At 38.9% G+C, this 125,497-nt stretch overlaps 3 protein-coding genes across 10 annotated transcripts; all 3 read right to left on the bottom strand.

Moving 5' to 3' along the window:
* Positions 1-10,123: 10,123 nt before the first annotated feature.
* LOC132847948 (DNA damage-inducible transcript 4-like protein) lies at positions 10,124-12,517 on the bottom strand. The gene is made up of 3 exons (XM_060873451.1): positions 12,393-12,517; positions 11,964-12,095; positions 10,124-11,291 (listed from the first exon to the last, which is right to left on the bottom strand). Exons 2-3 carry the CDS (start codon positions 12,052-12,054, stop codon positions 10,795-10,797), a joined length of 588 nt encoding a protein of 195 aa, XP_060729434.1. The 5' UTR covers positions 12,055-12,095; positions 12,393-12,517; the 3' UTR covers positions 10,124-10,794.
* Positions 12,518-17,986: 5,469 nt separating this feature from the next.
* Positions 17,987-29,806, bottom strand: LOC132848539 (mucin-5AC-like). 8 transcript variants are annotated; one of them, XM_060874342.1, is made up of 17 exons: positions 29,590-29,806; positions 27,995-28,054; positions 27,177-27,245; positions 26,417-26,470; positions 26,032-26,091; positions 25,214-25,282; positions 24,472-24,525; positions 24,090-24,146; positions 23,556-23,612; positions 23,268-23,336; positions 22,546-22,596; positions 22,164-22,220; positions 21,618-21,674; positions 21,062-21,151; positions 20,937-20,964; positions 20,616-20,689; positions 17,987-18,721 (listed from the first exon to the last, which is right to left on the bottom strand). In XM_060874342.1, exons 1-17 carry the CDS (start codon positions 29,636-29,638, stop codon positions 18,708-18,710), a joined length of 969 nt encoding a protein of 322 aa, XP_060730325.1. In that variant the 5' UTR covers positions 29,639-29,806; the 3' UTR covers positions 17,987-18,707. The 8 variants fall into 8 exon arrangements, with proteins under 8 accessions (XP_060730325.1, XP_060730324.1, XP_060730323.1 ...); XM_060874341.1 differs by having other exon boundaries at positions 22,546-22,599; positions 24,472-24,522; positions 29,590-29,805; XM_060874340.1 differs by having other exon boundaries at positions 22,546-22,599; positions 26,417-26,467; positions 29,590-29,802.
* A 5,729-nt stretch (positions 29,807-35,535) lies between these two features.
* Positions 35,536-117,061, bottom strand: LOC132848538 (protein phosphatase 3 catalytic subunit alpha). Its single transcript, XM_060874338.1, has 13 exons — positions 116,777-117,061; positions 75,936-76,136; positions 60,991-61,115; positions 58,930-59,041; positions 58,467-58,612; positions 56,535-56,674; positions 53,524-53,601; positions 52,824-52,918; positions 48,912-49,037; positions 48,528-48,599; positions 44,472-44,556; positions 44,266-44,363; positions 35,536-37,403 (listed from the first exon to the last, which is right to left on the bottom strand). The coding sequence occupies exons 1-13, from the start codon at positions 116,835-116,837 to the stop codon at positions 37,207-37,209; spliced, it is 1,536 nt and encodes a 511-aa protein (XP_060730321.1). The 5' UTR covers positions 116,838-117,061; the 3' UTR covers positions 35,536-37,206.
* Positions 117,062-125,497: the final 8,436 nt, after the last annotated feature.

Below are 125,497 nucleotides of genomic sequence, written 5' to 3'. Positions count from 1 at the left end.
TTGCTCACACTGCCTCTGAGTCTCTTGACCCATTTCTGCTTATGACTGAAATGAAGGAGTAGTTCCTTGCACTGAGAAAATGTAATGTCCTTTTTGCAGTATTCTCTTACTTATAAGTCATTTATGACATCTGAAATAATGAACCCCAATGTTACTCTTGACTCTGATTTGGTCTGTATTATCTCAGGAATGATGCATGCTACATGTATTACATGAAAACAAAAGTAAAATGTCTTAGACAGACAGAAAGAAAGAAAGAAAGAAAGAAAGAAAGAAAGAAAGAAAGAAAGAAAGAAAGAAAGAAAAACAATCATCTCTGGTTGGAATATCACACAGTTATGTTTGATTTGATCTTTAGACTTCCCACTGAGATGTGACTTGACACACACATGCTGGAGTTCTCATCCTGATTTTCTCCTCAGAAACCTCCTAAATAACCCTGTCTGTCTCTGGGTAAGATTTAGAAAATGACTCTTAACCAGTATTGAATTTCATTACATAAATACTCTAAACTAACTATATACATAAATTTATAAATAAGTATGTTTTTCATGGCTTTGAAATAGACGTGTGACGTGTAATCGGGATATTCAATTCAAACTCACAATCAAATTTTATTTGACACATAGATTACCATACACAATAGAATATAGTGAAAAACTTTATCGACTGTCCCTGTCATGACAGTAGAATCAATAAGAAAAAAAAATAATGAATAAGTATTTCTATTCATTGCTGCTTTTTTGTAGAAACCAGTATTTGATGATTCATGTTCTGACTAAATTTAGGTCATTCTGTTTAGTGTTCTTAGTTTAAAATTATGTCATAAACTCCATATTCACAGATTTACTGTAGTTTCAGTGATTCCACACAATAACTTAAATATGCATTGTAATAGAATCTATTAGTCCCATTTAAAGAGCATTTAAAATATTTAGAAAGAAAATAGAGTTACATTTGGGGGCAGTTGCTCCTCTTATGACCTGAAACATGTTTAAATATAACGATGCTTCTTGTGTCCCAATTTTAGTCAGTTGACCTAACCCAAAAAAGACCTGCTGTGTTGCTTCAACACAGCCTGTCCTGTCCTTGTAGATTAGCATCTTGTACTGCATGCTGTGTTCTGTAACTGCCATGATCTGTAATGTTCCCCAGATGAAAGTTCCCCTTGAATAGAAGAGAAGGTCCTTGCTATGTTTTGTAAAATATCAAACCATTCTTTCAACATCATAGTCTCAGTGTTACTTTTTCCCAGTCTTTGCATTCTAATACTAAAGATGAGTATTTCTGGAAACATTTCTGTTTAAAAGAAACTATTAATAACCACTAAAACATATTGTACATCCTGATGCCAGATGTGGTGAAATAACTTGTGAAAGCAACAATGTACAATCTTGCCTACCGATTACTATCCTTCATGAACAAGACATTCCTCAACATGAATTTTTGCAAATGAAGAGTCAGGGTCAACTGTGAAGAAGCTCCAGAGCAGAGATGGGCAAAGTCAAGACATGAAGAAGCTCTTTTTGTCATTTCAACAATATACAGCTGGTGAATACACAGTAAAATGCAAACCTGGTGCTACATAAAACACAGATCTAAGTGCACTACACAGACTTAAATATTATGTAGGTCTGTGTAGTGCACTTAGATCTGTAGAATCATGTAGCATAGTTTGCATAGTACAAACTATGCTAGGGAGTACATTGCAATAACTGACAGTGCAGTATACTGTTTTATTATGAATAAAGTGGAGTAGTGAAATGCAGTGGATTTAAGTATCTAAGAAAGTTTTCAGCAAATAAGATGAAAGATGGATCAAAAAGCATTGTATTTATTCAAAGATCTAGCTCTTACATCTAGCATATACTGTAGTAAATCTAATATGCATTTCATTTTAATACTAACAAGCAATTTCAAGAGACTCTGGATATGTTTACTAGACAACAAACAGGTGATGGCTCAGTGTTGATCCCTACTTGCTACTTTTATTTGGCCCACATACCACAACAGAATTGTGGTGAAAAACTCTAGCTGTCTGCCAGAAAACAGATGTAATGCTTGAAAAGACCATGTCTCGATCATGTGATGGATGTGCATGAAAACTGCTTTACTCAATGTTCCTGTTTCATCTGGTAAGACGTCTCCAATTTAGACAATCTGCATTAAAGCAGCCCCAGATTTTCAGTGCCTTTAAGTAGAAACTGGAAAATAAAGGTAACGAAGATGACATGACTCAATCAGGGCCAGATTAAATTGAACCAAAAACTTAAATGTGTTAAGTAAGTGCAAGTTCTCTGTGCCAGGATATCCTGGCTAAAAATATCAAATAGGATTTGATATTTTTAGCCAGGATATCCTGGCACAGAGAATGCCTGTTCAATGCAGTGGACACTTTTATGTGGAAAATAGTCCCGATCATGGCTGTTTCTAAAGGTCAGTCCAGGACCAGCCCCCACACCACCATCATCACCAAAATCCACAGCCAGAACCATCCAAGGCCAAGAATTTGGTATATCTGTAGACAGAATGATTCATGAATTAATTCTTAAAATGACAGTTTGCCACTGACTGAAAAAGTCAACTGAAGCTATAAACACTTTCCATACAGTGGAATGTCTGTCTGCAATGCAGAATTGGTCATTATTAAAATCTTGATATATTTGGACAGAATCTCCAAAATATAATCAATTAGGTGTCACATAAATAAGGCTTTGTAGGGAAAACCAGGCTCCCTCCAAGACAGTTAAGAAACAGGAAGGAACAGGAACTTCACAATTTGTTTTGTTTCTACATAAACAACTGAATAAAGTCATATTAATGGATATTCTATAGTTAGGCTATATTGCATTTTAATGTTGGAAATTCCAGTGAATCCAGTGTCATAATTAACCTCCATTACACAGTCATGAACACAGAGTTCCTGTAAATTCCTACAAATGCATGTAAACACTAGAGACACCAAACATTGAGCCTTTATTTCTGTGTCAATCTGTAGAACATTTTGCTACAAAGCATAGGACAGGACAGGGTGTGTAACCTTTTTGCAGGGCAATATATTGACGAACAGTCTGTTCCTTACAGGAATGCAGTGCTGCATTGAGGCAGTGGAAATGAGAGCATCAGGCTTTGTGGCACTTATCATGTTGGTTATGAAAATCCAGTGTGATTTATTCTGTATGTTGAATATCCAGTACATTTAATTCTGGTATATCAACATCAAACAGAATAAACTGGAGATAGCTGGATACATATTGTCTTTATACTTATACTGTCTGTTCTTTATTTCTGCAGCGGGAAGCAGTTAAAGAATGATACTGTTGTCTTTTAGATTAGATTACCGTCTTTCAGAAACTTAGCAACAATCATTTGATAGGACTTGTGGGTTTAATGAGGACAGGCGATGTCCTTCCGCCGCTGGTTAAAGTGTTGCATAGTTTGGCAGACATAATGCTAAATCAGCAACGATATATTACACCAGGCTACCCTGCAGCTGCTCAGCACACACACACACATGCAAGCACGCATGCACGCACGCACACACACACACACACACACACACACACACACACACACACACACACACACACAAAACACCCCAACTTCCCCATAGCCAGAGCATATGCTGGTGTGTGTGAATCGGTTTTCAAATTCCTTGTAATCCAACCAGACAACGAATTTCATATCAAAGGTGAACTGCAGAACCATTCTCATGGGTGTAGATAAAACATTTGCCATTTGGAAAGGTAATTATGCAAATATGCTGATGTTGTTTAATATGATAAGACCAAAAGTCTTTCATCCCAGAGCATAAGCACTGACACACTTTCATAAGCTCAAAGCTCAAAGTCCCACCGCTCTGTAAAAGTTGAAGACTTTTTTTTTAACAGAGCATTGAATTAGTGTGAGATATTTGGAGGCAAAGAGACATATTACTGCAACATATTACTACAAAACAATATTTAAATATAAAAATATACATTTTTTTAGTTAAAAAGAAATGTACATTAACATTAACATTTATGGCTTTTGACAGACACCTTTATCCAGAGCAACGTACAAAATTGAAGTCTCTATTAATGAAGACATCAACACTGGTTCACTAAGTCACAGACTTAGATTGCCAGTGACCAGTTCAGCAGTGCTAGTGGAACAGAGGGAGCAAGGTGCAGTGTGAGGAGTGATAAATACTGTGAGGTAAGCTGGTCCATTTTTGGCTTTGTAGGCAAGCATCAGTGTGTTAAATCTGATGCGTGCAGCTACCGGAAGCTTTTGAGGTAGATCTGCCAGCAGAGAGTTGCAGTAGTCAAGTCACAAAATGACAAGAGACCGAATAAACACACACCGACATGAGTGTGTCACATTAACAACATGGGAGGAAAAGGACAGAAGGACAGTTGATTGTCCATGGTTACCCCAAGGCTGCGAGCAGTGGCCAAAGGGGAGATCAGAGAGTTTTGCAGGAATATCGCAAGATCCTGGCCTCGGGATGAATTACCTGGGATGACCAGCAGTTTAGTTATGCTGGGACTGAATTTCAGCTGATGAGCCATCATCCATGATGATACAGTATGTCTGCCAGACATGCTGAAATCCTAGCAGAAGCCATGGTATCTGAGTGAAGGAAACAGAAGATAACTTGTATAGTGGTGGTAAGAGAACTCATGTGAGGATATAACTTCAAGAGAGTGAGTATAGAGGGAGAAACGGAGAGGACCAAGTACTGAGCCCTGGGGGACACCAGTGGAAAGTCTGTGTGGAGCAGATATCAATCTCCTCCTTGTTACCTGATATGAGAGACCATCCAGGTAGGACGCAAACCAGTCCCATGCTGATCCATGAATTCCAAGACTCCTGAGTCGTGGCTGACTGTGTCAAATGCTGCCAAAAGTTCAAGGAGGATAAGGGATAGTTTATGGGTTTAGCAATTTATTCAGTCCTCTGGTGTCATTCACTCATGCATGTATCTCCTGTACAGCTTCGAAAGAATTCACCCATTTCCCACTGGTAAAACTTGTTTAGTCCCTCGTGAACTTAAAACTTGATTTCTGCAACTTGCTGGATGTCAAATATTATGGGCTACTTTATCTGTCCCCATAGGACATAAAACCCTGAGGGTTGCTTAACAAGAATATATGATTTCCCCTCATTTTTATTTAAATGTTTTGCTTGAATCTTAAGTCACTTTGAATGAAAGCATCTGCCTACTGAGTGAACAGCTAATGTAGATGTAAAAATTAGATCAAATGACTTAAGTAAAAATGTTTTATTGATGGCCCACTTTATGCTGTTATTCACACATTAACCGGCGCAACAACAGTAACAGATCCAAAATGCAAATGCACCATGGAGATCTCTTGCCAAAGAATTACAAGTTCCTAAAAAACAGGAGCAAAGACACTCAAACTCTGAAAGATTTGACAACCTGCTCTATAGTCTCATATATATTTGCTTATCACACAAAATTTTTTCAATTTTGTGTGAAACAAAAAGGTTTTGTTTTTTTAACAACTTGCTCTGTATAAAGAAGTCTCTCCAACAATTATCCCTAGTTATGTAATTTCTATGGAAATGGATAGAAATTGACATTTTTGGAAGAAATAAATCTTTTTTGAATCATAGTTCATTAGTCTGTTTCTGACGTTATTCATCTCGGCTGCTGAACATTTCTCAGTGATTGTCTAAGGCATACAAGGGCACAGGGGTGACAAGTAACAGTATTAGACTAAGATTTAATGAAATCTGCTTTTGAAAATCTGGAAATAATCATTGTAATCATACACATACAAAGACCACAGATACCAGAGATGGGGGACTCGAGTCATATGACTTAAGTCGCAAATTTGAGACTTGAGAGACAAATATTAAAAAAAGACTCGACTTGACTTTGACTTGACATTCATGACTTGAGACTTGACTCGGACTTGAGTTAAATGACTCGAAATAACTTGTTTTTCGTTTTTGTTTTATCTTTTTTGTCTATTTTGTTTTTAAATCTGTTTTTAAACGCACGCAAGAGCGTAATCTAACCACGTGACGCAGCCGGCAAGCAGAGGGAGAGCGCGCACTAACTAATAAACCTTAACAGTCTAGTGATGGCCAGTTCGTGAACGAATCGTTCTTTTGAACCAGTTCTTTTGAGTTGACTCAAGAAGCGAACTGTTTAGAACGAATCAGTCCGATTTGGTGAACCGGTTCATCCGGTTCACCAAATCGGACTGATTCGTTCTAAACAGTTCGCTTCTTGAGTCAGCGCTGATGCACAAGTTACTACAGTTACTCACTTTCGGTCATGCCTGACAGTCGGTCCGACTCTAAATAAACTAATATCCCGGAGTATATGTAACTCTGAACTGAGACGTGTTGTGCTAAGAGAACTGTGAGCTCGAGCTGTTGATACTGCGCATGCGTGAATTACTGAACCGATACAGCGAATCAGTACAGAACCGAGAACTGCTTGTTTCGGCCGAGAACCGATGAACGGATACAGCGAATCATCAGTACACTGAACTGAGAACCGATGAGCTGTTTATACTTCGCATGCTTGAATCACTGAACTGATACAGCGAACCATCAGTACACTGAACTGAGAACTGTTTCTTTCGGACGCGTCCGACATACTGAGAACCGATTAGCTGTTGATACTGCGCATGCGTGAACCTTCAGAGCAAATTATACATATTGGGATATGCATAGTAACTAGTCATAGGCTATTAAACATTATAAAAAAAATCATACAACTGTTCACTCAATATATGTCAGTTAATTTTACTATTGACTGTTGTGCAGGTTAGTCTGTATTTTTATATGCCGCTTTTTGTAAGTTGATGAAGATTAGTTTATTAACTATATCTTTAAGACACGTAAAACATCCACGTTTGCACATCAATGCCTGTACTGGGTGTTTTAGTTGCAAAACATGTAAGAAACGTATTCAACTAAAGTTATGCTTACAAAGAACTTTTCGAATGTGTTAAATTGATTGTATTCATATCTGCCGGCAGCGGGATGACGTCATTACGTCAGGACGTAAAAGAACTGGTGAACTGGATTTTTGAACTGGTTCATTAAATCGAACTGTCCGAAAGAACCGGTTCGCGGAAAAACCGGTATAGAACTTCCCATCACTATAACAGTCGTGACGAAACATGGAAGGCGCTACACCCAAAATAATTAAGTTCGGGTACCGGGATTTTGTGCAAGATGAGAAGAGAAGAACAGCAGTATGCGACCACATCGCTCACAATTGAATGACAAAGTTCTATCAAATAAGTTTTTTGCAAGCGCAATGTAAATGGTTGGTCATTGTTTATGTGGAAATGTCAGCTTTTTTGCAATAGCACTTATAATTGGTCTTCAGTGTTAGGCTTTGAGTGAAAAGCGTATGGATCGTTTATGGGGATGCACATATATATATATAAAAAACATAAATATAAAAATAAAAAACTTCAGAGTTGCAAGCACAGCCATATTCTTGTCTCGCATGCACACGCACACATATTCAATATAAAGGGATAGTTCACCCAAAAAAAAAAAAATAAATTCTGTCATCATTTTCTCACCCTCATGATGTTACAAACCTGTATAAATTTCTTTGTTCTGATGAACACGGAGGAAGATATTTTAAGGAATGTTTATAACTAAACCATTCATGAGCCCCATTCACTTCCATAGTATTCTTTTTTCCCACTATGGAGTGAATGGGGCTCATGAATGGTTTGGTTCCAAACATTCCTCAAAATATCTACGTGTGTGTTCATCAAAACAAAGAAATTTATACAGGTTTGTAACATCATGAGGGCGAGAAAATTATGACAGAATTTTAATTTTTAGGTTAACTATCCCTTTAATATTAATAAATTACACTCACTCCAATCATCTCTCTCTCTCTCTCTCTCTCTCTCTCTCTCTCTCTCTCTCTCTCTCCTGCCATGTTTGAGGCATATTGAAACTTTTCATGCTTTTATGTTGGCCTTATTTCAGTTACATTTACATCTTATTCTTTGTAGTTTTGATTTTTATTCATTTTTAGATTTTTATTGTATTTACAACTCACCTGTATGTGGACACCTTTTAAAAATAAATGCATATAATCATTTTTGTTGCACATAAAACTCATAGTCCATAAATACTGTAGATTTAACTTTGATAATTTAACTAAATGTATATATTAAACAAACATCTGTATGACTTGCCAGTGACTTGCTTGACTCAAGCTACGACTTGACTTGACTTGCTTGACATAAAGCAGTGACTTGACTTGACTTGACACTCACAAAAATTGACTCGGACTTGCTTGAGACTTGAAGGTTAAGTCTTGAGACTTACTTGTGACTTGCACATGTGTGACTTACTCCCACCTCTGACAGATACACATACAAAGACCACAGATTTCAGATTCTGAGCTTCAGTTGAACGGGGACATGTGGGTAAAATGAAAACATGAAACTAGTGCAGACGTTTCCCTACATTGGCCAGATTGCAGGTGCTATTTCACAAAAACAAGTAATTCACAAAAAAAGTATTTTTTTTTCCATTTACAACCTCACAGATTGCTGCAGTGTTGAATCAGCATTTCAATACTACAAAAACAATTCATGGACTTTAAGGCATTTTGATGCTGCAAAGTTGCATCTAATCCAATTCAAAGATAGCATTGATATGAAGACTGGTGTGTATATACAGTATAGCTATATAACTCACCAAATATTCATTGGGATACCAAACTTATATCTAGTAAGCAAATCCTGCAATGCTTTTTAGCTCACATTGGCTCATATTTAAAGTTAACCCATACATCTTTTGAGTTTGATTATTTAATTTATAGAGTGTATTACATAAAATGGGCATTTGGTACTCCAACATCTGCACACAAAATATCTTGCTGTCTAAAAATACAGCTTTTGCTTTGGACTACAAATTTGACTGCTTTTTATTCAACTGTAGACAATTAACTACATAGCAATGGAAAAACTCTACCTCAATCAAAAATCAAACTAGCAAACTGAACTCTACTGGACCTCTTACATACACTATGGACAAACCACATAACCAAAGTACTGTAATAGCACACAGCACAAGCAAAATAACACAAACAACTAAATAACACATGTTGAACTGAACATATTAACTTACTCGACTTACATTTCAAAACTACTCTACGCGCACACACACACACACACACAAGCCTGATAAAGTAACATGTCCATGTTGAGTCTACGGTCTCAACTGTCTACTGTTGTACACCCTGCACTCTCCCCTACTAACCATTAAATACAAATAACATCTACATATCTGAATTAGGAAAAATAATTAGTCACAGTGGTCACCCAAAGACCAGGGAGGTAGTTTGAATATATGTTGCAAAGACGTATTTATAAACAGCAGAAATATAACTTTCAAAACCTTGTAATCTTTGAGAAAAATATGTATTACTGACATTGACTAGGTTTCCTATTGTAGCTACATTCCATTGCTATCAGGTCATCAGGTACAGTGTTTATTTCAGAATGCCACCTTAGGGAATTGTGGGTTATTGGAGACGACGTGAACATAAAGAGTGACAAAAAAGGTGTCAGTCTATTATTTTAAAGTTTATTTCTGTACTGTATATTCATTTTCTTTAGCTCTTCATATTCTTTTTTACAATCACTGCCTACATCCTTGTATAAAACACATGTTTTCAGCACTAAAATATATGCATTGTGTTATAGCCTTAGTAAAAAAAAAAAAGAAAATTATACCTTTGTACTATTCTGGACTATACAAGTAGCAGTAATCTGTGGTAGCAGTCTCAGTGGCCTTATTTACCTTATTCATGCAAGTGGTGTAATTTTACATTCAAAAAGACATCTTCGTTTCTACAGAGCTGGCACACTCCCAGTTTCTCATTACAGTATGCAAAGTAACTCCCTGTTCATCAAAAAGGCATTCATCAGCATGCAGCAGAGTGTAGTCTGTTGCTGAGAAAAGTACAAAATTTGCTCAAATATTAGATTCATTACTGAAGGATACTTGTATTATTTACAGTACAGCTACAATATACTGTTTCAGAAGATTATCAGTAGTTCTGATACCCAAGCAGGTCAGCATACAAGGACTTGAAATAAAACAAACCAGGAAATGTATTCAAAATAGTTTATTGTCAAATAGACAAGATCTTCCACTTCCCGTTACAGGAACCTATTAAAATATGTCAAGGTTTTAGAACAGCACAGCAAATGTGAGACAGAACTGGGGGAAAAGCATACAGTCAAGCACTAAACAGGCTCTTTGACTTTGGCAAACTTTCTAGAAAGCCAAAAAATTCTTTTAAACAATTGTAGAACAATGAAACCATTTTTACATTAACATTGAGCTTTAATGCCTTCAGCGGTATGTTTTTACAAGCAGGTACTCCGCAGAAAGTATTTTCCTATCATGCCCCTCTCCCACACACTTATGAAATTTGAAACTGTGCTAGTCCCTTAATATATAGTAAGGTTTTTGGTTGCACACCAGTGAAAATCATAAAGAACTATGGCACAATGATTTGTGCACTAGGAAACGACTGAACACAAACAGCAAGCACATTTATGGGTACGACATTCTATACCAAAAGACATTCAACTCCAACACATCAAATGGCTCACTGTGTTTCTCTACTTCCCCCAAAACAAAACATACAGTGAAACTACTAAACTAGATCACAGTATAAAAAGTGCAGGAAAAAAAGAGCTGTTAAAAAGGCAGCCCTGTACATTCATATATTTAAGTGTTGAAGTGCACTGTACCGTTAAACATCAACCCAGTGGCTCAGCACTCCTCGACCACGGTACCAGCCGCTGACGAGTAGAGCTTTTTCTTAACGAGCCGGAAGCCTGGGCCGAGCTTGAGAGTGCGACGTGAGAAACAGGTGCCAATACGCAGGAAGTCCCGGAAGTTCATCCAGCTGCTGCCATCTTGTTTGAAGACCAGAGTCAGCTCAAAAGTTGGCACCATGCTGGCATCACAAACCAACCTTTCAAGTTTTGCACAGCGCCGCTGTTTATGCTGCTCCTCAAGCTCAAGGCGCACGTCCAGCAAGCAGCCACGTAACCCACAGGGTTCACCTGCTGCCAGCCGCAAAACGTCCCTTGCCACCCGCCGGGTCAGAGTTACTGGCACCAACACTTTTGTGCAATGAAGAGTGCTGGTCTTCGCCCGTGCCAAGCAGCCCTCAAGCATCCGCACCAGCTGTTGGCACGCCCACTCTTCACAAGCCTCAGCACTGAGGTATGGCTCAGCCAGGCAGCGCTCCCAGAAGTCCAGTTCTAAACAATACATAAGGAAAAAATGTTGAGTCCATCATAAGGTGCAAGGAGCTGCACCTGAATGAAAGGTCCATCCAAATCTTTGGTGTGATTTCAAATCACTGTCATTTTACTAATCTTTCATTAACAAATATAAAGAAAGTAGTACAATTTAACAACCACTATTTTTTCAGCTATTGTCTATTCTCCATTCAGATATCTCCTACTTTGTATTGCTTAAACGTAACCCACAATAACAGAAATATAGGCTAGTTAACCTCTATTCGTGAAGGACATGCATATATTTGCAACATTTCTCAGGGGTTGTTTATTCTAACCAATATATTGGGCACAATTGGACAAAATAATGTCCCTGTGTTCACAATACAAGGTCTTTATAGACAGTGGGAATAGAAATGTAATGAAAGAGCTCTATAACGTGTGGGAATAATAAGCACCCGGTCAGTATTTTTTTTTTAAAGATTATTCTAAAAGCTGACATTTATGTCTGCAGCTTTAAGCATGATGATTTACACAAAGGAGCATGACTTCATCTGTTTGGTGACGTCACTGCGACCAGCCTCTGCCCTGCAGCTCAGCATCCACAGTGCTGTAAACATCACTTCATCTACCAGCTGATCTATATATACAGACACACACACACACACACGTAGACACACACACACACATTACCGTTGTCGATGCATGACTGGTCACATCCTCGATCAACAAAACCCGAGACGAATTCAGAGCTTTTGTTCTTCTGTGTGCTTGTTGCAACCATTGTGAAAACACCTTGGATTAATTGCTTGGCCTTATAACGTGCTGAAAAAGAAAATTCTCTATCAAGCGGATTCTCCCCTAGTCGAGCATTTCAACAACAACAACAAGACAAATAAAATGCATCTAATAAATAATGCTGCAAACTGTAACCCAAGTGATGACAAATCTGTTCATGTCCAAACTGCATGCATCAAAATATTATAGAAAAGTTGGAGAAAAGTTCCAACCAAAGCAGGCTATTATATATTATATTATATATTATTATCTGCCTTATTATTAAAATCGCTCTTATTAAAAACTGCAAGACAAAAACAACCCAAAGGTGGTACAAGCACTTACCTTTATAAAATAGGTTAAAATATATTAGTCATGAAAGTCTTGATATAAATATTTCACTCATGCATTTAAACGCTCCAAAACTCCACACACTCAAACATTCACACCAAACGAAATGCCAACAAACGCTCGACCAGTATTTATGGGTTTCAGGGGACAACAACCACACGCCGTCCACCAATCAGAACAGAGTCTCAAATTCCAGCCCGAAGTTAGGACAGCCAATCAGCGCGTGCCCGAGTCAGGGGATCTGATTGGCCAGTGTCCACGCCACTAACCAATTGCTGTGAGGCTTTTCTTGTTGCCATACCTCCTGTAGTTCCTCTCCTTTTCTTCTAAATCAACACAAACAAACTAAACTAAACTAAAAATGTTTTCAGGCCAGTTATTTTTTTAATCTGGCTTTTTATTTATTTATTTATTTATTTTTATTTTAAGGTGAACTGCATCTAAGTAGTGAAAAATACAAATATAATAGAAATTCAATGTAGATTTAAATGGTTAATCTTTTGTTACATTTACAAATTCAATTTTTAGTTCAGGTGTTTGTTTGTTTAGTTTTTTTTTTGTTTGTACACAACATTATAATGAGTTTTATGGTGAAACATTTACGTATCTTCACATTTGACCTCTTTATATTAAAGAAATAATACATTCTTCTACTTTTCTACTAGCTATGGTGTGTGGATAATAAACGATCATATTACATGTATCAGACCATCCGTTAATAAAATAGTACTGGTAACCTTAGGCACAAAAGAAATCCACTTTCAGTGATCTGCAACAAAATGTGAGAAAAGAATGGAGCTAATAGTGAGTTTGAGACAGTCAAAAAGTTAATGTGGAGTTTTAGATTTTTTTTCGTAGTGAACGTGTAAGACATTTGTCCTTTAAATTTGCTCTAAGCTATGTAATTGTTTTGAAGTCTGTATTGTTACTCAGTTGTGAAGACATATTAGCTAAGGGGACGGCAATCAGATCGACTGAATCCTGAATGCAGTCATGCTGCATTTTACAACTTCAAACCTCTCTAGGATATGTACATGTGCTGCAAATTCTACTGCAGAAGTGTAGTTACATAATGGCAGGCTGCCGATTCAGGGGCAGTCTTCTGCTGAATTAGACAGTCATATTTAGAGGTTACCAGCTGACAGTATCTAAAAAGAAACTCCTGTTGATAAGTGAAGGAGGAAAACCTCCTACAAATACTCAGAAACTGTGACCGGCACCTCTGTGATATCGACATAACAGATTACTTACATCCTCGGCTGGATAAACTATTTTTGAATACTACTTAGTGCAACATAATGAGCAAAGCCTTGGAGATCTACAATCATGAGTTTAATCTGCACCACAGTTTATGAAATTCTTCTGCAAATAGCTTCTGTAATAACATTAACATTAACCTTTTTTTGTAACCAAAGATGGTAAAACCTTATATCTAACAGCATTAAGAAATGAAGTTGTTATTATAAACAATTCATTCTGGAAGAATTTAGGGCTTAATTAAAGAACTTCTTTCTAAGAATTTCCTACAGGAATCACATACAAAATATAAATACTGCACTGTATGGAATCCTAATCTGATGTGAATTCAGTCCATGTTTATTAGGCAAACGTGCAAATAATGTGTTTTTCAGTGTATGACGATGTCCTCCATACACTAGGTCTCAGTGACTGACAGTAGTCCAATGGCCAAAACCTCAGAATGAGGACATATGAGATGTAGCCACCAGGAAAACCAACATAATGTTTGCAAATACATATTCAGCACACTGCTGATAAAGTTATACTGATCCTTGATCCCAGCACAGAAGGTGCTGTAACCACATGGAGCAAAACAAGCTTATTATACCCTGCTGTCAACCCTGTTTTCTCCATGCAATGTGACCCTGTCAATTTAATATCTCTGACGTGCACACATACACACACACACACACACACACACACACACACACACACACACACACATACACACACATGCACAGAGCAGAGCAAAGGGTAATGGAATCCAACAGGTCACATGGCACGAAAAAGATCCTAGTAAGAAAACAGAGTCACACGTATTTCCCTGCGTGAAGCATCTCCAAGTGGTACACAAGCAAATCAGCTGACCTTTCTGAATGGAGATAGAAACAAGGATATACAAGCAAAGCTTAAAATACTATATCAGGGCATGTCTGACAACTGGCAGGGCCATTTACCTTTTTTTCTTCACCTCATGTTTAGTATAAATAAGAATACCAGGCTATTCTGTCTTATCTAAGAAGAGGAATGATAAACAAAGCTGCTTAATTCATGGGTCTTTTGATTTCTTTGCTGTTTGTCTTTAATTTGGCTTCAAAGTGCTTCACCATAGTAAGCGCTATGAGCCACAGCCTTTTATGCAACATTATGATTGGCTGCCACCTGAGAATAAAGAGCTCACAGTGTCTTTACTGTCCACTGTCTTTTTAAATCTTAATAAGAATAACCAGGTTATACAGAAGGAGCTTTTCTCTAGATCTGAGGATAATTACAGACTTTAGAATAAGTGGATATACACAAAAATGAACCACCTTTTAGGAATAATTTGGACACACTGACTTTTAGGACTTTAATCGCATTGCTTAATATTCTGATTATTATTGTGCTTGTTGTCTTACATTGACTATTCTGTGGTAATTAAAAGCAAAAGAATTCTGTACAACAGTGAGAAAACTATCCAGCTAGCAATCAACACCTTTTATAATAATGATCAGTACATGAACAGGACAGTGAACAGTACATGAAGTTTGTTTAAGTGTTCCTGTGTGTAGTTTTCATTTCGTCCTACTGTCATCCACACATTTGTGGTGAGGTTTGGTGCAGTGGCATGATTATTGGAAGGCCCGCGTGGATGGGTTGAGCCTGTTTGAATGTTTTTGTTCTCATGCTCACTTGGTCCGGGATCGCTGCCTGTGTAAAATAGAGTGTTTTGTTCTCTGGTTGTTTTTCCTCCATCAGAAAATGAAATGACTCATCAGCTTCCATCTTATTAAGCCACTCCAGTTTTCCTGGAAAACTTTTGAGTGTTTCCATATCAAGCAAAAGGATTGAAAGGCAATTTTCCACTGCTGTTAACTAAGAATACTAGTACGAGCAACATCTTTAAATACAGTCATATGCAAAAGTTTAGGAACCCCTGACAATTTCCATGATTTTCATTTATAAATATTTGGCTGTTTGGATCAGCAATTTCATTTTGATCTATAAAATAACTGAAGTACACAGTAATATTTCAGTAGTGAAATGAGGTTTATTGGATTAACAGAAATTGTGCAATATGCATCAAAAAGAAATTAGATAGGTGCATAAATTTGGGCACCCCAACAGAAAAATCACATCAATATTTAGTAGAGCCTCCTTTAGCAGAAATAACAGCCTCTAGACGCTTCCTATAGCCTGTAATGAATGTCTGGATTCTGGATGAATGTATTTTGGACCATTCCTCCTTACAAATCCTCTCCACCTCAGTTAGGTTTGATGGTTGTCGAGCATGGACAGCCCACTTCAAATCACCCCACAGATGTTCAATGATATTCAGGTCTGGGGACTAGGATGGCCATTCCAGAACATTGTACTTTTTCCTCTGCATAAATGCCCAAGTAGATTTTGAGCAGTGCTTTGGGTCGTTGTCTTGTTGAAATATTCAGCCCCGGCTCCTAAATTTTGCATATGACTGTACGAATGTTCAAATACATATATTTATATATCATTCGAAAAAAGTAGGATATATACAGTCAATGATACTAAAAGAAATACTTACTTAAAGCAGTACTATAAAATAAGTAAAGCAGGAGTATAATGTAAAATAATAAAGTATAATGTTCAATATAATTTGTTATAAAACTCAACTTCCATTTTATCTAGGGTTATATTTTAGTTTGTCTGACATTTGTCTGCTAAAACTAAATGAGAGACTAATAGGCTACTCTAAACCCTCCCCACACTTTAGGTTATATGATGATGCTGATTCGCTGAACTGCTCTGGCAGAAGAAGAAATAAGAGCCAGTTCTGGTAATGACAAACCACCACAGCTGTTGGTGATTATCAGTAACCTGCATAGCACAAACCTGGGTTCCTGTGTTGGCTGACCCTGAACCTATCCTGTTATTTAGCTGGTCTGATCTTTAGCTCTTATTACAGTAGGAGTGTCAATGGTTCCAGGTAAAATCTCTCTCTAGTCAGGTGAGTTCTATGTATCAGAATGACCCAGATCTTGCAGGAAGCTTCATGAGACTTAGAGAAGAGATATATCATTATTATATTGTTAACCTAATGATTGTTTTTTATATTGTCATTTATGTGTCTGTTTGCTGTACCTCACCTTCTGATAAAGAAAGCATTCATAGAGCAAACATGGTGAAGCGCGATGACCTTCCCAATGTGCATCACACATCTGTTGAGGTTTCTATTTTGCTGTCCCACCATAGCACATCATCTGTAAAGTGAACGAAGATGAAAATTTTTTGAATGGCTGGTGTATATATCAAACATATCCTGTTGTTTGTGCTAGAGCCCAGAACTTAGCTTTGGAAACATAACACGTGTACTAGCTGATGCTTCAGCTACATTTTACACCCTTTTACAAGAATTGCAGACTTTTATTTTTATTTCAAATATTTTTACTAAATGTACAGGTTTCTAGAATATACTGTTACTATATTTATTGACTCTATGTCTTTCTCCAGGCTGTGACACAGACTTACACAGACCAGACATTGTTTTCATCACAGGGTTGGCGTGTCTCTTGCCCGGCTGTGTGTTGACTGTCCCAATACTGTGTATACATGTGCTTAAGGCTGCTGTTACCATTTCATCTGGCTCTTCTCATGGCTTTCTAACATAAGCACAACCTGTTGCTAATTCTGTTGAATACAGAAGACTGTCTTCTTTTCTAGTGTTAAACCTGTTTTCTCAGAAATGAATTTAAAACAAACAATCTGCCCTCCAGAACACAGATATCCTAGCTTGATGTTATAGAACCTGTCCTTTACAAGCCAGGTATTCTGCAAACCTGCGTCACTGTAGACCTGTAATTCACTATGGGCAGAGTTCAGAGGTGTGTTATGCACACATAATGAGGATTTAATACCACTGGTATTCAGAACTTACATGTAACTACCGATTTAAGGGCTAGTCAGAACTTACGTGAGAATTATATGCAGAAGGTAATGTTACCCAAAAACAGAGGGGTGTGTCAGTTAAGCCCATTCTTATTGTGTGAGCAAACAGCAGCATTACCAGTCCAGTACCACTGTCTGTTTGATGTAACTGCAATGTTTTATGCAAAATTATTAACTATATTTTAGGCTGTAAAAACACTCAATCAAACTACTGCATTTGATGCCAATATTAGATACATAAATATAACACTATTCATTATGGGATAGAATAATTCTTAAATATTACTGTATCAATTCAAAACTCTAAATAAAGAATTAAAAAGCTTGATTTTTGCAGTCTGGCTTTTTCTGACAGTCAGAATATGCTGTTACTATTAGGAATAATTCTTATATACATATAAATATAGTGTTTGCAGTCTGAATGCTATTATAGTAAAATGGCCTTTAGATGTGGCAGAAATTCATTTATTCATCTACAGTGAAATTACAATATATAAAAGCACACTGCACAAAGCTTAAAAACACAGTTATAAATAAAAGAGTGAGAAAACAAATACAATGATTACATGATATGATAAAACTGAAAAAAAAAAGTGAAAAAAGGAGAATCCATTTATTATAAACCACCATGTGTGGGGATGAAACGGAGTAACGCGTTTCTTTATTGTAAAAGAATTTGTTGTTTTAAATACATTTTTCTGAAATGCTTTATTTTTTCCACAATAGCACACACCATATTTTAAAATTTCTACAGCTTCAAGTGTTCTTCCGCAGAATCTTTAAACACATTTTAGGAAGCCATATCTTTATGCAAATTAAAACTTGAAATAATTTGAAATAATTTTTTAATTATTATTATGTTTTAAAGTATATTTATTACATATATTGGCACCTCTAAAATGTGTTTGTGCAGAAAACTACAAAGTCTATCAGCAATGTTCTCACTGTAACATCATATTATTTACTCATTCTCAAGATAAAAACACCCCATATACAGTAATGATCATTTGCACAGTCATTGCCCATATTTATTCATTTTTTACATACAGTATACAACTTGAATACATATCACTCCATTTCATTTCATTCCAAAGGAAGATCCCTGCAGTGTGCCATCCTCATTTTTTTAATCTTCTGATATTTTTGGCTTGTGTCACTCCGCTTGGCTGCTTATTTTGCTGCAGCTGCACCAAGGTGAAAAGAATCAAAATGAATCCATTTATTTCATGAATTAAACTTTCAAATCACTTTGTACGTTTGTATATTCTGTGCCAAGACATATCCAGTTTAAACTGCATCAGCCATAAGAACATGCAAGAAAATAAAAGTGCTTTGCCGCCACTAGAGGGCACTAAGTGAGCAGAAAATCTCCAGCCAATATGCAAAATATACAACTAAAATATTATACCGCATGCTAGTAAATACTCATGGATGCAGGACACAACAACAACAACAACAACAACAACAACAACAACAACAATAATAATGATGATACTACTACTACTACTACTACTACTACTACTACTACTAATAACAATAATAATAATAACAACAATAACAACAACAACAACAATAATAATAATAACAATAATAATACCAATAAAATACCAATAATAATAATAATAATAATAATAATAATTGTTAAATGATTTAATAGGTTAATACAGCATTATAATCACACATTTTAGTTAAAACTAACAAGTTGAATGTTAATAGAGAATGTTAGTATTCATTGATATGTTGGTTGTATTCATCTAATACTCCTGATAAGTTTTCTCAGTATTTGGACAGTTGCCAGCTAACAAATCTGATCACGAATACATTGTGATTATGTAGTGAACCACGGCCAACTAATCTCTGTCTGGCACACTGAATATTATGCTGAGTCACCACACGAATCTCCAAATAATTGCACTATGTTTGTCAGAATTGTGTAGCTATTCATAACGCCAACAATAAGTTAACAGGAACACAAGGAGAATAATTGCTGTTTTTAAAAGTCACAATGCTTTGTGAAATCGTAGGGGATAAGTTCCCAAATGTTGACTCTATTTCTCTTTCTAGAGTCACAATCACTGTAGAGAAAATGATTTTGCATGTCAGAAGGAAAAACAAACATAATAAAGATAATAATAAAGCTCTATGTGCAGGAAGTGCTATATCTATACAATCCCTCACTGAACAGTTCAACAAAAAAAGAGAAAAAAGAAGAAGGAAAAAAGTAATGGCTCTTGGGGATGTAGTGACATTTGTGCGGTGCTACACAACAATGCCTCACCAGAATAGGTAGAAATAAGCCGAGAAAGTTATCTATCATCTTGCACTGGGTTTTTTTTGTAGGGTGGTTTAAAGGGAAGCGCGATTAACAGCAGGAAATACCTTCCCTGACTCACTCTCCCACCAGCAACAATGAGTTATTAAAAGCTCAGCTGAATATGTTGGACCACATGAATAGCAATTCAGGTTTGGATATGGTCTTGAAAAAAGAAGCCAATTGCAACCACATTCATCCCTTTCTGCCTAAAGTTCCCGAGCAAGTATTTTTGCGTCAAGTCTAGAATACCAAAACCTTGTCTAGTTTTGTTTCCCAAAACAGTTTTGAGTCTTAACTGAGTCAGTCTCTGATGATGTGCTCCCTGTGCCAGGCTGCAGAAGTTCATTGTTACAGCAGAAAAGTATAAAGAATGTAAGTATGCATTTTATATGATAAAACTTTTAGTATTCTCCATGTCTTTTGACAGTGTATTAAATCTTAGGAGTCCCTGAGACATGTGAAAGCCAAACTAATTAAATTGTACAGTCATAGGCGGCACTAGAGTGGGGCTAGCAGGTGATTCAGCATGCCTAAGAAAGAGCAAAGCTCCCCATAGCAGCCTGAAACATTATTTTTCTTAATGCATTAATATAAATACTGTGTTCTAATAAATAGTTTAGTTAATCATTTAAAAAAAAAAAAAACAATTAGTTATTACGTGTTTACTTACTGTAAAGGTTTACTTTCAGGTGAAGATAAATGTTAGAATGGAAAGCAGGAAGGATTCATGCAATGTAACATGTAATGTAAAGTAGCAAACATACCATTTTCCTCCCCTCCTGATTTGACTCCTAATAGCATAACTCCATCTTTACTCTCTGTCCTTTGGAACGAAGCACTGAAATGCAGTGAAATGTAGCAGAAGTATTGGAGAACACAAAACAATTAGGACCTCAGGGAAACAATATAACCTCAGAACAAAAATTGTGAATTTGTCAAGCTAAGTGACTTACAGTAACATAGCTGAAATACGGTATAACAGCATTCCTACGCAAGAACTTCTGTAACACTTAAAATGATCCTGGCTAGAAAAAACAGCCAGTCTGGGCTAGAAGGAGAGTTACTTTTAGACACAATATACTCACTTCTCTGTTCCGTGGTCCATGGTGTCAACTATGGCGAAACACAAATGAAGAGAAATTTTAAATTTCAAATGAACAAATCATACAGGATACATGATAGTACAGACAGTACAGAATTTGATAGATACCTGGATGATTCTGCCTTTTAAAGCACTTCAAGCACACTGCCACAGCCAGGACTGCAACCATCAAAACCAACAGCCAGAGATATCTGGCATCTGTAATATAACAATGAGTTTGCAGGAATATGTACATTACATACTCATTCCCTTATTTGGCTTATGTTCCTAAGGTCTTCAAACTCAGTAATTATTTATGACAACAACAGCTGTGATTGATTTTATTGGATTTATTGTACTGTATTGTAATTTTTTCAGAGTAGCTTATGGAAATAATATACAATCAAACAAAATAAGGACTTTTCTCCACTGGCCAACCCTGACTTTGTGTTAGTCCTGAGATCCTCAGGGGCAGTAGCACAGAACTGCCATAAGGACCTTTGAGATGAGGTACAATTATTGCAACAGTGGGCAACCACAATGTTAGCTTGATTACTGAGGAACTTTAATTCCAGTGTTCACCAGTTACATCACTGTAATTACAAGTAATGCAATCTTTGAGGTTATCAGAAAATTTGATTTCTTTGTATAGATGAATATTGATAATTGGCATAAAATTACTTACCAAGGACTATTGCTGCTGTGCTATTGGTTATAGTAGCTTCAGTAGTTTTTGTCACACCTAAATGAGTAAACAATTTACAAACACAACAATCAGCATGCTGTCAAAATACCACAAAGCACTGGTGCACATTCCCAATTGCTTTTCAGTCAGTATAATTTTCACAACAAAGTGAAATATTACTAACCAAATATTTATACACTTAACATCATAATTAATTATAACCACCAGCAATTTATTACAACTTACAAGTTGCTCTACTTCTTTGCAATCAGTAATGTACATCCATCCATCCATCCATCCATCCATCCATCCATCCATCCATCCATCCATCCATCCATCTACTCTATCTATCTATCTATCTATCTATCTATCTATCTATCTATCTATCTATCTATCTATCTATCTATCTATCTATTTGACAATATATTTCAGATTTATTCTGAGGACTTACAGTAAAACATGCTCTTTGCTGTATTATTGTTTGATATAATTCAGTTAGTTGTTATTCATTATGTGCACATTTATAATTGGCCTAAGATTACTTACCAGAGTCTCCTCCTCCTGCTGGGTTGTTGGTTTCAGAGGTTTTAGTTGCAGTCAAACCTGAATGAGTAAACAATTTACAAAACAAAAGAATCAACATATCTTTTTTGCAAGTTCAGTATGACTGGTTATATTTGTGTTCCCTGACCTGTGCTTATGTTTTTCTGAAAGAATATTCAGTTCATAATACATATTGTTTCACTATTTGACTTCTGACAGTTCAAGGAAATGATGTTGCAAAGTTACATCTAATCAACACCTGGAGCAATGATGAAAAATAAGCAAAACACTCTTTATTCACCTCATGAACACATTATAAACACATTATAAATATAAGGCTGAACATAGTGGTGAAACTGTACTTGTCAGATATAGTGACACTCACCAGTTGTAGATGTTGTTGTTTCATTTGCTGCATTTGTGTTATTCGTTGAGTCTTCTGGAGTTTGTATTGCAAATCATTGAAAGAAACTTAAGCATTATTCATTATGCATTTAAGTGTAAATATGCACTTCCTGGTTGTATATTTATAAAGAACATTGTTGTTAGAGTGGATTTGGATGCATCTCTTGCTATGGACAATTTGTCAGCCTCCTCTATCCTATTCATCAAGAGAAGAAGAGACCACCACTCAACAGATAATATTTCAATGGTTTGTTAGTTCTCAATACAGCACTGATACAGACATGATGTAGGGCTCGAGCACAAGGCTGGTCCCTCTCCACTGTCAGACAGAGTGGCAGGGTGGTGTCTACAGTCACTCAGTGTTTACATACACACTATATCTTGTATCTAAGTGTTTACTGGATATACTGGACTGTACAAACTGCACATGATTGTTTGTCAGCTTTATATTCATTCAGAACAGGACCTGAAATAAAATCATCTGCTCAATGGAGTATTATTGTTTAATATGATGCACTTAGATGTTATTCATTATGTACACTGATATATATATATATATATATATATATATATATATACTTTTAGAATCTGAATGAGTAAACAATTTACAAAACGCAACAATCAACTTGCTGTCAAAAATACCACAAAAACTGATGAATGTTGAAATTGTAATAATTAATATGAGGTATATTAGGAACTCACTGGTAAAACTGTATTTGTCACCAGTTGGAGAGGTCGGTGGTGCTTTTGTTGCATCCTTAATCGTTGAGTCTTGTATTGAAAATCATTGAAAGAAAGATTAGCATTATTCATTATGCATTTAAGTGCCACTTTATTATGCACTTCCAGGTTGTACGTTTATTAAGAACATTGTTGTTAAAGTTTATCTGGATGGAAGGTCCTGTTCAGTTACAACCCGTGTGTTCAATATGGTCATTACAACTGAGAAATGGGATTGTGAATATTGATAATTGGCATAAAATTACTTACCAAGGCCTACTCCTGCTGTGCTATTGGTTATAGTAGCTTCAGTAGTTTTTGTCACACCTAAATGAGTAAACAATTTACAAACACAACAATCAGCATGCTGTCAAAATACCACAAAGCACTGGTGCACATTCCCAATTGCTTTTCAGTCAGTATAATTTTCACAACAAAGTGAAATATTACTAACCAAATATTTATACACTTAACATCATAATTAATTATAACCACCAGCAATTTATTACAACTTACAAGTTGCTCTACTTCTTTGCAATCAGTAATGTACATCCATCCATCCATCCATCCATCCATCCATCCATCTACTCTATCTATCTATCTATCTATCTATCTATCTATCTATCTATCTATCTATCTATCTATCTATCTATCTATCTATCTATCTATCTATTTGACAATATATTTCAGATTTATTCTGAGGACTTACAGTAAAACATGCTCTTTGCTGTATTATTGTTTGATATAATTCAGTTAGTTGTTATTCATTATGTGCACATTTATAATTGGCCTAAGATTACTTACCAGAGTCTCCTCCTCCTGCTGGGTTGTTGGTTTCAGAGGTTTTAGTTGCAGTCAAACCTGAATGAGTAAACAATTTACAAAACAAAAGAATCAACATATCTTTTTTGCAAGTTCAGTATGACTGGTTATATTTGTGTTCCCTGACCTGTGCTTATGTTTTTCTGAAAGAATATTCAGTTCATAATACATATTGTTTCACTATTTGACTTCTGACAGTTCAAGGAAATGATGTTGCAAAGTTACATCTAATCAACACCTGGAGCAATGATGAAAAATAAGCAAAACACTCTTTATTCACCTCATGAACACATTATAAACACATTATAAATATAAGGCTGAACATAGTGGTGAAACTGTACTTGTCAGATATAGTGACACTCACCAGTTGTAGATGTTGTTGTTTCATTTGCTGCATTTGTGTTATTCGTTGAGTCTTCTGGAGTTTGTATTGCAAATCATTGAAAGAAACTTAAGCATTATTCATTATGCATTTAAGTGTAAATATGCACTTCCTGGTTGTATATTTATAAAGAACATTGTTGTTAGAGTGGATTTGGATGCATCTCTTGCTATGGACAATTTGTCAGCCTCCTCTATCCTATTCATCAAGAGAAAAAGAGACCACCACTCAACAGATAATATTTCAATGGTTTGTTAGTTCTCAATACAGCACTGATACAGACATGATGTAGGGCTCGAGCACAAGGCTGGTCCCTCTCCACTGTCAGACAGAGTGGCAGGGTGGTGTCTACAGTCACTCAGTGTTTACATACACACTATATCTTGTATCTAAGTGTTTACTGGATATACTGGACTGTACAAACTGCACATGATTGTTTGTCAGCTTTATATTCATTCAGAACAGGACCTGAAATAAAATCATCTGCTCAATGGAGTATTATTGTTTAATATGATGCACTTAGATGTTATTCATTATGTACACTGATATATATATATATATATATATATATATATATATATATATATATATATATATATACTTTTAGAATCTGAATGAGTAAACAATTTACAAAACGCAACAATCAACTTGCTGTCAAAAATACCACAAAAACTGATGAATGTTGAAATTGTAATAATTAATATGAGGTATATTAGGAACTCACTGGTAAAACTGTATTTGTCACCAGTTGGAGAGGTCGGTGGTGCTTTTGTTGCATCCTTAATCGTTGAGTCTTGTATTGAAAATCATTGAAAGAAAGATTAGCATTATTCATTATGCATTTAAGTGCCACTTTATTATGCACTTCCAGGTTGTACGTTTATTAAGAACATTGTTGTTAAAGTTTATCTGGATGGAAGGTCCTGTTCAGTTACAACCCGTGTGTTCAATATGGTCATTACAACTGAGAAATGGGATTGTGAATATTGATAATTGGCATAAAATTACTTAACAAGGCCTACTCCTGCTGTGCTATTGGTTATAGTAGCTTCAGTAGTTTTTGTCACACCTAAATGAGTAAACAGTTTACAAACACAACAATCAGCATGCTGTCAAAATACCACAAAGCACTGGTGCACATTCCCAATTGCTTTTCAGTCAGTATAATTTTCACAACAAAGTGAAATATTACTAACCAAATATTTATACACTTAACATCATAATTAATTATAACCACCAGCAATTTATTACAACTTACAAGTTGCTCTACTTCTTTGCAATCAGTAATGTACATCCATCCATCCATCCATCCATCCATCCATCCATCTACTCTATCTATCTATCTATCTATCTATCTATCTATCTATCTATCTATCTATCTATCTATCTATCTATCTATCTATCTATCTATTTGACAATATATTTCAGATTTATTCTGAGGACTTACAGTAAAACATGCTCTTTGCTGTATTATTGTTTGATATAATTCAGTTAGTTGTTATTCATTATGTGCACATTTATAATTGGCCTAAGATTACTTACCAGAGTCTCCTCCTCCTGCTGGGTTGTTGGTTTCAGAGGTTTTAGAAGTTGCAGTCAAACCTGAATGAGTAAACAATTTACAAAACAAAAGAATCAACATATCTTTTTTGCAAGTTCAGTATGACTGGTTATATTTGTGTTCCCTGACCTGTGCTTATGTTTTTCTGAAAGAATATTCAGTTCATAATACATATTGTTTCACTATTTGACTTCTGACAGTTCAAGGAAATGATGTTGCAAAGTTACATCTAATCAACACCTGGAGCAATGATGAAAAATAAGCAAAACACTCTTTATTCACCTCATGAACACATTATAAACACATTATAAATATAAGGCTGAACATAGTGGTGAAACTGTACTTGTCAGATATAGTGACACTCACCAGTTGTAGATGTTGTTGTTTCATTTGCTGCATTTGTGTTATTCGTTGAGTCTTCTGGAGTTTGTATTGCAAATCATTGAAAGAAACTTAAGCATTATTCATTATGCATTTAAGTGTAAATATGCACTTCCTGGTTGTATATTTATAAAGAACATTGTTGTTAGAGTGGATTTGGATGCATCTCTTGCTATGGACAATTTGTCAGCCTCCTCTATCCTATTCATCAAGAGAAAAAGAGACCACCACTCAACAGATAATATTTCAATGGTTTGTTAGTTCTCAATACAGCACTGATACAGACATGATGTAGGGCTCGAGCACAAGGCTGGTCCCTCTCCACTGTCAGACAGAGTGGCAGGGTGGTGTCTACAGTCACTCAGTGTTTACATACACACTATATCTTGTATCTAAGTGTTTACTGGATATACTGGACTGTACAAACTGCACATGATTGTTTGTCAGCTTTATATTCATTCAGAACAGGACCTGAAATAAAATCATCTGCTCAATGGAGTATTATTGTTTAATATGATGCACTTAGATGTTATTCATTATGTACACTGATATATATATATATATATATATATATATATATATATATATATATATATATATATATATATATATATATATATACTTTTAGAATCTGAATGAGTAAACAATTTACAAAACGCAACAATCAACTTGCTGTCAAAAATACCACAAAAACTGATGAATGTTGAAATTGTAATAATTAATATGAGGTATATTAGGAACTCACTGGTAAAACTGTATTTGTCACCAGTTGGAGAGGTCGGTGGTGCTTTTGTTGCATCCTTAATCGTTGAGTCTTGTATTGAAAATCATTGAAAGAAAGATTAGCATTATTCATTATGCATTTAAGTGCCACTTTATTATGCACTTCCAGGTTGTACGTTTATTAAGAACATTGTTGTTAAAGTTTATCTGGATGGAAGGTCCTGTTCAGTTACAACCCGTGTGTTCAATATGGTCATTACAACTGAGAAATGGGATGGTGAATATTGATAATTGGCATAAAATTACTTAACAAGGCCTACTCCTGCTGTGCTATTGGTTATAGTAGCTTCAGTAGTTTTTGTCACACCTAAATGAGTAAACAATTTACAAACACAACAATCAGCATGCTGTCAAAATACCACAAAGCACTGGTGCACATTCCCAATTGCTTTTCAGTCAGTATAATTTTCACAACAAAGTGAAATATTACTAACCAAATATTTATACACTTAACATCATAATTAATTATAACCACCAGCAATTTATTACAACTTACAATTTGCTCTACTTCTTTGCAATCAGTAATGTACATCCATCCATCCATCCATCCATCCATCCATCCATCTACTCTATCTATCTATCTATCTATCTATCTATCTATCTATCTATCTATCTATCTATCTATCTATCTATCTATCTATCTATCTATTTGACAATATATTTCAGATTTATTCTGAGGACTTACAGTAAAACATGCTCTTTGCTGTATTATTGTTTGATATAATTCAGTTAGTTGTTATTCATTATGTGCACATTTATAATTGGCCTAAGATTACTTACCAGAGTCTCCTCCTCCTGCTGGGTTGTAGGTTTCAGAGGTTTTAGAAGTTGCAGTCAAACCTGAATGAGTAAACAATTTACAAAACAAAAGAATCAACATATCTTTTTTGCAAGTTCAGTATGACTGGTTATATTTGTGTTCCCTGACTTGTGCTTATGTTTTTCTGAAATAATATTTAGTCCATAATACATATTGTTTCACTATTTGACTTCTGACAGTTCAAAGAAATAAAGTTGCCAAATTACATCTAATCAACACCTGGCGCAATGATTGAAAATAAGCAAAACACCCTTCATTCACCTCATGAACACATTATAAACACATTATAAATATAAGGCTATCTATCTATCTATCTATCTATCTATCTATCTATCTATCTATCTATCTATCTATCTATCTATCTATCTACGTTGCAGTGGAATTATTTATAAAATGTCAGACAATGCAATTAAACATGTGTACCTTCAAAAAGATGAATGTTCCTACACACTGACTCTTTAATCTGATGGGAAACATTTGTGTCCTTATCTTTTGACACAACTTTAACCTGCATAACACATTGAATGGCATAGGATGACCAAAAGAGCAGCATTCCCTCATCCTCCAGTGCAGACATCCTCTATATATATATGAGCAGATTTGTGAAAAGCTGCATCCTGTGTAACCCTGTTTCTCTCCCAGGAGTTCCCTAGGAGGTTCCTGTCAGTGCTTCCTGCTCATGATGAATTCTTTTTCTGTGCCCTTATTGTCTAGCCCAGTGCACATTCTAACTGTGTTTGATTTATGATGTCAAGCCTGAAAGCTGAGGTCTGACTATAAGGAGAAACTTTATGACCTGTCTGACTATAAGGAGAAACAATGATGTCAGTGTTGGAATTTTGTAAAAGTGTTGTTTAGCTATAAATGACCACAATTCAGTTCAACTACTATGTTAATTAGATAAATGATTGGAAGTACAAATTAAAGACCAAATTACTGCTTTATTGATTAATGAACCCTAAACTATGCTGCAAAGGCTTATATTATGGATATAAACAGACTTCATAAACACTCTCAAGCTTCTGGGTGTTGACCAATTTACTGGTTGTGTTGATTTAAACCGGAAGAAGATTTGCTGTAAATTTTTCCACGTGGAGGCTTTACATGCCGGACAATACTGCCCTCCTCTGTGAGGAACAGTGCTGTCTGGTTCCCACTGATTAACTCAACATCCATTCTCACGTACACTGGTTAATTCCCACCCTACATTGAAATAAGGTAAACAAAAGTCTACTGATCTTGGACAGTCTACATTTCCCACATCTTCTCAGCACTTTAAAATTGTTCATTGCGAGGTATGGACTTACTTTTTACCCACTTAGGTTTAGATCCTTATCCTTACTGATTACACATTGATCAAAAATCATTTTATTACTAATGCAGCGTTTTCCCTGTAAACAGTCATCAGGAAAAAGGTTAGTCAATTATTGTGTTAAAGAAACCACAACTGTTATAAGACCATATAAAGAAATTCTATACAGTTTTACAATTTCTTTCTAATGAAAATACACTTTATCCCAAAAATAATAAAATGATTAATAAAAATGTTACTTACTTAGGCAGAGAAAATAACAGAAGAAAAGGAGAGTGACCCTAGCAGCCATGATGTCCTTCTTGTGTACACTGCAATGAATATAATATTTTCACACTGCAGCATCAGAGTGCAACAGGGCCAGTGCTCACTGGGAGGCAGCTTTACATACAGTGCCTGTGCTGCTTATTCTGTCACTTCCTTTAGTGAAATAGAAAGGAAGGATAATACAAAATACAGCAGCTTCCACTTGGGTGGAGGACTAGAGTGGTTTGAGCCGGAGGTGGAGATGTTGGGGCATGAATAACCCAGAGCGAGAATTCCAAACAAAAGTAAACAGGAACCCGGTGTCCAAGGTTGTGTTTGTGCTCTTTTGCACAAACCTCTTTCTGTTAGCTTTTCCTTCCTGGCTAGCTTCTGCAAGTGTTTTGGTATAGTACATGATTGTCTTCAAAACACACTAAAAATGTCTTGGGTGTACTTAACAAAACACTGAAGCCTTGGCTCTCTGTACTGTATCAGACAGAACCAGCCACACCACTGGTTTCAACTTTTCAAACATAAAGCTGTATATCTTCATCCTCAGAACTTCTGCTTAAAAAAAGACCAACACATTTTATCTTAAGAACGGTGTTTATTTCTTCCTGCTTGTACTATTTGAAATCAGATTTTTTGGCTTAGGTAGAAACTTTAATTTAAAAGAATTTCTACCATACAGTATACTACACTTCTGTGGCTAGAACATTTATGTGGGTTATGCTGCATCTGGCACCCAGGTTGTGTCTACACCTTGCACACAGTTGCCTTCAATCACCAAATCTGTGTAGAAATGCAGACAATGAGCCTGATGCGCAGACAAACCCATGTCTGATTTCCTAAACCAGTAAGATACTTCTGCGAAGTCACTTGAAATTTTCTAGTCATGTTTTAGCTCTGGGGCAACTGCCTGCCTGAACCATTATAACTGCATAAATGTCAGTAAAAATAGAACCTTCTGTATTTTAAAACCAAATACACTTCAAATATGCGATAAAACCGATTGAACAGTATTGTAGGTAAAAACCCTGTTTAAGCTCCATTCTCTTTTTCTCGATTCTGAACTAAAATCTCATGTCACTGATGTTAGATGTATGTTTGATATGGCCTTATGAACTAAAATATATATCTGAAAAATAGAATCAGTTGGGAAAAAAATTATTTTCAGTGCTACGTGTCAAGGAGATTGAGCAGGTTAATTTGAATCAGAGCCATAAAGAGCTTGCCTGCTTATCTCATTACACACTAATCAGGAAGCATCACAGGTCAAATAAGACATTGCGCTGTGTGAGATGTGGAGTTCCAGAACTGCAGATGGAGCAGGTACAGTATGTCTCCTAGGATCACTTATTAAAAAACACCTACTTGGATGTATTGAACCTCTCCCAAAAGTCTTTTTTGTCCAAAACAGGATGCAAAAGGTCTGTTACTTCCTCCGTCTATTGTGTCAAGCATACACACTAGAAAAAAGTTACAGAGAACTTCAGTCCTCAATCAACACAATCCTTGTGTGTAAAAATCCCAGGATATCAATATTTTTCTTAAATACTCAAACTAGCCCATCTGGTACCAACATCAATGCCATGGTTAAAGTCACAGAAATGACACTTTTTCTCCATTCTGATGTTTGATGTGAACATTAACTGAGGCTCTTAACCCATATCTACATGCTTTTATGCATTGTGCTGCTGCTACCTGATTGGTTGATCAGGGAATGTGCAGAGTGAGTGACATGATCACACCTTACTCTCCCCTACAAGAGCATTACAGCTGTCATCATTCTCCCCAAGTGAGTATTAAATTGCACCAACTAAACTCTCCCTTATGTGATTATAATTTAACAACCAATACAGAAAACTCATAGTATGCATCTTTTTCATTCATTCATTCATCTTCTACCGCTTATCCGAACTACCTCGGGTCACGGGGAGCCTGTGCCTATCTCAGGCGTCATCGGGCATCAAGGCAGGATACACCCTGGACGGAGTGCCAACCCATTGCAGGGCACACACACACACTCATTCACTCACGCAATCACACACACTAGGGACAATTTTCCAGAGATGCCAATCAACCTACCATGCATGTCTTTGGACCGGGGGAGGAAACCGGAGTACCCGGAGGAAACCCCCGAGGCACGGGGAGAACATGCAAACTCCACACACACGACGTGGAGGCGGGAATCGAACCCCGACCCTGGAGGTGTGAGGCTAACGTGCTAACCACTAAGCCACCGTGCCCCCCTAGTATGCATCTTTTTTAATATATTTATTAATTAATATAAGTAGTATCAATTGTCACGTGGTATTTGCTGTACTGTTGGTAAATATTTGGTCTTTGTGCTTGTACAGGATGAGTATAGCTAACTCCTATAAACATCCTTTCCAGCTATTCAGCAGAGGTGTTTTTACAGCAGTGAAATAGGTTTGATTGTTATCCATGAATCCCACTCACTAAACATGCCAAAAATCATTATGCACAACAATGGAAACACCAATTTCTCTGAGTTTGCCAAATGACCATTTCCTATTTTGCATTACAATTAGATCGATCATTATTTCTCTGCAGGGAATTAAGAAATGAAACTGTCTTCAGGGATTAATTTCGCTGAATGAGGGGAAATATGTATTTGGAGGATTCCATATTTCATAATGAAGAATTTTGTAATATGGAATTGTGAGTCCATCTGAGAGACACACCTAACCCCTTGAAGCTGAAAATGATTTGTCATGTAGAATTACTAATTACTTCTTACTACAGAGACCTTACAACTGTAATGACAACAACAGCTGTGCAATAAAGCACTAATTTTAGTAGTTTGTTTTGCAGGACTGCTTTGATTTTGATGCTGATGCAATGATAAATATGTACAAAATCATAAGAAATGTAAAAATCTGAAACGGATACACGCACTGGGAATAAATTAAACAGCAAGAACATATTTAACCCTGTGTATATGCACCTTTAACACAGCCTCAGTTAAAATTCCTGTTTGCACCTGGGAGGCTTGGGTTTCTCAACTACAGTACAGAGGAGACCTTTTTATTGTTTCATCTTCAGTAAATGCTTTATCCAGTAGCCAATACACCTATGAGAGGATCCAGAGAACACCCACATAGACCTAGAAGAACATACCAACCTTTACACAGACAGTATCAAGAGCTCAAGATCAAACCAGGGACCCTGAGGCTAGGAGACTCTAAAGCTACCAACTGCAACACTATTCCTCTCTAACAGTTGTTTTTATTTCAACCTAGCTAACAATTTAGGTGTTGATAAGTTCATCTGCTTTCAGTTGGTAATTCATCCTCACAGCTCATCATGTTACTGCTGTGCTTATGACACTAAGCTGTACCTGTTCTTCCCATCAGAGAATGTCTCAGAACTCAGCACAAATTGTATCATGCCTTACAGACATCATCTCAGCCTCCACCACCTACTCAATCTTTAAAAGACAGAGCTTCTAGTCATCCTACCTATCAAAAGGTGGACAATTTCTGAGGAGTTGCACTCGGTTACTCTACTTAAGGGGTATCATGATGTAGTTATACTTTACGTGAGTATTATTGAAATTGCATTACTTTACTCACCTTACAGTTTTATTCACACCTTCAAGTACTTCTTAGAAATCTTGAAGGGTGCTTATTCTCTCATCGACCCAATGACCGTACTATACTCGTAATATACGCATAATTAACTCAGTTTATCATCCAATCAAGGATCAAGAAACTATCAAGAAATGATGCTAGTTGGTCACTGGCCATGACCTACTCGTGTGAAACAATGTAGTTAGAACTAGAACTACCGTGTGTCTGAATGTGGATAATGCAGTGGGGAACTTGAGGACAGTCTTCTCTGGCACTTCCACAGGGAAACATTCCCAGTTTAAATGTAGATTAAAGACATATCTCTTTAGTTCTTCATACACATAATACTTCCCATAATCTGCTTGATAATACTATGAACAGCAGCTATGCTAATTCCTCTCCACTGCTTCTCTTTTTCTACTTATCCCAAGGCATCTAGAAATTGTACCAGCTCCAGTTGTGTTCCGTGTCATGAAGATTTTGGACCTTCATTGAGATGAAGCAACCATGTGAGGATCCTGTGGCATCTAACGATGTACCAGCTGCAGTTGGACTTTGCTTCATTAATTATGCATTATAAGAGGTGATGCCAACTACATGTGGTGTATATATACACACCCTCCAGTGTCACCCAAATGAGGATGAGGTTCCTTTTTGAGTCTGGTTCCTCGTAAGGTTTCTTCCTCTTCCATCTAAGGGAGTTTTTCCTTGCTACAGTCGCCTCAGGCTTGGCCATTAGGGGTCAATACAAACACATTTAAATATAAGTCTAATACTCATTTTTGTATTATTTTAATCTTCATATAATATTCATTTGTTTGTATTATGTTTCTTATGTTCTGTAATGCTGCTTTGAGACAATGTCCATTGTTAAAAGTGCTATACAAATAAATTTAGAATTGAACTGAATTGAAACTGCAACTAAGCAAAGACTCCTATAAAAAGAAGTCATCATTACTTCTCTAGAGCTGCATCTCATTTGAGGTAGGCTGAGGTAAGTTTTGCTAATTTGCTAATGTTAACTGGCTACATTTCACTAAGTTAGCCTGTTGTCTTTGCTAATGCCAGAACTGGCAAGCTACAAAGCCACCTGAGCAAGGCACTTAACCCTCTCTGCTCCAGGGGCACTGCATCATGGCTGACCCTCTTCTCTGATCCCCAACATCCAAAGTTGGGATATGGGAAGAAGGGATTTCACTTTACTGTAATGCATATGTGACAAAAATACAAAGAGTTTTCTGTAGCAATTATCCTACACAGGGTTACTGAGTCTATCAAAGGGGACTCATGGCACAAGGAAGGGGACACACTGTATGAACAGGGTGCCAACAGGGCACACACACACACACACACAACAGATAAGTCAGGGATACTTTTTTGTTTTCATGAGTACATTTTTTGGTTGCATTTTGACACAGTATCCACATTTATAAATTCTAAAGTATAAATTTATAAAGTACTATTTTATCAAGCTATGTCTCACTTGCTTTCGATGTACAGTATACATGCAGCACTCGTCTTGTATTCTGTCTCAATCATACAACTCCCTGCCAAAAGAAATAAAGATGTGTAAATATGAACGAGTGCAGGACTGGAGATACAGCTAGTGTGCTGTTTGTACTCTGTTACAGCAGGGCTGTGCAATTTCAATCTACTCCTCCTGTTGATGAAAAAGGCCATAGATGAACATCCACAAGTGTTTTCTTCAATTCTGTTTAATACCACTGCAGAGCCAAATACTGTTTGCTCCCTCACTTATCTGTAGAGAAATGTAGTGAAGTAAAGCTCATGTTTCCCCCTGTAATATTATTTACCTGTAGGAATTGTTAATAGAGTTTTAACAAACAGGAAACGTTAAAAACAGAACAACAATTAAAACAGTAACCTCTTGCTGGAGTTGAAAAAACTTTTTATACAAACACTTTTTTTTTTTAAAATCTTAATACATATAATTTTGCATCTGAAACAAACTAAAATATTTAACCAAGATAAAAACACGAGTGAAAATGACACTTAAAATACACACAAGCTTTAAATAATTCATCTATTTCAGATTTAATAAGACATTCCAAATCATTACATCTATTTAAATTGAGTTAACAATTTCCATGGATCTTTTTTGGAGAGACTTAATGAACACAACTAAAGAAAAAAGAACTAACACTAAACCACTCAATGAATTCTCAGTAATACTTTCAAATTCCAATATAATGAGCAAATACTGTGCTACAAAACAAAACAAAACTCCTAGCTTGTGTACAGGAGATCCCAGAGTTCATTTAATTCATCCATACACACACACACACGCGCACACACACACACACACAAGCACAAACACAACTCCAGGTTTTTATTTTCATGCACATTTTATTGAACAGTAATATAAAATACTCTTTAATAGTTGTGAGTGCATGCTGCATCAGCCAACAGTTTGGAAGTAAAATTACAAAAGCAAGTCTTAATGTTGTGTAGTGAATTACTTGGGCACTTAAGCGTTTGTTAAAAAAAACAGAAAAAAAAAAAAACAAACAAAAAAAACAATGGAGTATTTTATTTTCTTAAAGTATTGAGCAGTAACAAACCAGTAACTGATATACAAAGCAGAGTTCCTAATAATAATAATAATAATAATAATAATAATAATTACACTTTATCTGTGGCACGTTTACAAAAAAAAAGAACAAAAAAGTCTAACTGTTTTGTATGACATAAACAGCTGTCATGCATTTTGAGTTCCACATGTAACCACAAACTTATGTCACGATAACAGTTAAACATGCTAAATCGGACTACATGTGTACTTACAGGCGTAAAATTCTCGATTCCTCATCCAATGTTAAATAGTTTGATACTTTCATGACAAAAGCTGAAGGCCTGAAGCTTTATCCTGGCGTTAGAGTAAAGAATGGCGGTATACATTTCCAGTATATATTGACTAAGCACACTACGGATCAAAACCGGCCTCTGCAGCCAAGGTAATTCATTCATAATTCCTTTGATAAATCTTATAAAACATGCATAGGCAGATGCTTTCTATCTTTTTTTTTGTCTTTTTTTCAGAATATAGGTGCTCTATACCAAAGGGATTGGTATAGTTGTATATATATATATATATATATATATATATATATATATATATATATATATATATATATATATATATATATATATATATATGCACACACACTTTTGTTTGTTCGCAATACTTAAAAAGAAAACTGAACACTCACAGAAGTTCCAGCAAGCCACAATAAATCTATTCCCCATCTTGAATAAAACAAAACATATTTTTTAAATGATAAACGTGATTTCCAGTTCTAAACTCCAAGAAAGTGGGTACTTGCTATCAAGCAAATTAGCCATTATACAGAAAATAGGATCAAAGCACACACACCAAAGAAACCTGAGGTAAGCATAATCTGTACAAAACCATAAAACGTTCCATTTTTGGCATTTCAATGTTGCAACATTCTTTTAAGACTGCCTAATTTACTTTAGAGCTAGTTCATAAGAGTAGCAAAAAAGGTATCAATAAATAGTCCTTATTTAGTTTGTACACCCTTTCCATGTTAAAAACTTTATGCTCTGTCCATTTTAGTGCTGTTTTTTTGTAAACATACAATAATTAGTAAGAAGTTACACACAAAAAAAATTCTGTTAAACAGTAAATGAGTAAAGGCCTTTTCACATAGATATCTGCCTGCTGCGCTGCTCAGTCCATGACTGAGAGCACCCTTCATTCACTTACTCATTCAGAAAAGAGTGAACCCGCAAGAACTTTTCATGGTTTTTACAAGCAAAATATTTTTAAAGGCATATCGAAAGACTAAGAGAGTGTCGCTCTGAATCATGTTTGAAAACTCTGCTCTCCCCTTCACCTCCCTCTCTATCCTCACTTTCTCTGCTCCTACCCTCTGACTCGCGATGCCCGCCCCCTGCACTCGTCTGTCCGACTGTAGCATGGAGAGAGAGAGGGAGGAGCCTGATGATGACATGGGCGGGGTGTGGGCGAGGACGATCACTGGATGGCACTGCCGCTGCTGGCCTTGGCCTCGGTGCCGTTGCTTTCGGAGCACAGTGCTTTGTTGAGAGAGTTGAGGCTGGCATCGCAAGGCAGCGTGTCGCGCCTGGGTGGCATGCGCTCGTTAATGCGGTCCAGGCCTTTGGCCTCTTCAAAGCTTGTGATCTTGTGCTGTGGCGAAAAGCCTTTGATGGCTGAAGTGGGGAGCAGGATGGAGGAGAAATGTTAGAACAAGATGCTTCTAATTTCTGGATATGGCAAAGCTCAAACACACACTCACACACACACTCACACACACACACTCGCGCACACACACACTCACTCGCGCACACTCACACACACTCACACACACACTCACACACACACACTCACACACACTCACACACACTCACACACACTCACACACACTCACACACACTCACACACACTCACACACACTCACACACACTCACACACACTCACACACACTCCTGCTAGCGTTGTTTTAGTTTGCTGATAGATAATGTAAGTCAAGGTGACTGGACTGATATAAGCTTCACCACTTCACCTAATGGAACAGACATTACTAGAACAACATCAGATACTGAAACATAATAATTCCTGTGACCTTGACTTACAGGATGGCTTAAAACCGTCACCTCCATATTTTGGCTGATCCAAATGATTGAAATCCCTTTGTATTTAACGCTTTGCACTTTGTTTAGCACTCAAGCATACTTGAACTAAATAAGATGAAACATTAAAAAAAAATTGGTACATCATGAGATATGTAAATACACAATGCCTCATGATTCCGAAATGGTAAGGGACGAGAAATTACAGTTTTCTGGATCAATGTACTGTGTAAAAGGAAACACCAGTATATTCACACTAGGTACCATTCTCTTTTGGGTTACAGAATGGAGAAGGCGAGGCTGTGTCAGTTCTGGAGGGCCATGAACACAAGTGGTTTCCACAAGTCCACTTCCTGTTAGGCTGATAGGAGGCTGGTGTTATTTTACACTGCCCAGTGGGAACCAAACAAAAAACCAAGCCACCAAGAACTGAACTTCCCACCATACTCCATAAAAGCACTACAGAGGCTCAGGGAAGGTTAAAAAAAAAGGGAAAACGTGAGAAAAGATAGTAAATGTGTGCAAAAAAGAAAGGTGGGGCTAGATCAGTATATAGATACTGAGGGAAGTTGCTTGTTAACCACGTTATGCCTGTTTGAAGCATGCAGCAAACTGAAGAGACGTATTGAACACTGGTGATTAACAAATCTAACTTATTCCCGTTCTGACTCGGCCTGCCGTTTGGATCAGGGCTTTGGGCCGTGTTGTACAATGGATACGCTTCACTGTTGCTGCATAGCACAGGGCAAACACAGGTTATTAGCAGTGAAGGAGAGAAACACAGACACAGCACAGCCACGGACTATCCACAGGGGGGGAAAATAAAGCCAAATAAATGTATTTCAAAAATAGAATAATAATAAAAGAAAACCAGTACTGGCACAGTGGGCACCCTGATGTCTAAGAACAATACTTAAGCATCAACAGTTATAAATAGCAGCCAAAGCCGCTATTTAGAGCGCAGTTGAGGTTGTTCTTGCGGTATAAGACTGTTGGTTCAATTTAGGCAAAAACAAAGTGCAACTGCATCAGTACCATTGTTTTAAAGGGGATATAAAGACTGTACATTGGGTAACTGTAGTCTTTTAACTATTGTAGTCTGAGTAATGTACTGTGTAATATACCAGTGGTTCTCAAAGTGGTCCCAGTGGTCCGTGAAATATAGCCATGAATTCGCAACCCACCATTACTACTACTACAATTATTATTATGACCTTAGAGTTGGATGGGTTAACAGGTCACATAAGTTAAATAGGTTTAATCCAAACCACAAAAACAAGTATGGTTATAAATGACTTCAACTTGGACGTAATGTGTTCTATTGGTGCAATGTTCAGGAAAAAAATAACAATCTAACAAATATCCAAAATATTATTGTACACATTTCAATAATAAGCTCAGTATCTGAATAGTTGGATTATATTCATAATCAGGGCTGAGAATTCATTGTACCATCCCTAACTTTCTAAAAGTTTGAGAACCCCTGTTATAAACTGAAATTCTGCAAGGAAATGTTTCAGTGCTGTACAAGATTACACACAACTCCAAACTATATGACGTGGCTGCATTCCCCTTTAAAGCAAGCGTGGCCTGTTTCGGTATTTTCTTTTTTTATTTCTATTTTCGCTGAACACTAAAGCTGTTTGCCCAAACACCCAACACACTCTACACAAGCTACAGTAACAATATATGACCCATTAGAACCCCTTTATCTGTTGCAGGCAGGCAACAGAAAGGGGAAAAGGGGCTTTGGCCTATTTACCTTCATCGGCCTCTATAGCCTCAATAGTAGCTGAAGAGAAGAAGGGGAAGGGGGTTACAAAACGAGTGAGAGAGGTGAGCAGAGCAGGTTAAATTTGTCCATTAACAAAGTCAACGGGCAGCAAAAAGAGCCAAATGTACATGTAACAGCATTAGAACACAGCGGACAACTCTGAGGTGAGAACACACAGAGATGCTACAGGAGAAAGAGAAGAAGGAACAACAGGGTGAAGTGTGGAACGATGGACGTTTAAAGTTGGAGTCTCGTACCACAGAGGATGGATGACTGGGGAAATGGGACAGAAGCACATAGAAATCAGAGCTGGCTATTCAGAGCATGACTGTGTCTCACTGCTCTGTATTTTACTACAGTTTATTTCTTTAGCATGAAATGATGATAAGCCACTGAATGCAGATACAGGCAGAGACGGCTGGTACAGGTTCAGCGCTCAATTGTTACAGGTTCAGCGCCCAAACACATACCTGATACAATTCTAATAGAAGATGTTTGAATAATGACTGAAATGATCATACAGTATCTGCCCACACACAGACACACATCATTTCTATTGCAAGAAACATGTTAGCATGTGTCATCGAAGGAAATCTTCATCTTTAATAGCACTGAGTGGGAGTCGCCACTTACCTTCAAAGCAACTATCTTTGATAGTTAACATTATGTACAAGTTCATGAGTAGGAACATGTACACGTTCAAAACGAGAGTGAAAATTTGGGAAATGAAAGAAAGGCAAGATGTGAAGATCTCTGTACAATCTAAGAAAAGCTGGGAGACTTTGTTCAAGAGAAAACACTGCACACACACTGACACATACACACAGAACCCCCCCCCCCCCACACACACACACAGAGACCCACACACACACACCCCCCCCCCACACACACAGAGACCCACACACACGGAGACCCCCCCCCCACAGAAACCCACACAGAAACCCACACAGAGACCCAGACACACACACAGACACACAGAGACCCCCCTCCACACACATAGAGACCCCCCCCCCTACACAGAGACCCACACACAGAGACCTCCCCCACACGCAGAGACCCCCACACACAGAGACCCACACAAACACATACACACAGAGACACACACACAGAGACCCCCCCACACACAGACCCACACACACAGACCCAGGCACACACAGAGACCCAGACACACCCAAACACACACAGAGACCCAGACACACCCAAACACACACAGAGACCCAGACACACCCAAACACACACACACAGGGACCCAGACACACACACAAAGAGACCCAGACACACCCCCCACAGACCCAGACACACACACTCACAGACCCAGACACACACACTCACAGACCCAGACACACACATACACTCCCAGACCCAGACACACACACACACACACTCACAGACCCAGACACACACTCACAGACCCAGACACACACACACACTCACAGACCCAGACACACACACACACTCACAGACCCAGACACACACACACACACTCACAGACACAGACCCATACAGAGTCTGCTAAGATGATAAAGGGGTGAGACAGCATTGCAGTAGAAGCACTCAGCTGTCTCGGTGGACAGAGAGCACAGTTAGCTGTGTTTCTACTAATGCTGAGGCAGGAATTAGCTTTCACTTCACTCTGTCTCTGGCATATCTCAATTTTCAGGCTAAACTACTAGAGCCGTATTTACAAAGATCTTGAGGCTAAGAGCAGCTCCCAATTGACCTACTTGTCTCTGAATTTAGATTTACATGGGGCACTGGGGTAATGTCTTCTTTTTATTACACAAATACCTCTTTTTACAGACTTTTCCCTGCTCTACACTTTTGTCACTTCCCTGGTCTGGAAGACTGCACCTTCTTTTACTCATTATAATGGCTCCACATAGCACAAATTCATTCCTGTGTAATGGAAGAGTTTTCACTCTTTCTAAAAAAAAAAAAAAAAAAAAAAAAAAAAAAAAATTCAGACACTCTATGAAACTGTTTTCATTTTCTCTTCTGTCTCAACCAAGCTGACACCAAGTAATGGTCAAGTCTAACAATATCTTATATATACACTAATCAATAAAGATCTTTCTCAGAGGAATGCTACTTCTGGTGGCTTTGGATAAGCTAAACTACAAACACATTATAGGCAAAAAGCCTACTAATTACCCAAGCTCAATATGAACACAAGGCAGTTTTATGGTAGGAACCACAAATTAAATGCTTTTTCTTCTAGTTCATAATATCCCCAGACACAGAATATTCATTATTTCCGGCAGCACAAAAATGGTAACAGCGAAATATCAAACCTGTATAGATTTCATGATTTTTCATTCAGCAAATGGTCCTCTATGCAGTTTAGCAAATGACTTCTGCTGACACTTTCGGGAGAACTCTTAGTGGTAAGACCATTTTGTTGATACAGCTTTTAATTTTGAGCATATGAGTAGTCAGAACATCTAAAAAGGATTGAAGCGGACTAACCCTGCTACTATATTAAAAGGAACCAAATGTCTCGTTTAGTGCAGGACCTGGGATTATGCCAGTTAAAGAGTAAAGTAGTTCTAATTCTTGCCTGTGGTTTGTGAGGTGAGATCCGTTATGCTGTTTAAACACCGTTTCACTGCCACGGTAATGTGGCTAAATCTAGAAATGACGAGGCAACACAAACTGGTATATTTATAAAAGATTACTTAGGCATTGATACTTATTCTTGTTTTTTTTTCTTGTAAGACAAATGCCTTTAGTATACGGTCAATATATGGCCAAAGTTTATGGACACCTGACATCACCGGACATGTGCTTCTTCCCCAATCTGTTGGCACAAATCTGGAGGCACACAGTTATATAGAATGTCCTTATAATATGCAACATTATAATTTTCCCTTCACTGGAAACAAAGACCCCAAATTCAGCATGCCAATACACCTGTGCATGAAGCGAGATCTATAAAGAAATGTCTGTAATAACAAAGCCCGGCCCTCATTCCTGCTGAAAACTATTTGGATAACTGCTGACTATGTGTCTAGTTTTTCAAAGAAGTCATTGCACTGTATAGCAAATCTAACTGCAAATGTAACTGATGCAAATGTAACTGCAGGCTGGAACAGCAGCAAAAATGGAAAACTCCATATTAATGCTCATGGCTTTGGAACGGGATGTTTAATGAGCAAATACGAGTGTGATTATCAGGTGTCCGCAAACTTTTGGCCATGTAGAATAATGTTGCCTACATTTAGTATATGTTCAGCATCATAACATCAGCAACTCTGGAAATCACCAATGTGTGGAATCTGTGGTTCAGAAGTGCCATCTGCTTTACTCCATACACTGAAATCTTCTCTGTGCTTACGACACCATTATTAATGCTGTATAACACCTGTTATAAACTTTTGAACCACACATTTCAAAATGATGCAATTTCCACACACGTGCTGCAACATTGTGATGCTTTAATACAGCATCTGTTAAATGCTGTAATGAAGAAGGGTTGACGATGTGGAGTAATCAAGTGCATTTTGTGTTTGTTTCATGTAAAAGTGTGAAAGACACTTGCACAACACATTATACCTGCAGCTTCCAGGATGAAAAAGAGAGAAGAAAAGACATTGTTTGAGATAGCAGGAGATAGTACAGTGATTATGGAAGAGTCAGAGAAAAGCTCTTGTTCCAAACACCACCAACAGATGGCGTATCAGTGTGTAAATAGTAGACATTCATAAATAAAGTGAGGGGGAAAAAAAAAACAGAGGGCAATTGAACATTTCAGAGAGTGAACATAATGTACAGATCTGGATTAAAGTGGCTGGGCTTTCACTGCTGTTGAAGAGCAATAAAAATTTGCTGTCTATCAAGTAAGGAACAGGTAGCATATGTGAGATCAATGCATCAAATGCTAAACAAGCCTAAACTAACCTCAGAGAACATAGCTAGTTTGTAGCCAGCCATCATGTAACATCAGGCTACATTTCACTTTTTGGTTGCCATTAACTTTCTTACATACTGTCAGACCTCAGGCAGCATTTCAGGGCTATTATAATATATATATATATATATATATATATATATATATATATATATATATATATATATATATATATATATATATATATATATGGGTTTGTTATTTTTTTCATATTTATACAAATATCTATTTCTCCAAATAATGTGCACAAAAAAATTGTACAATAGAAAAATGGGTTTGAGAAAAAGGTGCAAGAATATGAGAATAAATAATATTAATTAACACCTATAAGAGGTGCTGCTGCTACTTGTCTGTAATTCTCAGGGTCTCCCTTTGAAACGAACATGATACGAGCTAATTTATGTTAGCAAGTATTTCAGTGTTAATATAATCGCTTATAGGATGATGGCCGATGCAACAATCACAATTAACATTGTCCAAATCCAATGAACATTAAACTGAGACTAAACATACTTTTCATTTTGTAATGCATATTATAATAATAATATATTCCTTAAAATTTTGATGATAGAACTAGACTACTCTTGTCCATTATCCATGAAAAGAATAGATATTTTATATGATGCATATAACCAAAAAAAAAAAAAAAAAAAAAACCAAAAAAAAAAAAAAAAAAAAAAAAGTATTCTTCATCTTGTTTGTGGGCCGATGTCTTTGCACTGTGTGTATGTGTAAGTGTGTGAGAATGTGTATGTTCTTACCGTTCTGGAGTTTCTCTCTGCCTCCTGAAAGAACACCACTGGGTAGCATGCCAGTTGGGGTGAGACCTTTCAGAGTCAGAACACTCTCACTCTCCTCTCTGAAATACAGACACAGCATTACACATGTTTATATGTACACACACACCTACACACACACCTACACACACAAACACGCGCACAAAAACACAAAGAAAATCATTTCTTACCGCAGCACTGAGAACACTCTAGCCATCTTCCCAATGGCACGAATCTTATTCCGGATCACCTCCTTACGAGCAGAGGCTGTAGCACCTACAAACATGCACAAAAACACAGGGTCCCAATGAGGCCACAGCAAAGTCAAACTGTATCTACATCAGGTAGTGGTGTTTTTTTTTTTTTTTGTTTTGTTTGTTTTGCAAAAGATCTTTCACTGCAACTACGGCACAGCCTCAAAAATCTTAAATATTTAATATGTTCACTTTTATCCTAATGTCCAAAAAGATAAACAGCTGCATTAACTAAATTGAACCCTAAGGTACAACTACCCAAACCGATAAAAAGCTTAATTCATGGCAATGCACTAATTTGCTGCCCTGGCAAAGGCAAGTCAGAACAATAAACTAGTCCCCTACAGCATACAATGCCTCTAGACCTCAGAAAGTGAAACACATGCTAAGCATTCGGTTAGCTTCCTATTGACTTCTGCAATCAGGGTTACAGTGAGGCTCCTCACAGCTTCACACACACACACTATTATTCACACTGTTTTAATCATGATGCTAGCTTTAGGGGGCTGTGAATAGGGTTGCTAAAGGGGAAGAAATTGGTGCACACCACTTCTTTTTTTTTTTTATGAAACCCAACCTTGTTTAAACAGTCACTATATACACTGTATAGCCAACAGTTTGTAGACACCTGACCATCACACTCATAAATTTAGTCCCCATTTGCTCCACTCTTTTGACTAGAATTTTAGTGGGGTGTGGCTTTGGGGATTTGTGCTCATTCGGCTACAAGAGCATTAGTAAAGTCACGCACTGATGTCAGGGGATGGAGAGGAGACTGTGGAAGAAATCTCTAGAATCTTTGTGCACAGAGACATTGCTATGCTGGGAACAAGTTTGGACCCTTTAAATCCTGTGATGAAAAAATGTAATGTTACAGCATTTAAAGACATTCTGTACAGTGGTGGCTCAAGTGTTTAAGGTGCTGGTGTTGATCGGAGGATCAGGGTTCAAGCCCCAGCACTGACAAGCTGCCACTGTTGGGCCCTTGAGCAAGCAACCCTTAACCGTCACTGCTCCAGGGGAGCTGTATCATGGCTGACCCTGTGCTCTCACCACAACCTCCAAAGTTAGGATATTCAAAGAAAGAAATTCATTGTGCTGTAATGTATATGTGATAAAGGCTTCTATTCTGTGCTTCTACCTTTGTTGCAAGTGTTCAGGGAAGAACCACATATAAGGTGTGATAGTCAAGATTCCCAAAAATCTTTGGTCATATAGTGTAAATACTTGGAGCAGACTTTATAAACTGGAGGTCAGGAGATCATAACAACATGACTGAAGTTGTCAGGCATATAGGATTTATGATATGCACAGTATTTGTAATATATAATTTAGTAGCACTGCAGTGAGAAAGTTCTGATATTAGCCATTAATTCATAGTTAAGTGTGTAGCTAAGCAGTAATACAGCAGTGAATAGACAACATTAATATCCGGCCTCATCATAGCTCCAGTGCCCCTGGTTTGATTCGAAGCTTCGGGTTACTGAAAGTGCAGAGTTTTGTACACCATCCATGCAAGTTCTCTGGTTTCCTAACAACATGCGGCAGGTGGATCAGCTACTCTAAATCATCCCGAGGTGTGAATGTGTATGCAAGTGGTATCCCATCCAGACTGTGTTCTTGGTGTTCCTTGGCACTATGACCCTGAACGGGATAGAAGGCTTAATTGTGCGTTCCACTTAATTCTGAAATTCATCCTTCTGGATGTCTCCACACTTGTCTTTTGTATTATTACCTCATCAAAACAGCAAACTATACAGTCAACATATGTCTAAATTGTGTGCTATTGATGATGTGAGCAGTCATGTGATTTGACGTCACTTGCTGAACTCTAGTTTCTCTAGTTAACTCTAGTTAAATGAATGACCGATGAATGGCTTATTTGGGACTTTGAGCTGACACGGTGGATAAGGAGTACATTTAAAGTGTTAAAATAACTTTCACTCCTTATCATATATCGGTATGCACTTTTCAGAAACAGAATATGGCACCACTAAATAAACCTTCTGCTGTATTCACTACTTATGTACACTTCTATGGACTTCTGATGAATTCTGATTTCAAAATCAAGCACATTATAATTATCACACAAGACTAATATTCCCTTAAAGTATGGACAAACATCCACTGCTTCTTTCATATCATTATCACTATCTCTGAAGACTATCTATACACCAAACATTTACAGCCTCTAATTTAAAGTGAGTAATGGGAACTTTAGGAGGACATTAAGGATAATATTAGTATTACTCTGTATAATAATAATAAAGCTTAAACTTGGTGTTATGCAACCCGTTAGCAAGAGATACAAACAATAAGCAAGGCTGCACTGTGCACACAGCAAGGCATGTGGGAGGCTGTACCTTTCTTTGGGGCATATATTAGCTGTCCTTCTCAAGAACACCCCAGAAGAGAACAGAAAAAGAACAGAAGAATGATCAGTGGATGGCTGAGGAATGGGAGAGGGAGAGGAAAAAGAGAAGCAAAGAAAGCAAAGAGACTGTAAGATAGATGGATAGAGACAGGAAGAGAGGGAAACAGGAAGAGAGTAAGGCTGAGAGGGAAAGAGGGAGTGAAAGAGGGAGAGAGAGAGAGGGAGAGACAGAGAGAGAGAGAGAGAGAGAGAGAGAGAGAGAGAGAGAGAGAGAGAGAGAGAGAGAGAGAGAGAAAAGAGAAAGAGAGAGAGAGTGAGTGAGTGAGAGAGAAAGGGGAGAGAGAGAGAGAGAGAGAGAGAGAGAGAGAGGCAGGGAGGAAAAGAGAGGAAGAAAGCCACACCTATGGAGCAAAAGAAAGGAAATGCCTGACCCAATGACTGTGTGGGAGAACAAAAAAGAATCTGATTAGATAAAGCTGCAGGGGAAGTGAAGTCACCTACGAAAAAAAAAGAATGTGCAAACAGGAGGGAAGGAGAGGAGAACAAAAAAGCAATGATTATGTAAGAAAAACAAGGAATAAACAACTGGGGAGGAGGTATTCAAATCTGAAAGAATCTCAGAACTAAACTAAACACTATTAAAGCACGTCTGACTGGAGGAGGAAAAGTAAGCAGAAGACGAGGTGTCCGTGTTAAAGGAGTGTGAACTCGGTAGAGATTAGCCTGCTAGCCAAGATATTCCTCTTCCTTTTCAAATCAAATATCAAATACCAACAGTTTAACGAACACAACTGTGATGCTGCTGGTGGGATGCTGAGGATTTTAGAGCAGGGAAAGACATATCTGGGTTTTTAGACATATCGTAGCTCAGAAAAGGTGCATTTGTTTGTCACTTCCTGTTCTGAGGGGCAGAAGCAGCTGGTGCTTTTGCTTTAATGGGGTTATGACAGTGTGCATACATCCCATTAGTCATCAGCATAAATGTTTAGAATTTGCAGTAAATAACAACGATGAAGCTGAAACACTTTGAGTTATGCAGAAAGTCCCTGGATACATCAGCCTCTTGCACATTTCTAGCATAATCGGCTTATAAATCCCAAAAGGTAACGGTCAGCTAAATAAACCTTACATTTTCTCATATTCTCTTATTTGAAAATCTTAAAGAGTTCACCTGCCTTCAGATGTTTCCTGTCTAAACATATAGTTTTCATCTATGAGAAAATGGTAGTCTCCTCTACATGCAGGGTTATTGGGTATATAATATACGTGTAAATAGAAAAGCTTTCAAGCAGCTGTATTTTCTGTCTAAACTAAATCAGAGCTGCTGCTGACTGCGTAGCATTAGGGAAACTATATCAGCTTTATGGGTTGTTTTTGTTTTATAACGCACCAAGCTTTGCCCTACTGCAACATCCGTGTTCACTGCAGACTGTGTACATGTGATCTTACATTTAGAGCTAACCTGTACAGTTAACCTGTGTTTAACTCGGCCTTGTTGTGTTAAGAGATCTGAAAACAGCCACACACACTGAACACCAAAGACTGCTTAATCTGCTCTACACCAGAGTAACTCAACACCAAGCTGAGCAAGTGTAGTGTGCTAGCTGTAATCATCTTACCATCAATCTCCTCGTCTGTAGTCAGCTCATCATTGGAGCAGATGCTCAGTACATTTACCAACATCTCAGTGACTGGGGAAAAGAACAGACAGAAAGATCATGCCATTGCTGTTTTCTGGAATGTTCATGTAGTAGTGGGTGACACAATAAAGATAGTGTATAATAATACTTTAAGTAGTAAATAAATACGTTCCGTGATACGCAGTATGTACCACAATATTTGTAGCTGCGCCACAGCTTTGATTATAATGTTACTGAATGTTTAAATAAAACATACTTGAAATGGAAGAATAAATCTGTCTATACAAAATAGATATAAACAGCTAATCTGCATTACTGCATGAATGTGTGTGTGTGTGTTCAGAAGAGAGTTTCACAATGTACCTTTCTCCCCAACAAAAGGCAAGGACCAGGTGAAGACATCCATGAAGTTGGGCAGCCAGTAGGGGTGAGGAGAACAGTTAAACTGCCGAATGTTCATGACGTTATTCTCATATTTCAGCACAGCAGCTAAATGCATGGAGAGCAAGAAAAGTGAGGATTTAAGTGTTTAGATGTTCAACAGTTCTCACACTCTTTCTCACAGGAAAACATGCAATGTACAGAGAAATAATTTTAAATAGCTGAGCACACAAACATACAAGTAACAGATTTCTCAATTTTTAAAATGAACAAAGTTCAGTGTAGAGAGCAACACTATTTCTTTCTATCTTATCACTATCTACCATACAAACTAACATAAATTACAATCAGCTCCAGAATTACTGGCACCCTTGCTACACATGGGCAAAAAACCACAAAAACATTTTATTATGTTAATATAATTTATTTACATTTTATTAGAACCATTTATCTTCTGTGTAATTAATTGACTTTTTAACCTTTTTTTTTAAATTATGAAACATTACGAATAATTCTGGTACTAGCAATCCTTGGGTTAACTGTATAAATTCCTCTTACTTACTGACATGAATTATAGATTATTAATGTAACGTGCTACCCTTCGGAGTGGCCCACAAGCCAGTATGATATCTGCTTTGGGCAATCAAGCCTTTAAATAAGTGGTCTACATACAAATCCCAGCTATCTTGTTGAAATCTTATCTGCGTGGCTCAAGGTCACTCTCAGTGTGCTATCAGGATTAGAATAAGCATGGTGACTCCTGCTTGTGTGCTTCACATACTGAAAGCTGACACTGCACTTGAGTTTGCAAAGAGGGAATTTCCCGGCCTGGAGTCTCGCTCACGATTGAGAATAGCAGGCTGTCATGTGGCGCAGAGTGCGGACCAGCTGTCAAATGTAAGCCAGACTTAAATACCTGAGAGCACGCCTCTACTTAAACTCCAACTTTGTTAGGGTTGAGATGGGTAATGCCTAAAATGTAAATGTAATTTAGAAAATACAATTTATACATCATAATTTATGATACGGCTTATGATATCATTTTACAGATTAAAGAAAAAATATTTTTAATGTGATTAGATTTGAGACGCATTTCCAAGCACAACCATGAGGTGGCTCCAGTGCTCATTAACGCTTAACATTTGAGACTTATATATTAGGTATTATTCTTATTTCCATGGATATTATTTACATATAGACAAACATTACAATGACTCCTTGGAATAAAAAAAGTTACGGCTAAACTAATTTAATTACAAAGTATGAAGAAAGAAATGAATAAATGAAAATTATGTTCTAACAAGTTAAATAGTAAATCTTCAAAAACAGCCTTTTTATGACTGTTATCATAATTCATAGCTGTGAACTCTCAAACATTAATGTTATTACATTCCAAGTCACATTGAGAACAATGTTATTCATCAAATGAAAACAGAAAAAGCAGTAAACCTGGAATCAAAACTAAACAGAATGGGAGTGTAAAGAAACAGAGCACTGTGGCCATGGAGAGAATCTGTTGTGCTCTCTCTGTTTCTCTCCCCTCCCTCATTCCAGGATACAGAGTCATCATAAGTGACGTGGCCGATCAAAAACCTTCCACCCGAGAACATCAACGAACCACAGAGTGACCCCAAGACCTGCGATCGTAAAGGTAAACACACTATACCTCAGGAGGTAACACAGCTCATGCTAGAATGTGTAGCATGTGGGACGAAATCAGAGTCTCATCAATGAACCAATTAACCACCATTATATAAAAACATAATAAAAAGCCCTCCATAAATTTCCCAGAAACAGATTCCTTAGAAGACAACAAGCCACTGTTCCTGAATCATCTAATCTCTCCTGTGCATTTGTGCAGCTTGAGACAAAACCTGACTGAGAATCAGTATTCGAGGCATGTCTTATCTGGAATCCCCAACTGTTGTGCCACTGACAGATGGAGGAACCCTTGGTGCTTTAATCAATGCTTGGAACAAGCTCAGCATGCTGGCAGGGGCTGTGGCCATTACCCCTGCTGAGACCTGCTACGCTTTCCTCTGCTCGGAGACTAAAACACTGGTTAGGCATTCATTAGCTACATCAGACTGACCAGCACTACCGACCGCTACTTCACCAGTCTTTGTTGTCAGATTTCCTGTGCTTTGTCATGGTTTGACTTCTTTCTGTGTTTCATGCATGCAGAGCTACAGGCTGATGGACAGCTGGAGAGTAAATCTGGCAACCCAGGAGAGTGATGGATAGTGTGGGTGCACCCTCCCACTCTCACTGCTGGATTTACAGCAACGCTCTGAGGCTATCAATCTTGACACAGGCCATGACTCTGACTTCACTGAGAAGAGATGATCGATCTCCCATGTATCCATCTACCCCCTGCCCACTGTCTGCTTGATCCAGCTTGAAACGTATGAGTGGAGGTTGTGATGGTGCATGGTGTTATGTGTGAACAAAGCATAGCTCAGTGAAATCATTGCTGCACTGCATCATCTGACACTGGATGTACCTCTGATCTCATCTGCTTAATGGCAGCTCATTTTGGTCCAGAAAAAACAAACACCTCCCTGTAACAGTTTGTTAATGTAGCTGTAATGTAAACACATTGCAGCAACAAGCTATCATTAAGAGCCAGACCGATGCAACATCAGGGATGGCAATGGTGCTGGAATACAAAATTGACATATAATATGCATATGTAAATTTGGATGACTGCTTATGGATGACCATAAACCATGGTTCTAATGCAGCAAAATCACACAGGCTTGACATTAAAAATAAACCATGTGGTTTAGATGACTTTTCAAATGTTTCTAGTTTATCTAATTAGAATTAGATTTACTCTTGATAATTCTATTTCATCAATGAATTCAAAACCATTTGGTCTGAGTATTTAAGATACACAATACAGCCAAAAGTATCTGGACACCTGACTGTCATGCTAATATGGGGCTCTTCTCCAATCTGTTTCTACAAAGTGTGAATCAGACAATTGAGGAGAATGTTATTTTATTTCCCTTTCCTGGAATTAAGAGGCGCAAAACTGTTCCAGCATGACAGTGTCCCTGATGTTTTACCAACCTTGATGCAAAAGACCAGAGTGTCTAGACCTCAACCACACAAATTGAACTGGTACACTGACTGCAACCCAGACCTCCTCAGATCATTGACCTTACTAATGCTCTCATGGCTGAATGAACAAATCTACACAGCCGCACTACAAAATATAGTGGAAAGCCTTTCAATGTGATGGTCAGATGTCCAACATTTTGGCCATATAGTATAAGTGGGGATCATTGTGACACCAGTATAATAGAATATAGCACAATAGTATAAATGCTATCTCGGCAATTCTCTTGCTTTTTGACATTTTCTTAACCAAGGCCAAAGCATTAGAGTTGTAACTTTAATTCACAATTAAATCACATTATTCACATCCTGGAGGTGGTAATTGTTTTTTTCCCTCTCTATAATGCAACACAAATATTTGAAGCTCATTACATTTTTAAGCTCATTAAAACTCAACCAGTTCTGATTCAAGTTACTGATTATTGGTGAATATCTGACAACATCACACAAGTTACATCAGCTTTGTGTAGGGGGTTGTGCAAACTCAGCAATGATTGATCCATCTTCACGTTTTCACTTGCCAGAAGAAAAGAGAAAGTGCATCATGGGTAAAATGACCAAACACCCACTCACTTTCCTTTCTCTTTAATGTAAAAGTGCTGACTAACTGAGCCTTGGTCTGTCCATCTTGCAGCTCAGCAGGACCACAGCAAGCCAACCACAGACTAGCGCCAACCCTCACACACACACACACACACACACACACACACACACACACACACACACACACACACACACACACACACACACTCAGTTGTCTACATCCCTTACCTTTATTGTTGTACACATCTAAGTAGTTGGGGGCTGAGAAGATGGTGATGAGCGAGGGGAAGCCTGTAGTCTGGCTCTTTCTGTACATGCGATACCTGACAACAACAAAAGCTCTCGAATCATTAACACTGTCTTTCTAGTTACAGAATCCAGAATCATTAAATCACCACTGCTTCAGTAAAGCATTAGGGTTTCTTCTATATTCTCAACAGGTCCCACTGGGTTTGGCCTGTGGGGTTTCATTTACTGCTCAGCTCCCCACTGCTATAATCTATTGTACTGTGAGACTAGGGGGAGTCCAAACTACTCAGACAATAACTCTGCAATAATCAATAAAACCCCTGCTGCGCAAAGCGCTCAAATTAACTGACTAAAGCACAAGCAGGGCAATTTCATTTGAGCTGGAGTGAGTAAGCAGAATTTCAGACAGTACCTCAGCTCATTTAAAAATTTATTAGGAAAAAATTGTATGCACTTGTTCAGGAGATGAGCTTAATTACAAATAAATATATTTTTGAGGTATTTACTAAAAAACAGCTTGCATCTAAATTGCTAGGCAGTCGCTTTCTCTCTTTTTTTTTATTAAACAGTGCTACAAAATCATGAATAACTTTATCTTTGCTATATACGGCCCAGCGGGAACATTAGGAACATAAATTGATCATTATTTCAGTTGCATGTATTGTGAACAAGACATTACCCAGCATCCTGTGCTTCGTGGGCCCGGATGACAGATAGTAAGTTGTTGTGTTGTAGGAAATCACACACAGCAGGATAACTACAGAAAAAAAAAAAACGCAACAGGAACATCAGTGAATACAAAATATTGTAGCAATTTAGCACAGTACATACTCAACTCTCTCGTAGTGACCATCAAGGAAGGAAACTTTGCATTAAAACAGTATGTATTTGTTTTGGAAAGCAACACGAAACCTCAAAACTCTCAAGATCAATGCTGGAGACTGAAAGCCAAAGCAAACACTTTCATCCTTCCTGAAAGGCTAGATGTGAGTTTTTGGACTTTTCCATGCCATAGCCATCGTCCAACTAGAAAAGGGCATGCTGGAACTTTCCTGTGTTTACAACTGGCTTTGGTGATGAATCTGCCCTGTGGCAGTCTGCAACCACTGAATGAGTTGACAGAACTAAAACAACATCTTACACAAACAGAGCTCGGTGCCTGCACAAATGCACTCTGAAAAGTTGCTGTTGAGGGAATGAGGTGCCTGGCTGTACCAGGCCAAATAACTGGAGGCCATGAAAATGGATTAACACTGGTTTGGTGGAATCTAAACTCATTAAAGAAAAATACTGAACCTGAGCAAAAACAAAAAACAAATTTGCTGAGGCTTACATAAATTTTCTTATATTCATTAAAAAGAGAAAAACTAGTTAATATTTTTATGGACTTTGGCAGATGCCCTTTTCCCGAGCGCCTTCAGTTTTTTTTTAATTCATCCAGCTGAGCGATTGAGGGTTAGGAGCCTCGCTCAGGGGCCCAGGAGTAACAGCTTGGTGGTCCTGGGATTTGAAGTCACAACCTTCTGATCAGTAGTCTAAACCTTAACCACTAAGCTACCATATATAAAGGCAGCCCAGTGACCAGATATCTCCAAGAACACGTTATTCTACTCAGTAAATCCTAGAAATATCCTTTTAACCATGTTTCCAACATTCATCACAGGATTGGAGGTCAGTTCTTATTGTTAGCAAAACAAGACTGTTTTATATAACAGTACAAATGACATCTTTTTTTTTTAGTTGCCTGTTGGACAAATAACAAAACCTAAATGAACTTCATATTTATATTGCCCTCAAGGAATCCAATTTACTGCAAAATATGCTAAAAAAGTAGTGAATACAACATTAAATACAGGTTTACTGTAGAGCTGTCGAATATTCACTTTTCAATATTAATATTAATTCAATATAGCACTTTTAACAATTCCCTTTGCCTCAAATCAGCTTTACAGAAGTATAGAAACTGAAGAGAGATTGAGAAAAAAATAAATAAATATATTTAATAATAAGAAAAAATAAATAAATGAATACATACAATTAAATTAAACATTTATTTTAAAAATTACATTAAAATTTTAAATATTATATATCTAAATTAGTAGATTTACATAGTTGATTTACAAATAGCAAATTTACACTGTGCCATTAGTGGTTATATGGATAAATAGCTAGCTTTAGGTTATTAAATATTATTTATTTTTGAACTTGGATCAGTGCAATTATCATGACATAGCGTTCATGGTATTACGAGAGCTACTGTATTTTTCGTATTATTTCTAACTTAAAGCCGAGGCTCATGGTGCAATGAGTTTTGCTTTCTATAACAGCACACCCTGTTGTGCTTCATTCCTTATTCATTTATGGTATTTGAGCATTAGTCATTAACCTTCCACAAAAGTAAAGATACTAACATTATAAAAATTAATTCTATTTTTACTTCTATAACACTTCATGAATTAATATGTTAAGAATATCTTAAAAAATGGTAACAGACCAGATTTTACAGACCAGATAAACAGCCAACTTTGCTGTGCTACATGTCAGGTGAAAATTTGAATAGTGAGCAATTACACAGCAGGCCATGTGTGTAAATGCTACGAGGACTCGTGGTGGGATGAGACAGGATGTTTGTGCCTGGAAGTGTTGAAAAGAGGCAGAACAGACCTAATGCACTGGTGCGGACTCGTAAAGCTACAGCTATGCAGTATGCTTTCAATTACACCCTACTGCTGGGGGACGAAAATAGTGTGTGTGAGTGTGTGTGTGTGTGAGAGTGTGTGTGTGTGTGAGTGATGAGAGAGAGAGAGAGAGAGAGAGAGAGAGAGAGAGAGAGAGAGAGAGAGAGAGCGAGAGAGAGAGATGCAAATGCAGGAGCTGCTTAGGACTACTAATTTAATTGCAGTACTTTTCTGCTATACTCCACTCGTCTGAGGATTCAGCTGTATTAATGGATTTTCCTGATGCCCTCATGTGCTGTTCTGGTTTTACAAAGGGATTTAAATACATCTTTAAAAGCTTGCACCACAACGTCACATACTATCCGTTGCATACTTTATCAAACGGTAAATTGTCTTTGGTAAGGTTCATGTGTCCTTCAGGCAGGGTTTTCTGAAAACCAATCTAACAATGCCAGTCTGATTCGATTTTCTAACAAGCAGGCCTATGACATTTTCTAGTCAAAGCCAAAACAGCATAAATCATACATAATGTCATAGCTGCCAGAATGATGGCCTACCAGTAAAAAAATGAATGTGATTCAAAGATTCATTCCTGTTGTGCAAATTTAAAAATGAGGAGAAATTTTTAACATACCTGCACAACAAGAACTCAATGCTATATAATAAACACATACCCAGGCTCAGAGGTCTATCCTAAACATACTATATATAAAAACAGCTTGTGTGGATCCTACTGCATCAGCTGAACTCAGGCAGTGTGTAATACCTCCCACTTTTCACAATTTCTGCCACAGTTTTATTGCTGTTATAAGCTCCTGGTGTTCTAATCTAGAGCTATCTAGCGGGTTCAGATGGTATATTGTTGGGAGATAGAAAAAAAAAGAAACTGCTGCTTTGCTTCAAGATTGTGGTGTAGGAATGTGTAGGTCATGTGAATTGATGAAGGTAAACGTCCAAATTTGATATTAAATGTCAATATTTGTCAATAATGTGGTTTTGTGCTTAGTACTACCTGTAGAAGTAAGAACAGCCTCGCACTGTGTTGTGTGTGAAGTGTTCTTGGGTCTTCTCATTGCCGAAGTCCTCCAGCGGATCAGACCACAGCAGGTCACACATTGGTCCGTAAGCAGGAGGCTCCTTGAATCTGTCTAACTGGAGATGGTGAACACATTGCTCAGTTTACAGATGTCTTGGATTTGAGGACATCACGATGAAAAACCAAGTGAAACATTAACACTTTTTCTAACCACATACTCAAAAGTAATGTTCTTAAATACCAGTCAAAGTCCCGAGTCTGGTATTTAAGCATGTTAATAAGCTAAATAAATGGTTGCATTCAGTTAGAGGTTAGAAGAGTACAATTTTTAGATTCCACTCATTTTTATTAAAGTTGAGAGAACTGTAGGATTATTAAGAGTCATAAATCTGGTACTTGCTCTGTGTGCATCATATAACAGGAAGGAGAGGAGGAAAAAGACATTGTAGGCTGTAATATTGCAGACCTGGCACTGTTTAATTAAAAATGGGTTCAATTTATTCGATGTTGAAAAACATGAAAATGAATAATAAGAGACTTTCCAGACAAACCGTCATCACATGGATATGTTCTCAGTTCTGGTAAAAGCTGTGATGAAGGATTCACAGCAGTAAACCTGGTTGAAGCTTATGTGTCTGTCTTGTTAGAACTGAAGTAACCCACCCTCTATCGCTCTCTCTCTTGCTCACACGTGCGACAATTCCTCTCCATGCTCATGAATACCATTGTGTGCACACAATTCATGTGTGCTCATTTTTAATCAGGCTGAAACTGCTCTGCTCGCTCAGGTCCTTACGCTCTCGTTTAAAGCTACTGTTTAAAAATGTATGTTTTATCATATTACGTGTGCTGTAGGGAGATGCTACAGTTCTTCTTCCTGATAGCTTTGCAAAGCACAGTTTGCAGAACGCTATGTGCGGCAAAGTACACTTGGCTTTTGTTTTGACAGTTTTGCATGCTTTCAGATCATCTTCTGAAGTAAATGCACACCGTATTGAACTGATTCCCAATATCAACCATCCCTATTTTTTGAGATTGCTGTTTTATAAGTAAATGCTGTAAATAAAATCTAATTTAATTTAACAAAGATGCCCTTTCTCTTTCTTATATGTTGATCAAAGCTAGTCAGTCATGGGTATTTGTCAGCTCACATAGACTGCTCAACTGTAGACTGTAGGTCTCTTTCAGCAGTATAATGGTATCTGCCACACTGCAAAAATGTTCAGGAATGATTTGAGGGACATGACAAAAATCCCAGATGTTGACTTCGCCTCCAAATTCTCCAGATCTAAATCTGATCGACCATCTGTGGGATGTGCTGCGCAAACATATCTGATCCAAGGAGACCGCACTTCACAACTTACAGGACTTAAAGGATCTGCTGTTACCCTCTTGGTGCCAGATACCATAGCACACCTTCAGAGACCTTGTCCATGCCTCAATGGGTCAGAGCTGTAATTGGACCTACACAATATTTGGCAGGTGGTTTTAATTTTATAGCTGGTCAGTGTAAATATTCAAAGCTGTCACATGATTAAGCAGCAATTCGATGATGCAAACAATCTCAGGTTAGTAATGTAAACCATTATGCTGATCTTGGTATTGAAAACAGCCTGCTTTCAAATAAGAGGGTTGGAGTTCACTGAAATTAAGTAATTCACCAATATCAAGTGATTAAGTGTGTATTTTACAGACTAATACCTGTGTCTGAATCACATAACCTTCTGAAAGACTGTCTCTAAATATTCGCTTTTCACTTAAGTATAGTTATGTTCAAAGTGCTACATTAGGTATGAATTTGCTACTTACATTTTTTTTTTAAACACTATACATTTCACACTTTGAAGCAACATTCTTTAAAGCTGCTGGAAGAGTGGGAAGTTGATGGCTTCAGTGTGGCATACATACTTTTCTGATGTCGTCAAGGTTTGTTATTTCAGGGGACAGGCCTCCATGAACACACAGGAACTGCTGATTCATGAGCGCAGCCAGCGGAAGGCAGTCAAAGGCATCCATACATGCGTCATACACTCGCTCTGAATACTTAATTTTACCTATGAGGGATAGAAAAAATGGCCAAGAAGTCAATCGCTTTCAAAAAACTGGAAAAACTGTTTTTCTTTTTTTTTAATCCAAATGCAATTCATCTGAAGTCAAACCATCAAAAGAGGCAGGTCGCATATATGACCTCATGGGCTGAACAGGAAACACTTTAATTTCTCACTTTAGACTTTCCTTAGAAGAAAGTTACTGCAGTGTGTGCATATTAGTGCCTGTTTGTTTTTAATTTTCCACATAGCAGTTAACATCATGCTCAATAGCTGATGAAGTAAAAACACAATAAGGTAATAAGGCTGTTTACTATACTTACATTCCTGCTTAAAGGTGAAATACTCTGTTAAATGTCTACATTCGTGGTTCCCACGCAGCAAAAACAGTGTTTTGGGGTAAAGAATTTTTAAGGCCCATAAGTACAGCACACACTGAAAAGGAATATAAACACAAAGACAAACATTTGTAGCAATGTAGTAATGACAAATGTTCAGATATACCATAAACAACTTTATTTCACTGAATAAAAAGAATCCTTAAATCAAAATAACTGTATGAATCTGCAGCTCTATAGTAACTATAAACATCTGCAGCTCTATAGTAACTACATCTGCCGCTCTATAGTAACTATATACACCTGCAGCTCTATAGTAACTGTATGAATCTGCAGCACTATAGTAACGATAAATCTGCAGCTCTATAGTAACTATAAACAACTGCAGCTCTATAGTAACTATAAACATCTGCTGCTCTATAGTAACTATAAATCTGCAGCTCTATAGTAACTGTATGAATCTGCAACTATATAGTAACTATATACATCTGCAGCTCTATAGTAACTGTATGAATCTGCAGCTCAATATTAACTACATACATCTGCAGCTCAATATTAACTATATACATCTGCAGCTCTATAGTAACTGTATGAATCTGCAGCTCAATATTAACTATATACATCTGCAGCTCTATAGTAACTATAAACAACTGCAGCTCTATAGTAACTGTATGAATCTGCAGCTCTATAGTAACTGTAAATCCGCAGCTCTATAGTAACTATAAACATCTGCAGCACTATAGTAACTATAAATCTGCAGCTCTATAGTAACTATATACACCTGCAACTCTATAGTAACTATATACATCTGCAGCTCTATAGTAACTATGAATCTGCAGCTCAATATTAACTATATATATCTGCAGCTCTATAGTAACTATAAACAACTGCAGCTCTATAGTAACTATAAATCTGCAGCTCTATAGTAACTATATATATCTGCAGCTCTATAGTAACTATAAACAACTGCAGCTCTATAGTAACTATAAACAACTGCAGCTCTATAGTAACTATAAATCTGCAGCTCTATAGTAACTATAAACAACTGCAGCTCTATAGTAACTATATATATCTGCAGCTCTATAGTAACTATAAACAACTGCAGCTCTATAGTAACTATAAACAACTGCAGCTCTATAGTAACTATAAATCTGCAGCTCTATAGTAACTATATATATCTGCAGCTCTATAGTAACTGTATGAATCTGCAGCTCTATAGTAACTGTAAAAATCAGTAGCACTATAATAACTGTATAAATCAGTAGCCCTCTTTTAACTATTCAAACTGTAGCTCATGGTGTGTGACAGGATAAAAACTTATGATCTCAAGGCGATAATGTGAACAGTTTTCTTGAAAGTCACATGAAAACTTAAACATTTAAGTAAGCACATCCTTGATAAATGAAAAAAGGACAGCATAAAGGACTAAAGAAATGGTAGAAATGAAAAGCTGCTATGTGTGAAAGTAGATAAACTGACTGTAATCTAACTCATAACCTTTGTGTTCCGCTTGTTACTTATCAATGGATAGAGTGTTCATGGGTCACACTGACTTTGGGTAGCTGATATGAAAAATATTTGACCAACCTTGAATATATCTGTTGTTTTTTTGTTGGAACAGTAAAGATACACAGAAGCACTTGTGCTTTTACATGGGGATGTTCTTTTGGCAGGTGTTTGTAAACCAGGTGCAAATTATTTAACAGAGTGAATTCAGCTTTTATTTATTTGTTTGTTTCTTTGTTTGTTTGTTTTTTTCATTTTAATAAAAAGCAGATTGTGTCCATTAATATTTCACCAATCTGGGTAATCTAGTTTATTCTCGAACATAACATTTGCTCAGTAGAGTTGTTTTTTTTTTTAGTTTCACAGTGAATAAAAACTAATTAAAATGAATTTGGACAAATTTGACAAATTGAAAAAGGTTCATTGGACCCAAACAGAACACAAGGCTTAAAGAACAAATCTTCATGTAAGTGTTCATTGTGTTAGGACAGCATTGATCTCATACTATAAAACTGGTTATAAAACCAACATGAAACATACTTCAATACTGAAATATCCTCTGTCCACATAATCTCCGAGGAAAAGGTAGCGTGTGCTGGCTGGTGATCCTCCCACTTCAAACAGCTTCATCAAGTCAAAGAACTGCCCGTGGATGTCTCCACATACTGGAAAAGAATGACAGAGAAAAAGTTCAGAAAAAAAACAAAACACCGCACCAATGCACCACATCTAATCTCTGTTTATATCACAACTCTAATGAAAAACAAGAAAACCCTCTTGATCTATGCATGACACACGAGTTCACACTAGTGTGCATATTTCCATGCAAAACTGATATCGGGGCTTTGAAGTAGCACAGTGACTGAAAGCTTTTCCTCCATCTTATGACCAAACAATGGTGCCTGGGGCTTTTTCATATAAAGAGTGTCACCTGGCCTCATGTTTAATGAATAAAACATGCATCAGTGCTGCTGGCTGAAATGTGCCTTTGTGCATTAAACAATACGCACTGAGCAAAGACTCACTTTCATCCAGCATCCCGTTGAGTGATGGCTATGGCGATGCACTTATATAGTGACAGTGTAAATATGCAGTCAGATGTTTTGTGCTATAATAAACTGAGTAAATACACTGTCTGAACAGATCAACATGGAGTTCAGCTTCTAGACCTTTATTTTCAATTGAAACAGTGTGTTATGAAATGGTCAAAAGGTGCATAATTATAACACCAATATGCATTAAGCGCCAGGAGACTGTTAACTTGGATCGCTTATTCTCACATATTCCTATGTAATGTCTAGATTTAAGGCCAAGAGAGGCAGTACAGTGGCATTTAACAGACGGCCAAGTCAACTGGCCCATAATTGTGTCGCAGTTTGTCTATGAGAGGGGTCTTCAATGCATCGCTCTCAGTAGCTCGAGACTCACTTCTCGCCCCTTTCTGGTGTTGTACCAAATCTGATGCCTAGACAGCAAACAACAATTAACATGCTACTTATGTACATATAAAATGATTTATTGCAAAATATAACTGGTCGATATTGAGATATTGTTTTTAAAATTTACCCAGAAATAGCTTATTCAGCTGGTTTAGTTTAGGTTAATAATCGATGTAAATCATTGTTGCTAATAATAAAATACAAGTAGCTCTTTGTTACTTTCAGTTTGTCAAAGTAGCTCTCAAGAGGAAAAAGTTTGGAGACCCCTGATCGAAGACTTAGAAAAATACTTCTTAAGGTTTTGTTTATTCATGCACCTAGTTGATGTGATCTGGATAATGAATGATATCTGAACAAAATGAATTTAATTTTTTTTGTAAACACACTTGCATGAGAACATTCATTCATTTGTCTATCTCCAGATGCTGCTTGATCCCGCTTAGCATTAAGATTGCATAAGAATAATACGTTTTAAAAATTAAAAATCTATTCACTCCCATTTTTGGCCAGTTTGCTCATTTTTTTCTCATTATTATTCTCTGAAAAGCCTTAGCATGAAAACAAGTCCTTTAAAGCTGAGCCTGAATTCTGGATAATGATCATTAAAAATTCACAGCAAACATCCAAATGATTACACAAACTGAAAGCAAATATTTCCTCCTTTGTAAGTATGTCTTATGCAAACTCCTGGTATCCATTTCCAACATCTGTTGTGTACAAATATGTATTATCTATATAACATTGTGAATTAATTGTGAACATTGTGACCCTTAAAAACAAATGCTGCGGCTCAGTTTTTTTAAATGTTACTTTAAACACCAGCAACCAAAAGAAAAAATGAGCAAGGACAACATGCTCGGAAAAGTGAACACATCCTACATTGCAGCACATGAGTGACACTGTTCTCATAAGATGCAAATTTCCGTAGTTACTCTGCTCTGCAAGCTTGGTTACTAGGTTCATTTGAAATGCAAATGCTATTTAGCCAATGGTCTTTCCACTCACATAGCATCCTATCAATATTTTCAGCTTTCATGGCAAATGTGCGTGCAATAAATTGGCTCGGCTCGAGTCAGCGGCATTGGGGCTCTAATAACGCAGCCTCGTCCGTCTCTGCTGAATCCATCGGCGCTAACGTCTACGCCGCATTGTTTGCGTGTCAGACTGGACACCGGATTAGTTATATGCCAGTTATTTAATATTTCATAGAGGCAGAATGAGTTCTATAAATAGAGCTTCCGCTGTTCAACTGCTATTTGCTCAAACTTATTAAGTCACGATTTATTAGCAGTGTTTAAGCATTGAGACGCTCCTACACATCAGCAAAGTGTAAGATTTTATAGCGCTGCACTTCTACACCGTTCTAATTGGTCAAAAGCTACTGAATAATATTTCATAATAGCACAACTCGAGAGCTCTAAAGCCAATCACAGGTTTATATTAATGTGTTTGTTTTAATTCATCGCAGGATCCAAACACTGCGGATTCCTTTCCTTTCAGAAAAACTAAGACTATATGGGAAAATCTTCAGAATAGAGGTTTCCTAGTAACATGATAAGCTTCATTTCTTTCTTAATAACAGTCTTCAGAGAGGGAAGGACTGTTATAGCTGCTAACTCTATAACTAACCTGTTTCACAGAAGTTCCACAGCATTAAACTACAGACACACTGGGCTTCACACTGGGCCATAATCACACTAGGCACTGATTACACACAGCTCCTGGTTACACAATTTCACTTATATACACGGCTGTAAAAAGGATAAGTATTTAATCACACTCTCTGGTGTCAACCGGATGAAGACAAGTTCCTCTCAAGGTTTCTTCTTCATATCGTCTCAGGGACTATTTCCTTGCCACTGTTGCTTCTGGCTTGACAAATTCAACTTTGTACATTATATGTAGAATTTTTACAGTCCTGTAAAGCTGCTTTAGCACAATGTCCGCTGTTAAAAATTCTATACAAATAAAATATTATTTTCGTATAACAGCACACAATATGTTACAGATTCGAAGGTATGTGAACTTGACCGTTCACATCCATATGTGCTTTCTGCAAAAATCAGAAAGGGGACGGTGTCCCTGCTTTGCTGATAGCATAACCGCCACTCTTCTAAGAAGGCTTTCCACTAGAATCTGGAGTGTGGGATTTGTTTAATCAGACATGCGAGTGGGCTCAGAAACTGATATCTAATAAAGAGACCTGGGTTGCAAGTCAATGTACCAGTTCATCCTGAAAGGTGTTCACAATGGGCTTGAAGCCAGGACTCTCGACTTCTTCCACTCCAACCCAGAGAAATCACGTCATAACAGAGCTCACAAAAAGAGAGCTTTGTGGCAACAGTTTGAGGAACAATCACCTATAGGTGTGATGGTCGTGTGTCCACATACTTTTGATTCTAAAATCATAATAAATGTTTCTTTATATTCTTATGTTTTTTTGTCAGTATTGTAAGAAATTACAGATTGTATGCACAGATTCCACTCCAAGATACACATCAGAAACAGCCCATTCCCAAAAACACTTAAATACCATAAGGCGATACGTTTAAAACTCGAAATGAATAACCTTGATCAATTGTTAATATAGGAGTAGCAGCAGGACATCAAGGACCGTCACTAAACGAAGGATATACGTGACCATGTTAAATCATTTAAACAATAGTATCACGAGACCATTTGGGTGACAGCACCTGTAACAATACCAATCCAAGGTGTACATGACCATGATTAACATTTAAAGACATCCGGATAGACGACAGTGCATGACCTCAACCATTTGGTAGATTCTCTGTCTTTATACTCAATTTATATTTAAAGCAAAACCTCGTTTAGACTGCAAAGGAAAAAAATGGTAAAAATGTTTGAGCAGGATTTGTCCTGCATTCATCTTGACTATGATGAACCCAAAGTTCTTCATGTATTTTGTCACTGCTACGCTGGAATAAACGTCTTCTTCCTTAAGATCTTTCACCTTATCGTTTTATTTTCTTACAGCATGGAGGCCTTAAAAGACAGAAATATATTCTTCAAAAAAAGAAAGAAAAAAAAAAAAAAAAAATCAACACCACACTTCCAACAATAACATCCTCATGTTAAAGTTAAAGACAAAATATAGTACATATCTGGCAACCCTGTCATCTACCACACAGATAAAGAACAAAGGAGGTGGTGGTAGTTAAATAGACAAAAATGTGACAGAAAAGTGAAAGAAATCTTGACTTTAACCTGCTTGTTTTGAAACACGGCATAAGAGACGATGAAGGAGGCTGTATGATTTGTATGAGTCGTCCTTTGAATGTATTCTGCTTGCGAACACAGAAAGAAATCTGAAATCAGCCTCTCACTCTCCTGAGTGATACAAACAACCGGGCAGCATTCAGACCAATCACAGACAAAGGGACGGCTCTGAACAAAAGATGTGGGTGTCAGAAGTACACTGCGCCACATGAAGAGAAACGAAGTGTGATTTTTCAGTTGAAGCATTCATCTTAAGTTAAACATACTTTTAATAGAGAGATTAACAGCTAGATAAGCACCTTTCCTCCTTTACCACTTCGGATTTAACACAGCAGCTCATTATCTACTGATTAGTTCCATTCTTCACTTTCTGAGCGCCTGGGTCTAATTTCATGCTCTCCGTTTTCATATTCATCCCTTTTCCTTTGTCTTCTCAGTTTCTGAACTTGCAGGATTGTTGATAGGAGTTAACTTCAGGTACACTCGAAAAAAAAACAAAAAAAAACATCAACAACAAGAAACATAGCAACAGTTTAGCAGAAGCTGTAATTAAGAAAAAGGATAGAAGATGAGGATGACTGCTGCCACTTGGAATAACAACTTCTCTTATTTGGATAGAAACTTGTTTGGAAACCCTTTAGAAACTGGTAAATGTATTTATCTGCACGTGTTTCAGTGTGACACGCAAAACACTGGAGTCAAAATGTCTTCTGGAACTGTCCAATTAGTATCTGTTAGACGAGCTGCAGTGGGAAGCAATTAAGCTGAGCTTCAAGTCTCTGGAAAAAACACACATGTCTGCACTCACACACGTACACATGCATGCACTCTCTCTCTCTCTCTCTCTCTCTCTCTCACACATACACATGCATGCTCTCTCTCTCTCTCTCTCTCTCTCTCTCTCTCACACACACACATAGGCATGCACTCTCTCGCACACGCGCGGACACAAACACAGCTTACTTCAAAAGTGTAGCAGTAATATACTTCATAAAGTTATTTTGAGAACCTAAACATTTGTGCACAACTAGTGTGTGTGTGTGTCTGTGTGTGTGTGTGTGTGTGTGTGTGTAGTTGTTAGTGTAGTCAAGGACTGTTTTACAGTCTGTATTAATTTCCAATGTGTGTTTTCAGACTAACAAGCTTCATTACTGGTATCATGCAGGAGTTTCTGTCTGCCACACTGGCAACTCAAATAAGAGGCTGAATGTCACATATCTTTCACATCACTGTCAACATTACGTCCATCCCGAAAAACAGAGCGCAGTTATAGAGAGATTTCTGGCCTTATTAGATGAATGTTCCAGTACAACACTAGTGTGGTCACCTGCAATTACACTAGCAGCTACTATCACTATGGAAACCTCCCTTATTGGCATGGAAACAGCCCCGTGATGAGCTCCTCATTCACTGCAGAGCAACTCCATCCCCACAGGGGTTTTACGGCTTTGGTGTAGCACATTTAATAAATATAGGATTAGCGACAATGAAATGATATCATACACTGCTTTCCTGTTGCGAGTAAAGCTTGAGAGAGCAAACACAGTGGTTTGTCGTAGTTTTTTTCTGGACCAGTATTAGTTGAACAAAGACAGATTGAGGCTGTTGGCATGCGTGCGCATGTGTGTGTGTGTGTATATATGTGTGTGTATATATGTGTTCTGAACTGGAAATGATCTGACAGACAACACTGTGCATCGGATGAGGACACAAACCCAACATGGAGCGTTTGTGTGTGTGTGCGCGTGTGTGTGTGTGTGGAGCAGCTCCAGCGGGGAGCAATGTTACACTGTGAAAAGGGCAGTACTGTGTACAGACAGTGAAAGTGTCAGCGTTTAAGAGCTGTTACACGCAACACGGATGAACAAGCACTCGACTCTGCTGAACTGATGAAGATGCACTGATATCCTGTTCATTTTATATACAGATCTCTCAGCTCTGAGTGCTGTCTCATACCCGATGCTGAGCTTTTACATCTCCTTAACCTCCATGCAAAATGTGCGAGACTTGGGTCATATCTTCGCGTGTAATACTCGCTCACAATACAGATAAAGCCATGTGTTCACAGCATCAAATAGACTAAAGCTGGACAATTTAATAGGAACACCTGTAACATTCAAGCAGCTCAGTTAATGCTCATATCAGACATCAGAACAAGGACAAAACATGATTTCATTCACTTTATGGTTGTTGGTATGGTTGTTGGTGCCAGACAGCCAGCAGGAATAATGCCTTGATGATAAGAGCTCAGATAGGACTGGCCAGACTGCCTGAAGCTGACAGGAATGTGTGTTGGGGTGGGTGGGTGGTTGTGGGGGTGTTTACAGAGATCCAATCTTGCTATGATTGCGTGTGATTGGTGGCTCGCTGGTGTAAGGAAATGATGAGTTCTGTCCAGGCAAAAATAAATTGAGCATTTTCTTTTTGATTGCGATATTTTTTGGCTCCCTAGTGAGATATATTTGATTATTCTCCTGCGTGTGATCGACAGTATTCTTTATTACTTCTTGCCCAGGATAGTATTCTTGGTGACGGTCAGTGCAGTGAGCTGCGCACTCAGTGATGCTTTTCTTAGAGATGCTTGTTGCTAATGTCTTCGAGCAGAAACATGGATGGGCTGCTTCAGTGGGAGGGAGAACTGATGAGTGACTTGTTGCCAAAAATGATTTAACGGGTGTGCAGTACCATATGGCATGTATGTAGCTGTCTAGAGTATTTTGTATGCAAAAAATCTGAAGCCCCATTTTTTTTCAATTTCTATTTGCCTTCTAGTGTCTTCTCATGAAGTGTGTGTTATTAGTCATTAACAAAAAAAATCAGCTCTGGGACTAACCGAGAATGTCTCCTTCTAATATTCTGACGATATGAAGTCTGCAGGATCAGTTTTGGACATTTCTGCTGTATAACACGTTGTAATGAATGTAAAGAGAGAGTGTGTGCTGCTGCTTAGTCAAAAAACAAACAAAAAACCCCACCACATATGTACTCTAGAAAGCACTTACATTTTTAGCATTTGGTAGATGTCCTTATCTATTTTTGCTATTAACTGAGCAATTGAGGCTTAAAGGCTTTGCTCAGGGGCCCAGCTGTGCCAGCCTGGAGATGCTGGAACTCAAACACACAACCTTCTGATCAGTAGTCCAACAGGTAAGTCCATCCTTAAAAATATTTTGGTTTGCAGTAACAGTTTAAAAAAAAAAAAAAAAAAGTGTCGGTAGGTAGGTCTATATTTCAGTTAACTATATTATAGTTCAATGACATCTTGAACATTTTGAATATTGATGTTGCTCGGCCCTAATACAAATGCAGCCTTTCAATTTCGACTCCAACTCCTCACCATCAAAGATACAGAAGGAAATTAGTGGTAGAATTGTAACTTGTCATAGAGCGGAAACACACACGACAGAAACAGGATGCAATCAAACAAAAAAGCCACTTTCAAGGACAACATTCTCCCTCCCTCAAACACACACACACGCACACACAGGCACAAATGCTGGGAGAGGGGTGGGAGGGGGTAATAGAGGGAGAGAGAGAGAGAGGCAGTCACGATCGGGTTCTTGATTAAGTGAGTGAGTAGGAGCACACAGTGTAGAGTGAGTGCTGGAGTGATCTCTGCGACTGCACCTCCATCAGCAGGCCACTGTGTAGGCGATGTACATTACACAACTCCACTCACAAGCCTACACAGTGCCAACTCAGACGCACACACACACACATTCAGACGCACGCATGCACACACACACACACACACACACACACTCAGCCGTGCGCACACACACACACACACTCTCAGACGCGCACACACACACACTCTCAGACGCGCACACACACACTCTCTCAGAAGCGCACACACACACTCTCTCAGATGCGCACACACACTCTCTCTCAGAAGCGCACACACACACTCTCTCAGATGCGCACACACACTCTCAGACACACACACGTTTAAACCCTGGAATTGCCCATTTCGAGGTTTTCACAGTGGAGCCTGATGTAATTAGAAATCAGTTTATCTTTTAAGTATCCCCATTTGATATTTTTATTGCATTTGCTTTTTGTTTGTTTTCTTTCTCTCTTTTTATTTTTTTAATGAACCACCTGCTGTTTTTAAAGCGTGATATATTCATCAATCAGTAAAACACTGGCCTTAATGCATTTCCACTAGTCTGAACAAATTTCTCCCAAATGTGCGTATGATTCATGTATCAGACAGCAGTTAGTTCCAGTCACAACATTATTCTGAGAGTGCCTATATTGGAAGCACACTGGGATGTGTGTGTGTGTGTCACACGCATTTGTGATGCGTAAAACATCCGCTTTCTACTTTGACACAATTACAACAGTAGTGTCAGCAATATCAAGCTCGAAGTCCATCACGCTCCATGTATGATGTGCAGCCGACTTCAAACTTTTAACTAAGATGCTGTAAATACTGCCCTGTAATGTAATGTAAATGTGCCCTGTAAGGTCACATCCCCTCAGGCTGTACCCTATGTAATGGGCATGTATAGTGAACTGGAAGCCTTTAGAAATGTAGAATGAAGCTAATTCCACACCTTCAGGTTAAATATGAATTAATATTCAAACACATTAAATCAAAACAGGAATGCAACAACCAGATCATGTAGTATATCTTACTGATTATGTCACAAACGGAAATTAATATTTTTTCTAATCAACGGCAAATCATCTGATGCATCTAAGAAAAGATTTCCCCCAAGTCTACAAACTCATGAACAAAAACACACACACACACAGACACACAGACACACACAGACATTTTTGTGTTTATTTTGCACCGTAATGTTTTGACTATGAATAGTATCAGTGACATAATAACAACAAACCCATCAAGTCGAGTCAGGTCTAGTTCACAGCGAATCTGTGGTTTTGGCATTAAGCCTGCTCTGTATAACATGTTCCTATTGGTCGATCATTTAGTGAAACGGTTCTTTTGCTCTGAATGTGGTGTACATTCAGAGCAAAAGAACCGTTTCACTAAACGTCTGAGCAAATTGCTTCCTCTCAAGTGACAGCCATCAGGTTTTTCAGGAGTAAATGAACAAGAATTCTGCTTCTTTGCAGGTGATCTAATACTAGCGAGTACACATGAGGGACTACACCTGTTTACCAAACTTGCCGGTTAACAAACAGTGTGAATATTTAACAGTCAAAAATCACACACGCTCTCAAGACAATGGCTCCTAATCCTCAGTCCTTCACAGCTCTGAGCATATAAGTGTAACTGTGCTTGTAGATGTAACAGACAGAACCAGACAAGAAGTGGCTCTGGGTCTTCCTCACAGCCAACATTAACACAAACTTCCAGTCATGCCATTTCCACTGGAGACACATCATTAATTATTGTAGACATCATTTAACAGTGCAGTTTAGTTTAGTCCCTGCTGTATAAGGCCCGTCTGATGAGGCTGCCTTTCTGTTTAATGACATTACAGGAACTAGGACTTTCCAGATAAAACAATTAAGGCAATTGAGTCGTGCTTGGAAGAACAGCCGCAGCCTCCGAGTTGAACTGTCTATTCAGCCAATTAGCAAAAGATGGAGGAGAAGCTTGGCACTGATTACTGCTGAGTCACTTAGTGGATGCGAGGCCTTCTGTTCTAACCACAGGACTGCTACACAGCCCGGGATATGAGCAAAAGCTGACTGTCTAGAGTGTGTTGTAGCGAGTATGTGCTACTACATATGTGCTAGTGCATGCATTAGCAGAAGAAAGTTGCTTTGTAGTTACAGTGATTGCATTTTCGCGAAAGTGCATGCTAAGTTGCAAGTAGCTCACATGCTGGATTTTCATGAAAAAAAAAAAAAGTTTGGAAAAATCTAGTTCGATATAGTGTTAGTGTTTTTTAGTATTTGTTCAATCGTGAAAGAAAAGAGAGCCCGAAACAGCTGTGGATGCATACAGGAAGAACGACGAGAGGACTGACAGAGGACCAGCACTGAGCAGCTGTGTGTAGGTGTGCTGAATGCTGGACGAAAAGCATCAAACACAATACTCGAGAAAAAAAGTCGCTGAAGCTTTACTGCCTTCATGAATCCATCACCACCTGCTTTATCCTGGTCAGAATCAAACTGGGTTGAATGATAAATTGGCTGCAATTTTATAAAACAGAAGCAGCTCAGCTCATGTGAAAACAGCACTGGTAGGTACAGGATTGGGTGAGGCTGAGACTTTCTGTAGGAAATAGAAGGAAGACCTGGAGGGGACTGAATAAAGAAAGCAAACAATAACAAAAAGCCAACAGTACCACTCCCAGCTCTACACATGATCAGGACAAGGTGAGCTAGTGTGTCTTTTAGAGCATGGAAACAGCATCTGGTTAGTCCTATGATGATCTGGAAATACTGACGTACAGGATAGAGAGTGGGTGATGAAGTGTGACTGTGAGTATCTGTCTATCTACAAAGTGAGGAGGTTTGCAGGAGGTGCAATATTATTAAAGGGCTGGTAGGTGGAGGTCCAGGGCAGGTGTGTCTAATAAAGTGGCCACAGTGTTGCTGTAAGCTCTGATTGCAGATTCTGTGCACAGTAAACTGGGCAGTCTGTAGACACTAACTGAACACCTGTGAAAGTTTGGGAGTGGAGTTCAGACGGCGCTCCAACTCCGTCAGCTAAAAGACTGGTTTGAAGTATGAGGTGTTTTGAGGGTGTTTTGGAGACTTTCAGAAGTGTGGTGTTCATCACTCACATTACTGTTCCAGAGACATACAAGATCTATTCCAAAGCTCAGTTAAGCTGTTCTGGCAGCCTGTGATGGATTTTCCTTGAATGTGTCACCCGTCTGTCACTGTTTTAATCAATTTTACTGATACTCACATTCACATGCTCCCGAGAGCGAGGCTCCATAAATCATACACATTAGGAATAAATTATATAACGGGACTGATATCACCAAAGACTGTATTTAAAGACAGACAGAGAGACAAGCAGACAGAGAGGCAGGCAGGCAGACAGAGAGACAAGCAGACAGAGAGGCAGGCAGACAGAGAGAGACAAGCAGACAGAGAGGCAGGCAGGCAGACAGGCAGGCAGACAGAGAGACAGGCAGGCAGAGAGGCAGGCAGACAGAGAGAGACAAGCAGACAGAGAGGCAGGCAGGCAGACAGGCAGGCAGACAGAGAGACAGGCAGGCAGACAGAGAGACAGGCAGGCAGACAGAGAGACAGGCAGGCAGACAGAGAGACAAGCAGACAGAGAGGCAGGCAGACAGACAGAGAGAGACAGGCAGGCAGACAGGCAGGCAGACAGAGAGACAGGCAGGCAGACAGAGAGACAGGCAGGCAGACAGACAGACAGAGAGAGACAGGCAGGCAGACAGGCAGGCAGACAGAGAGACAGGCAGGCAGACAGAGAGACAGGCAGGCAGACAAAGAGACAAGCAGACAGACAGAGAGACAAGCAGACAGAGAGACAGGCAGGCAGACAGAGAGACAAGCAGATAGACAGAGAGACAAGCAGACAGACAGAGAGGCAGACAGACAGAGAGACAGGCAGTCAGAGAGACTGGCAGACAGATAGACGAGACAGGCAGTCAGAGAGACAGGCAGAGAGACAGGCAGACAGACAGAGAGACAGGAAGGCAGACAGAGAGACAGGCAGACAGACAGAGAGAGAGGAAGGCAAACAGAGAGACAGGCAGGCAGACAGAGAGGCAGGCAGACAGAGCGACAGGCAGAGAGACAGGTAGACAGAGAGACTGGCAGACAGAGAGAGAGACAGGAAGGCAGACAGAGAGACAGGAAGGCAGACCAACCAATACATGGAGACAGATATTTAGATAGATAGACATAGATAGTGATAGATGTGTTAGATAAAAAAAGAGGAAAAACCTAATTGGTTAAATTAGACAGCAGTAAACCCATGCTGTTTGTTATATTAATTATTTATAAATGAATGAATATTTAGAAGTTGCTTGCTTGCATACTTTGGCCTGTAGTGCATGTACACACACACAATAGCGTAATTATTAGCTGTTAATGGCGTGTGTGTGTGTGTGCGTGCCTCTGTGTGTGTGCGTGCCTCCGTGTGTGTACCAAACACTTCTGTGGTATCAACCCACTTCCCACTCACTGGCACAGTAAACCCTTTGGCAAGCGTTAAGTGAGAAGAAAGGTATGCTTATACTAGTGTGTGATACAGAGGGAGAGCGTGAAAAAAATATAAGTAGGAGTGCATGTCTGTGTGCGCATGTGTGTGTGTACCAACAGGATGGGGATTAGCTAGGTGGGAGTGATTAATGGCTCTGTTTCAGACACACAGTGTACTTCTGCATGTCCTGATGAAGGCATGTGTGCAGATGAGGGCTGTTCTCACCTCTGTCTCACACAAACACACACACACACACACACACAGTGGCTCCAAGAACACCAGCAGCCCAGAGCTTAACACACAAACATGATGCAGCATACACTATAAACATGCCCTCATACAGTCCAGACACTGAAAACTCACATTTAGTAGAAATGTAAATCACTTAAGAAGTCTGACACCAATCCAAGTACAAGAAGAAAAAAATAGTGTTTGATAGTAGCATCAAATTATCATGAATATTCATTTTTTAAAGTAATTTCCCCTGAGCTGCTAGAATAGATGCAACCACAAATCTATAAAGTAAACAGAATAAGAAAAAAGCACAAAGACACAAGGTTTGGGTGTGGAGGCTGGATTTTAGTGGACTGATTCGCACAGAGGCTGACTGTTACACCGCTTTGATGCAACATATGTGTACCAATCATCCCTGATGCACACAAACACTGAGTACACTGTACTGAGCGACACTGTAGGTGAGGGACGCTATGGTGGGAGACACAACCACAGCAGGTTTGTTTGTTTGTTTGTTTGTTTATTTTTAAAAAAGCTTCGTTTCAAATTGAAGTGGAAACAAAAATAAAAAAATAAAAAAACAAATAATAAAAAAAACATTTACTTTAAACGGCCGTTCAAAAATTCGCCAAAACTGGCTACAGTAAATGTAGATGAGCTATTTGTAGGCAGGATTATTAAAATTACTGAAAAAAAAATCAAAATAAATAAAAGATGGAGATTTCATCTTCTTACATCGATACCGTGGGTACGAGCCCATTGCATTTTTACTCATTTGCCTCAGTAAATTTACAAAAGCAGAGCAAAAGCTCTTAAATCACTCTGGTGACAAGTGTTGAGAAATGTTTTGCTGCTTGTTCTATTTGCTCAGTATATTAACTTGATAGAATTCTTGTTTACAAAAGGGTCCGTGACGTGGGAATAAAAACGAAAAAAAAAGATTTCGTCTTTACAAAACCACGGTCCTGTCTTTTACAAGCGGCCGTTAATTTTGGCCCCGACGATGAAGACAGAGTGAAGTGGCGTCTGTGGACGTGTTACTCACTACAGAATGGAAACTGGCCTGAAAATGGGCAGTTAGCCTTGTGTCCTTGTCCACACACACATACACACATGCGTGCACGGATACACACAAACATAATTGTTCTTGTTATTTTGTAAGAGTCTAGTATAAACACAAACAGCTTATTTTGTATCACTGTATAAGAATTCTTTCTTCCTCAGTTGCTTTATTTTTTTTTTTAATAACAATAATATCATAACCATGACAGAAATCTTTGAGGTTTAAGGTCAAGCAAAGAGCCTCACTATTACACACCATTAACAGACAGAAGGTGTTCTGACACACACATACACACGCACGCACCAGATCGACATCGTCTTAAACACATTCGTTCCAGCTTATGTGTTAAAAAAATTCCAAGTGATGCTGTCCGTCGTTCTGTAAACAACCTGAAGTTGAGTTTCATTGGCTCTTAGAAGTGAGTGGGAGGAACGACGACACTGTGGGCTGGAATTCAGCAGAAAACATTTAGAGAGGGAGAGGGCGAGGGAGAGAGAGAGGGAGAGAGAGGGAGAGAAAGAGACAGAGGGAGAGAGGGAGACAGAGGGAGAGAGGGAGAGAGGGAGAGAGAGGGAGAGAGGGAGACAGAGGGAGAGAGGGAGAGAGGGAGAGAGGGAGAGAGGGAGAGAGAGAGAGAGAGGGAGAGAGAGGGAGAGAAAGAGACAGAGGGAGAGAGGGAGGGAGAGGAGAAGGGGGATGAATTGCAAAGAAAACTAATTTAAGACAGTACACCAAACACAAGTCGGGATTGAAAAATACCTGTTGAAAGAGCAAACGGAGAATATAAAGAGAATGAAAAAACGAGTAATGCAGATTAAATCTCAAAGCCTGAGGCTGAGTGTAATGAGAAACAGACAAGGTGTTTATGTTACATGCGGCCGATAGAGTACACACCCAAACACAATAACAAGCAGCGCTGCACAGGGCTCGTCCTCCTGCTCTGTGTTAATAGAGTCATCAAAGAGCTACAACCCAAAGACTAATGAAGTCGACTAATAACAAAGAAGGCAGAGGAGAAAGAAAAAACAGAGAAAGATGGAGTAGTCTCTGGTAACGTGCCTAGGAAATTCATTGGCCAAAAAAAATAGGTTCAGCAAAAAGCAAAGACAAATCCAACAGTACACGTTTGCTCTTTTTCTAGTTTAGAAGCAATGTGTGTCAAACACACTAAAGCAAGGGGCAAATTCGGGCCAGTGTCAGAGCTGTCAAAGCAATCTGAAAAGAAGATAGTGGTAAAAAAGTGGAGTATCACATGCAACCCGTTCTGACAACACTTCCCCTGTTAACACGGCTGAGCCTCGCGCTGTTAGAGAAGTGTGAGACAGAAAGACTTGGACATTTCTGCTTTTACCAAATGTTTTCAAGTAAAAGAAAGTGTCGAGAAAGAAACACTGACCTGTAACCGGGGCCTCGATGTCCAGCAGGTTCTTCTCAGAGCGCAGGATGGCAGCTCCGTCGCCGATGAGGCGCAGGGCCACGCTCTCGTCCACGCGACCCTCTTTGGTCAGATGAGCCTTGAGAACATCGACTTTGGGCTTTCCGTCGCTGTCAAACACCTCTTTCACGGTCAGCCTGTGGCTGGGAGGAAACGGGACAGCTGGAGAAATTTAAAAAAAAAAAAAAAAAAAAAAAAAGAAAGAAAAGAAAGTTAATCACTGTGGGCTTGACTGAGGGCACAATCTTATCCACAAATGCCCATTTGATTGCAATCAAGTAGCCACCACACCTCATTCTACTTTAATGGAGTGACCTTGGTACTTAAATGACTAGTAGGTGGCTCCTGTTCGGCTGGAATGAGAAGCTGCAGGCGTGTCGGCTCTTTACAGATAACGGCGAAGAATCCTGAGCTAACTTGGAACAAATGAAGACGATTCCTTTCACTTAATGTATAGTCAGATTTGCTGCCTCGTGCTCAGACAGCAAATTACAGAGTCATTTCATCACACAGTTACAGTTGGACAATATGGCAAAAAAATATATATATATATATATATATATATTTATATATATATATATATATAAATTTAAAAAATAAAATTTATATAAAAATAAATACTTCACAATACTTAAAACAGCTTTATAATATATTTAAACATCACAATATATCATTTTGCTGCAGTTTTGGTAAGTTCCACAATATGCTTGGAGATTGAAACAATTCAATGTGGAGATGAAAACAACTTGTAAAATGTGGCACAAATGAGTTCAAATCCTGACGTTGGGAGATGTGTAATATACGTATATATATATATATATATATATATATATATATATATATATATATATATATATATATATATATAAATAAATACACACCCACTGTTTAATATCCAGTCCTTGATTATATTTGTAGTGTGTAAAACGAGAGCGGACACCTGACAATAATATTTATACACGACACTTAATTACAGGCACTAAACACAATCTTATCAACAATTCTAAATGTCACACAATAAAAATGTATGAAAGGCATTTACTGAGCGATTATAAAACATCTGAAGACCTTCACGGTTATTGCACATGGAGAGTCCACTCTGAGCGACACCGCTGCACACAACTCCAGGATGTTGCAATGTTTTTTACTCAACAGGTAGACTCTCTTAAGTAAAGAGCAATTAAAGCTTTAAACAGGAGAAATTAGCTACACTAAACAGTAATTTTCTGTCTCTCTCTCACACTCACACACACACACAACTTACTCAGTTTATCTAATAACTCCATGGTTATTGGAGTCGCAGCCAATTAAACTGCAGTGAAAAACCAAAGGGGGGAAATATATTAACAGATTAATGCAGATAATTGGATTGGATAGCTGTTTGCTGCCTGGGACATTGGGCCCGTCTCAATCCTGCAGAATGAGATGTGTCCCATTTCCAGCGCAGCTGTAATAACTAGTGAGCTGATCAGCCAGCATTGTGTGCTTCCCAACCTGCGCTGACTGTGTGCTACGTGTGATGCTCCTATCATGCAGAGCACTATTCTGTGATCATCCACATGTCTTGTGGTTACACTGCAGACCTGCTGCTTACTGGGTGTATTGCACCATTCTGAGTAAACTGTATAAAAGGAGATCAGCAGTTATACACAGAATTACTCAAAGCAGACTGTCTGGCACCAATCACGTCACAGTCAAAATGCCTGAGATCTGATTTCTCCCTCATTTTGTTGTGTAACGTGAGCAGTAACTAAAGCTTTTCACCTGGACCTGGAGGATCTGATGCACTGCTTTGCTGCCACATGATTGGCTGATTAGACAACAGTCTGAATATGCAGGTGTACAGGTGTTCCTATTAAAGTGTACAGGGACTGGATTATCTGCTAATCAGATAATGCAGGACACAAAGACTTAGAAATGTAGAACTTGCAGAACTTGTCCAAACCTGGGAACCCCAGCGTAACACTGTGTATGGCTGACCTTCTGGCTTCTAAAGCACTATGTGCACAAAGCACTGCTGCATGACCTGCTATATATGCTTGAAATGGCAATGAAAGCTTCTTGACTTGACTTGACTTGCACATCGCTTCTTCTGAAACATCTCGAATTTCCTCGGACCGACTATCCAAGCAGGAACAGTGAAGAGGAACTGATCACTGGGCAGAATGTGGAAGCTGACCGCAGTGCCTCAGTCCCTCACGAAGCTGTTACATCCATCAGCTCTCTTCGATTTCTGTCAGAACAGAAATAAACGTAAGAAAGCCAAGAGCTTTCACGGACTTTGAGAAAGGTAAGAGATCATTTAGCTGTCCATCAAGCACAATGGAGGCCGGGTTGGAAACTGCGATGTGGGACAGGTGATCTCACATGAATTACTCTAGTTTGTTCAAATGAGGAAAAAAAATAAATAAATTTAAAGGCTCTGCGCTTCGACTGAAATGGGGAAGCTGCTGTTTTTGCTGTTCTCATTTCTGGACGATTATACAAACACCGCACTTGCTTAATCTTAATTTATTTTAAAGTCTGACCCTTGGTTATTACAGTGAGTCACATGGATGACTCTTTTATACAATTCCTTTATTATGATTTTAACATGAACGGGCGGCATCGATTCCAAATACTATTAAGTTAGAAACGACTCCCTAAACAGGGATTTTGAAAGTAACAGCTCCACAGAGAGAAAAGTTCCTCCTAATGACCGACTTGTTAAAGTGTTTTAATTAACGACTGCTGAAGATCAACTGTTGTTTCTTTTGCTCCATTTATCCTCTGAACAAAAACACGACAAACCTGCTCGACATAACAGACACGATGTTTCCAGCTAGCTATGGGAAATGCTTTTAGACTTGCTGTCCTTTTCCACATGATGTGGAGCTTCAGGGGTCTGATTACATAAAAATACTATAGTTTTTCTAGTTGTACAGTACTACAACCTTCTATGCATTTCTTTTAAAGGAATCCACTAGTACGCAAAGCCACATTTGCTCCATCATCATCATCATCTTCATTCTATACATCCAAAACCTTTAGATGTTCATTAAAGAGGGCACTGCCTCATAAAAAGGAGCTAAATGACCTACAGGCAGTTGTGTTGTGAGCGTAACAGGAAAGGGGAATCGTCGCTAACCACACAGGAGATCTCCAAATGACAACTTAATTACACCACTGTTTGTGTTACACTTCTTGTTATTGCCTCGACAGTGGATAGGGGCATTTTCATTGATATGTGCTTAATCTCTAATCATTCTCACAATGATGATTCTCTCTCTCTCTCTCTCTCTCTCTCTCTCTCTCTCTCTCTGTTGTGTGAAACAGAAAGTCACTGCTGCTCCTGCTTTTTTAATAATTTATTTTGATTTATTTTGCAGTTCAAGGTTAGAGTTCTGTCATATTTCCAGTCTCAGGTCAAGCTAATTAATCACAGATATATTTTATTATTATGTATTAGAATTATATTTACAAAGCTTTTATTTTTTTAAACCTGTATTTAGCAAAGATGCCAATAATTCTGTGACAGACTTTACAAACACTGTGATTTCAGTAAGGTAAAGTTGAACAAAAATAGCACACTCATGCTCCAAACCAGCATGAGATTAAACAGAGGCATGAATCAATGACATTTCTTCCCCTTTTCTCACACTTCCTATCGCTTAAAAAAATTAAATATATATATATATATATATATATATATATATATATATATATATATATATATATATATATATATATATATATATATATATATAATGATTTTATATATATATAATCAAAATAAGAGGATGTGGAAAATCTTAATTCCTATAAGGTAACTTCAGAACAAAGATGATTTCAGTGCGATGACACAATAAGCACAGGGCATTGTAGTTGGGAATGTTTACAACATGCCTGTTAAGTAAACAAGGACTTCTTTGAGATTTCATGATTTTATACTTTTCAGCTAAAAACTTCCCCGGCAAGCAAAAATCGCTCAATATGATATTTGGTTGGATCGTATTTTTTTTAAAATAGAAATTTCCAAATTGGAGCACATGCTTAAAGATGCTACGCTTTACGGAAGAGTATAGCGAAGCTGCTTTACATTATCACACTAATTTTCTAAAGGTCAAGCTGGTCTTGTGCGGTCTGAAAAGCCGTCAGCCTCGTTATCACTTCTCAGCAACCGTGAGATTTTTCTACTCGTTTCATGGGAATATTTATACTGAACCATTCAGGTGGAAATTCAGGTAGCTGAACCTATAAACAGCAGCTTCACACACTGTAAATATGAGGGAAAATCTTTTGCACTTATATCATTTGTACGTGTTATTAATGAAAGCTGGGCGATGGGGCATAGTGGCTTATTGGTTTACATGTTTGCATCACATCTTTGAGGTCCGGGGTTGTGTGTTCGCGCACCTGTGTGTGTGTGTGTGTCTGGTGTCTACATGTTCTCCCTGTGCTTACGGGGTTCCCTCTGTGTATTCCAGTTTTTTACCCCCAGTCCAAATATGCGTTGTAGGCTGACCGGCATCGCTAAAACTGTCCTAGTAGTGTGTAATTGTGCCTTGTGGTGGCTTGACACCCCACCCTTAGTGTCCCCCCTTGTGCCCCGAGCCCCCTGACATAGACTCCAGATCCCCATGTCCACACACAAGCAGTATAGAACATACTAGCAGCATTCTTCTGTGTCTGTCCTACTGTTTATATTTAAGCAGGAAGTGCTGAAATGTTATTAAATGTTTGCAGGGACAATATTGAATGGCATTAACATTTTATCCCAGTAGATGATGATGCACAAGCACATGCATTGAGGCTCTCAGAAACCTCTGAGCGAGCACACACACACACACACACACACACACAGTTCTCTATTAACTCTTCTCTGCTTTTTTTTTTTTACACTCATGTAAATGAAAATGGTTTCTACAGATGAGCAAATATTAACCCGCCCTAAATCCAAACTCAGCTGCTGTTTCACACGAGTCACAGATGGCGTTTTACCCAAAGGAGCTTTGCTGAAACAGTCACTGCGACACTTTTAGCAATAATAATTAAACCAAACAAATGTGTTAGTGACATTACAAGAAAAAATATGTAACAAAAAAATATTTTGTTCCCATAAAACCTAATGTAGCAGGGTGGATAAAAAAAAAAAGGGATGTATTTGTATTAACAGTATATTATTTCTATTTCGTATAAAGTCTTTCTGGAGTGTTGCAGTCCTCACAGTTAGATACAAAGACTCAGTGCTGTCTCTTGCTTTGGTCAAATGAAGGGATTAGAAATGTGCACTGTGAAGTGAAGTGTCGGTCACATTAACTTGAACTCCTCTGACCGTGTTACACACAGACAACTTTGGGTCCTTTTAGTTCTTCCCACTTTTATGTGTCCAAGGCAGTTTCCTGCTGAGGAAGCCACATCAAAGCTCCTGCTTTCCTGTAAAAAATCCCTCTATAAAATGTTGCTGGCCATTCCCAGCTGCAGTGACCGAACAGCCTTCGAGACATTCCCTGTAAACACTAAACGCCATGCAGCGTCGCAGCATTTCTCCTAGCTGCTTAACCGAGGGGAAATAAAGCCGAGTAACATTTTTGGTGAGAACACAGCAGGCAATAATACACTCACACAATTTGTCTTGTTGATGGGACGCAAACTGTTTTGACATTTGAAGGAGCTGTTTCCAGCGGCATATACAGAAAAGTCAATGAGGCAGCTCGAGTAGAGCCGGAGCAGCAGGAGCGCAGATGAAAAATCTGCATGATGAGAGACGTTTTAAGGGAGAGCGTGGCCCCGCCTCCGCCCCACATCAGCCAATTACCATTCATAATGTAAGCACGTCTTGTTTTCTGCTCAGCAGGGCAATCAGAGGCTCATGCATAATTCCATCCCCCCCTCCCCCCAGGAACGCAGCTAATTTCTCCAGCAGATAAGAAATCGGATATGATGCTCTGGTTATTGTTCGTGGCTCACTCAGGGCAGCCGTTCCAATGGAGATGTGGAATAAATGGTTTTCCATCAGGGCACAAAATGCACACTGGATTTCGATGGTGATCATGTTGCTGGAACACATTTCCAGAGTGCATTTAAACACACGAGTTCATTACCTCGTCTAACTGTATTTGGACCTCTACAAAATGATCCAATGCTCTCTTCAGCAAAACAAGTATTACCTTTCCAGATCGCATGGCAAAATGGCCGACTTTTGCCAGCGCCATTATGACAGCAGCGTCTGGATTTCTATCAGGAGGTTCTGCAATCCTGTCTTCGGTCCTGTCTTTAAAAAAGAGAGAATAAGGGACGTGTCAGGATCGCATGGAGATGCTGGACTTTACACTGCTGCTTGGAACTCAATTACTGCACAAGCTCCCTTTAATGTTCCTAAAGAGGTTACGTTTCCCCGCGAGAGCACTCCCTCATCTGAAAGCCCCATTAACTGTCGTGGGTGTGTGCTTCATAAACGTGCCCGTGGCCGAGCACGTGCCTGCTTAAAGAGTCGCCGACCTTTTAGTGCCTTTTTCTCAGCAAGTCAAGTTTTGCCTAACAATATTGCGTAAGAGGACTGCTCTGAAAAAGCAGACAAAATTATTAAGAATTGCCTAAAAAAAAAGTAAAAAAAAACCGAACGGTTAGGTGCGTTATCACCACTGAACATGACATTTTTTTTTTAAATAATTGTGTAGTTGTGACGAGCCTAATAATAACCTCCAGTCTTCTGCGAAAGTCTTCCCCGACAGTCTGGAGTGTGGCCAGACATTAGTGTCAGACTTTAGCTCATTAGTGAGGTCAAGCACTGGTGCAGGGTGAGGAAGTCTGGGCCTCTTATTCCACTGATGGGAAGCTAAAGTTACAGCATGTTAAGACATTCTAGACAACTGTGTGCTTCCTGTTATGTTGGAAAGAAAGAACCACATATGGGTCCATATAATGTAGTCAGAACATCAGCTTCTAGGAGGTTTCAGAGAGTCCTGACTTCGAGTGCACTTTCCTACTCGGACACTGTTGGCATTTAGGGAGAGATTTTATTAGGTTCCTGCCTTAGGCCAACATTTACTGTGTGTGTGTGTGTGTGTGTGTGTGTGTGTGTTTCACCATACGTGTATAGTCAAAGTAAATATTGTTAATGCTACAGTTTATATGATCAGACTAGGATTATTTTTGCTGGGCCTGTCTTTGTGTAACAGTATGTATAAGAAGAATCTTCAGTGAGGCTTTACATCATGTAACCAGTTTCTAACCATTTAAACGATTGCTTATTGTTTATAAATTGTTCATTTATTTCAGCTGCACACATCAATGTAATAAAAAATCTTTATGACAATTAAATTGTTTCATATTACTGACTGGAAAGAGCACAAACCAAAATAAATAAATAAATAAATAAAATAAACAATTTGTAAATTACGATTAGGCCAAGGAAATGTTGTGTTATATAAAGAATCAGAGATGGTGTGTGTTTATGGTCACAGACACGCTGTCATGGCTGAGCTGTTATGATGCTCTTCCCCTGTCATCCGTTTCAGCTCTCTGTGAACTTTGTCATTTATGGAGGTTTGAGGGCGTTACTGAATGTGAACCGAGCGGCGCTAAGTGTTTATTAACAAACGCACAGGAGTATGAAGAAAATGTGTATTACTAAAGCATTTGCAAATCTAGTGAGAGATTTTAGCACTTGTTTGCCCTTTGTTCACATACACACACACTTTACTACAAGGCTGATCAATGAGGCTCAATATCAGTCAGTAGCTACAACAATCATGGTGTGAAAAGAAATCCCGACATGAAGACCAGACTTCATCGATATGAAGTAAAACTGTGGTGTCACTTCCGATAAAGTGAGCATTTCAGCACAGAGGTGTCAGTAAAGATTTGTAGCAGAGGCTCATAAACAGAGACTGATTAACCTTTGAGACTGCCTCGCCAACCGCCTCGTCAGCACGTCAGACGTCATCTATCGTTCTAACTGATCTGGATGTGAGCGTTTATCATCATGAGCAGCAGCTGCTTGGGGAAACCACGGACTAATTAGTGAGATAAGAGCTGAACAAAGTGCATGTAGTGATTGTGGAAGTGATGTAAGGTTGCCTGTGGTGTGTTCTGGGTGAATATAGCTGTGCACAGCATCTCTGTGGTGTCACTGAAAGTGCTGAGGTGGTACAAACCCTGCGCAGAGACCCTGGGGGCTGCTGAGTGTGAGACAGTGTAGGGCTGGCACGGCTAAGCCAGAGAGCAGCTCTTTTACCCTGCCGCCCACAGAGCAGCTCTTTTACCCTGCCGCCCACAGAGCAGCTCTTTTACCCTGCCGCCCACTCCATCTCTGTATCTTGGAGAGAGAGAGAGAGAGAGAGAGAGAAACAAAGAGAGAGAGAGAGAGAGAGACTGACAGACAGAAAGTGTGTGTGTGTGTGTGAGAGAGAGAGAGAGAGAAACAAAGAGAGAGAGACTAACAGACAGAAAGTGTGTGTGTGTGAGAGAGAGAGAGAGAGAGAGAGAGAGAGAGAGAAAGTGACAGACAGAGAAAGTGAGAAAGGGGAGTAAAGTGCACTGAAATGGATGGTGGAACTCTCAAATCACATCCAGTGCTTTCACCCAGAAAGGTTGAGAGAAGATTCCCCTTTGTGGTTAGGACAGAGCCACACAGACACTCTGATCAATGGCCTGGCTGAGATGAGAAAGAGATGCAAAGAAAAAAAAAAGAAAAAAAAAAAAGCAAAAGCGCAGGCACTTATCTTCCACTGCCCACAACCACTTAGCACAGCTGCGATTCCAACCCCGGCATACTTAAGTGAATTGCGCTGATGGAGAGAAAGGAAGAAAGTCGAGAACAGAAGACAAGATGAAACTCCCACGTATAACCATATATGACAAACATGTACATGACTTACTCCAGAGATCTGATGACTAACAGCATTAATGTGGAGGGTCTAAACTGCTTACACCAGGGGGTCAGTCTGCATTTACTAGTAACTTCAACCAAACCAAACCAGACCAGACAAAAAGATGCCACAGCTGTACACTTCACTGAAGGAAGAAAAAATAGTAGAAGAGCACAGAATGCAAACTTCCAAACCGTCCAAATCTGATCACACTTCCAGTCTCACAGAGTGCAAATATTTATCAAAAGATGTATTAATTTCACATAAGAGAGAGATAAAGAGGGACAGATAGATAGATAGACAGACTGACAGACAGACAGATAGTGAGAGTGAGTGTGTGTGTGTGTGAGAGAGAGAGAGAGAGAGAGAGAGAAAGTGCATGTGTGAAAAAGAGAGTGAGCGTGTGTGATAGTGAGCATGCATGTGAGAAAGAGAGAATGAGTGTGTGTAAGAGAGTGAGTGAGTGTGTGTGTGTGTGAGAGAGAGAGAGAGAGAGAGAGAGTGTGTAAGAGAGTGTGACTGAGTGAGTGAGAGTGAGAGAGTGTGCGTGAGTGTGTGAGAGAGAGGGTGAGAGAGTTAGAGAGAGAGTGTGTGTGTGTGTGTGTGTGTGTGTGTATATGTGTGTGTGAGAGAGAGAGAGTTGTGTTGATAAACCCCCCTCAGGCTCACTGAATGTTTGGGTATGAAGGGCTACCTAAATAAGGTCAAAAATGAAAGTGTATAGGTTTTACTCCAGGAACTGCACAATACCTTGAGTTAACAAAATTAATTTACTGCAGAAAGTGTAAGTAACACATTTAAAATGTGACTAACCGTCCTCTTCCTTCTTAAGTCTTAGGAAACTTCCTTTGTCCTGGGACATGCTATCAAAGTGCACACAATATTAATAACACAGGGAGATTAGGCCAGCATGTAAGACTGCGACTGCAGCTGCCAGTTTTCATTTAGCAGCAGTTCAAAGCAAAGAAAAGCCGGTGCACAAATAAGCAGTAATCCTCCTTAAATCCCCCTCTACCCATGAATGCCATCTGAATGCAATTTACTGCTAACTCCTCTTTAACTTACTGCTTCCATTTCTCCTCGGTTTAAATATGTTGTGCAGGGCTGCTGCAATTAGCCAACAGTAATCCACTAGGAAAAAATCATCCGTGTGGATTTTACCCATCAATAATTTGCTTACTTGTTCAGTTCATCATCTTTCTCGTGTGGTTATTAAATAAATCATTCCATTGATGAACTTCAACTACAAAAAAAAAGCCTGATATCTTCTATACAGGTGTTTGATCGTTTGTTGCTGCACTAGTCTAGCTTGTGTTTGTACTGTAGCCTGCAGAAGACATCACCTGACTCAGTAAAAGCATTTGCACAGTAACACGTACATTAGTAAGACATACAGATCACACTGGACGTCAATATTCTACACTTCCAGCTTCATAAATCTCCTCCTCCAGGATTTTGCAAAGAAAGCAAAACCAAGCCAACAGCCTGTATTTGGAGGAGATTTGGGCCAAGATGCATCATGTGACTTCATCGCAACACTCATTGGATACACGTGCCCTTTTTGATCCACGTGCGTCAAACATGAGTAAAGCCATCGCAGGAAGTAATTACACGTCTTCCCTGAGGGTTTCAAATCAAAATCTGGTGCTTGAGATTTTATAGGATTTGAGTAGTTTTCTCCAAAAAAAAAAAAAAAAAAAAAAAAAAAAAAAGACATTTTAACAAAAAAAGCTGCAAAAATCATACATTTCTGGCTGGGGAGAGAGAGAGAGAGAAAATCAAGGAAGGACTGAAATATTTGAAATCGGAAAACTTTTTAAATGCTTGGGGCATGTAGGGCTTTATGAAAAAAATAAACATGTTCCAGCTATATTTGGAGTAATATTGTTTCAAAATCTGGGTTTGAGAGACTCAGTGGCACTGTGGACAGAAATAAGTCTGAATATATTTCAAAAAATAATAATGACAGCACTTTTGTAGATGATGTCGGTGACTCAGCGTGTGCTCTCTAGAATGCGTTTGTCCGACCTTCACTGTGCAGCTTCCCACACGTTTAATCCAGTTCCAAACAATCCACCAGTTGTGAACATGACTTCTGCACTCCTTACACTTCTCTAGCTACAGCCGAGGTGCTTTTCTTTGACATTTTAAGGCTTCCTGTTTTAAAAGGCAAGACATTATATGATCAGAAGTATGTGGAAACAAAGTAAACTCCGTGAAGACATGGCTCGTCGAGGCTGGAGCGGAAGAACTCGAGCGTCCTGCACCCCAGGCCTCCTCATCAGACATCGCTGTCTGATCACTGTAATGAACTTGTGCAGCTGAAGCCTTCCCTGAAGAGTGGACGTTATTCTAGCAGCAAAGACGGATTACATCAGGAATAGGATGTTCAAAAAGGGTCAGGTGGTGACAACCAAGTGTCCGCAAACTTATAATGCACTTGAACTGATGTAATCAAAATCACTTGAGCTTCCAGACTGTGCAATCGCTTAAAATGGAAAAGAAATAAAATAGCGGTTCCCAATAAGGCAAGTTAAAATCAGTAGACTGTGTTAGTAATATAAAGATAAGCCTAAAAAGGCATTGGCCGCTGTATGACCTCTGTTCTGTACTGGGAGTACTTAACTTTAATCCACATAAGGACAGATAACAACAAATATCAAAAGAGCGAATACTATCTCCAGTGTTCAGTGGCATTGTGGCTGTGTAACACAATGCACACACAACATTAAAGCCAAACAGAGCCACTTTGTGCTGCCCTGCTGATACAGAAGGCGCAATTTTGCTCAATGCTGAATACAGTACAAAGGAAGTGACACGAAAGAGCGGCCATTTAGCTGTAAGACACACAGTGGGATGGAAGATACGTAAGCAGTGGATGCAAGTGTGAGACAGAGAGAGAGAGAAGACAGAGATGGGGGAAAGACAGAGCGAGAGAAAGAAAGAGCGAGCGAGTGAGGGAGAGAGAGAGAGAGAGCTCCATGCATGCAGGCAGGATTGAAGGCCAATGAGATGGAAGCTGAGCCACAGCCAGGTGACACCCACATGAATCTCAGTTTGTGCCCCTGGCACACTCGGATTTGGAGGAAGTGGACGATTCAAACGGAAGGAAGGAGAAAGCAAGAGGATGGAAAGAGTCCAGCTGGATGATGTGTTTAAAAACCTGGGAACATTCACCGTGATAAAATCTGCGAGTACAGCCTTAGCTACATAAAACCATTTATTAAAGCCATATTAGCCATCAAAGAAGGGGTGAGCTGATGAAAAGCTGGTGATCTCAGAACACTCCTTTTATTTTTTTATTTTTTTTTAAATGGCCAGATAGTGTTCAAAGTCAGATGTACTTTGTAATCAGAAACTACACTCCTTCATGTGGACGTTATTAATTTGCAGCGGTTTTGCTTTTAAATCCGAGCGCATGTGCTTGTTCAAAGAGCACATGGCCTTAGTAACCAGCCTTCTGTTATCGCATGTCTGTAAACATGGGTGTGGCTTCAGCTGAAGTGAAATTGTTCATTAAGGTAATTGGTAACCTTACACGCTGTTCATGCCAATTCACCTGGAGCACTATTTACACCCAGGACACCCAGATTTATTCTATTTCTCCAACGAATAGCACCTCGCTGGAACACTGTCTGAAAGCTAAGAGAATATAGAGCCAGCTTTGAAAACGAGCAAACATGAACAAACATATAATTAACCACGGCAAGACATGCGAAACCTGCTGCACAAATCCTAGCAGGGATCTGTGTGGAAGCAAATAATTACCGTTTTGTTACCCAACCCACTTTCTTATGCAGAGCACAAACACTTTCCTACACACTGAAAGGCTGTGTGTGTGTGTGTGTGTGTGTGTGTGGGTGTGTATTGCTGACCGGACTGTGATATCGGTCTCTCATCATTTCTGACTGCCTCCAACCCGATCATTTAGGAGATCATAGAACAGCTTAATTGATTTCTTTACTTGTTATTTACAGCATAGAATGATCTAATGTGAATCAATTCCAGATGTCAATTACACACACAGCTGTGGCAGATTTGCCCCGTTACTCCATGTGACACTTTAAGAAAAGTAGGCGTGGGGGGTGGAGGGGCAGACAAAGAACAAACAAATGAGTTACAAATAACATCTGATACTACAAAACCCTTGCCCTGTTACGGTGTAAACCCAAGGAAATGAGGAAGAACCACAGTTGCCAGGGAAACTGAAACTGTAATAAAACATAACTTAAACACCATAGTTATAGAAATAAGGCAATAAAATGACAATGGTTTTTGGAGCATGATGTCACAGAGGATCAGAGTGTTGTCTCAGTGCGTGTATGCATTAAAGCTGAGACAACGACATCCGAGGACATGAATTGGGTTGATCAAGGGCATAGATCTAAAGATATCCAAGGGAACATCACAGCTCATTCGAATATTTATTCAGGTCTCAACAACACGATGTGGAGTCTAAACTTCATGTGGCTTTAAGATCTCACACGCTGATATCTGTGCACTCTATGTTTTTTCCCCTCTGCATAAACACTCCAGATAATTTCTGAACATTCATGTACGCAAATTTTAAAGGTTAGCAATCCCATCAGTGGTTTACAATTCAAGTCCATATTTCTACATATGAACCGACTGGAGCACTAGATTTATTGCATGGCATGCTGACATGAGGTCAGGTGTGCAATAGTGTGTTTTTTCCCCCATGTCTGAGTGGGTTTCCTCTGGGTCCTCCAGTTTCTTCTCACCTCCATCAAATATTCTAGAACGCTGGAATAAAACTGCCTCTAGGTTTGATTAAGAGTGCTGAGTGATGGTAGTGGACTGGAGTCCCACACTGTATGCACTCCCACCTCACGTCACGTTATCTTGAGATCGGCTCCACAATAAACTTTCAGTTACTGAAGATGGACAAGTGGCTTTGTCCTTCCTGGTGATGTCTAAATCAGCAGTGAATGTACTGTGAACTTACTGGTCCACCAGGCAAGTGTCAATAAGAAACTGATGGCACAGACAGATAATCTACATGCATCCAGAGCTTGTGGTTTATTGACCTCTAAATAAAAGCTGTGTGAACAAGTGTGTAGATGAATAACTGTGTTGTGAAGAGTATTCTGTGTTGAACCTCGCTTTAGCCAAGGTTAATGTTTGACTTATGCTGTATGAGGAATAGGCTTTACAAGTTATACAGCATGAATAAGGGTGTGAGACAGACCTCTCTCCCTCTCTCTCTCTCCTTCAAACACACACTAGGCAATCCTGACAACACACTCCACTCCATCCTTCAGACAGTACAGGTTCTAGTAGACACTAATAAGCACTGCTATGTCTCCTACTGTGTTGCATGTGTGTGAGTGTGTGAGTAGTCTGGAAGTAAAACGAGCCTGCCCGACAAACAGTGCAGCAATATAGTTACTCAGATAGAGAGAGAGAGAGAGAGAGAGAGAGAGAGAGAGAGAGACGACAACAGCTTGTGTGCCAGGACATGTGAATACGACACCCAAAGAGCATGTACGAGTGTGTGAGTGATGTGTGTGTTGCTTGTCTGTACTTGTGCGAGACTCCATGATGAGCCCAAAGACATTCCTAGCTTGCACTGGCACAATGCTGTGACATAGGATTAGGCCACATTAAGAGGCAGCGTGCAAATCTGCATTCTGACAGAATGGGCCTAAACAACAAGTCAGTGCACAGAGAGAGCGAGAGAGAGAGAGGAAAACAGCAGGAGTGGAAAAAGGTAAAAGTAATTTAAGAAGTCATTTGAGTAGATGAGAAAACTACACACAAAAGGAACGGTAAGCCTGTGGAGCATTTAAATACCAGTGTATTGAGGCATATTAACCAAATAACACTTACCTAATGCATAAGTGGAAGAAAAAGCCTACATGAAGACAGAAAATGGTATTCATATGTGTGTGTGTCCATGTATCCACACCTGCACTACAGTTAAATGTCCAACTGGCAAAACTCCCACGCTGCTAAAACCTCAGATCATACACCCTGAAATGCAATAATGCACATGGCTTGGTAAAGGGAACAACAGAGGCCAGAAAACCTGCTGTTTTTCATCCTACAATCGCCATCAAGCACATCTGCAGTGTATATGTCTTAACCGTAAACAAGGACACGTCTGTATGTAGGGGTAACAGAATGTTCTGTCTGTATGAACAGAAAGAACAAAATTCACCCAGGATGGAAATCATGGCAGACAACTGACCAGTCAATAAATGTTTATAATGTTTTTTAGCACAAAGCTAGAAGCACATTGTATGTGGCTCTGATCACAACAAAAACAACAATTTCTCTCAACGAAAGGGATTTCTGATTCTGATTCGATTCTGATTTCTAAGCTAAAAATTCAGGTAAGGGATCATGTTTTTATTTACCAGTCTCTCAAACGGCAGCGTAACGTCAGCCCTCATGATAAAACAATAGAATATAAATAGACAAATACAGTATGGAAGTGTACAGTATAAATCTATTCAGATTCCTTGCACACTTTACTGTATTATAGATTTCATTTTATATGGATGCAATGTAATTAATACCCAATAATTCATAATGACAAAATAAAACCAAAAAAAAAAAGCTAATTAAAATAGTATTTAGAGTCTTGGTTAAGGTAAGATTCTCACAATTTACACTGCATGACACAATAAAGTCCAAGGAACTTTCTAAAGTCTTCACAATCCACTGAGTTTTATACAGGTCTGGGTGAGGCTTTGAACCCATTCCAAAAACCTTTCTAAAATAAAAACAGTTTGCTCCATCATTGTTTGGATCTTTCTAGAGCTGTAACAGGCTGAGAAGGGCTTTGGTCAGGAAGACCATGTCCACTTAATCTTCATGAGCTTTAAAAGTCCTCCACAGACATGTCAGAACCTGCCTGAAGGTCTACCACAATGGCCTGATTGATGAAGTGTTTCAAGCTCCTGCTTGACTGGAATGAAAACCTGCACCCACACCAGCGTTCTGATCCAGACTGGACACCCCTGTCCTAGATGATCAACACTACTGAGTGTATGATACATGGCAGGCAATTGTGAGCATAAGGTAAAAAAGTCCTGAAGAAAAAAAAACGGTGCATGCTTTGGCCTATACTCCAAGCACTGAGGAAAAACTAGGTACTAGAGGTCTTCACGGGTCCACTTAGGTCCGAAATCCCGAGGTCTGACCCCGAGACCCGAGCGGGTTCGGGTCTAAAAGTTTCACGTGTGCCTCAGACACGGGTTGGGTATAATAGCGGCATCGGGTAATTTAAAATGAATGTGATTTTACCGAACGGACCCGAGAAGACCCAAACTACAGTATTTCTCGTGTGTGCATCGACTCGAGTTCCCTTTCCAACCTCTCCTCTGTTTGCCAAGACCGCTTGTGACATCGTGTGGCTGGCGGTAAGCTAATTTTCTTTGAAACACACCTGGACATTCGGGTCCAGTTGGGTTTAAAAAAAATTTCCAACCGGTCAGGTCGGACTCGGGTCTAATTTTTTCCGGTTTGTCTCTGGTCGGGTCTTTCTTAAAAAAATAATAATAATAATAATTATGCACGTCGGGTTCTGGCAAAAAGTGATTCAGGTCACTTCGGGTCGGGTACGGTACTGTAAATGTGATGCTTGTTAAGCTGCTTCTTATGAAGTACTAGATAAAGGGCTTGAATACTTTGCAGCTTTTGCAAATTTCTAAAAAAAAATTAAAAAAAGTTTCTTTGAGCTTTGCTGTCATGTCTTAAAAATTAAGTGTAACACATTTGAATGAAATCTAGGATGAAATGAAGTGCACAAAGAGTGAATGCTTTCAGAAGCTGTTTTACGTTATTATCTCATTCTTAGACAGCTTCATGCGTGCTGTGGGGCCTTTTACAGCAAAATACAGACAAACTCACTTTAGGAATATAATCAAATACATTTTAATATGTGTGGTATATAAATGAAGTCATGGAAAAATGAGTTTGGGGCCTTTAAAACAGTATACTGGATTATTCATTGGTGATTTGTTGCACAGTGGCACTGAGATCTCTGAAAACTTAAGTTCTAACAACACTTACAATAATTATTACTCAATCTCTGAACAGTAAAGAGCTACAAAACTATTGGTTTGCAGAGATTTAATATCTATTATGGTGTAACAAAAAAACAAACATCTGAACAATTTCCTTTGGTGCTCCAATCATTTCATGCAATTGAAATGTGAGACATTAAACTCGCTGTCCACTAGAACAGGGCAAAATTCTGCAGTTCACTAATCCCTCAATAATTGTGTAGCAGCAGCATCGTGCATAAATTCATTCAGATACAGACCAAGAGCTTCAGTTAATGTTTACTTCTAACATAAGAATGGGGGAAAAACTGTGGCATGGATGCTGGTGCCAGATGGGCTGGATTGAGTTTTTCACAAACTGCTGATCTAGGATTTTCACACACAACAGTCTCTAGTGTTTACACAAAATGGTGCAAAAACAAAAAAAAAAAAAATATCCTGTGTGTGGATGGTCTGCAGGCTGAAACTCGGTGTTGGTGAGAAAGATGGTTTATGTTATGGTTCCTATTAAAGTGGACGGTGAGGGTATGTGTCACACCTAACTGTATTGGTCCTGTGTTGAAACTTAAATAAAAACTAGATTTGTAAAGTTCGTCACGACAAACTTTGATGTCGGCTTTGACGATGCAAGTATTCGCCAGTGCTTTTTGGTGGCGAGTGGACATAATGGACAGTGTTCCTTTTGGAAGCAAGTAAACAGAAAGCTAGGGTGGCAAAACATTTGGAGGTAAGTGCAGACGAGCATGTGACGTCATCAGAATACCCGTGAGGAAGTTCCCCTCATTGTTCTCAGTGTTTTGATATGTCACATGTCCATGTTTTGATTTTGCATATTTTGGGGGCGGGGCTGCAGCACAACCGGAAGGCCAGTCGATACACCAATTTAAAACTTTGTTCTGAGTATCACCCTAAAGGAGCTGGCCAAGTTTGGTGTTGATAGTTCGAAAGCTTGCCGAGTTATAAACCTCCAAATTTTATAATGGGAGTCTATGGGGAAAAAAGGCCATTTTGAGACCCGGTACCGGAAAGTACCGGTAATCGGATCGCTTAGAAAAGTAATAGCAACAAACTTCAGACCAGGGTCTACAACATCTCCGAATTTGGTGCATGTGGCTCGAAAGCCCTAGGAGGAGTTACTCTTGATAAATTTTTGTCTAAGCTTAAATAGGAAAACAGAATGTTGGCTTCTACAAAGCCAACATAATGATCATATGCTGTTAGTGGATTTAAAATGAAACTCCAGGACAGGATATGATAAGACAAGTCTGTTTTATCCCAAGTAAGAAATAGTTCCCATTGTTACTCACTCCTGGTTCAGTCAGTGCTTTTTATACTTGTATGAGAGCCATGAGTTTGTGTATAAGCTGTGTGTGTATCAGAGAGAGAGAGAGAGAGAGAGAGAGAGAGAGAGAGAGAGAGAGAGAGAGAGAGAGAGAGAGAGAGAGAGAGAGAGAGAGAGAGAGAGAGAGAGAGAGCGCTTGGGCAGTGCATCCAATCTAAGTATGCAGTAGTCTTTAGTGCATGACCTCAACCTGATGGAGGATCAAGTCAAGTCAAGAGGCTTTTATTGTCATTTCAAGCATATATTGCTGTTGCAGTACAGTGAAATGAGACAAGGTTTCTCCAGGACCCTGGTGCTACATAAAACAAACACAGAGCTAAAGACTTAGTAAGTAGTCCTAGTAAGTAAGTACGTAAGGATGCTACTGGACACATTATTGTTGTCACTGAATATTGTTTGTCCCTCTAAATTCACAGGGTTCAGATTCTCTGCTCACTTGTTGTGAAAACACACCCAGCTTTTTGTCGAGTCACGTGAGATTTCGCTTCACATGGAGCTCAGAGTTTTGTGTTTAAACACCCATTATTTAACCGCTGCTGTAACTCAAAACTAAAACACAACACTGGCAGCTTCTGGTCCATGTGTTGTAGCACTAGTGACTCATTGTGTTTTTGGCTCGTCAGGTACACTGGGTCCTGCTCTTTCACAGCATTTACACTAAATACGAGTGAATGAAAATAGCGTTAAAATGGGAAATTTCTTTTCCTGCCGGTTACAGCTTGAGGCTTGAGGATCCTCCTGAGGGGAGTCCGCAGGGTGTGTGTGAGAGAGAGAGAGAGAGAGAGAGAGAGAGAGAGAGAGAGAGAGAGAGAGAGAAGCGCAAACTGGTCAGGAGTGAAGTCGCCTCTCTTTCTCTCTATCATCTCCTCTGCCTCCTGTGTTATGTGTGAAATGTAATGACTCGGCACACGGCGCAGGGATGATCATGCTCTATTTTAGCCTGGTGCGCTTAGTGCCTGTCGCAGGGCCCACTGAGAGTCTGACCCACATCAAACAGAATGCGAAAGCGCCATGTGGATGTGCCGGAGAAAGTAATTACACCTTGTTCTTCCTCAGCAGCCTCCCGGAGGAGCGTGAACACGGAGCAGAGTTAAGCACTATGAAAGCATTCGTGACTGCGTCAGCCGGGTGTGAGGCGTGTGGAACAGTGTAGGGGAGACTGTGTGTATGTGTGTGTGTGTTTGTGTGTGTGTGTGTGTGTGTGGGCATTTCACCTGAATAATATGCACCCCTTGTGTGAAAAAAAAAAACAAATACTGTGAGACAAAGTAATAGAAAAGAGATAGAACTGATTTCTTCTACAAACTAAAACTTCATCAACTTGCATTAACTGCAACATTAAGTTTGACTCGAAGACTTTTTTGACCAACAACATTTGATTATCTGTTTGCTTAACTGACACTGATAGCATTACTACATTTAGTGTGTGATTAATAATATCAGGTGAAGGTAAACCCCACTGTGATTAAAGCAAAGACATTTTAAAATATGCCGAAGGAATATTTGGCTGTTTGAGCTGCCATCAGAAATAATTGTGCTGGATAAGAAATTAATTAGCACAAAGTTGCTGTTGAACATCAGTGGTTTTTCACAGCATGTGTATACGATCTGTGTGTTGATTTTTTTAACCCCTGAAGATACAGAGGAAGTTACTTTTTTCAGAAGAGGGCACGTAGGCTTGGTTTACGTTTAAATGTTTATTACACTGGTATTTCATGATGAACTGCCTACATCATTGTGCAGTGTGTTTAATGTATTGTCCAATACCCAGAAACATCGCATCATGAGCCTCATCGTGAACAGTGCATTAATCGTTTCACCTCCAGCAAGTACGACGGCTCTCTTTGTCTCTCAGAGGCTTGACATTCCTAGCATTCATTGCAGCACTACACTGAATGCTCAGCTGCTAGGAGGATTTCTTCACAACAAAACAAATCAACTAAAAAAAACAAAACAATGAGAAATGATGCTGTGTCTAACCCGAATACATCTTAATACGTTCATTTTTCTCCTTCTATGGTTATTGATGACTTGTTCAAACAGCCACAGCACAGAGGCAGAAAAAAACAAAAAAACGCTGCAGTACATGACAGCAAGTCTAATATCACAGCATATAGGCCAAGGTACACGAGAACAACCCTCTGGATACATAGAGTACAGCCTATACATCTGCTTGCTCTCTTAAAGATGTAATCTCAGAGATTTCTGTTTCGTTGAGTCGTACATGTTTATGTCTAAACTACTGAGACTTACTAAGAATTAAGAACAGTCATTAATTTAGACACTTACTGCAATGGATTTCAAGTTCAAATTTACAGGGTGAAGAATTTCTTCACTGCTTCGAAGGGTTCAGGGTGTCCCCTGCCTTGTGCCCTGGGATAGACTCTGGGATCCCTGTGGCACTGTGCAGGATCAGCGCTATACAAATTGGATGTGTGGATGGATGAAGCTGGCAGATGGAAAACATTTAGCGCAGGATGAGAGGTCTGCACTGGAGGACGGGCTATAGTACGATAAACACTGCTGATGATTTGTGAGAATATCACATGGCTTTTGATGAGTGCAGGCTGCAGCAGTGCTGAGAATAGGGGGGATAAATAGGGAGGTGTGGTCAGACACATTTACTGTACCATGCACGTTAGCAATAAGACACATTCTGGACAGGGATTCCTCCAGAACTGATGTTTTACAAAATAGCCTTTGACTTTTTTTTTCATGTGCTAAAATGGAAATGTTCAGACACTCTGTATGCACAGTTCTTGTAAATAAATGTGCAATCCAGTCTTGTTGTCAGTGATCGAGTCTGTTCTTCTGAGCAGGTTCGAGCACACAGACTTGCTGTCATGGCAACAGGTTTCTGGGTCTAGAGTACAGAGTTAAGCGTTAGTTTTTCCCCATTGACCTGCGGTGTTAGAATTTGGATTCGCCGAGAAGCTGAAATCTAAGCTAAATGTTATCATTTATCCAGCAGTATACTGATTTGGTATTCAGCCTAATGTTTCATCAGTTATTGCTTATCCCGTTACAAATACAAACACAAGATGAACAGAAAGGACACACAGTCTATTGTGTTTCAGACCGTTGATGGCTCTATGAGAGATGACATGCATTTACTCCAGGTCTATTAAAAGATTTATGAAGGCATTTGGGATGTTAGCAATAATAACCAGACAGGAAGACTGTGATTGGCTGTGAATACTAAGAAGAAAAGCAGATCGGGGAAGAAAGTGCGACGTGACTGTACAATACAGAAAGGCCGGCCGGCCGGCTCTGACTCGAAGGATAACAAGAGGGATGTCTGGAGCTCAAGGGATGACTCGTAAGCTGTGAGTCGGAGGAAGTTCTTAAATAATAATGTGTAATTACACACGTCTGCCTTTTATCTGGTTTTTCTATTGTGGCACTTTGGCTGTAGATTCTCTCGAGGTGGTAGGCAGAAGGATCCAAGTAAAAACGCAGCTGACACAACACTCTGCTTGGACTTTCCCCGGCTTCTCTGAGATGGTGCGCTATGAATACCGACACTGAGGGGGGTGTCCTCAGATCGACACTGTGTGTGTGTTGTGCTGTCCGAGTGCAATCTTACACGTACACAAGCTCATATGCAGGGGGAGACATCCAATCCTTTAACACAGAGGCCAGAGTATAGCTGCATTTGGCTGTCGTGGCAGTCCGACACATTCCGACTCTAGCTCGAGTTACGGGCTAAAGTGGGCTCTAACAGAAGTAACAGCTATACCGGGCAACAGGGTTACCAGCTTGAAGAAGGTTCCCGCTTTAATAAGTTTTTTCCCTAAATTGTGCCAAGATTGCCTTTTGTACAGGACACTAAGGATCCATATAGTTAACAAAAAACAAGACGGCAATGTATGTCGAAATAAAAATTCACTCTTCATTTCAAAGTGTATGAGGAAATAAGAAAGAAAAGAAAAAAAAAGCAGAAACTCTGGTCAGAGATGAAACCGGCCAGAGGTTACTATGTCTCAGATTTTGACAGCTGTAGTGTTCACGCGTTCTTCCGCGCCTCACTACATGGCCTACCAGGCTGCAATTAGAATCCTGCCAGTTCCACTGACTAACTCGTACAGCCCTGCAGCACACGGCAGCCATGTTAATTACACTGAACGCAGCTAGTCGTCCTACTGAGAACAGTAAGCAACAGCGGTGACAGCGAGAGACAGGGATCAGAGACAGATGTTACTATGAAGTCAGTGGCATGTGTTGAACTCGTGTGTGAAAGCAGGAAAGAAGCGAATTTGGAGTGAGAATGAGAAATGAAACGAGCGCTACTCTGTGCACACTCAAGAAGTCGTCCAAGTCCTAAACTATGAGGCAGCACTTGATGCCCGCTTACGCCCTGACTAAAGCATTCCTTCGAACTGAAATTTCAAAGTTTGTTCACTTTGTCTATACACTACAACGAACTAATATTTTGGTTTGTTGGATATATTTGCAGTGATAGTATGACAGGGCTTTGAGTAATCACTTCAAAATGATGTACATGTGCACTGTGACATGGTCCTTGACACATGGCTCTTGGGTCAGCACCTTTAATCCTGAATCCTGGTCGGTCATGTTGGTGTTATCCTTCTTCCAACTTGCACCAAAAGAATGAATCTCCTCTTCTCAGATGACTAGAGCAACAGGCTACATGTCCAATATGTCCTGGCATGTCTCACTTGGATATATTCAAATGTGTCCTCAAACTGAATTATGCATTCACACTGTTATCGTTCATAATGTAGATCCCTCGCTTGTTGGAGTATTCCAACAAAATGTTTTTCCCCCTACTACAATCTCTTTAAGTAAAGAACAGGAAACCCATATTCCAGGGCCAGAGTCAAGCCGTACTCTCAAGGAAGAAGAGGTTGTATGTGCTCTCTGCCATATAAGTCACAGTGACAAGGACCCATCGTTGGCTGTCTGAGCTTATGCATGTGGTAAAAGGCAGACAGCTCTTTCCTCTGAGATTATTACAAAGCCCCCTGACATTGCATGAGCAGCATGAAAAGGCACAGTCACCTGGCTTTTGTGGTGTAACTGAGGAGTGATACCTGATGGGAGGGAAGTAGCCAGGACTAAACTAGAGTGAAATATTAGGGAAATATCCAACAAACCTGAACACTGTTCTGCACAAGCCACATTAAGTGCTCTGAAGCGTACAAAACATGCTGACAATAATGTCCTGTTCTCTTCGTTACAGTTTAACTTCCACTGATCTTATCCAGTTTCCTGGACATGTTGTCTGAGCGGCTCTTGTGTGTTGGTATAAGCAAGATAAATGTAATTATTTACTGATCAACACGCTTTATAAGCTGATGAAGCAGCATAGCTACATGGCTTCATTTTTATTACTTAATACACTTTTCTACAAACTGCTGGCGATTACTTTTTTTTTCATCTGAATAATCAGATCATTTCAAATCTTGGCTGCTAAACTACTAGAGTTATTAGGATAACTTAATTTTCTAAGCACTATGCTTTAGATGGGGATGTGGTAGCCTAGTGGTTAAGGTGTTGGACTACTGATGGGAAGGTTGTGAGTTCAAATCCCAGGTCCACCGAGCTGCCACTGCTGGGTTGCTGAGCAAGGCCGTTAACCTTCAAAGGCTGAGATAAAAATATAAGTCGTTTGGGATAAGGGTGTCTGCTAAATGCTGTAAATGTAAGGGCGTTTTGCTGTTTTCGTACCTACACTCATTACTCGTTCATCTGCAGAAAGCATTTCATCCTGGTCAGTGTTGCATTGTATCCATCCAAAAAACACGAGGTGCGAGATGCAAATACATCTTTCATGGACTGCCAGGTCACATCAGGGACCCATGCAGACACACATTCACACACTCATACACACCGGGGGCAATTTAGTAGTCAGTGCACCTACTGGACAGTTTTTGGTAGATAAATGGAAACTCGGAGAACCCAGAGGAATCTGCACACAAACATTAAATCATGTTCGGGATCAAGGCGGCCCTGAAGCTGTAAAGGTGGCAAAGCTACCCGCTGCGCCACCTCTGTATTATACAAAGGCAGTACAATTCAATTACATGAAAGTATCTTCAACCTCAGGGCTTCTACCTGTGAAGTTGGTAGCTGCAATGCTAATCACTCGTAGCTGGCAGCAAAATTATGATAAATACTATAATGGAAGAAGAATGTGGTGAGTCACGGGGTACTGGAGTAAAAGTGTGAGATTGTTCTGTCCTCATCTCTTCTAGCATGAAAGAAAAACTCAACTAAAGTTGATGTAGACCAGTTTTACAGAAAAAAGATTTAGCGCTGAGGTTTGAAGCAACCAAATATTATTCAAGGAGAGAGATCATTGCGATGGTGTAAGTGTGACCAGCGTTATTGGTGTATGGGGTACTTGTGTATGTGGTTTTATGTTTTAGTGGTTAGTGAACTGTGTGTTAGGTGGAGCAGACCTGCAAATAGGACATAGTGAAACAAGAGTCAGACAAACAATAAAGTAGCAGCAACCCAAAGCTCAGCAGAGAAAGAAAGAGGAAATAGAATTAAGGCTTGTGCTGCTTGGAGCCAGAGGAGCCATTTTAAGCTGATGATTCATGCAATGTGAGCGAATTAAACACTGTGGTTCGAAATACGGTACGGCAAGTGGCACATGACAGCATATTTACGTTGTTAATACAATACAAAATGAAAAAGGCGTTTCTCATTTTAAAGTCATTGAAGGCTTTTTAGGAAAAAGATGTTATATTTATAAAGACCAGTACTATTGAATCATACATGGAGAATCCAGGGACATATTAACAAGGGAAACTGTGTCGGTTTGGATTCATTATTGTCTTTGCAGGACCTGCCATGCTGTACAAACAAAGCTTCCGTAAGCAAACAGGATCTACCAGAGTGAAAACGGCACCACCTAAAACTGTTTGTGTGCAGAAACGCCTGCAAACAACCTTATACGCTGCAACGTGCGCCTACTTGCCATGCTTTAACAGTGGTGTGAACAAAAAAGGATAATCCCGTTTTAAAAAGATTGTTACTTGTACCCTATTACAAAAAATACTACCCGTCTCTAGCAGAGGCGGGGAGTAACGAATTACATTTACTTCGTTACATTTACATTTTTTTTGGGTAACTTTTTGAGTATAATTAAAGATGCGTACTTTTACTCTTACTCAAGTAGATTTTAGTGGAAAAACTTTACTTTTACTTCGCTACAATCGGCGGCATTCCTCTGTTACTCAAATGATAATAAATATGAGATTTAATAAATAATAATTAGTTTATATAACAAGTCTCACGAGACTTTGGAGAGGCTGCTTCGCGAGAGTATGCTGCGCATCTCCCGATGAAGTTTAACGCGCCTTTAGTTGGAAGATGATGGCTGAAGCAGAGGAAGACGTTTGCGCTTTATCAAAGGCAGATCACCCGTGGCCTCAAATTAATTCTATATTTTCACTCCAAGATGTAAAAAAATAATAGCTTTATAATGCGATGCATTCTGTGTGCACCAAAACAGACATCGCAGCTTACAAGAATTCCAGCTCCAACCTAAAAAAACACGTAGCGGTAAGTGTCAAAATTATGCCTATTTGATGGTAATTTGGTAACTATGGGCACTTTGACCTTAACGTAATACTACATTTCACACACTGTCAATGTTTTCCCTCATATACTCTCTCGTGCAATCCTGTGAACCCTACAAACAACACGTTCATGAACAAACGTTCATTATAAGCATCTGCATTTTCATATCCATGTTCCACAAAATAAATTGAATTGCATGCTGTAAGACGTTTTGCATTTATACGCAAATCCTGACGTCTCACTTAAGTTTTTTTTGACAAATTTTTTTTTCACTAAAGTGTAGAAAATATACAAAATAAAAACGGGATTATATTTTTGATTTATCCCTACCTAAAGAATACATGTACTTACTTATACTGTAAAATGTAACAAAGTAAAATTCCAATACCAGAATAAAGTAAATTAATCTTAAAAGGAAGAGCAGGTTAGCCCAGCACATCATTCATTTACATCATTAAAGCATTAATCACATCATTCATACATTCATACATTCATACATACATACATTCATACATACATACATACATACATACATACATACATACTTCAACCTTTGTTTTATATTAGCAGAATAAAGAGACTTAAGGAGAGGTGTGTTAAAGCTCTCCAAGTAGTTTGAAAATCAGGGTTTTTGCTTCATATCAATCAGATGAGAAGTAACTAGTAACTAACTACTTGAGTAGTTTTTTTTCATCGGACACTTTTTTATTCTTACTCAAGTAACTATTAAGATTGTTACTTTTACTCTTACTTGAGTAAATATTTCCATAAATACTTTTGGATACTTGGATAAATAATTTTGGATACTCTACCCACCTCTGGTCTCTAGGCACTGGTACTCACTGACCTGCTGATAACAGATGGTATATGATTGCATAATCGCCTCATAAGGCATCACCTGAAGCAGGAAAGATGTTCGGAATATAAGAGTTGATAGACACTCATACACTGATCGCCGGCCCACTGGAGTTTAAGCTTCAGTCTCCTTCTGTGAGCTGTGAACTATTTGGACGTTAGCTAGTAGAGATGTGCTAATAAAGAACAGAGCTCTGATATTGACATCTTCTCGGTAACTATTCCAGTTCTCTGCAGCGGGCTTCGGCTGTGAAACGTGAGAGGAATGATGTCAACCTGCTTGAAGACAAAGCGCACCCTGTATTCCACCAGCAGAACCTGTGTTGTGTCAGTCAATGTTACACACAGACATTATATAAAAACTCATCGGTGCGTCAGATTAGGAAATAGGTTCGATCAGATCAGATACCCATCCAGAGCTTCAGGCCAGAACGTGATACTGATACACAGTAATAGACTGGGGCATGCCTACATCTTTTCTGTTCTGACGTTCACATTTATTGTTGTGCAAATTGTCCAAAAGTTGCTGTAACTCACCCGACATCGAAACCACCAGAAACACACTAGGCTGCCAGACACGATTATGGTAACAGAGATCATCACTTTTCTTACAGTATATTTGCACCTAATTCAACGCAATACTGTATTATTTTCATCTGCATATTTGTGCAATTATCCAACCAGCCAATCACATGGCAGCTGCACAATACTCAAAATTATAGCTATACAGGACAAGGGATTCAGTTAACGTTAATTTGAATGTTCACATCAGACTGATCGGAGATCTCTGTGGCATGGTTGTTGGTACCAGATGGGCTGGTTCGAGTTTTTTTTTAGAAACTGCTGGCCTCCTGGGAATTTCACACACAACAGTCTCTCGAATCTACACAGTATGATGCAAAGAAAAATAAACATCCAGTGAGCAGCAGTTCTGGGGGTGGAAATGCATTGATAAGAGAAATCAGAGCAGAAAAGCCAGTCTTGTTGAAGCTGAAGTGAAGGGGACAGAAACTAAAATAATCACTCTGTACAACTGTGCTGAGCAGAAAAGCATTTGGTTTCACTTCTGTCACGAAGAACAAGAATCTGAGGCTGCAGTGAGCACAGGTTCAAAACATCAAACTATATATATATATTCTTCTTGTTTAGGTTTATGTTCATACCATATAATTATTTCTGTATCAATATCTTTGTATTTAATGACTGTAAGTAGGCATTTTAGTATTTTGCAATAATGTGATATATATACACACACACCTCCAATCTCACACCCACTCACAGAATATTAAAACAAAACACTGTCGTAAACCTCAACCAGTTAACCAATGTCAGTCTAATTTAATGACTCATAGTCAGAAGTCGTAGTAGGTAGGCGGTCAGTGAGCAGTCAGCACTTGTATAAGCTCTCTGTAATGAACAGATCCCAAGAGAAGAGACAAACTGCCATGAGCAATATTGCACAATCCACTCACTCTGAGTATTAGCCAGGCTGTACCCCAATGATATAGTTAGCACACAATCTACCACATTCATTCCACTGCGCTCTCGTTCTCTCTCTCTCTCTCTCTCTCTTCCCAAACCCCCACCCCACCCCACCCCCACCACACACACACACACACACACACACACACACACACACTCCCTCTCTCTGCATTCCATCGACATGCTGTCATGGCTGTGCACCACAACATCCCCCACTTCAAATATATATATCTCCACCCCTCCCTTCAGGGCTTTCCCTCTGCCCAGTAATCCATCGTCTGCTTGCGCAGCTGACTTTTCACATCTCGCTCTGTATATGGGCCGGTCTATCACACTGTGTTGAGAACCAGAAGGACAGAGGGCTTGTCCGTACTCGCCCAACATTTCTCAGTGCAAAAAAAGAAAAAGAGAGAGAGAGAAAAAAGAATAACAAAAAAAGGCAATGTGGCACAAACATGAACATAGACATAGAAGACAAGAAGACAGAGGTTAGAAGAAGGTGAAGATGATCACCCACTATGCATTTAGTGCTCATGACAAACAGCCAGGTATCGTATAAAAAAAGAAAGAAAGAAAAATCAGCTCCACAGATATGCATCAGCATCATGCACTTCTGAGCACGAGGTATGTAAGAGCAGACACACCTGTATGTTCATACACCCGCCTGCAGCATTTTACAACCTTCACTGTGGAGCGAATCCAACTCCTTAAAGGCAAACTGAGCGTCATAGTAAGTGTCAGAATTTACATTTTAATGTGCGAGAATGTCAGAAGCAAAAAGGTAGCTGTATTCTTTCCTGTTTTAGCTACATATAGTTTTGAGTTTTATGTCTAGAATGTGAGACAGCTTTACGGATGTAGAGTCCACGATGCCACATCAGCCACTTTAGTCAAAACAACCAATGATCACTGATGTTTTGATGCTTGGTGCCAGTACAATAAAGGATTATGCGAAACTCAAGAGATTATTAAAATATAATTTTATAAAAGAACACGTCAAGTAATCTGACGCGATATCCGAAATGAAATCAGTTTTTAAACCAGCTTTAGTTTCTAAACTTGGAAGACACTATGCAGCCACTTCTGTCACTCCCCTTCTTCCCTGACAACAGGCAGCAATATTTGTAGTAAAGTGGCCAGTGATTGATCTCTGGCACTGCTGCTGCAGATTTGGAGAGGAGGATCTAATGGCATGCTATCTCTGGTACGTTCTTGCCAGTGCTGCAGAATGCCTGGGCTAACTGCTAAAGCTAGGAGTGATAGATACCGCTCTTCTGAGAGAAGTGCAGATCCTCACTGACCTCTGATGAAATACAAATTCTTTAACACACATACGATCATTAATACCTTACTGCTGTCAGCGTCGTTCAGACTTCTCATAATCTTGAATTACATGAACAGCTCCATGTCTCGAGTATATTCAGAAATACTAAGTTCTGTGAAAAATTGTATATGACTGCTTGATCTAAAGCCTCACTGGGGGAATCTGCGAGCATAGGTGCCTTTAGCCTTGAAACTGAAATTTGTATAGTAAGGGAAAAAAAAATACTAGCTTGTGAATTATGGCCATCATATAAATCACAAAATATTCTGAAATGGGGAAAAAAAAAATCCAGGAAATTCAGCTACTGGTCAGCTGTTAGCTGAATGAACAGTAGACAAGTCTGCTCTGCTTGTAAACAACAAACAGAAAGCCTTGACTCTCATTGTTGGTAGGTGATGGCAGGCTGCAACCTGAGCTGATGCGAGTAGTGGAAAATCGATGCGGGCTGTTTGAGTGCACAGGGACTCCCTGAGCTCCACCTGATTAATAGCAACGATCTGAAAGGGCACGTGCCTAATAAACACTGAAAAACAATCAACACTTTGTGCTTTCTTTTTCTTTACCACATAAAAGCCGCGTGTCAGACCTGTCGTCTTCGTTCATCCTCTGTGACAAAGCGTGAGTGGCTCCACTGCCATGAGTATCCCTGCACAACTGATACACAAAAGCTGAAAGACTACAACCGTGTCACATGACCATCATGTGCTTTCTAGTGTGTAACAAAAATGTTGGATCAGACTTCTCCTAAAAGCTGTAAAACATCATTTGACCTGGCAAGTAAAGCTCTGTAAAAAACGTATTCCAAACACATACACACTTAAACCTCACCACACAATATCTGAGGGGGAATTACAATTCTAGTCTCATTTGTAAATCTAACATTTATACACGCAGAAAGATTGAAAATCCAAGATATGTCAAACTATCTTAAAGCATATTGTCCCAGGTACCTTTAAAATATCTTAGAACATTTGGTCCAAAGTTTCTCATCTAATTTATCCTCAAGCATCGGAAAATATTATATCCAAATTGTCTTATCGACGATATCTTAGAGTATCTTAAAGTATCTTATCCAAAGCATCAGATCTTATTCTACAGTTCCGTGTTTTTAGATCGTTCATCCCTGCTCGAGCGTGCTGCATTATATTTAAACTCACAACAAAACATTCACTTCATGAACTTCTTTCGGTTTACTCCCCTCGCTGCTTTGCATGATGGACAGCCAGTAATTAGCCACAAATCTACTACTGTTCTGAAATATCACAAACATTCCAGCTGTTCATTAGTTCGGTCTGGTTTGGGGGAAGAATCAGTGTTGACAAAGTATAAAGCTTACTGGGTTTAGAGTTCTCTGAAGCGCTCAAACAGAGACATGGCGCTTAAATCTAATCAGCATTAGAAGAGAGTAATGGTGTGTATTGATTATGAAAATCGGTGGAAGCCATTATACAGTACATATTGCTGTTGTCTTAAAGTCAACAAATATGATAAGATTGGATCATAGCATCTGCCCATGGCACAGACTGTAAGCAGAAATAAAGCACGAGAACTCCAAAGACTTATTTATGTTTGGCTTGGCATATAAACACAATACAGGGAAATACATTTTCAATCAATTCCAAGAAGCATAATTCGCTTTTAACCACAAGCCAAGTTTGCATTTCAAACAAGTCATGTGTGGTCTGAATCTGGACAGGCAGTACGTGTAATCCAATAATGGTAAAGGGTAAACATACTGAAACGGGCCGATCGTCTTTTTCCTTCTCCTCTTGCTGCAGACCTTGCAAAAGCAAAAGTGCAAGGTGCAACTGCAATTTGCAGCAGCGGTAATGGCTTGGCAAATTTAAAAAGTCACCTGAACAAACAGTGGTAATGCAGTCAGCCTGGTGACATGGCAACAATATTAAAGAGCTTCTGTTATGAGAGATGGAGGGGGGGAAAAAAGCACCGTGATAACCCCCTAAACTGCACATTAACAAAATACCATTTAATAGCAGGCAAATTCATGAGATTCAATTTGGCTTTCAAAGCAATTCAACTCAATAACCCCATTGATTCTGCCTCATTTGCACTCAACAGCATTACACAGAGCGGCACTATTCCTCCTTTTATCCGCGGTGACTAATATACATGGACGTTGGAATACATAACCTGTGCACATAGCTGAAGCGTTATGAAGCAAAGGACACAGCGGCAAAACAATATGAACTGGGAGTGAATATTAAAAATGTCCCAAACCCCTGCTGTAGTGAGCAGGAACAAATTTGGCCTAAATAAAAACACACAAAACTCCCCCTGAGCTCGGGACTGAACCGGGGACCCTGAAGCTGTGAGGCAGCAATGACGCGCCACACTGGCTGTACTGAATATTAAATTCCCAATTACTAAATGAAAGAAATGAATGAAAAGGGCATGTCACCTCACACACGTGCAATCTCACTTCAAATTCACCAGGGACATGCTGTGTTTCAGCACGTCTATCAGGAGCCATTTTTACGAAAGGCTAAACAGTTGTTATTAGCGGAAAAACGGCGACAATGAATAATTATTATACCGACCAATCATACTTCTAGTGATGAAAACCTACAGTATTTAAACATTCATCCAAAAGAATCCAAAATGCATATTAACATCATAATACTGTTGATACATAGTATCATAATACTGTTCCTTACAAAATACATTTGGACATACAAGAACGGCGAACTCAATATCCTAAGCCAAATAGCCATGATCCCTAGCACATCAAGGCACTGAGACCTTCATCGCCTGCACTAAACAGAACTAACTGTTAAAACTAAATCTACTGTCGGTCAGCTTCTTCAGGAGCCATTTGCATACAAAATCATCCCCCGCCCCCGAATCCACTAAATTCCCTGAAGTTAAGCTTCTCTGATCCGTTTATGCAAGCCTTATGCTGAGCGTGTTAGCCGCTTCTCACTGGCACAAAGCTGAAACGTGTAATAAGCTAATGCGAAAGTAATCTAATCAGAGCTCGCCCAACGCTCAAACACTACAGTTTGTGTTGTCAGACAACAGCTTCATGTGATGTTTCCAGCACAAAGCTAATGTCACGTTTGGGCTCAAGGCAGCAGGTGTATGAATATTTTGACACCACCACACTAATGTCTTTTAAACCATGTGGGTCAAGTTATGAAGTCACTGAAATGATTAAATGTACTATAAAAGTTGTGAATTTTAAGTTCGTCATATATAAATCAATCGTCCTGCATTTACTGCAGCAAACACCTCCATTTGTTTACCAGCGCACAACACCTTGTAAATCTAAGTAGAACACGTAATTAAATATAACTATATAATTACTTATAAATATACTGACATGACACTGGATACAGGGGAGAAATGTTACTCCAAAAGCATTGCTTAATATAGAAATAAACAAGTAAAAACTGGACAAAAAGGGTTGGTCATGAGACCTCGTCGTGTATAGAGACATTTTTTGGGTGTGCAGACTGCAGTCCTGGGCCAGACCAGATTTATTGAGTCATGCACTAATCAAGCTAATTGCTTTAATACTAAAAGGGTAATAATGCCACTCTACAGTAGTCAAGCTCTTTTTGACAATATTTGACTAAACATTCTTTCTTTTATTAAGGAAAGAGCTATTTTCCATTTTTCTCTCTAGCATCACAATTAGCCTTCATTGGCTCCAGTGAGGGTGGATCACAATGAGCCCTTCGTCTTCTGCTTGAAAAACATTACTGCAAATCAGCCTGAACGAGTTTTTTCACTTTTCCTCACCAGCACATAAACTGCACACACAAACACATATTTTGGTTGGTGGCAAACTTGTACAGAGAGGGGGGAAAATAAAACCTGGTGAGAAACCATCGACACTAAAAGTGCCTCTGATGTTCTTTGTGTTATTAGCAGCATGTGCTCGGCTTGCCTGTGTACATACAGTACATACTTGTGTCACACTGCACCTCTCCCAGCGCCAGGCTAAACAGATGGACTCTCTAGCTCCTCTGCCTGAAACCCTCCTACGCTGGTCATGCAGTGCCTCCAGAAAACTCCTCACTAATTCCATAGCAGGTCAGGAGTGTTTTCTGCTGCCGCAGTTCTACTGCGGTGCTTGGGAGAAAGCTGGTCTGAGTGGGAGAAGACCAAAAGAAAAAAAAAAAAGCGCTGTGTGTCTGCTCTGCATGATTTCACAACACCAGTGTGTTTGGCATGGTTTCCCATCACTACTGCTGAGAGATGGCTAGAGTTTGCTTTAGTTCTACACAAGGGAGACTGAGTGTATTCTGTGTCTCAGGCTTAGTGAGCATTGTTTATATATATATATTTATATATATATATATATATATATATACACATACATATATATACACATACATATATATATTATATATATATATACACATATATTATATATATAAAAACTGACTCTGAAACTAGAGTTGTAGTGTTGACGCTGAGGTAGCTCTTCTCCTTACAGTCCTCCCTCTCAGGCTCTCACACTACTCTCCTCTCCGCTCTGCTCTTCTGACAGGGAGTCGTCTCTGTCGCTCTTCACATCAACGCTGTCTCAGCAGCTCAGCTTTTGCCACCTTCCACACCCGAACATGTTGCGAGGCGACATGCTGAGAGACCGTCCTGTCACACGCGGCACAGTAACCTGCACACTTCACCAAATGCCTGGCCACCTGAACACACTGCAGGACTGCACAGTGATGGAGCTCTACATTCTTCTAAATTATCAGGACAGTCAAACACATACAGACTCATGACGGAGAAAGCCAATAGTGTTTCCCTAATTAGCGCCTGCAAATAAGAAACTGTTAAGAGTAGGAATGCAGTATAGGATAACATGTAGCTACTGCCGGATTCACATAATGTCTAGACATTTAGAACAGGTTACATCCAGCAAACAATGGCTGCACCGTTCAAGTCCCCTTGAAACAGTTTCTTAGCCGCTTCCATCTGAAACAGGAAGTCAAAGTGACATCGAGATAAAGCGTTCTAGGGGAAGGAAACCAGAGTACACTGTCCACGGTTTCGATCATTATATTCAGAATCATAAAATTAGAATAAAATAAAAATAACGATAACACTAAAGAACAGAACACGAAAGACACATTTATTTTGATTTTGGTTTTAAAAGACAACTCAATAAACTCTTCAGGGGGTTCATGAGGAAATCCATCTTTGTGTGTGTGAGTGGGTGTAAATGTGATATACACACAAGCTGACTGAATCCACAGTGAACAGTGGGTGGCTTGAAGCATGGGTTTGAAGTATGCGGAGTTACTTTAAAGTTTCTTCAAATGACTCAACAGGGAGCAGGCAGTGTCAGGACCACGGGCTTCTCTCGCCTAGGTGCTCATCTACCCGAGTCTAATGTCACATACTATCAGTCTACGGATGCATTAGCGAATCCAGGCAGTAGCATCGTGGAGGCTCTCAACAGACCTCACAGACTGAAAAAGGCTCGACTTGCTGAGTCACTGTAGTTCAGCTACACAGGGACTGGCAGTGTAATCGCAGGTGATTATGCGAGTTGGGATAATAGGATGAGAACGCAGTCTTACTCGCAGCTTGGCTGACGAGACAAGTAATTAAAGTGTCTTTTATTGAGGAATTAATTTAATTAATTTGTCTAACTGTTCTTCTAATTTGATCATAAACAGATCCCAACAGTCCCAACCCTATTACGTTTCATTAGGCCAGCATGGGGTAGAGAAAACCACCAGCATATCTGACATACGTTCTGATGGAACATTTAACAAGGCTTGGATCTTGGGACACTTCTCCACACAGAATATTTAAACCTCTTTTATAGTTTACAGTGCAGACTACTTGGGTTTACTAGGGTCCAAATCTAAACACTTGGGAGTTTCTAAAGCATTTCTATTGTTTTCCATCTTCTTGTTGAAAGCTCTATAAGTGACTGCTTTTCATCGTATGTAATCCACTTTTGTCACCAAACTTGGTGTACATGACTAAAAGTTTGTCTTACAGCTTTCTCATCTGATCATAAACCCGAACACACGAAGCCAATTGTAGTTCTAGTAAATTTCAAAGGAAGGGCTTCTTTCTTGCAGCACAACAGCTTGTTGTTATGAAAGTGATCTTTAAACTTGAAAACCACAAAGCTCAACGGCAACATTTTAAAACCTTTCTGATCTTTGGACTTTTAATTGTACCTCACTGTGTGCGTGGAAAGTGTTCTTGTTTGTCCAGTTGTTGGCAGTTTATGGTGCCTATCTGTTCTTTACTGCATATGTATTTTTATATCCATTACCTGATTTATGCAGGTCAGTAGTCATATCTCATTTGTGCTGAACGGTCTTTGCTTTTATTCACTGGTTAACGACCACAGAAAAGTTTCAGCCTCAAATGCACCTCATATTTCTAGCTCTGAGAAACAGGACATATATGTATATACACTGTATGTATGTATGTATGTATGTATGTATGTATGTATGTATGTATGTATGTATGTATATATATATATATATATATACATATACACATACACACACACACATATATATATATACACATTATATATATATATAGAGTCCCCCCAGGGTTTTCACTTCTCAGGCTTAATTTAATGCTTATGGTCCACTACATACAGTACATGTGCTTATTATGGCCACTTGTACTACAAATAAACTGTAGTTTATGGGTTGAACGATCTGTATCTTTAATGTTTCAAGCACATAGGCTTTAATCTAGCTCTTTCAGCTCAAACCAAAACTGTTAAGAATTTCACAATGGTATTTGTGTAGGCTGCAGAATTACTGGAGCTTTATCCAGTAAGGCTTCATGATTTGTTTTTTGTTGTTTAAGGCCTGAACATAAGCACGAAAGGAAAGATCATCATTTAAGAGAAAATGTGGAAGGAAAAAGACAAACAAACATTACTGCATTCAGATTGGTTTAAACTGCATTAGTCAGAAAGGTAGTGATATCCCAACAAGCGTAATATTTTCTACTCTGTATATATTTCATCAGGGTAAATGCTTAAATAAACTCTTCTATTTGTTTTTATTCATCATTTGCTTGTATGTCTGTATTTATGATTAAAACATGTAGCAATTTTTTGGTTAAACATTAATAAATAAAATATACTTTTGTTCATATAATAAGCATGCACATACACTACCTGCCCTATCATATAATAAACACACTACTAAAAACAATACAAACACTAATAACATCTTATGCTTCAACTTAAATGCCAACAAAAAAAATGAATCCTTCAAAAAAAAGCTGTAGAATCCAGATTAGTTAATGGTCATGAGAGCTGAGCTGGTCACCAAGCTGCTCATCACCAACACCTTCCTATAAGCCATATAGTGCACTACATAGTGTGTGGGTAAGCCATTACGCTTTCTGTCTTGTGTAGGACACATATGTAGGCAGTAAGCCATTCAGTAAGCCTACTCTTGGATGTGCCGTTACTATAGAAACAGCTGTAAATCAAGGTTTGCACCTCATGCACAGCGCTGTTACTGGAACCAAAGACCGTAAACTGTTTAAAATCTCTTTAAATGTTCACTTATTTGAACATTTCTTTACATGCTGGGAAATAACTGCCCTGGTGGCTCGTTCTTCTGGCTACTGAATATGCAGAAACGTGTCCGGATTATTATGGTAAGTATTTTTCCAGTAAATGGTTGCTCTTAAGAGCCAGTCAAAGCTTCAACATAATACTGGCCTGGCTTCATAGCTGTAGAGCACAACCAGCCAAACCCCACCCACCTGTGCCAACAGCTAGTTAGCCATGTTAACACATCACTTCTCAGCCTTTCCAACATGTTCAGTCTGGTCTCATTCTCACCTCAAGTCCCTGGATCAAATTAAGTTCATGAAAAGTACAGTGGCATCCAAGACACACTCATACATCACTGGTTACATGGGTCCTAGAATGGGAAAGAGTTGCAAATGGCTTTTAATACAGCGTTGCTTCACATGAGCAATAACTGATATGGACAACCAAATGATCCAATATATCCTCTTAATTATATAACCTTAAATTATATGACTATTGTCTCGATTCGGCAAATGAACCTACGTGCAAAGGAAACTTAAAATTACCGTAATTATGCGGTAATCAATTTAAAGGATGGATAAAAACAAAACAACAACAAATACTCCTGCTGCTCTACATCACATCTAGCCACAACCATAGTGCATAGACAAAATCAAAAATCTGTTTGTGCCACAGCTCAATAATACATCAAATCTATGGTGCCCTCTGAGAGCAGGCTGCCCTGCAGTAATATCCACTCTTCCTCAGAGACCAAACACGTTGTAGCAGGTGTAATGAATGCATCGCAGCTCTTACTTAGCCACACCTGTTAACAAAGCCTGTCCATTGACCTGTCCATCTGCTTGTCTTTTGGCTTCCTTCTCTCACATTTTCTTTCTGAACACATAAAGGCTCTATTAGCATACGGAGCTGTGCTTCTACACAAGAGGCTGAAGGAAAAAACCTCAAGCAAGACAGAATTACAGAACAGACAGGATCGTTTAAAACTACGGAAATGCTGCTGAATAATCCAGCCCTGTGCTGCACATTTAGACTCTGGAGAGAAGAAAACAAAAATTTATTCTGAATGCTAAAGAAATCTCTCTCAACAATTCTGAGCTTCTCTAAAACCAGTACTAGAACCTTGGCATAAAGGAGAAAATTGTATGCAAAATAAGATGCAAGCAAATGACCTAGTAGGTTTTGCCTGCGTATAGCGGAAACTGATTTATAAACAGCGAGGCTATGGTGAAGTCAGCTAGCAGGCGGTGCTGGAGACAGACCGACCGTGTTGTAAATACAGGGAGCAGGACAGGTAAACAAATGAGAGGCTTCTCGGGCAGCTGAATAAATATCCTAATATTCCACCAACAGTGACACAGCATTTATGAAAAATGAATCCGCACACTGCTCTAACGCTACATGTCTGTGCTTGAATCTAAGAATAAAAGCATGATAAAGGCATAAATAAAACTCATAAAAGCATCTTTACAACAAGTTGAAGTGCGACACTACGGGTACGCTTCGATTTATCTCTCTTGACAGACCTGATCGATGGAAGATTTGCAGCACTTTATACAAGTCACTCTTATCCTAGCACTAATATTTCTATTGGGGCAAGAAAAAAAACTAAAAAAAAAAAAAACATGCATTTCTTGCTTTACATTACTGTAGGAGCCTATTACATAAAACCACCAGCTAATGAGGTGAGAAAGGAAGCACCATTTCTTTCCTTCCTCTCTTCCTTCCCCACCCTTTTCAAACCTCATTCAACCCTGAGCAAAGCACTTTGTGCCACTGCACCCATTACTCTGATACCTTGTGCCACGATCTTTGAAATATTTATAATGCAGGGTCCTTTCAAAGGCACTCTGAGCCCTTTTCGTTCGCATCCTCTGGCCAACGAGAGGAAATTGCTCTTCACAGCGGAGTCCTAATGAGACGCAGCCGAATGAAAGAGAGCAAAGGACCTATCGGCTCGCGGAAAGGCTTTCTTATGAGAGCAATCAATTCATATCAGAAGGGTGCATTTATACAACAGCGCATATCTAAAGAACGGATCACATCGGTATTGCGAAGTGTTTGCCTGCAAGGAAGGCCGCATATTGGTATTTAACTTGTTGGGCAGAGAGTGTAAAAGAGGTGCCGGGGCAAGCGGTCATTCTAAGGGGCAAAGAAGGGGCATCCTGTGCTGGTCAGTGTAAAAAAAAAAAAAACAAGCATCAGAAGTAATAATACTTAGAGGCACAAGCTGTTAGGTTTATGATGCTTCAATAGAGTTGTGCAAAAGTTAAAGCTCCAGTTAAAGACTGCAGAATTATAGCTTTGGGTTTTAAATTCTAAACAAATTTGGGGGGGGGGGGGCAAAATGGCTGACTTATCACTAAAAGGTGATTCGAGAAACTAATTGGCTTTCTGAGGCAGCTCTTATAGTGAGACTTGGCTCGCATACATGAGATAAATTGTTTTGTTTTTCTTTATTATTTCCAACACCAGTGCTGTTACTCTTTTAATCAAAATGTTTCCATGGAAACCTCCTTTTTAATGTGAGCTGTTTATTGGTGTGAACAGTGAGTCGTGTTTTGGAGGACAGGGAGAATAGGGAGGATCCGCCCGAACCCCGGCTTGTTAAAAACTGCATGTAGTCAAGCGTATCAGGGGAGGTGATCAATTACCAGGGTAAATGAAAATAAATCTTCTTAATGACTTACAGACACAGGTGGTATAATAACATTAATGCAGAGTTACTGATTCATTTGTAGTACCTTGCTGATTTTACCAACAGGCAGCTAGATTCAATACAAATTATAAGTCATGTTGCTTTTGTTCATTAAAAGAGAAAGAGAGAGAGAGAGAGAAAAAGCAAACTTTGTATGTTTGGGATTGGTGGTGCAATGAGCCGTTTGGGAGCAAAAAAAAAGACTCGACTCTTTTGGTGAGCTGAGCCAAATGATTTGACTCACTGAAAAGAAGCGGAATTCCCATAACCGCTGAGTGAGTAGACTAACCTCGGTAATACAATGCCACATAGTAAAGAATACTCAGTCTCAGGATGGCATTTCGTAATCAAAACAAAGGAGAGAGTTTTTTAATAAAAACGGGCCAAGACCTGTCAAAGTGCAGCATGACCAAGCTGAGGATTAGTATTAGTGCTCTGGTCCATCCTGCAACCTGAGTGTGAAACGTACATATGTGTTTCATAGCATAATACACAGCTGTTGAGCAACACCTGGGTGGTGGACTGACTGGCTGACTGACGGACGGACACAATGACTGACTGACTGACAGACACACTAACAGACACAGTGAAAGACTGACTGACAGACACACAGACAGACGGACAGACAGACACACTGACTGACAAACTGTCAGTCAGTCAGTCTGTCTGCCAGTGTGTCTGTCAGTCAGCGTGTCAGTCAGTCAGTGTGTCTGTCTGTCTGGGTGTCAGTCAGCGTGTCTGTCTGTCCGTCAGACAGACTTCACACTTCATTGCGCGCTTTGCTAAAACTACGTTTTAACACCGAATGTCACAAAGTAAACACACAGGAATATTAAACTCCACCGACACGTCGTGACAACACGTCTCTACTGACAAGAAGACACTGGTTCAGACACACACACGCTGTCATTGTGAGCCAATGAGACTCTCGTGCTAATAAAATAACTACCTTTTGACTTCCTACTTTCACCAGCCGGCTAACACCCTTTTTTCCCCCCTAAACAGGCAACTGGTCCCTTTTCCAGACCCTGAACCGAGAAGGGTTTTGGAGATATTATTATTTACACACACACATACGTTAAAACGTCCACAGTCTGTAAGCACAACACCGAATTGTTTTAGTTTCATACTCACATTTAACAACTCTATCCGTCGTAGACAACTTCGGATCATCATTCGGTTTGTTTTCAGACATTTCCAGTCAAATGTGTGTGTTCGTCTGTCTCTCTGTTTTCTTCTCTAGTCCTCGCTCAAAGACTCTTCCCCAAAACGGGAGACTGCGGTGATATTGCTCTCTCCTATCACTCGCCGGAAATACTTGCAACAGGGTAACAAATTTCAGAGCCGTTACTGTAGCTCCGTCTGATTTACAGCGCTACTGTAGCCAGTCTCTTACCCCACAAACCGACCGACCAACCAAACCTCTCCCCCCCCTTCCTCCCAGCTAGTGCAACCTAACCTGAATTCCCTGACACGCCCACGACTAGTGTGCTATTTTTATTGGTTACAAACATCCTCCCGCGCTACAGATTTGGTCAACGATTGGCTGTGACATGTGTCAATCTCTTGTATGTGTACAATTTAGAGTTAGCGTTGAGGAGAGGCAGTGTGTGATTATACAGTAGTTCGTCGTGTATCTCTACTGTGTGTGTGTGTGTGTGTGTGTGTGTGTGTGTGTGTGTGTATATCTCTAGTGTGTGTATCTCTAGTGTGTGTGTCTCTAGTGTGTGTGTGTGTGTATCTAGTGTGTGTGTGTGTGTATCTAGTGTGTGTGTGTGTGTATCTCTAGTGTGTTTGTGTGTATCTCTAGTGTGTTTGTGTGTGTTAAAGATGAAACATGATGAAAATCAGGGCCCTTTTTCATATTTTCATGCAAACTCAAAAAATTAATAATATTATTGTAGATATTTCACCCCAAGGCTGATGATCCATCATTTTAACACAGAGATCTGTGAATAAAAAAGAAATGATGTTTTATTGTGTCCGATGGAAGCTGTGTGCTGGGTCTCTAGTCCTCAAAATGTTCCTTCCCTTTTCCCAGGTATAAACCAGCTAACAGGTTTCAAAAATCAAATCAATATAATCATCATAAGATTTCATTCTGGCCTCCACTTCAGATTATTTGTGCAAACCAAATGTCTTAAAGTGGATTATTTAATGTCTGATAAGAAAACTGCACAGATTTGTAATGAAGAAGCTGGTGGTTGATTACTTTTAAGTCAACTTTTATAAGTTGTATACATTAGGACGGAAGTGCGGATACATGACTGTGATTTTATTTGTCACATACATGGTTATATACAGTAAAGAACAGCAACATACAGTGAAACAAAAACCTGGCCTGCTTTTATTTGGACTTTTCATGTAATAACTAAATTAAATAAGTGATAATTACATATAGAATATTTATTTGTAATATTTAAAAATGTTGATGTACAAATTTTGCAACAGAACAGTGTTCCTTATGTTTTTCTAATCTAGAGAGTAGATTTAAAGAACCTATCAGTGCCAGGTGTATCAAGCTACATTCGCACATCGACATTCGTTATACTATACATCAGTTGTTGTTCCTACTGCTGGTTGCCATAGCAATAGCGTTTCGTAGTGGGTTGTACAACTAGCATTCCACTTGACAACTAATCAGTTTTCTTGCTAATGAAATATATATATATATATAGCAACGGATATATGAATCAAGAAGAAAAAGAAGCAGTGGCTGCACTTTGCCACAAGTTGCGTGAACTCTATTGTCATCAACATAACAAGAACCCTGTATGGGCTCTTTCCTTTACGTAACAGCTGGCCAACTGTATAATTTAATAGGTTGAGTGGAGAATAGTGCAAGTGACTATACTATACTATGCAGGGCCTCTAGGTGAAAATGACTCTCAATAGAAAGAAGGAAGATCATTTTCAGAGAGAGCAGACATTTTGCTTACACCCCTGGGTACAGCACATAAAGAACTAGGTTGCATTTTACCATCCGGTGTTCTTAAAACATTTTATAGTCTCCAGTCTGTCAACCCTCGACTTTACCGAGGCGGTGAAGCTGTCAGAAAGAAGTATGAGAAAGAAATTACATGGTACATAACAAAGACACGCAGAGTTTGATCTGTTTCTCTGAAGATTGGCTTGAAATACACGAGTAGGTGCAAATGCATAGAGAGATCTGACCTTTAAACTCTTCAATCTCTTATACTAAATGTAATAGGAATGGAAAGCCAAGGGGCCATATCCATCTATGAATAATAATAGTCTGAACTGTAAATATAATTCAGTTTGAGATTTAAAACGCTCATAAAATAATATGCAGTCGAAAATGAAATTTTTTTTTAAACACATGGAAGCTTATACGATGTAAGCTTTTTCATGTCTTCTCACCAATCAAATAGTTATAGAAATGAACTGAGCTTCCTTTTTATAATGCATGTTCAACCGGTCAGATTTAACATTCTGATCCAATAGTTTTAACATTATATCGACGCTCATAGCTTGTTGTATTGAGCTAATCGCCCCTTAAGAAGAGCAAATAGAAGTAGATTGCATATAGGTTTGAAATCCATATTTGTCAATTTAGGTGACTTGTATTGACATTAGAATAAATTTCCATATAATATTTAAGTAGCTGTCATTAGTAACAGGCACTTTTACTCATCTCCAGTTATGACAAAAGTACATTCATCCTTTGACAGGTAAAAGTATTAATAAGGCACATTTCCTCTGACCATTTTCTACATTCCCTTCTTAGGCACGAGACAGAGATAAGAAATCCTTGTGATGTTATATTAGGCCTGAGAAAATCCTCAAACCCTGAAAGGACAAAAAAAAACGATGGATCCTGTCTTATTGCAGCCTTTCAGTTAAGCTCTGCACAAACATTACTCTGAAGTCACCACAGACCGAATTACTCACCTGACATTTTATCAAGGATAAATATTTGCAAGTGAGCAGCAAGGCTGCATTATCACACGCTGCTTTTGGCACAGCGCAAGTCCTACTTTCTGTCAGATGTGCAGACAGATGCTTTACACTCTGCCGCTGGAGGCCTGGACGTTATCCTCTCAGGCTTGTTGAAGTACAGCCACAGAAGACACAGACGATCTTTGTAAACACTGATAATGACATATCTATCACTACATGGAACTTGTCCTTATGGGCCCTAATGTAATCCAGATTATCCTTGTTCAACACAGATTTGGTTGTCATAATCTGTCAAGCAACCACACCTAGGCTTGGTGTTGTTGAGATAAGATTGGGATTGTTGAGACTTCCCATAATATACTGTACGTAGTCACTCTTTGCTGTGATCATAACCTCCAGTCTTCTTGAAAGATTTTCTGATAGATTTGGGAGCATGGTTCTGGGGATTTGTGCTCATTCAGCCATGAGAGCATTAGTGATGTTGGTTGAGGAAGCCTGGTGCATAGTCACCGTTCCTTTTCATCCCAGTGGTGTTTAACCGGTTGAGATCAGGACACTCCAGATTGACCACACCAACATTGGCAACCCATGTCTTCATGGCACAGGAGCATTGTTAAAAATTGGAAGATATTTGGGTCTCTTATAAAGACATCAACATACTGCTCACATACATTTGGCCATATACATTAGCCTTAACTGAAGAAGAATATGAAAGCATTTCTATATTAACCATTATCATCATTATTACCATTATTATATGCCATTATTTACAATTCCATCAAATTATAACATCAGAGATTATTCTTGCTGTTTACACACAATATTACCTTTAGGTTACACATATTTGCTACATATTCATCTTAGTATATAATAAAGTGTATGTATTTCCTTTATTGTTGCCTGTATTATGTATGGTACACACTATAAACTTATGCATATGTGCTTTTTGTAGCATAGTTTTATGCTATAGAATTTCCATAAAAAATCATTTTTGTTCTTAGGATTATGTAATTCAAGAGAAACAAACATCCCTTGAAGATATTTTCTATTAGGGCTTTCTGCCTCTTTGCAGTAGAATTATAGATTACTGTCTCAACTGCTGAATAGCATGTAATGAAAACAACAGACTGTATCCTCTCGTACTCTGAGGTCTTTCTCTTCAGGACTGATCAATACAGCAGTGATAAAATAGTTTCCCATGTTGTGCTGTTCGGCTGTTTGGATTCAATGGAACAAGTAGTAATGATACCTGTTAGATGTGTAAGCAAAATGTGTGTGGATATTACCATAATGCTGAGTCGTGATACATAGCACATTGTTTAACGTGTATCTAAATACCATGTATTTACCATTTATCATTTCATCATAATTATATTGTATGCACTTCAAGATTAGAGAAAGGAAAATGCTTCAATTCAACCAGTGCAAGAACAAAACAAATGACTGCAATCAGGTGAAATTTCAGTCCAGTCCAGAAGTCAATTCAAACTCTTTTCCTCCACGCTGTCTGTTATCTCTCTCCGGAGATCTCTTATCCCATCCAATCACAGAGGCATAAATGTCTGTTCTATGATAAAATGGCTGTGAGATTGATCACCTTTCGAGGCAGCACTCCACAGCAACAGTAAATATTGCAGCTGAACTTATTGAGCTATGAGGCAGGAGGCTACACCAGGTAATGTACAGGCTGCTTAGCTGCACAGAGTCAGGAAAGGAGAAATGATGTGAAGTTCAGGCTGACAGAAATTGGAAGCAGACAGCAGATGTGTTCGCAGGACATTAGTAGCTTGGTGCTTGGCACTTGTCTTTTTTTTTTGCTTGGTTTTGTCCTGATGTTCTCTTTTCGTTATTCATTTACAGGCCATTTGATAGAAATATCAAGCTAATAAGAAAAAAAGAGAGAGACGTAAGTTTCTCTGGATAAGGGTGTCTGCTAAATGTACTTGAAAATCTAATTGTATTTTTTCTGCATTGTCCTCAAGAGGTTAAATGACAACTTATGCAAATTGACCCTGATCCCAAGCCATCCTCTGGTGTGTAACCATTGTATTAACAAATGTGACTCCAAATGTCATATTCATAACACTGGATTTTCCCTTTCTATTGTTTTAAACAATAATAAAATGGGATTTTTCAACTGTAGCTATACAGCTAGATGACTTTATTAGGCCGTAGCACATTTCAGCTCATTCTGTCGCTAAAATTCAGTTCCACTTTTAACAATGAACATTGACACAAAGCAGCTATACAGAAATATAGAAATTCAGCATATAAATTATTTATTTATATCACTAACACTAGAGACAATACTAGGATGAACCAGATGCAGAAGGAAACCCATCCTCATCTGGGTGACCCTGGATAGAAAAGATTAACCATAACAGTAAAAGTAAAACGTATCCTGTAACCAGAATGTGAAGGATACACTGACACTGAGGACACCAAAATTGTGCCCACAGACCCAATAAAGCTCAATTATAAACCTGGGTTTAAATGTTAAAGGGAAATTAAAAATATGTTAAATTATAATGCTTTCTCCAGTGTCAGCACTCTCCAACATTCTAAAGACCTAAAGATTTTCCTTCATTTTTTTGCTTTTTTGATTTTCTAACATTTATTTTATTTTTGGAGGGTTTGCACATTGTGATTTCAAGGTATCAAAACCGGTATTGTTCCTACAATTCTTCCATCTGCACCTATTATTGAATGAATATTTATAACACAGAGCTGTTGAATTCTCGATTGTGATTGGTCCATAGATGTTGAATAATTTTCAATAACAGCAGTAGTTTGACTACAAGGTTATCTTATAGATCTAATTTTAAATGTATTGAACTTTTATCCATTTACTAAGACTATCAAAACCTAATCAGAACCTAATGTAGTTTAGTGAATAAAATAAAGAAGGAGATGAAGCAAAAAAAAAAAGACAAAAAAAAGACAGATGTGGAAATTTATGTCATGAAAATATTCTACGCAGAAGATGGAGAGGCAAAAAGAACAGAAATTGTGATTAAGAGAAGAACTGAGGCATAGAATTAGGAGAAATAAATACATCATATGTTCAAGCTTCAAAGGTACAAGTCAGTAAATTGCATTTCAAGGCTGAAAAAGCAAGAGAACAGCAAACAAGTTTGAAGTATCTATATTTCACTTGTAAGATATTATGATTTTGTGAACTGACAAAAACATTCAGAGATCAGAAATATCAAGATTAGTGAAGGACAAAGTGCTGTTCTGCTTATTAAATAGTGTTCACCTAGTTATTACACATCACACATCACAAGCCAGTTATATAAATCATAAACAGTGATGTTACATAGTATTGTGAACTGGGTTGCATGTAGTAACGTGCCATCACTGATAGCGATACCATATTAACACATCACAGCATGGAAAAGTGTGTGACATTTTTTCATTTGAGCACTACTGTACGTAAGAGTGAAGATTTTCAGATATATACAAAATCATCTCAGCTGTCATGCTTTACTTAAAGAAGTGATGAAAGAAATCGCTTGATCCCAAATGAAAGAAAGAGGTTTATTTTGAGAACGATGTGTCTCATTATTCAGCAGATTTAGCAGTGCATGGTGGACATCTTGTGTGCAGGAGTTTAATCCATGCACTGTCTTCCTCCCTAAAGAGTACTGCTTGGCAAGCTTAGAGGCAGCAAAGTGAAAGAAATTGCAGTGTGCAGTCGAAAAGGACTGCTCTAGCGACTGATGAAAATGCAAATTGCTGGCATGCTGAAGAAGCAAAAAAAAAAGAAGAAGAAATAAAGGTCTGTTTGTGTGTGCTGGGCAGTGCCCTTTAGGGCAATTATGAAACTGGGTTTTAATGTTCAAGGGAATTTAAATGGAAAATAATGATGCTCGCCAGAAACTCTTTTAGAATCGCTTTCTGGATTTAACGAGGAATCAAACCCTGTATTGTTTCAACAGACTTCCATCTAAAAAGTCTTCCATCCACCACTAAAGAAGCCTGAAGCAAGTATGTTTATACCACAGAGCTGTTGAATTCTCCATTCTAATTGGTCTGTAGGTGATGAACAATCTTCTATAAGAGCAGTTTGAATGCAAGGTAAAGCATAGTGTCATATTTAAAGCCAAAGCTACTTGTTGTAATGTGTTGCTGTTGTTAATATGGTCAAATTTCTTTTAGACCTTTTGGAAGGATTCTAGGGGGGCACGGTGGCTTAGTGGTTAGCACGTTCGCCTCACACCTCAAGTGTTGGGGGTTCGATTCCTGCCTCCGCCTTGTGTGTGTGGAGTTTGCATGTTCTCCCCGTGCCTCGGGGGTTTCCTCCGGGTACTCCGGTTTCCTCCCCCGATCCAAAGACATGCATGGTAGGATGATTGGCATCTCTGGAAAATTGTCCGTAGTGTGTTTGATTGCGTGAGTGAATGACAGTGTGTGTGCCCTGCGATGGGTTGGCACTCCGTCCAGGGTGTATCCTGCCTTGATGCCCGATGACTCCTGAGATAGTTCGAATAAGCGGTAGAAAATGAGTGAGAGGAAGGATTCTCAAGTATCAGCATTTTCCAACAGTCTGAGATGAAGCATTTCCAAGAGGTTTTGAAAAAAGTTTCAAAGTTTGTGCATTATGGTGTTTCAGTAACATGACAAGCTGCATTTGTCTTATTAACAACAAGAGAAAGAAAAAAAATGCTGGTGAGGGAGGGACTGTTTACAGAGACTTGCAAAATTGCATTGCTGGAGTATAAGAGGAGTAAAACACTTTCTGGATGTGCAGATATTAACATGATAATGAAGAGTGATTATTTTCACATAATAGCACATCCTGTCATGTTTTATTTGTTATGTATGTATGTCTGTTGCATAAACATAAAATCTAAGTAATTGCGTTATTACATACAATCAATATAGTCCTGTGTTGTGGTTCAGCTGCTCCAGCTCGATTCATAGATTTGAGTAACAAAATCTCCAAGGTTTAACTCTCCAGAGTATATGAATGTCAATTTATAATCATGTCTTTTAAGTTCAACAGAAGCTCTAAAGTAGAGATGATGTGGAATTTCAAACCAGGGCACTGTGATATCTTTAGAGGTACTGAAGAAGAAACACACACACAGAGACACACACACACACACACACATTGCTCACACAGCTGCAACAGGCTTTTCTATATTAGGTGCTAGCAAGCACTAGAGCACCACAACAGCGTGTCAACTAAGGAGATAGAACAACACTTTCAGTCACCACAAGAGAATGGCCTTAAGCCAGAATGTGACAATAGACACTGTGTGCTTTATTTTTATCCTAACTCTTCTGTAAGTGTCATGAAGCACTTTGATAAGGTCCCTCAGCTGCTGGGCTTTTTTATGACAAGTATATTCTTTAGTTCTTTATGACAAGAAAACATGGTGATATAAAAACTAGACAATTAGGTGTGTGTGTGTGTGTGTACAAACCAAAATATTAACTTTACTACGTCTTTTTGTTCAGGTCACAGAGGCTATTTGGTAGCTTTTCAGTGATCTTTAATACCTCCATATATACATAAAGGATTATGGAATGATTCACATAAAATGTATTTCCTATATCATCCTAATGTCAGCCTTTCCTACTATGTATCCTATAACACGCATGATCTTTCCCATTATAACCTTTAAGAGGTTTAGAAAGCTCTAGAAATGGTAATCATTATCTGTCTGGGTAGCTCAGCATGCTGGAATAAGTCCTGATGATAAGTTTGACTCAGCTACTATCTGCCAACTGGCCAAACTGCATGGTAGATCATATTTACCCGCTAGTAAGTTACTTTCCACTGTCCTGATTTGTGCCCAAATTAATCAACAAATGTTTAAGAGTTGAAAATTGCCTTATTCGTGTTTTTCTTTTAAATATATCTTAACAATATGGCATTCACAACACTTTAAGTTAACACTCTAAAGTGTCTATGTCTACCAGTTT

The sequence above is a fragment of the Tachysurus vachellii genome, chromosome 7 (assembly GCF_030014155.1).
Source record: "Tachysurus vachellii isolate PV-2020 chromosome 7, HZAU_Pvac_v1, whole genome shotgun sequence".
Lineage (NCBI taxonomy): Eukaryota > Metazoa > Chordata > Actinopteri > Siluriformes > Bagridae > Tachysurus > Tachysurus vachellii.
This window is presented reverse-complemented; position numbering and strand designations above follow the sequence as displayed.

Bases quoted from the DNA above. Each gene is read 5' to 3' on its own strand.
- LOC132847948 (XM_060873451.1), bottom strand. From the start codon at position 12,054: ATGGTTGCAACAAGCACACAGAAGAACAAAAGCTCTGAATTCGTCTCG. The intron at 11,292-11,963 runs GTAATGTGTGTG...TGTATTGTTTAG, and splicing joins CCAGTCATGCATCGACAACG to AACTGGACTTCTGGGAGCGC.
- LOC132848539 (XM_060874339.1), bottom strand. From the start codon at position 29,638: ATGGCTGCTAGGGTCACTCTCCTTTTCTTCTGTTATTTTCTCTGCCTA. The intron at 23,613-24,089 runs GTAAGTAATCTT...TTACTCATTTAG, and splicing joins AGCAGGAGGAGGAGACTCTG to GTGTGACAAAAACTACTGAA. The intron at 20,965-21,061 runs GTATCTATCAAA...GTTTCGCCATAG, and splicing joins TAAAAGGCAGAATCATCCAG to TTGACACCATGGACCACGGA.
- LOC132848538 (XM_060874338.1), bottom strand. From the start codon at position 116,837: ATGTCTGAAAACAAACCGAATGATGATCCGAAGTTGTCTACGACGGAT. The intron at 61,116-75,935 runs GTCAGTGTTTCT...ATTCTTTTCCAG, and splicing joins CATCGAGGCCCCGGTTACAG to TATGTGGAGACATCCACGGG. The intron at 44,364-44,471 runs GTAAGAAATGAT...TCTGTATTTCAG, and splicing joins AGAGTGTTCTCAGTGCTGCG to AGAGGAGAGTGAGAGTGTTC.